The sequence below is a fragment of the Stegostoma tigrinum genome, chromosome 18 (assembly GCF_030684315.1).
Source record: "Stegostoma tigrinum isolate sSteTig4 chromosome 18, sSteTig4.hap1, whole genome shotgun sequence".
Classification (NCBI taxonomy): domain Eukaryota; kingdom Metazoa; phylum Chordata; class Chondrichthyes; order Orectolobiformes; family Stegostomatidae; genus Stegostoma; species Stegostoma tigrinum.
Window position 1 is genome coordinate 1,089,097 of NC_081371.1, and position 144,179 is coordinate 1,233,275.

The following is a 144,179-nucleotide window of genomic DNA, read 5'->3' on the forward strand; positions in this document are numbered from 1 at the left end:
TTAAATGTTCTATAACAGATTTATCTCTACCACAAGTTCACTGTGCTCAGAAGTAGTCAATTTACTCAATGTGCAAGTAAAAGAACAAAATATCATTGAGCATCATTTAACAGTGTCCACAGTACCATCATGTCTAGATCTCTCGTGACGTTCTGGAAATGGCAATGTCATCCAGTGAGGGGAATACTAAGTATTTACAAGCAGACCTTACACAATTAGAAATTGAAAAATGGTTGTTGAGCCTCCTACTCTAAATTCTCCTTGTAGAAACCAATGTAGATCAGTCAAAATATACTCAAGCAGTGTCAATAATTCCCAGAGTGCTTGATTCAGGCTTTCAATGGAAAAATTCCCTGGTAACTCTGGAGAGGAGAAACAGAGCCTACATTCTGATGGAGATAGTAGGAAATGCACTGAATTTAATGTTCAGGCAGTCAACATTTAGTAACATTTAGTTACAATATGGAATCTGAAACAACTGGAAACCAAGTTCTTAACATGATTGTAGCACTAATGTGTATTTGATTGAGCAAAATGGTTTGATAGATTTGGATGAAATAAAGTTGCCAGAAAGTTCGGATGCTGTTACATCAAACATAATGGACGTACGTAATTTAGAGTTGTAATCTCTGGATTACCAGCTCCATATACAAGTGAGGCAAGGAATAGAAAGATAGGAAAGATGAATGCGTGGCTAAGGAGCTGATACAGGGGATAGCGTTTCAAGTTCTTGGAATCATTAGGGCTTCTTCTGGGGCAAAGGTGAAGAGAGACTGGTTGCACCTAAACTGGGGAGGAAGCGATATCCTTGCAGAGCAGCAGGTCAGCAAGCAGAGGGATTAAGGGGTCGGTGCATTTTAGGACCAGTAAGTCTAAAAAGAAGGACAGGCAGAGACAGGTAAATGAACACGATGAGACTGATGGGCTGACATGTGCTTATTTCAGCACAAGGAATATCATGGATAAGGCAGATGAGCTTAGAGCCTAGATCAGTACATGGGAATATGATGCTGTGGCCATTACAGAAACTTGGTTGAGAGAAGAGGACAGGCGTGGCTGCTTAAACGCTGCAGGGTTTTGTCACTTTAGATGAGATGGAGAGGTAGGTAAAAGCCATGCAGGAGTTGCGTTACTAATCAGAGCGAATGTCACATCTGCACTCAGAGAGGACAGACTGGAGGGCTCAACCACTGAGGTAATATGGGTACAGGTGAAAAATAATATCGGTGCAATCACTCTGATAGTATTATACTATTGGCCACTTTACTATAAGACATTGAGGAACAAATATATAGGCAGATTATGGAAAGCTGCAATAACAGCAGAGTTTTATAGTGGGTGACTTTAATTTCCCTAGTATTGACTGGGACTCCCTTAGAGCAAGAGGCTTAGATGAGGCAGAACTTGTTAAGTGAATCCAAGAGGATTTCTTGAAACAGCATGTGGATAGTCCAGCTAGAGAAGCTAACATACTGGACCTTGTATTGGCTGCTGAGCCTGGCCAGGTGACTGACATTTCAGTGGGAGAGCATTTTGGAAATAGTTATCACAAATTCTTAGATTTTCAGATAACTATGATTAAGGATAAGTCAGGACCTTGTGCGAAGGGAGAGGGCAAATTACAATCGTATTAGGAAGGAGCAAGGGAGAGTTAACTGGGAGCAGCTATTGAGTAAGTCCAGATTTGATGATCTACTGATCAAAGTTCAGGACCTGCATGTTCCAGTAAGAAAGAAGGACTGGATGGCAAGGTAAGGGAGTCTTGGTTAACAAGGGAGGTAGAGAATTTACTTGAAAGGGAAAAAAAGAACCATATGTAAGGTTTAGGAAGCTAAAAATGGGAAGGGCCCAAGAGGAATAAAGAGAAGGCAGGAAAGAATTCTAGCATGAATTAGGAGAGCAAGGGGGGAAATGACCTTGGCAAATTGGGTTAAAGAGAATCCCAAGGCATTCTATACATTCATTAAAAGTTAGAAAATAACTAGCGAGAATTTAGGCCCACTCAAGCAAAACAGAGGGAACTTGTGCTTGGAGTCAGGGGATGTGGGTCAGATCTTAATGAGTACTTCATCTCAGTATTCACCCAGGAGAAGGATATGGAGGAAAGTGAGATTTTTGTGGAACATGCTAATATGCTAGGGCATTCTGAGATCAAGAAAGTTGGGCCTCTTGAATAGCATCAAGGTGGATAAGACCCCGGGCCCAATGATATCTACCCCAGGTTACTTGAGGGAGGCAAAACAAAGAGATTGCTTGGGACTTGATCAAAAAGAGCTTGCGGGGATTAGCCACTGGAGACGTCCCAGAGGACTGGTGAGCAGCTAATGCTGATATGTTCAAGAGAGAAATAGGGATAGTCGAGGAAACTATAGGCCAATGACTCTCACCTGGGTGGCTGGGAGGCTTTTGGAAGGAATTCGTAGGGACAAACTTTATATTCATTTGGAAAAGCATGGCCTAATTAGGGACAGTAAGCATGGCTTTGTATGGGGTTGGTCATGTCTTACTAACTTGATTGAATTTTTCAAGGGAATGATGACGGTGATCGATGGGGATAGAGCCTGGATGTTGTCTACATGGATTGTAGTAAGGATCTCAACAAGGTCCCTCTTCCTTGGTAGATTAAGATGCATGGGATCCTTGGTGACTTGGCTGCTTGGATTCAGAATTGGCTTGCCCATGGAAGGCAGATGGTAATGGTGGAAGGATATTTTTCTTGCTGGTGGTCTGTGACTAGTAATGTTCCGCAGAGATCCATGTGTAGATGGATGGGTTAGTAAGTTTGCAGATGACACAAAAATTGGTGGAGATGTGGATAGTATTGATAGTTGTCAAACTATACAGCAGGATAGAGATCAGTTGCAGATATGGGTGGAGAAATGGCAGAAGGAGTTTAATCTGGGCAAGTATGAGGTGCTGCACTGTGGGAGATCAAATGTTAAGGAAAAGTATACAGTTAATGGCAGGACCCTGAACAGCGTTGATGTACAGAGGGATCTTGGGGTTCAAATCCATAGCTCCCTGAAAATGGCCACTAAGTAGAAGGGTGGTAAAGAAGGCATATGGCATGCTTGCCTTTATTAGTCAGGACAATGAGTACAAGTGTCATGATGTCATAGAGTCATAGAGCCGTACAGCATGGAAACAGATGCTTTGTCCATGCTGACCAGATATCCTAAATAAATCTAGTCCCATTTGCCAGGTTTGGCCCATATCACCTCTAAGCCATTTCTATTCGTAAACCCATCCAGATGCCTTTTACTTGTTGTATTTGTACTAGCCTCCACCAAATCCTCTGGCAGCTCCTTCCATGCACATGCTACCCTCTGCATAAAAGGGTTGCCCCTTAGGTTCCTTTCCCCTTTCACCTTAAACCTATGCTCTCGAGTTTTCGACTCCCCCACCCTGGGAAAAAGATCTCGACTATTCATCCTATCTATGCCCCTCATGATTTTATAAATCTCTACAGGGTCACACTTCAGCCTTCGACACTCCAGGGAAAATAGCCCCAGTCTATCCAGCCTCTCCTTATAGCTCAAATCTTCTAATCCTGACAACATACTTGTAAATTTTTTCTGAATGCTTCCAAGTTTTACAACATTCTACTTATAGCAGAGAGATCAGAATTGAACTCAGTATTCCAAAGCAGTCCTGTACAATTGCAATATGACCTCCCAGCTTCTAGACTCAATGCACCAACCAATAAAGGCAAGCATATCAAACACGTTTGTCACTATCCTGTGTATCTGTGGCACTACTTTCAAGGAACAATAAGCCTGCACTCCAAGGTCTCTTTGTTTAGCAACACTCCCCAAGACCTTACCATTAAATGTATAAGTCCTGCCCTGATTTGACTTTTCAAATCCAGCACCTCACGGTTATCTAAATTAAACTCCATCTGCCATTCCTCGGTTCATTGGCCCATCTGAACAAGCCCTGTTGAACTTTGAGATAAACTTCACTGTCCACTAACCACTGTATAGGACGGGCTGAAGGGCCAAACTTGTTGATGACATTCGACAGCCGCATGACCTTGAACGAGCCCCGTGAACATTCCTGTACATGCCACAGTCGGCACAATCAGTGTGTTTTTCTGTCGTTTTTTTGTGCCTTGCTGTTGTTACACTATGGAGAGAGAGTTTTTTTCCAAGTTGCAAGATTTCCCCTAGGACCAGGATTGCGAATGGTGCCAGGACCAACTTTAACCTCCAGACCAGCCATTGATCGAGGGGTCTGCAATGGGCAGAAGGGCATAAGGCTTTTGTTTTTTCCCTCTCTTTTTTATTCTTTTTATTTGCTGAATAGATGTTCATTTCTTTTTTCGTCTTTTATTATTATTCAATAAATGCTAATATTTAAGGAAATTACTATTGTCAAGTCTTCCATTAACTACATTTAACTGAAACCAAAACAAACTGCTTGAATACCCCTTATGATCCATGACAACCACCAACTTTTGTGTTATCTGCTAACTTACTAACCATACCTCCTATGTTCGCATCCAAATCAAGTATATAAATGATGAAAAGCAGTAGCCCCAGCACCGATCTTTATGACACACCACAGTCACAGGTTTCCAGTATGAAAAGCAATCATCTACCACCACCCTCTGTCTTGTCCCTTTGAGCCAGTTCTGTATCCAAATGTGGCTCCTTTATAAGACTTTGGCTAGGCTGCACTGGGTATTGTGTTCAATTCTGGTTGCCACATTACAGGAAGGATGTGGAGGCTTTGGAGAGGTTTACCATGATGCTGCCTGGATTAGCGGGTATGAGCTAATAGGAGAGGTCAGAAAAATGAAGGGTTTTTTGGAGCGGCAGAGGCTGAAGGGAGACTTGATGGAAAGCTATAAAACTATGAGATGCATAGATAAGGTTGACAGTCAGAATCGCTTTCTCCAGAGTTGAAATGTCTAATACTAGGGGCCTTGCATTTAAGGTAAGAGGGAGAAAGTTCAAAGGAGATATGAGGGGCAGGTTTTTCAAAACAGAGTGATAGGTTTCTGCAACACGCCACCAGGGGGGCAGATGCAGCAGGGGTGTTTAAGGGACTTTTAGAATAAGCACATGAATATACAAGAAATTATGGGATATGGCTCCAGGCAGGCAGAAGGGATTAGTTAATTTGGCATCATGTTCAGTGCAAGGGTAACTCTGCTTTATCCCCACAGATGAAGCTGGACCTGCTGAGGTTCACAAGCAATTTCTGTTTTAGAACATAGAACATAGAACAGTACAGCACAGAACAGGCCCTTCAGCCCACAATGTTGTGCCGACCATTGATCCTCATGTATGCACCCTCAAATTTCTGTGACCATATACATGTCCAGCAGTCTCTTAAATGTCCCCAATGGCCTTGCTTCCACAACTGCTGCTGGCAACGCATTCCATGCTCTCACAACTCTCTGCGTAAAGAACCTGCCTCTGACATCCCCTCTATACTTTCCACCAACCAGCTTAAAACTATGACCCCTCGTGCTAGCCATTTCTGCCCTGGGAAATAGTCTCTGGCTATCAACTCTATCTATGCCTCTCATTATCTTGTATACCTCAATTAGGTCCCCTCTCCTCCTCCTTTTCTCCAATGAAAAGAGACCGAGCTCAGTCAACCTCTCTTCATAAGATAAGCCCTCCAGTCCAGGCAGCATCCTGGTAAACCTCCTCTGAACCCTCTCCAAAGCATCCACATCTTTCCTATAATAGGGCGCCCAGAACTGTTTCATGTTTCCATCATTTGCAGTCGTCGGTTTCACTGAGGTAGAGTTTATGCTTCAGTTATACAGGGCACTGGTAAGAGTACATCTGAATTACTGTGCATGGTATTGTTCAAGCTTTTTAAGGAAAAATATGAATGTTCAGAGAGTGTTCACCAGCCTAATACTGGTAAATGAGGGAAGTTGACTTATGACGAAAGGCTCGGCTTGTATCCACTAGAGTTTAGAAATGTAAGAAGTGACTTAATTAATAGACAAAATTCTAAGGAGGCATCAGAGGAGCAAGAAAGCTGACGTTTCAGGCCTAGAGCCTTCTTCAGAAATAGGGGAGGGGAAGGGGGCCTCCCCCTCTCTCTCTATTTATTTCAGAATCCCCTTCCCCTCCCACATTTCTGAAGAAGGGTCTAGGCCTGAAAAGTCAGTGTTCCTGCTCCTCTGATGCTGCTGGGTCTGCTGTGTTCATCCAGCTCCACACCTTGTTATCTCCTAATGTATAAACTTGTATGAAGCAGTCCAAGTTCACATGCAGCAAGATGTGATGTGGAGGTGCTGGTGTTGGATTGGATTGGACAACGTCAAAAATCACACGATACTAGGTTATAGTCCAACATGTTTATTTGAAAACACAAGCTATTGCAGCATTGCTCCTTCCTCAGGTGTCGTGAGAGGGGAGGTATTAAGACATATAATTTATAAGTAAAAATCAAAGGATCATACAACTGATGGGAATGTATTGAATAAATCTAAAATTGCTGGCTGACTCCTTCCTGTTAAATCTTTAACCAATTAGAATGGAGATGCAGGAATTGATTGATTAAAATGCAAATCCTAGAATTTCTTTCAAGTTACTGCCCCGAGATAATTAAAGGTTTTATCAGTGTATACATGATATATGTACAGTGTGTACACATATCTCAGGTCAAATAATGCATTTTAGGTATGAGACCTTGTTTAGAATCTGTCTGTGTTTTAACCTGGAGTCAGATTGGTTTTATTTCTAAAGCAGGAATTTATAAACTGTCCCATTGACTGACTGTCTATAAATTGTGTACTTTCTGAAGAAAACAAAGGCATCCACAAATGCAAATTCATCCCATAGATTTGAGTGTGTGTGTGTGTGTGTGTGTGTGTGTGTGTGTGTGTGTATGTGTGGAGACTAAGTCACCTTCTGTTTACTCAAAATCTTACAACAATCTACAAGGTCCAAGTCAAATGTATGGCAGAATACTCTCCACTTGTTTGGGATTAGTCTATCTTCAATAACACTCAGGAAGCTTGATAAAGCAGTTCACTTAATTGGCATACCATCCATTGCTGGACTTGATGATACCATGGCTGCGCATGTGGAAGTCACATGACACCATTTGGGCAGCACGGTGGCTCAGTGGTTAGCACTGCAGCCTCACAGCATCAGGGACGCGACCGGGGTTCGATTCCACCCTCCAATAACTGTCTGTGTGGAGTTTGCACATTCTTCCCGTGTCTGCGTGGGTTTCCTCTGGGTGCTCTGGTTTCCTCCCACAGTCCAAAGAGGCGCAAGCTAGGTGGATCGGCCATGCTAAATTGCCCGTAGTGTTCAGGGGATTGTGGGTTATAGGGAGATGGGTCTGGGTGGGATGCTCCAAGGGACGGTGTGGACTTGTTGGGCTCAGGGGCCTGTTTCCACACTGTAGGTAATCTAATCTAATCTAAAACCACTGACCACACAAGTAACTTAAGTCAATGCATGTGCATTTGCATTTGATGGCACCAATACGATGAATGTCATGGTATTCCAAGGTGCAGATGTCATTGATGTGCAAGTACAGAATTGAAAATTTGCTCATTTTGATTTAAACAGCAATTTTTCATTTCTGTGCATGTGAACAATTGAAAACTGTCACATTTATAGTTAAACAAACTACTATGCCACATTGAACTGAAAATCACGTAGGGAAGTTGATGAATATTTGTAGAACACCTTCACCCGCCCACATTTCTGAAGAAGGGTCTCAACCCGAAATGTCAACTTTCTTGCTCCTCTGATGCTGCCTGGCCTGCTATGTTTCTCCAACTCCACATTGTGTTATAATCAAACACTGAAACAGTCTGTGTTTACATGCAGCAAGACTTCAACAACATTTAGTCTTGTGCTAAGCAATTCTCACATAAGTCGTGTTAGGCAAAGACCATCTTTAACAGGAGAATCTAACCATCTACTTATGACATTAAATGGCATTATTGCTATTGCTGAATTGTCAGTTTTCTCTGATCCAAGGAAATCAACGCCAGTCTTTCCAATCTGTCTTCATAACTGAAGCTTTCCACCCAAGACAACATCCTGATAAATTTCCTCTGCACCCTTTCAAGTCCTATCAGATCCCTCCTATAATGTGGATTCCAGAACTGCAGATAGTTGGGGTGGAGTCCAGAGAATTAGGGTCTGTAGTTCAGGGTTGGCAGCGGGAAAGTGAATAGTAACTAATGAGATAGATTATGTGTTTAATGGCCTAACCTTTCCTGGGTAACTGTTTACTTGACTACAGCAGAGCTCTTCAATTTAAGTGCATACTTTTGGAGGGAAGTGAAGGTGCACGTTCCAAGCTGCATCTCTGTTTTTGCACTGCCAAGTAGAGGTGAAGGTTCTGGTCCTTGTCCCTTATTTTGCGTTACTGAATAGAGATAATGGCACTGAGCCTCATCCTCTGTTTATACACAGCCCTAGAGAAATGCAATCCCTGAGTCTTAACATCCAATAATGAAGGTATCAAACTTTGTGCAGGTGAGGGCTCTGAAACTCATCCTCAGTATGCATCGTCAGTTTGAAGTGTTCCGGAACCAAGAGGTTATGGTGAAGCTGTACAAAACTCTGGTGCGGCCGCACTTGGACTATTGTGTACAGTTCTGGTCACCGCATTATAAAAACGATGTGGAAGCTTTGGAAAGGGTGCAGAGGAGATTTACTAGGATGTTGCCTGGTATGGAGGGAAGGTCTTACGAGGAGAGGCTGAGGGTCTATCCTTCCTGATGATGAAACTTCCAGGATAATGCTCGTGCTGAATGCTATTGAATGCCAAGGAAAATGGTAAAAATGTGTTGTGAGAGATTGTCAATATCTGGCACTTGTATGATATTATTTTTCACGTTTCTGACCAAACCTGGATGTTATACATGTATTGATGCATGTGGACTGCTTCAGTACTAGAATCCTGAATACAGTTCAGAACATTGTAGAATGAACATCTCACATCTTACCTTCTCAGGGGTAATTCAACAAACAGCAGCACCAAGACCCCAAACTGACAATTAAGAATATGAAAGCTATTTATTTCTCCAACATGTTTCTCATAAATTATCCATAGATATTTCTAACACCTTCTGCCTAGCATACTTGGTCCACCATCAAAAAATCCCATGTGCTGAAGCAAACTGCAGACTTCATTTGGAAAATTGGATTCTGGGTATTTCTAATTTCTGATTTGAATATAATGGTTTTTAGCCTGTTATCACACTTAGTTGTATTAAATAATGCTGCCTGTCTATTAATAATAGCCTGTGTTCAGGCTGAGCCTCTATCCCTCTTGACTCTTTCGATTCCTGCAATTTTTATTCTTCACCCATGAGAACAGTTATGAAAGTACAGGTGTGGAGCGCACACATTCTGTTGCGGCTTTTCAGAAACTTTGTTATTGTCATTGGATGGTCACTACTTCTATGGGTCTTTTCTTCACTGCTTGTTTCTGTTGCAGACGACCCTAAGGTCGGTGGAGTTGTGGATAGTGATGAAGGATGCTGTAGGTTGCAGAGAGACATAGATAAGCTGCAGAGCTGGGCTGAGAGGTGGCAAATGGAGTTTAATGCAGACAAGTGTGAGGTGATGCACTTTGGTAGGAGTAACCGGAAGGCAAAGTACAGGGTTAATGGTAAGATTCTTAGTAGTGAAGATGAGCAGAGAGATCTCGGTGTCCATGTACACAGATCCTTGAAAGTTGCCACCCAGGTTGACAGGGCTGTTCAGAAGGCATGCAGTGTTTTAGCTTTTAGTAATAGAGGGATCGAGTTCCGGAATCAAGAGGTTATGGTGAAGCTGTACAAAACTCTGGTGTGGCCACACTTGGAGTATTGTGTACAGTTCTGCTTACCGCATTATAAGGATGTGGAAGCTTTGGAAAGGGTGCAGAGGAGATTTACTAGGATGTTGCCTGGTATGGAGGGAAGGTCTTACGAGGAAAGGCTGAGGGACTTGAGGCTGTTTTCATTAGAGAGAAGAAGGTTTGAGAGGTGACTTAATTGAAACATAAAAAATAATCAGAGGGTTAGATAGGGTGGATAGGGTGAGCCTTTTTCCTCGGATGGTGACGGCGAGCACGAGGGGGCATAGCTTTAAATTGAGGGGTGAAAGATATAGGACAGATGTCAGAGGTAGTTTCTTTACTCAGAGAGTAGTAAGGGAATGGAACGCTTTGTCTGCGACGGTAGCAGATTTGCCAACTTTAGGTACATTTAAGTCGTCATTGGATAAGCATATGGACGTACATGGAATAGTGTAGGTTAGATGGGCTTGAGATCGATATGACAGGTCAGCACAACATCGAGGGCCGAAGGGCGTGTACTGTGCTGTAATGTTCTATGTTCTATAGATCACTGATGATTTTGCCACTAAAAGAACGGTTGCCTTGTTATAGTTACATCTGTGTCTCAAGCCATTGTCTCAGATGTAGCACACAGTTTGTGATTTTGGAATGGTGTTTACTTGCAGTCCCTTTTACTATCTGCTACTCCACCAATCTTAGTGTCATCTGCAAACTTGCTAATCACACCATCTATACCTTTCTCCAGATCATTTAAGAATATCACAAACAAAAGTAATCCCAACACGGATCACTGTGGAACACCACTGGTCACAGTTCTCCATTTTGAGAAACACCCTTCCACTACAACTCTCTGTCTCCTGTTGCCCAGCCAGTTCTCTGTCCATCTAGCTAGTACACCCTGTACCCCATGTGACTTCACTTTCTCCATCAGCGTACCATGGGGAACCTTATCAAATGCCTTACTGAAGTCCGTGTATATGACATCTACAGCCTTTTCCTCATCTATCAACTTTGACATTTCCTCAAAGAATACTATCTTGGATTACATAGAACATAGAACAGTACAGCACAGAACAGGCCCTTCAGCCCACAATGTTGTGCCGACCATTGATCCTCATGTATGCACCCTCAAATTTCTGTGACCATATACATGTCCAGCAGTCTCTTAAATGTCCCCAATGGCCTTGCTTCCACAACTGCTGCTGGCAACGCATTCCATGCTCTCACAACTCTCTGCGTAAAGAACCTGCCTCTGACATCCCCTCTATACTTTCCACCAACCAGCTTAAAACTATGACCCCTCGTGCTAGCCATTTCTGCCCTGGGAAATAGTCTCTGGCTATCAACTCTATCTATGCCTCTCATTATCTTGTATACCTCAATTAGGTCCCCTCTCCTCCTCCTTTTCTCCAATGAAAAAAGTCCAAGCTCAGTCAACCTCTCTTCATAAGATAAGCCCTCCAGTCCAGGCAGCATCCTGGTAAACCTTCTCTGAACCCTCTCCAAAGCATCCACATCTTTCCTATAATAGGGCGCCCAGAACTGGACGCAGTATTCCAAGTGCGGTCTAACCAAAGTTTTATAGAGCTGCAACAAGATCTCACGACTCTTAAACTCAATCCCCCTGTTAATGAAAGCCAAAACACCATATGCTTTCTTAACAACCCTGTCCACTTGGGTGGCCATTTTAAGGGATCTATGTATCTGCACACCAAGATCCCTCTGTTCCTCCACGCTGCCAAGAATCCTATCCTTAATCCTGTACTCAGCTTTCAAATTCGACCTTCCAAAATGCATCACCTCGCATTTATCCAGGTTGAACTCCATCTGCCACCTCTCAGCCCATCTCTGCATCCTGTCAATGTCCCGCTGCAGCCTACAACAGCCCTCTACACTGTCAACGACACCTCCGACCTTTGTGTCGTCTGCAAACTTGCTGACCCATCCTTCAATTCCCTCGTCCAAGTCATTAATAAAAATTACAAACAGTAGAAGCCCAAGGACAGAGCCCTGTGGAACTCCACTCACCACTGACTTCCAGGCAGAATATTTTCCTTCTACTACCACTCGCTGTCTTCTGTTGGCCAGCCAATTCTGTATCCAAGCAGCTAAGTTCCCCTGTATCCCATTCCTCCTGACCTTCTGAATGAGCCTACCATGGGGAACCTTATCAAATGCCTTACTGAAGTCCATATACACCACATCCACAGCTCGACCCTCATCAACCTTTCTAGTCACATCCTCAAAAAACTCGATAAGGTTTGTAAGGCATGACCTACCCCTCACAAAGCCGTGTTGACTGTATTTGATCAAGCCATGCTCTTCCAGATGGTCATAAATCTTATCCCTCAGAATCCTTTCTAACACCTTGCAGACGACAGACGTGAGACTTACCGGTCTATAATTGCCGGGGATTTCCCTATTTCCTTTCTTGAAGAGAGGAATTACATTTGCCTCTCTCCAGTCCTCAGGTACGACTCCAGTGGAGAGCGAGGATGCAAAGATCTTCGCAAGTGGCGAAGCAATTGCATTTCTCGCTTCCCAAAGCAGCCGAGGACAAATCTGATCCGGGCCTGGCGACTTGTCAATCTTAATGTTTGACAAAATTTTCAGCACATCAGCTTCGTCTATCTCTATCCATTCCAGCATGCACACCTGCTCTTCAAAGGTTTCATTCACTACAAAGTTGGTTTCTTTCGTAAAGACACAAGCAAAAAACTCATTTAGGGCTTCCCCTACCTCCTCAGGCTCCACACACAAGTTCCCTATGCTATCCCTGATCGGCCCTACTCTTTCTTTGACCATTCTCTTATTCCTCACGTAAGTGTAAAATGCCTTTGTGTTTTCCCGGATTCCTTCTGCCAAGCCTTTCTCGTGCCCCCTCCTGGCTCTCCTCAGACCATTTTTGAGCTCCTTCCTTGCCTGCATGTAATCCTCTCTAGCTGAACTTGACCCTAGCTTCCTCCACCTTATGTAAGCTACCTTCTTCCTTTTCACTAGAAGCTCCACCGCTCTCGTCATCCAAGGTTCCTTAATCTTACCCCTTCTTGCCTGTCTCAGAGGGACATATTTACTCATCACTCCCAACAACTGTTCCTTAAACCATCTCCACATGTCTATAGTTCCCTTACCATGGAACAACTGCTCCCAGTCCATGCTTCCTAACTCATGTCTAATCGCATCATAGTTTCCTCTTCCCCAATTAAATATCCTCCCATTCTGCCTAATCCTCTCCTTCTCCATAGCTATGTAGAATGTGAGGCAGTTATGGTCACTATCACCAAAATGCTCTCCCACCACAAGATCTGATACCTGCCCCGGCTCGTTTCCGAGCACCAAGTCTAGAATGGCCTCTCCCCTCGTCGGCCTGTCAACGTACTGCGTTAGGAAACCCTCCTGAACACACCTTACAAAAACAGCTCCATTAAAATCTTCTGCTCGAAGGAGGTTCCAATCAATATTAGGAAAGTTAAAGTCACCCATTACAACAACCCTACTGCGTGCACACTTTTCCAAAATCTGTCGACCTATGCTTTCTTCAATCTCCCTGCTGCTATTGGGGGGCCTGTAGTAAACCCCTCCTCTTGAATGCCCCCTGTACCGTGGTACTGTGTCAATTTACTCATCCTCCCAACAGACTCTGGTCTCTTCCATACAGGGAGCAAGAATCTCAAACCTGTTAGACAAGCTCAAGGGCTGAGGCTCCTACCGCACCACCTCACGGACCCCCCTACCTGCTTTCTTTATAGTCACACTCTCCGTCCTTGACCACTGACTGAATTTGAGTTAGTAACACATCATCTCTTGTTGGGCCAAAGGGCCTGTTTCCACACTGTAGGGAATCTAATCTCCCTGACGTGTCACAATGTTCGAAGTTTGGATTCCACCTCATTTTTTAAAAATTCCAAAAATATACTTTATTCATAAAAAAATGCCATTTTATATATATACATACTCACAAATGAAGTTAGGTTGTGAACAACTGCATATCAAGTAAACCAGCAAAACATTGGACTTTGACTCTTTCAAAAAAATCAAAGATCTCTCATATATACAATACTATATATATTTCAGACATGGGGATGGTCTGATAACTGAACATTTATCTTCAGCAGAAAGACCTCAGACAGTGGTCTTTCCCTACTGTGCCTTGGCAGTAGCTGCCCCAACCTTTAGTGCAACCCTCAGCACATAGTCCTGGGCCTTGGAATATTCCAGTCTGCAACACTCAGTCAGGATCAACTCCTTGTTCTGGAAGGCCAACAAGTTTCACGCTGACCAATGAGCATCTTTCACTGAATTGATGGTCCTCCAGGCACAGCTGATGTTTGTCTTGGTATGAATTGATTGGGACTGTCATTGTATTAAGGGTTTGGATGGAAAGAAGTTTAAGTGTGTTCAGGAAGAATTTCTCATGCAATATGTAGATGGCCCTACTTGAGAAGGGGCAAAACTTGACCTCCTGTTGGGAAGTTAGGCATGGCAAGTGACAGAAGTGTTAGTGGGGGAGTATTTTGGGACCAGTGATCACATATAATTCCATTAGTTTTAAAATAGCTATGGAAAAGAATAGGTCTGGTCACAAGTTAAAGTCCTAAATTGGGGCAAGGCCAATTTTGATGGAAGGCTTCTGAGGGAGGGTCACTCAACCTGAAATATTGTTATCTCCGATCTCTCTCTACAGATGCTGCCAGACCTGCTGAGTTTTCCCAGCAATTTCTGTTTCTGTTTCTGATTTCCAGCATCTGCAATTCTTTCAGTTCCACTTTGGATGTTCTTAGATAAGGACTGTCGAAAGTTGATTGGGGGAAGCAGATTGAAAGCACAGGGACAGGTTGTAAGTGGGAGGCTTTCAAAAGTGAGTTAATGAGGGTTCAGGGCCTCAGCCGTCCCTGACAGAGTGAAGGGTAAGGCTGGCAGGAGTAGGGAACCCTGGTTGATTAAAGTTATTGAGGACTTGTTCAAGAAAAAGGAGGCATATGACAGTCATACAGCATGGAAACAGACCCTTCAGTCTAAACAGTCTAACATAATCTCAAACTAAACTAGTCCCACCTGCCTGTTCCTGGCCCACATACCTCCAAACCTTTCCTATTCATGCACTTATCCAAATGTCTTTAAACTTTGTAATTGTACCCACATCCACCACTTCCCCAGGAAGTTCATTCCACATGTGAAACACACTCTATGCAAGAAAATTTGCCCATGTCTTTTTAAAATCTTTCTCCTCTTACCTTAAAAATATGCCCCCTAATCTTAGACAACTACCATTAACTCTATTTATACTCCTCATCATTTTATAAACTTCTATAAGGTCGCCTCTCAACCTCCTATGCTCCAGTGAAAAAAGTCCCAGCCTATCCAGCATTTATAACTCAAACTTTCCATAATCGGCAACATCTCAGAAAATCTTTTCTGAGCCCTCTCCAGCTTAATTATATCCTTACTTTAATTGAGTGACCAGAACTGGACACAGATTCCATAAGAGGTCTTGTATAACCTCAACATGACTTCCCAACTCCTGTACTAAAATGACTGAGCAATGAAGGCAAGCGGTCAAATGCTTTTTTCAACCACCTTGCCTGTACGTGACACAAACTACAAAAAATTATGTACCTGAACCCCCAGGTCAATCTGTTCTAAAACACTACCCAAGACTCTACCATTAACTGTATAAACCCTAACCCTTGTTTGTTGTACCAAAATGCAATACCTCGCATTTATCCAGATTGAACTCCTTCTGCCATTTTTCAACACGCTGACCCATTTCGTCAAGATCCCTTTGTAATCTTAGAAAACCTTCTTCACTGTCTACAATGCCACCAGGTTTGGTGTCATCCACAAACTTACTAACCATGTCTTCTATATTCTCATCCAAATCATTTCTATAAATGACAAATGAAAGAGAACCCAGAACTGATCCCTGTGGAACACAGGCCTCCATTCCGAAAAACAACCGTCCACCACCACTTTCTATCTTCTGCTGTTAAGCAAATATGTATCCAATTGGCAAGCTCACCCTGAATCCCATATGACCTAACCGTACTAATTAGGCTACCATGTGAAAACATGTTGAAGTCTTTACTGAAGTCTAAGTAAACAACATCTACTGCTCTGCCATTATCAATCTTTTAGGTAACTTCCTCAAAAAACCCAGTTAAGTTTGAGACACAATTTCCTTGCATAAAACTATGTTGACTATCCCGAATCAATTTTTGCCTGTCTAAATATCCATAAATACTATCTTTTAAAATCACCTCCAACAATTTACCCACAACTGAAGTCAGGCACAGTTCCTCAGATTCTCCTTACAACTGTTCTTAAACAAAGGTACAACATTAGCCACCCTCCAGTATTAGGCACCTTACCCGCAGTTATAGATGATACAAATACTTCTGCAAGGGATCTTGCAATTTCCTCCCTTACTTCCCACAATGTTCTGGCATACATTAGATCAGGTCCTGGAGATTTATCCATGTTCATATTTTCTAAGACTTCCTGAACGTTCTCTTCTGTAATGTGAACTGTTTTTAAAATATCAACATTTTTGTCTCTGCATTCTCCAGACTCCATTTCTTTCGCCACAGTAAAAGCTGACATGAAATATTCATTTAGTACATCTCTCTTGCTCTTAATGTATTTGGAAAATCTCTTTAGATTATCCTTAAACTTATCTACCAATGCTATCTCATATCCCCTGTTTGCCTTTCTGGCTTCTTTCTTAACAATGCCCCTACACTTTTTTTATTGATTAAGAGATTCAGTTGAACCAAGCTGTCTATATCTAAAATAATGCTCCCTTTTATTCTTGATTAGAATCTCAATATCTTAATTCATCTATTGTTCCTTAACCTTATCAGTCTTACCCTTCACTCTAACAGGAACAGAATGCCTCTGAACTCTTGTACTGAGGGGGTTGGACAGGGGGGTTGGCGGAGGGTGGTGGTGGAGAATGGCCACATGGGAAGAACTAAATAAGAAAAACTAAACAAGAAAAACTAAATAATTGGGAGTAGCCTTTCAGGAGGATTCCCCAGGTTCATCACCCTCCAGACTTGCAGAGGGCCTGTTCCAAAGGATTGTGACCTCAGGTCCGGAGCCTAACCTGCGGCCCAATGAGACAGCAGGTGGTGCACCAGTTTCCTCTAACCCCTCATTGCTGCAAAACCTGCATGAGAGAACAAAAATGGGAGGAATATCGGGGGGCGTGGGTGGTACAGCAGGATGATGGAGAGATGCAAGTGTCCCTTGATTCCCCATCCTCCCTGAAAAGACACTGCTCCTTCAGGTCTGAGGGTCCAGGAGAGTCTGGTAGTAACATCACTTCATCCGGGGAAGAAGCAGTAGCGTCACCTGACAACATCTCACCCTCCTCACTTGTGAAGGGAACATGAACCCATGCCTGCAGTCCTCTGTGACTGAGGCAGGCATCTTGGAGGCTGAGGTGGGCATGAATACAGTGGTCTTGCTGATGCCACAAGATATAGAAGGCCCTGATGCTGTCTGAGCTGGCCAGGTACTATGGTGCTTGAGCGTACAGTAGGTGGTAGTGTTCAGGAGCAGGCCTCATCGCTGTCTCTCTGACCTTTACGTCAGGCAACTCGCCCTTACTGGGGATCTTTTCCTCAATGCAGAGCGTGCCCTGCCACTGGGAGCAGAGCAGGGTTCTGGCCCACTGCCACCTAAGCTTTCTGACACTTGGTTTGATCCAAGTCTTCGAGGTCCCTGCAAAGAATCCTCCGGCTGTCAGCCTGGAGTGGGGCAGGGATGGGGGGGGAATGGGTTTATGCAGGGGTGTGTCCAATCAGTGACCATGGTCCACCATCCAAACACTTGATGCAGGAGAGAGATCAGAGTCAGAGGCAACGACCTGGAGGAGGACGGGGCATTTGTCGTAAGCACCACGCTGTTAGACAAAACGATGAGAATTTTTGTGAGCGTTGCTAAATCAGCAAGACAGAGTCCAGTTGGCTTTGGACCATTTCTGTTATTTCTGACCAGCAGCTATTAACACCTCAAGGAGCGAACAGCAATACAAGGTGGTGGTGCCAAGGTTTCCTTTGCAGTGCCCATGGAGAGTGGAGAAAGAGGTCCCTCCCCCTGCAGTTGTTTTCAGTTGTTTTAACTGGCGACAGTGATACATACTGCAGCCATGAAGACATCCATAGCGCGCTTCAACGTCAACAGCAGCAGGAAGGCCCAGTGCAGATTTCATATTATCTTGCTCCTCAGGAAATGGGAATATGCAGTGCGACTCCTGCAAGAAACCTATTCCATTTCAGGGGACAAAACAGAATGGCTCTTGGTGTGGCAGGGAAGGGTCTTCATGAATCACCTGGCCTCCAATTCTGACAGCATAGATATATTGTTGGCTCCTTTATTTCCAGCTGGGTATCTTGAGAGTCAAGGAACAACGGCCAGACCATCTGCTCAAACTCATGCTTTAAGAGACGGGGCGTTTCACTCCATGAACATATACGTGCCTCAGATGGGACTGGAGCAGATAAGCTCCTTTCAAGAAGTGTCTACTCTTAGCATCATCAAAGAAGGCCAATTCATTCCTCTCGGGGTGGGGGAGGGTGGATACTAATTGCACCCTTGAGAAGAGGCACCATGTGGTGTCTAGACAACTTAGCATCAGCAGTTTCCTAGAACAATGTGTTATGGAACCGAACAGGAATCAGGCTATTTTGAAGCTGGTAGTGTATGTTGAGGTAGGTTTCATGAATGATATCAAAGTAAAAGATTCCCTAAAACGGTGATCATAATATTATAGAATTTGGCAGTTTGAGTGAGGTACTTAGCTCACAGATAAGTGTGCTAAGCTTAAATAAGAGAAGGTACAAAGAAATGAAGGCAGAGAGAACTGAAATGGATTGAGAAAGGAGTTAATCAGAGAAGATTACTGATCAAAAAAACCAAGAAAATCAAGAAAATAGTTCACACTTCTCAGCAAAGATTTATTCCAGTGAAGAAGAAGGAATTCAAAGAAGGGAATAAGGCAACCATGGTCAACTAGGGAAGTGAAGGCTAACATCAGATGGAAAGAAAAAGCAAACGGATGATTAGTGGTAAGAAAGAGGATTGGAAAAGTTTTAGAAACCAACAAAACAATAAAAACACCAATAAAGAGGGAAAAGATAAATTTGAGCGCAAACGTGCAAGTAATATCAAGATACACACTAAGAGTTTCTTTAAAAATAACAAAAGGAAAACATAGTCCAAAGTTAACAGAGATACAAGGTGTAGAGCTGGATGAACACAGCAGGTCAAGCAGCATCAGAAGAGCAGGAAAGCTGATGTTTCGGGCCTGGACTCTTCTTCAGAAAAAAAATGACAAATGACAAAAAAAAAAATTTCTGAAGAAGGGTGCAGGCCCGAAACGTCAGCTTTCCTGCTCCTCTGTTGCTGCTTGACCTGCTGTGTTCATCCAACTCTACACCTTGTTATCTCAGATTCTCCAGCATCTGCAGTCCCTGTATCTCCAAAGTTAACAGACTCCTTTGTGACAATACTATAGCTTCTAGAAGTTATTCTGTCCTGGTTTTCTTTGAAGAGAGGTTTTAAGGCAGAGGTCTGGACCAGTCTTATCAGAGCCACTACACATAACAGCTTGAGAGGCCTGGTCTTTTTGTTTTAAAAGCTTGGAACAACAGAAGCAAACTGATTGAGTGCAGTCAAGCTCTCACAGAACCAGGATTTTTACTAGAGATAACAGGGTATAGAGCAGGATGAACACAGCAGGCCAAGCAGCATCAGAGGATCAGGAAAGCTGACGATTTGGGTCTGGACCCTTCTGATCTCTCAAAAGGTCACTACTGGTGCATCCACTATCTCTGTAGCTATTTCTTTTAATATCCTAGGATATTAAAGCTATCTGATCCAGGGGAGTTATCAGTTTTTGACACTGCCGACCCCCCCCACCCCCCATAGTTACCTTAAGTATGCTTTTGTTCTAGTAATTGTTACTGTGTCTATATCATTGCCTCCACTTGCCCGTTAATTATTGAGTAATTTTGGAATGCTATTTATGTATTTCCCTGTATAAAGGTATGTAAAATATTTATTCAGCTCCTCCAGTATTTTTTGTTCCCCATTATTATTTCACCAGGCTAATTCTTTAAAAGTGTCATGGACCAGACCAAACCCCTCAAAATGTATTAGGAAGGCAGCCTAGATTCTAACTACTTCTAATTTTAAAGGTGAACATAAGATGGTGCATTCCAGATGCAATTCAATTGGCCAAACTAAACTACATCAAATAAAACAATTTATTCAAACACTATAGTTAAAATACAAAAGAAAGAAGTAATTGGTCTAACTTCATTGGAAAGCCCCTAACAGAATAATAGATTATTTTACTACTAAATGGTAACTTTTCCATTATAGTAGCAACCCATAAATAAGCTCTTGGCAAAAGGCAAATTCAGAAAACAGATTGTTTCACATGTGACTCTGGCATGCCAGGTGCAAAAAATGTTTTGAGAAAACAGAGTAGCAACCAGAAGATACATACTGCAGCTTCCAACTCTGCTGAGTCTCTAGCTACAACTACTGAAAACTTAAAAACTGCAAATAAAATTCCTGAGATAATAAGAACTGCCAATGCTGGACAATCTGAGATAACAGGGTGTAGAGTTGGATGTACACAGCAGGCCAAGCAGTAACAGAGGAGCAGGGAAGCTGACGTTTCAGGTCTGGATCCTTCTTCACAAATGAGGGAGGGGAAGGGGGCTCTGAAATAAATAGAGAGAGAGGGAGGTGGTGATAGAGATTTTAGATTCTGGCATATTAACATGAATGGAAAACTGGCTAATCAACTGGCTAACAATGTTAAAACTTATGGAATTATGATCACTGTTTCCAAAATGCTCCCCTACAAACTTTGACCACTTGGTCACATAATAAAAGGTCAAATATGGACACTTCCTTAGTTGGAGTATGTTGCCGTATTGCTTCAAGAAACCATTCTGGATGCACTGAATAAATTCTGCCCCAAACAAGCTCCTGGCACTAAGGAAGGCCTAGTCAATCCTGGGAAAGTTAAAATTACCAACATAACAATTTTCCTGCTTTTAAATGATTGGCTTACATATCTGTTCGTCTATCTCCCACTGGGATTGGTAAGTGCATGGTGTAATCCCAAACATACTTATTCCTGGGTTCTATCCATTTTGTCTCGTTGGATGAGTCCTCCAACATGTCCTCTCTTTGTCACAACTGTGGCATTCTCCTTAATCAGTAATGAAATTCCACCACCCTTTTGATATCACTCTGCATTCATGTCTGAAAAATCTAAACCATGGAATTTTGAGCTGTAATGACATAACATTATAATCCCATGTAATAGTCCAGGTTCTAACCTCATCTGCCTTGTGTGTCATATTCCTTGTGTTAGAATAAACATACTTCACACTACTAGATCTGCTGTGTTCATTAACCTAGACCTGCCTGTTTTTCTTATTAGACATACTTGCCTTAACATCACTCTAGTGACTAAACTGTAGTTTTGGAATTGGGCACAGTGTTATTCAGGAAATTAAAGATGCATGTTACTTGGGAAACAGAGTCACCATCTGGACTTTAAACTTCTATAGATTGGGTGAACCTAATTATCACTAATGTTGTGGAGGATAAATTTCTGAAGTGTGTACGAGATTAGCTTCTGGATCAATACATAGAATAATCAAATGGAGATTGGACTGTTTTGTAATGTAATGAGAAATTATTACATTATTGTAAAGTCGCCTTTAGAAAATAGGGACCATAATATTATAGAGTTTCATGATAACCTTGAAAGCGATACAGTTCATTCTAAAACTTGGATCTTAAATTGAACGAAGAAATCTATGAAGTTTGGAGTAGCAGTTTGTCTATGGTCGACTAGAAAAAGCTTTGATGGTAGATAGACAATGGCTGACGTTTAAAGAAACAGCATAAGGTCTACAGAGGTAGAAATTCTTTTGAGACACAAATATCAAAAGGGAAGAACCAATCATTTATGGCTAAAGAAAATGTCAAAGATTGCAATAGGTCAATCAAAGTGGCCTGACAAGAATGCCTATTAGGTCTTGAGAATTGGAAGCAAATTAGAACACTGTAAAGGAGGACTCTCTTATATAAATAAGTTGTCCCTTATGTCCTTTTAACATTTTTCTCCTTTCACTTTAAAAATACGCCCTCTAGTTTTGAATTTCCCCCACACTAAGGAAAGACCATTGTCATTCATTTTATCTACGTGCATGATTTTTTTCAAGCCTCAGTAAGGTCAGTCCTCAATCTTCTATGCTCCAGCAAAAGAAGTCCCAGCCTTTCCAGTCTAACTTGTTAACTTAAACCCTCTATTCCCAGCAACATTCTGGTAAATCTTTTCTGAACCCTCTCCATTTAATAATATCTTTCCTATAATACAGCAACCAGAACTGGACATAGTGCTCCAGAATAGGTCTCACCAACATCCTCAACATGACACCCCAATTCCTATATTCAAAGGTCTGAGCAATGAAGGAAAATGCACCAAATGCCATATTAACCATCCTGTTGACCTGTAATGCAAATTTTTTAAAAAAACTATGTACCTGAATAGTTTTACAACATAAAAACAGTAAAATTTTTAATTTGTGATGTCAGCATTCTGGATTTTATAAACCAAAGTGACATTTTGGGCAGCACAGTGGCTCAGCAGTTAGCACTGCCACCTCACAGCACCAGGGGCCCAGATTCGATTCCACCCTTGGGCGACTGCCTGTGTGGAGTTTGCACATTCTCCCAGTGTCTGTGCGGATTTCCTCCAGGTACTCCAGTATCCTCCCACAGCCCAAAGATGTGCAGGTTAAGTGGATTGGCCATGCTAAATTACCCATAGTGCTCAGGGATGTTAAGGGTAGGGGGATGGGTTTGGGTGGGATGTTCTAAGAGTTGGTGTGGAATGGTTGGGCCGAAGGGTCTGTTCCCACGCTGCAGGGATTCTATGATATCTGGTAGAGACTCCAGATGACAGGAAGGATAGATGACACACAACGTATTAAACTGATATTGCAGAGAGGAAGATAATAGGGACCAAGTTATTCAGGTAGTAAGAGTCGGGAGGTTGACAATGACAGTGAATAATACTTTTCAATTATATTAGTACCAAACTGCTTTTGTTTGAAGTATTTGTGAAAGAATGGATGCATTTGGAGTTTTAAAGGGGTGAAGATTAGTATGCATAGTACTAAACTGGTGACCCGTTTTTGCCATTTGTAATAATAAAGCGATTTTTCCGCGAATGAAGAAATCAGGTGCAAAACACCTTCGCACTGCCACAAAAACTGACTACCTTGGTGGCTAGACTGAGTTGTTACACATATCAGACAGTTTAGGAAAAAGTGGCAATGATGATTGATGTACTCTTTCTAAGTGAATTATAATATTGCCTCCAGTTCAACTATGATTGTGTTTGCAGGAAACATTTGCATTAAACTGAAAAATAAAATGAAGCTCTAATTACTAGCCTGCATCTCAGGATCCTGGATTTGCAATAGGTGCATTCCTAGGACAATTCCAACGAAGAAACTGGAGGTCCATCATGAGAATTCCATGGCAGGACGACAAGATCTGAGATCATATCGTGCTCAATATCATGACGGTCACCCTCCAGAAAATTCAGCTTTGACAGCCAGGTCATGTCTCCTGCATACAGAATACCCAAGTAGATCTTTTCTGGGGAATTGTCTCAGGGGAAATAATATCAGTACATAGATAATAGAACAGAGAACAGCACAGTACAGCACAGGCCCTTCAGTCCATGATGCTGTGCCAAACGTTTACCCTAAACCTAAGGTCGATCTAACCTCCACCCCTACCTTATACTATCATCCATATGCTTGTCTAATAGCTGCTTAAATGCCCCTAATGAATCCGACTCCACTACCCTATCCAGCAATGCATTTCGTGCCCCTACAATGCTTTGAGTAAAGAATCTACCTCTGACATCTTCCCTATAAGTACCTCTGACGTCTCCCCTATATCTACCTCCACTCACTTTAAAACTAAGCCCCCTCGTAATAGCTACCTGCACCTAAGGAAAAAATCTTTGGCTGTCCACTCTATTTATACCTCTGATCATTTTGTACACCTCTATCAAGTCACCTCTCATTCTTCGTCGTTCTAAAGAGAAAAGCCCTAGCTCTCTCAACCTTTTCACGTAAGACCTTTCCTCCATTCCAGGCAACATCCTGTAAATCTCCTCTGCACCTTTTCCAACGCTTTCACATCATTCCTGTAATGAGGCGACCAGAACTCTACACAATACTCCAGATGTGGCCGAACCAGGCTTTTGTATAACTGCAGTGTAACTTCATGGTTCTTGAACTCAATCCCTCTATTAATGAAAGCTAACACACCATACACCTTCTTAACAACTCTATCCACCTGAGTGGCAGCTTTCAGGGGACTGTGGACATGAACCCCAAGATCCCTCTGCTCCTCCACACTGCAAGGAATCTTTCCATAAACCCTATATTCTGCTTTCAAGTTTGCCCCTCCAAAATGAATCACTTCACACTTTTCAGGGTTAAACTCCATCTGCCACTTCTCAACCCAGTTCTGCATCCTATCAATGTTCCTTTGTAACTTAGAACAGCTCTCCGCACTGTCCACAACTCGGCCCACCCTTGTAACATCCGCGAACTTATTAATCCACCCTTCCACTCCTACATCTAAATCATTTACAAAAATCACAAATAAAAGAGGACCCAGAACAGATCTTTATGGTACACCACTCGTAATTGAGCACCATATTGAATATTTTCTGTCTAATCCCACCCTCAGTCTTCTAAGGGTCAGCCGATTCTGAATCCAATTTGCCACATTTCCCTCTATCCCCTACCTCCTTACCTTTTGCATGAGCCTACCATGGGGAACATTATCAAACACCTTACTAAAATCTATGTATAACACATCCACTGCTCTACCTTCATCCACATGTTTGGCCACCTCTTCAAAGAATTCAATTAGGTTTGTGAGGCAGGATCCACCCCTCACAAATCCATGCTGCTTGTCATGAATCAAACTAAACCTATCCAAGTGATCATAAACCCTATCTCTCAGAGCCCCCCTTTCCAATAATTTTCCCATCACTGACATAAGACTAACTGGCCTGCAATTTCCGGGATTATCCCTACTCCCTTTTTTGAACAAAGGTTTGACAATTGTCTCTCTCCAATCTTCTGGCACTATACCCATGGACAGTGAGGACAAAAAGATCATCGCCAAAGGCCCTGCGATCTCTTCCCTCACTTCCCATAGAATACATTGATAAATTCCATCAGGACCAGGGGATTTATCTATCTTCAAGTTCCTCAAAATTCCTAGTACATCTTCCTTACTAACATCAACCTCCTCTAGCCTATCAGCTTGTTTCACACTGTCCTCCTCTACAACTAGGTCCCTCTCAGTTGTGAATACCAAAGAAAAGTATTCATTAAGGACTTCTCCTATTTCTTTAGGCTCTGTGCACAAATTCCTTTACAATCCTTGATCAGCCCTATCCTTTGTCTGGTCACTCTCTTATTCCTCATGTATGTGTAAAATGCCTTGGAATCTTCCTTGATCCTATCTGCCAAGGTTTTCTTATGCCCCCTTATAGCTTTCCTAAGCCCTTTATTCAGTTCCTTTCTGGATAACTTGCATCCGTCTAGAGCCTTTTCCGTTCCTTGTTTCCTAAATCTTACACAAGCATCCTTCTTCCTCTTAACCAGTCGCTCAACCTCTCTTGAGAACCAAGGCTCCCTTACTCAACTGCATGTTTCCTGCCTGCTAGGGACAAACATATCGAGCACACACTGTATGCATTCCAATACTGCTCTTCCCTGACAGTATCTGTTCCCATTTTATGTTACCCAGTTCTTGCCTAACCGAATTATAATTACCCTTCCTCCAATTATAAACTTTACCCTGCTGTATGTACTTATCCTTTTCCGTGGCTACTGTTAAAGTAACAGAGTTATGATCGCTACCGCCAAAACACTCTCCTACCAACAGGTCTAACACTTGGCCTGGTTCATTGCCAAGCACCAAATCCAAAATGGCCTCTCCCCATGTCGCACTATTTACAAGATAACAAAGTGTGAAGCTGGATGAACACAGCAGGCCAAGCAGCATCTCAGGAGCACAAAAGCTGACGTTTTGGGCCTAGACCCTTCATCAGAGAGGACTATTTACATACTATGTTAGGAATGCTTCCTGAACGCACTGGACAAAATCTTCTCTATTACAACAAAAAGGTTTCCAATCAATATTTGGAAAGTTTAAGTCACCCATGACTACAATCCTGTGACTTCTGCACCTTTCCAGTATCTGCCTCCCAATTCGTTCCTCTACTTCTCAGCAACTATTAGGGGGTCTGTAAAAAAAAACCAACAAAGTGACTGCTCTTTTCTTGTTCCTGACCTCAACCCAAAATGACTCTGTAGACATATCATTCTCGAACTGCCTTTCTGTAGCTGTTATACTGGACCTGACAAGCAATGCCACTCTCCCTCCTCTTTTACCACCCTCCCTATTTCTTTTAAAGCATCTAAATCCGGGAACTTCCAACAACCATTCCCGTCCCTAAGTTACCCAAGTTTCTGTAATGGCCACAACATCCTAGTTCCAAGTACTGACCCATACTCTAAGTTCTTCCGCCTTATTTTTGCTAATTCTAGCATTGAAGTATACACACTTCAAACCATCCCTGTGTCCACAATTATGCTCCACTGACTGCATTTCTTTATTAACAATCTCACTCCCTGATGCATATGTTGGAAGGCTGAATATTTCACACTCGGAGTTACAAATTCGGTTCCCCACCCCCTGCCAGTCTATTTTAAACCATCCCGTATAGCTCGAGCAAACCTCCCTCTGAGGATATTTGTGCCCTTCTGGTTTAGGGGTACAGCTTCCACCTTCCCCAGAATGTGCTCCAGTTATCCACATAATGGAAGCCCTCCCTCCTACACCAGCCCTGTAGCCACGTGTTTAGCTGCACTCTCTCCCTATTTCTTACCTCATTATCACGTGGCACTGGTAGTCATGCAGAAATAATTATCCTGTTTGCCCTGGACTTTAGCTTTCATCCTAATGCCCTGTACCCGTTATTCACATTCACTGTCTTTTTTCTACCTATGTCGTTGGTACCGATGTGTAACAAGACTGTTGGTTGCTCAGCCTCCTCCTTAAGGATCTTGAAGCCATAATCTGACACTTCACAGACCCTGGCACCCAGGAGACAACATACCATTTGTTCGTCCCATTTGCGTCCACAGAACCGCCTGTCCGTGCCTCTTATTATTGAATCCTCCACTACAATTGCTCTCCTATTCTCCCCCCACTTCCCTTCCATGCTACAGGGCCAGGCTCAGTGCCAGAGACCTGTCCGCTGTAGCCTTCCTCTGGTAGGTTCTCCCCGCGCCCCACCCCCATTCCCCCCGTCCCCCCACCAACAGTATCCAAAACCGTATACTTATTATTGAGGGGAACAGCCACAGGGGATCCATGTACTGTCTACATCTTCCCTTTCCCCCTCCTGACAGTCACCCAGCTACATTTATCCTGTACCCTGGGTGTGACCACCTCCCTATAACTCCTCTCTATCATCCCCTCAGCCTCCCGAATGATCCAGAGTTCATCTAGCTCCAGTTCCAGTTCCCCAACGCGATTTTTGAGGAGCTGGAGGTGGGTGCACATCTTGCAGGTGAAGTCAGAAGGGACACCAGCAGTGACCCTTACCTCCCACATCCTGCAACTGCCCCAGCTTCCATTCTCCCTACTCTTGATTTCCAGAAGAATGATAAAAAAAGCCTTACCTTAATGACCCTCCACATAGTCTTTGGCTGGTTTTGGGATGCAGTGGGGGGAGTGGAGATTTTGCAATAAACAACTGCACCTCCCAGTTGCAAACCATTTTAACTCCCTCTCCCATTCCTCAGATGACATGTCCATCCTGGGCCTCCTGCAGTGCCACAATGATGCCACCCAAAGGTTACAGGAACAGCAACTCATATTCTGCTTGGGAACCCTGCAGCCCAATGTTATCGATGTGGATTTCACAAGCTTCAAAATCTCCCCTTGCCCCACTGCATCCCAAAACCAGCCCAGCTCATCCCCGCCTCCCTAACCTGTTCTTCCTCTCACCTATCCCCTCCTCCCACCTCAAACCGCACTTTCATTTCCTACCTACTAACCTCATCCAGCCCCCTTGACCTGTCCGTCCTCCCTGGACTGACCTATCCCCTCCCTACCTCCCCACCTATACTCTCCTCTCCACCTATCTTCTCCTCTATCCATCTTTGGTCCACCTCCCCCTCTCTCCCTATTTATTTCAGAATCCTCTCGCCAACCCTCTTTTCTGATGGCGGGCCTAGGCCCGAAACGTCAGCTTTTGTGCTCCTAAGATGCTGCTTGGCCTGCTGTGTTCATCCAGCTTCACACTTTGTTATCTCAGGCAGAATTAGAGTAGCTGGTCAAGGTGTTGTTCCTTTAAGTCGTAAAGGTGATGATAGACATAGCCTAATCATACCACTAATGAAGACAAATAGATTGGGACACATCTGATGTAGTTTTAAGGTCACTATTACTCTGTTCCTGTGCCGAGCAGCATCCTTTCCTTTAGCTGATTACCTATTTGCTGGACGAACTGGAGGTCAGTTTTTCAGTAAAACTGACTTTAGTTAAGCTTATCTCCAGATTAATGTAGATTCTGAGTTAGGAGTATTTCACGACTGTAAGACAGAGAACCAGTCAAACACAAAAGATTTCTATTTGGAATCAATTCTGTACCTGTGTCATTCCAACTTGCCACAGGTCAGATTTTAAGTGGATTGGATAGAGTCCAGTGTTACCCAGATTATAGGTTAGTCCTGGGGAGAAATGAAAAACAATTTAGATGCTTCTCTACAGAGATTTGATGATTATTGCCTAAGAGTGAGAAAAGACAAATGTGATTTTTAAAACTCTTCTATGAAGGAAACCTATTAAATCCCTTGCTAGTTGAATTGCTGATACTGAATTGCAAGCTGAGGCATTTGACAGGATTCCTCATGGTGAGTTGGTCCAGAAGATTAAGTCACATGGGATCTACAGTGACTTGTTAAGCTGGATACGAAATTGGCTTGGTCGGTATTTTTCTGACTGGAAATCTGTGACCAGTGGTGTTACACAAGGATCAGTGCCCATTACTCGTTTGTAAATATAGTTGTCAATGGATGAAGCAGGAGAAAGATCAGCTGGAAAATTGGACAGTAAAAAGGCAGATGGAATTTCATCTTGTCAAGTGTGAGGTGATGCAAGAGAAAAGTAAACAGTAAATGGCCAGGCCCTTAGATGCATGCTGGATAAGGTGGCAAAGGTGGCATATAGAAGGCTCATGTTCATTGTTCACAGTGTTGAATATAAAAGTTGACAAGTCACGTTGCAGCTGTATAAAACTTTAGTGAGGCCACATTTAGAATACGGTGCATAGTTCTGCTTGGGATGTTATAGGTTGAATGTGGAAGCTTTGGAGAGATATTGCCTGGATTAGCTATCAGGAGAGGTTGGACAATCTTGGATTGTTTTCTCTATAGCGCCAAAGTATGTGAGGTGACCTGAAAGAGTACAATATATACAATTATCTGAGGAATGGAAAGGGTGGAGAGTTGGAGCAAGGGTGGAAATGTCTGGGTACACAGGTTTAAGATGAGAAGGGAAATATTTAAAAGTAGACGTATGAGGCAAGTTATTTATTTTTAACACAGCATGGTAGGTGCCTGGAATGGTAGTAGAAGCAGATACGATAGCGCCATTCGAGAGAGACACATGAACAGTCGGGGAAAAGAGGGATACAGATCATGTGCTGGCAAATGGGATTAATTTAGAATGGCATCATGGTTGGCACAGGCATGGTGGACTAAATAGCCTGTTACTACGTTGTGCTATGTTCTTTGAACATTTAGGGCATGTCATTGTTGCTAAGGGACGACACAAGACACCTTCAAATGTAAACGGAATAACTGCAGCACCAACACTTAAAAAACGTAAACAAACTACAATCATATCTGTGAGTGTTAAATTACTTTGGCAAATTTATACCAAATCTTGCAACCATTCTTGAACTATTGAGCAATTTATTATGTGAAAACAAGAATTGAGAATTGGAAGACCAATGTGAAACAGCCTTTATATAAGCCAAAGAGGCTTTATTAAAGTCAGAAATCTAAACCCATTTTGATCCAAAGTTACTACTGCAACAGGTATATGATGCCTCACCATATGGAGTGAGGGCAGTAGTTTTTCATATATATCATGGTGGAGAGAAACCAAAGCTTTTACATTAAGTTCTTTAAGGAAAGCAAAAGCGAACTATGCAGATGGAGAAAGCAGGTCTCGGAATCACTTTTGGCAACAGATGATTCCACCAGTAACCATAGGTCACCCTAGTGACAGACCACACAACATTCACTGATCACAATATCAAGGCTTCATGCAGGGATATCTTCTCAGGCAGTGTACCATATGCAGAGATGCTGTTGTCAGTACCAGTTCACAACTAATAACAGCAATCCATCTTGGACAGCTTTCTACATAACTTTGCCAAACAGTTCTCATGTCGACATCTTGCACTTTCAACAAGTAAACACTCCAGTAATGGCAGTTCAAGTTAAGAAGGAAACAGGAAATGATCTACCACTATCAAAAGTGATGGACATGGTACATTGTGGGAAGATCACAGGCATAACTGCAGAACTGAAGCCACATGTCACACAGAAGCTACAGCTATCCATACAAGCAGGACGTCTACTATGGGGAATGATGGTCATTGTTCCACCACAGCTAAGGAAACTAGTGATACATCAACTGCATGAATATCGCTATGGCATTGTCAGAATGAAGATGATAGTCAGAAGCTATTTTTGGTGGTCAGGGGTCAACTCCGAAGAAGTGGAGAAGGCAGAAATATGTGAAGCTAGAATGAGAATTCACAACCTAGCTCCAGTAGCATCATTACACCCCTGGGAAAGGCCGTGGTGAAGATCTCCAGCATTGCTCGTGGCAAAGCATGTTGTGCTCAGCAAGTGATTTGCTGAAACCACCTATAACAAAAAATAATATCGACAGGGAACAACAGAATCATGGTTTTCCAACAAGAGAATGAGGCCAAATGCTGAGTATTCCAAAAAGTTCAAGTAGTCACTTGCACGTAGTGGGTACCAGCCATCAATAGAGCAGAGACTCGACTATCTCCTATCATACAGGTGAAAGACCATGTGGTATGGAAAAGACATGCAGATCAACTGTGAGCAACAAGAATGAATATACCAAGAACAACACTAATTTAAGGTCCACAAATAATTGTACCAAAAGACATGGACAGAACAGTAACTGAAGCACTGCGGGACCAGTACCTTAGTGGAGAATATCATAACATTGTGGGAACCCCTGAGTGTTCAGATGTCTCAGAAAGAGACTATAGTAGATGGTGTTGTCAGGTTTGTTTTCGGAGACCCTCACGGACTTGCTTCAATAACAAGACAATGACCTGTTTAGAAAAATACAAATCCTTTTATTACCAAGCAAGTACAAGCTGTGGAGAATCACTGTACTTAACCCGGCACAGAGTGCAGAAGTCTCGCAAGTAATTCTCCCCGAACAATGGACAGTCCCCGCTTTTTGTACTTTACAGAAGACATGATACAGAAAACAATTTCACAATTTACAAAAGACATGATTCATGAAACAATTACTACAGCAGACAAAGACAGGATACCAAACAAGTATTGCATCTAGGACATAAAAGAGCAGGATATAGTATCGATTGCTAGTGAATTAGCTGCTAATGGCAGGAGGCGATTTCGAGTTGTTGTCCGGGACAGATTCTGATTTCAAGTTGCCAGTGAGTCTGGCTAGGACAAAGTCCTGGCCCCTTTGTCAGTGACAGAAGTTACATGCTTTAGAGGTTTCACACCTTTACAAATTTTCCCCATCTAACCCTATTTGAAACAGTTTGATTCTAATTTTAATTCAGTCAGGAAGCTTAAGACAGTGTCTGCATACCGATGTGTGGGAAGATAAGGAGTTACAAAAGCTTTACACTGAATTCCTAGCTGGGCAGGAAGCCTGCATACCGATGTGTGGGAAGATAAGGAGTTACAAAAGCTTTACACTGAATTCCTAGCTGGGCAGGAAGCCTGCATACCTATGTGTAGGTAGATAAGAGTTTACTTCTATAAATTAAAGTCTCTGTATAGGAATCAAATGCAGATAAAAGACTTTAATTTATAGAAGCATTGAAATCAATGGGATGTTATCACATTAACATCTCAGTGTTACTAGTACAACTAAAATAACAGAGGTTAAAGCCAATGAGAAAAATAAACAGACACTTGAAGCTTGCCAAAATTGATGTCCTCTGGTTCTTCTTACCTACTGATTGTTTTGGACAAGCATATGGACGTACATGGACGTATATGGACGTACATGGAATAGTGTAGGTTAGATGGGCTTGAGATCGGTATGAAAGGTCGGCACAACATCGAGGGCTGAAGGGCCTGTACTGTGCTGTAATGTTCTATGTTCTATGCATATGATTGCAGATACTGTGAATGTTTTCACTGCAGGAACCTTGGATGTTGTGCATTTCTCCAAGTATGGTAGACTAAGTCCAATCATATGATGTAATAGTCAGCTATTTTGGGCACACAAACAGTTCCCTTTAACTTTGCTGCCTGTAGAGTGAACACCTCCAAAATAAAAGCTCCTACTGTTTAATGCTTCAGTCTCCTAGTCCTTCTTGGAAAACAGTAATGGAGGATAAACAGATGGCAGGCAAACTGTAAATTACAGAGGATATAAGTAACCTGGAAATGGTTGTAAATCAGGAAATGAAAGGGAGGGAGAAACTCTAGAAAGTTATAATCATCAAGGAAGTAACACTGAGTAAATTGTCGGAACCACAAGTTGAAAAGGCCCTGATGGATTTCAACTTAGGTCCTGATGGTAGTTGCCAATGAAATGCATAGGTTTTAATATTCCAAAATCAATTAGATTTGAGGAAGCTTCCTTTAGATTGAAAAATAGTTCATGCAATTCCTTCATTTAGACACCAGGGAACTACAACGCAGTTAGCTTAACATCTATCACAGGGGAAATGTTGGATATTGTAACAGGGGACCAGGATAAACTCAGGCAGAGTAAACATGGTTTTGGCCACAGGAAATTACGTTTAACTAACTTGGATTTCTTTGAATATCTAATGTGTGCTCTGGATAAGGGGGAGAGGGGGGAAAAGAATCACTATTTAGATATCTAAGTATTGCACTTAGATTTCCAAAAAGCATATGATAAGATGCCTTATCAAACGGTTACTAGAGAAAATAAAAACTCAAGTGTAGAGGATGATATATTGATATGGACAGAAAAGATTGACTGGCTAACAAGAAGCAGAGTACTGATGTGTGTGCCTTTTTCTGGATAGCTGGATGTCATGATTAGTATGCCAGCTCTGGTGCCTCAACTCTTCGCTAACACTATCATTCACTGTTAAGGAATTTCAGATCATGAATTATTCTCTGCAAACAACTGCACAAGTGGTCAGGAGAATGCTTCGTAAGATTCACTTTAGATTTGATAAATGGAGGCAACAACTTGTATTTGCTTCATATCTTCAAGGCAATCGCACACAGCTAGCACATACAGCGGGGTGTACACACCACAGTGACACGAGGTTAGCAAAGAATAGAGAGGTGTTCACACTGCAGACTCAAGACTCTATAGGCAGAAAGGGAATGGGTGACCACCAGGCAGAGCAGGAGGGCTAAGCAGGGAGTACAGGAATCTCCTGTGGGTATTCCTCTGCAGAACAGATATACCATTTTGGATACTGTTGAGGGAAATTGCCTTAAAGGGATAGAACAGCAGCCAAATTCATGGCACCATGGTTGGCTCTGCTGCAGATGGTGGGAGAAACAGGCATAGAAATGCAATAGGTGTAGGAGATTCAATTGTAAAGGGAATAGACAAGCGTTTCTGTGGCTGCAAATGAGAATCCAGGATGATGCGCTGCGTCTCTGGTGCTAGGGTCCTGGATATCTCGGAGCAGCTGCAGGACATTTTGCAGGTGAACTGCCAGTGGTTGTCATAACGTTGATGCTAACAACACAGTTATCACAAGGGACGAGGTTCTAAAAGAAGAATATAGAGAACTAGGAAGAAAGTTGAAATGTACGGCCTTAAAGGTAGTTACCTCAGGATTACTACCAGTGCCGCGAGCTAGTTAGAGTAGGAAAAGGATATATAGGATGAACATGTGACTGAAAAGATGTGTGAGGTGGTGGGTTTCAGATTTGTGGGGCATTAGTTCTGGGCGAGGGGTGCGGGTTACACCTGGGCAGGATCAGGATTGATGTCCTTGGGGAGCTTACTTGGTAGAGTGGTTTGGACTAATGTGGCAGGAGATTGGAACCCCAGGAGTAGGGTAGTAGATGCAGAAATTGAGGGAGAGGTAGAAACCAAGGCAAACATGACCAACAACAGGCAGGGAAACGCTACTGAAAAAAGCAGGGGAGGTGGTCTAAAATGCACGTGCTTCAACGTGAAAAGTATAATGAGTGAGGCAGATAAACTTAGAATGTTAGTTAGTACCTGGAACAATAACATTATGTGATTAGAGACTTGACCAAAAGAGGTTCAGGACGGGAGCTGAATGTTACAGGATTTAGACGTTTCAGGTATGATAGAAGGGAATGTAAAAAGGGTCAGGGAGTTGCATTACTGGTAAAGAAGTATCTCACAGCTGTATGGAGGGAGGATACTGAGCACCCATGCAACGAGGCAATTTGGGTAAAACTCAGGAACAGGAAAGGTGAAATCACAGTGCTGGGGTGTACTACAGGCCTCCCGACAGCTAGTGGGGCGATAGAAGAACGAATGAAGAGACAGATTTTGTGAAGATTTAAAAACAGCAGGGTTGTTGTGGTCGTTGATTTTAAACTTCTGCTATATTGATTGGGACTCACTTCTTGTAAGGGGCTTGGATGGGGCAGAATTTGTAAGGATCATTCAGGAGGGTTTCTTAACACAGTTTGTAAACAGTCCAACCAGGGAATGGGTTATAGTGGACGTGGTTTTGAGAAATAAGTCCACCCGGGTGAGTGAAGTTTCAGAGAGGGAGCATTTCTGGTGTAGTAATCAATACTGTGAGTTTTAAGATATTCATGGTAAGGATAGCAGCAGTCCTTGCTAAGTGAAGATGCTAAAATGGGGAAAGGTGAACTACAACAATATTAGGCAGGAACTGGAGAATTTTGATTGGACGCAACTGTTTGAGGATAAATCCACATGAGACATGTGGGAGTATTTCAAAAGGGTGGTTGATAAGAGTTCAGGAGCAGCACATTCCTGTGAGGATGAAGGATAGGTATGGCATGTGACATGAACCCTGAATGACCAGGGATGTTATGACCTCGCCAAAAAAAGGAAGCATACATAAGGTCCAGGACTATGAGAAGAGACGTAGCCCTTTTAAGTATACAAGGCGAGTCAGAAAGAATTTAAACAAGGAATTGGAACAGCTAAAAGGAGTCATGAAAATTTATTAGCAAACAGGTTTAAAGAGAATCGTAAGGCTTTTTATACAAACATAAAAAGCAAAAGGGTAGCCAGGGAAAGGTTGGTCCACTCAAGGACAAAAAGAAGGGAATCTATATGGAGCCAGAAGAGATAGGCAAGGTCCTAAGTTAATACTTTGCGTGATATTCACAAAAGAGAAGGAATTGGTGGAGGATGATCGCAAGGGAGTGTTAAATTTCTAAGTTGCTACTAGAAAAGAAGAGGTATTGTAATTTCATATAATGTATTACGGTAATTAAGTCTTTGGGTCCTGATGGGATCTATCCCAGAATATTGAGGGGGGCTGGAAACCAAATTGCTGGAGCATTGACAGACATCTTTGTATCTTCTCTGGCCACAGGTGAGGTCCCAGAGGACTGGAAAATAGCTAATGTTGTTGTACTTTTTAAGAATGATAGCAGGGATAATCCAGGAAATTACAGACCTGAAAGCTTCATGTCAGTGGTAGGGAAATTATTGGAAAAGATTCTCAGGGACAAGATCTCCATTTAGAAGAAAATGGGCTTACTAGCGATAGACAGCATTGTTTTCTGCAGGGAGATCATGCCTCAATAAATTGATCAAGTTTTTTTTGAGGAGATGACAAAGACAGTCGATGAGGAAACAGTGGTTGATGTTGTCTACATGGACTTCAGTGAAGCCTTTGACAAGGTGCCTCATTTCAGACTGGTACAAAGGGTAAAGTCACATGGTATTGGGGTGAGCTGGCAAGATGGATACAGAACTGGCTCAGTCATAGGAGACAGAGGGTAGTGGTACAAGGATGCTTTTTTTTTTGACTAGTGGTGTTCCACAGGTATCAGTGCTGGGACCTCTGCTGTTCGTGATCTACATAAATAATTTAGAGGAAAATGTAAGATAAGGTGGTGTAAAGCTGGATGAGCACAGCAGGCCAAGCAGTATCAGAGGAGCAGGAAAGCTGACGTTTCGGGCCTAGACCCTTCTTCAGAAAAATCTGAAGAAAGGTCTAGGCCCAAAACGTCAGCTTTGCTGCTTGGCCTGATGTGTTCATCTAGCTCTACACCTTGTTATCGCAGATTCTCCAGCATCTGCTTTCCTACTATCACTAGAGGAAAATGTAGCTGGTCTAATTAGTAAGTTTGTGGACAATACAAAGATTAGTGGAGTTGTGGATAGTGAGGAGGATTGTCAGAGGATACAGCAGGATATAGATCAGGTGGAATCGTGGACAGAAAATGGCAGATGGAGTTTAATCTGGACAAAGTGAGATGATGCATTTTGGAAGATCACGTACAGGTGGAAATTATACAGTGAATGGCAGAACCCTTAGGAGTACTCATGTGCAGAGATCTGGGTGTGCACGTCCACAGATCACTTGAAGGTGGCAGTGCAGGGACACAAGGTAATAAAAAGGCCCATAGCATTCTTGCCTTCATTGGAAGGGGCACTGAGTATAAGGACAGGCATGTTATGCTGCAACATTATAGAACTTTAGTGTCCACACTGTAGGGACTTTAAGATTTCCTCCTTCAATGTGTGTGGTGGTAAGGGTGAAGATGGCAGGCTACTCAGTTGCACCAACTTTATCCTCCTCCAAGGAATGGCAGTACATTGGTTCTTTGTTGTAATCTAGCTCCAGGCCCCTGTTTAGTCACACAAAGATGACCACAATATCAGACCACCCTGACTGACTTGTAGTGGAGGACATCACACAACTGGTTAAGGTAATGGTAGCAAATTTTCAAGATGAAATGGACTGTTCAATTAGAGTCTGTGTTAGATGATTTTGGTTGTTGGACCTTTCTGCCAAATAGGGACAGGAACCACTTCTTTGGTATTATCCTATAATTATTAATCAGCATCCAGCCACCAAGATTGGGTCAAAAATAGAACTTGCTGGAGAAATTCAGCAGACCTAGCAGCATCCGGGGAGAGAAAGCATAGTGAACATTTTCGGTCTAGCCGGTCTTCTCTGGAACTGATAGTACCCAGGAGAAGGTAGTATATATGCTATGCTAAAGACAGATGGTTGATCAGGTGGAGTGGGATGGGTGAGGTGGGGATCTGAGGAGAAAAAGAAATTTTTCAATAGGTAGGCCAAGATTTAGCCAAGAAAGAGACAGAATATGACAATTAAGCAGACAAAGAGATGCATGATAATACACCAGGGAGCAGGAAAATGAGGACTATGAGTCGTTGAAAATGGGTTGGCTATGCTGAAAGCAGCCTGTGTTACAGGCCTGGCATGTGAGGTGGGCAAAAGGGCATGGAACAAGGTATTCAGGCCCTAAAATTATTGAAGTTAATATTGAGGCTTGAAGGCTGCAGTTTCCCCAAGCAAAAATGAGATGCAATTCTTGTAGCTTGTGCCAAGATGCTGGAGCACTGCAACATGCCTGAACCATAAAGTATTGACTAGGGAACATGGTGATGAGTTGAAATGGCAGGCATCAGGATGGTTGGGGTCACTTTTGCAGAACGTAAGTGGTCCATAAAGCAGTCACCGAATGTAGAGGAGACCACATTGTGAGCAGTAAATACAGTAGACTATGTTGAGTGAAGTGCAGATAAATCACAGCTTCACCTGGAAGGTGCGTCTGGAGCCTTGAGGAAGGTGATGGTAAATGGGGAAGTCCTACACAACCTGTGATTGCATGGGAAGGTGCCATGACATGTAGGAATGAGCTGGGAGCAAAGGAGAAGTACAGCAGGATGTCCTGGAGAGGGACAGTCCTCACAAAATGCTGACAAGGCAGACGAGGGGCATGTTTGTCTGCAGGTAGCACCCCACTGTATGTGACAGAAATAGTGCCTTATGATACTTTGATTGTGGAGTGTGGAATATGAGGACAGGGGACCCTGTTGGTATTGTGGGAATGAACTGATGTTGTAAGGGCAGAACTTGGCATATAGGTCAGACCAACTAAGCGCCCTGCGAACCAAGGTGGACATTTCTGTGGAAGCTGGTATCATCCGAACTGATATTGTTCAGATAGAGAAACTAGGAGAATGAAGAGGAATCTTTACAGGAAACTGAGTGAGACAATTTATAGTTAACTTTGGGAAATGGGAACAGAGATGTCAAGAAAGGGAAGGAAGGATCAGAGATGGACATGGTCAATGTAAGAATAAGGGGGGCACTGGAAGTGAAATTCATAATTTTTTCCATTTTCTGAATGAGAGAAACAGCACCAATGATGTCATGAATGTACCAGAGAAAAATTTGTGGGGAGGCACATGAATAGGATTGAAACGAGGAATGTTCCATGGATGCAACAGAGATACAGGCGTAACTGATGCTCATGCAGGTGCCCATGGCCACGTTATTGATCTGAAGAAAATGAAAGGAATTAAAGGAGCTGTTCAAAGTGAGAACAAGCTCAGTCAGGTGGAGGAGTGTGGTAGTGGACAGGTCAGGCCTTCTTTCTAGGAAGGAGTGGAGAGCCCCAAGACCATTCTGATGGTGGAAAAGGGCATGCAAACAGACTGCAAGTCTATGGTGAGAGGAGGCAGCTGGAGTCTGTGAACTGGAAATTCTGAAACAAATGTAAAGTGTCAGAAGAATCTCAGATAAATGTGGGAAGCAACTGGACAAGGAGAGAACGAAAAGTTGAGTCAAGGTAGGAAGTGATAGGTTCTGTGGGACAGGAACAGGCAGAAATAATGAGTCTGTCCTATTTGCGGATTTTGGGAAGAAGGTAGAAGCAGGCTATATGGGGCTGAGGGACGATGAGCTTGGAGAACAGGGAGATCCCAGACGAGATGAGATTAGTGACTGTCGTCAGCACTATTCCCTGATATTTGAGGGTGGGGATCACCTTCTGGGGGAGAAAAATGGTGGTGCCAGAGAGCTGGCACTCAGCAGGGCAGCTCTGAGATAGCATATGGCAGTGCACGGCATTGAGTGTGGATTTCAGGATGCAGGGATGCACTGACCGGACAGTGCTGTACGTCTTGGCGGTACTTGTGATCCTGAGTGGATTTGAAACACTAAGGATGAAATTTAAAACGGAATCCATGTTCGGTGAGTCTGAGCCAGAGGCTGTCATTAACCAATGGATATTGGTCTGAACAGGTGCAGCATCTCGGACTCTCCAAGAATGAAGCAATTATTATGGGTACCCAAGAACCAAGTGCAACCCTGCAATATATGCTTCTTGAGGTCACAGAACGGCTGGACATTCGTAAGTAAAAGTTACCGTAGAGCCTGGGTCAGTTGTCATTGCTCTCCTTATATGACAGAAATTTGTTCAAGGTTTTGTTTGGTAGAAATTTAAACTCTGCACCACTATGCTCTTACCAATATACCTTCTCACCTCCTAGTAAACAGCCTTTTTTCTACTTGAGCCAATTGTGTGAAACTATATTACCAGTTAAAAGTATTCACAAATTCTCCAAGCAGGTTTAATGCTCAACTAAGACAATGAAAGGCATATAACACACAGTAACGCAAATAAAAATGGGAATATTTCTGGATCAGGTTTATTTTATCCATGTTTCCTTCTATACAATATACATATGTGTGATCCTTCAAAACCATTAGTTATCACATGAGGCTACACTGAGAATACCTGCAGCATACCTAACTATGAGATTTCATAGTTTGCCCAGATCTTGTGCACAATGAAAAAACACAAAAACAGTCCACTAGACAGAAACAGATACCACAGAAGTAAGAACTTAGATAACATATAACCTTCTGCCTAAGGTACTCAACTAAGCTGTTGTATTGGACAACTGGACCATCTAAGATCAGGTAAGCTAAGCTAACAAAGGTCTAGCCTATGAATTTCTGGTTGAATTGGGTCACAATAACACTATTTGGCATGTGACCGACACCAGCAAAGTAACAAAGCATAAGATGCAGATCATGTCACAATAGTGTGATGAGGTTAAGAGACAGTATATTTGTTCATTCTGAGGACATGTTCCACCACTGTGACAAAAGAGGTGAGAGCTACAATTAATTGTGGCCTGGGACAGTACATTAACCCTGGTCCCTGGCATTCACAATAAGCTGTTCTTGAAGTGAAGTTTTAGAAATAAGACTAAAACAGAAATGACTTTCATAGGCAGCAAAATATCGGGAATCATTTGGTTAGTGAAACCTTCACAGATTGCACTGGAAGCACACTATTGCAACGTCCTGCACCTTGCTAATGGGGCAATGTCTCTCAGTCAGCCAGAGTGTAGCTTCAGTCCTGATGGTTTTTCATTCATGCTTTTTGGGCTAGTAGAGTTGTCAGCTTAATCCTCCCATCCATGGATGCTGTCAGGCATGTCCCACAATCCATTGCAGTGCACCAATCAACAGTGACCACAGGTGCCCGATGACCTCCAAGTGATAGGCAAGGCTCCAAGATTTGCTCAGCATTTGTCAGCTAGAAGGCAGAAAACACACTGCAGTGAACAGAAAAATTGAATCTCGAGTCTCACTTATTCTTGGATCAACCTTTGCCCATGCCCATGAACTGTTATTCCTAGTACAGATTAATCAAGACAACAAGGATTTGCAAGTGTACTTTAGGAGAAAGTGGGGATCTTTGATCTTGAAATGCAGCAAAAGAGGGACACTCTGACAGAATCACACATGCATAAGTTAGGTATAGAATTCATTTACAAATGGCCAAATCCAGAGGATCACTTGAAAATGTAAGTACACAACTAAGGACAGCACATAGCAATGGGAAAGGCCAAAGAAAAGAATGTGAATTTTTTTGTCTTTTTTATTTACAAAGAATAATGTATATATAACTCTATGAAATGCAAAAGCTTTAAGGCTATTTCAAATTGGTAGTTTTCCCTTTGTTTGCCTTCTGTGATGATCGAGTGTGTAGGCCTTTGCATTATCATCAAATTAATAAAGTGAACTCAGCATTACAGCAATCATTACAGCCAGTGCTTGAAGGTGAGGCTTCATAGACGTCGTCAAATCTGATTTTTAGCTCAGTACCACTTTGTCAAGGATAATTAAGGTTAAGCAAGAAAAGCTGGCTTTGCTAGTGATGTCCACATAAATAAACATCCATGAAAATGCTTGAAAATTAACAACTCTAGGAAAACCAAAACAGCAAAAAGTAGCACAGGAATATTTGGTATATTAAAGTTCGAGCATTATAGATCAAGAAGATAAAACATAAATAAGCATGAAAAAAATTTCAGTACTTTTCAAACCTTATTTGGCATACTCAGGCATGATTCAGCCAAACTCTCCATATTCTGAAGACTCAGTTAAGCCCTACATTCCCTTAACCCCACAGAGTTATTAAAGCTAGTTTCTCTCTCTCTCCACCACACACATCTGTCTTCCTAACTCATTTTTGCAACATAAGCTCACTTATACCCTCTGTACTCACTTATGCCTCCCCTTCCACTCAGCACCTCTCACTCATCCATTCCTCCTCTCCACCTTTCCCACTATCTCGATTTGTCTATCTTACTCAAATGTGGAGGTACCCAAGTGGAAAAGTAGCAAGAATAATCAAAATTGTGAAATGTTTTATAAGAAACAGAACATAGGGGCCAGAGTATAACAGTCAAGTCTGCTCTGCCATTGATCGATTATGGCTGATCTACCAACACAGTATCCTGTTTCCACTGTCTTTCCATACCCATTGATCCCTTTAGTTCCAACAGCAAAATCCAACTCATTCTTGAAATTATACAATGTTTTGGCTTTAACTGCTTTCTCTGATAATGAATTCCAAAGGCTCACCACTTTCTGGGTGAAGAAATTTCTCATCTCGGTCCTAAACAGTTTACCTCATATCCAACAGGAATATCACTCCTGTATCTACCCTGTTTAGCCCTGTTATAATTCTGTATGTTTCACAAGTTAATTGGGGAAAAAGTGAATTATAAATTAGACATAGAACTTAAAAGTTCGTAAAACACTGACTGATGAGAGAAAAGCAACTATCAGGAACCAAATACAAAGCTAAGGTAAAGAAAGGCATCCAGACCCTTGTAATGGGGTCTTTTTTCAAACAAGGACTGTTAGCTACAGGTATGAGCTGTGCAGCAGTTAGCAAAAGCTAGGCTGTTACACAGCATATTATTACTGCTGTATCTAAGTACACCTGCCACATGTTTAGGGATGTGATGGAAATTGCTGAACGGCAGAACATTGTCAAGGGGTGAAATGGCCTACTCCTGTTCTTATTTGTACTGTGGACAGTCAATGATACAAGTTGCTTACTGAAATCATATACAGGGAGTCTGTAATATACATCATTGTGATATACAATGTTTCACACTCATATTGCTAGTTTTATGAGTTAGCAAACCCTAAATATCCCCATGCTTAGGTTGTTGTACCGTGTACAGTATGCCCATGCTCACAACACTGTCACCATATGCTGTGCGACACAGTATTCATGGGCACTAACACACTGTAACCATATTCTGCGACGCACAGCATACGTGACCCATCATGCTGTTACCATGTGCAGTGCAGCACAGTTGACATGACTGATCACATGGTCACTATATGATGCATGACACTGTCTACTTGCAGTCATCACACTGTTACCATATGCTATGTGGCAGAGAGTCACGACAGAGGATAATACAAAGGCTAAATCTAAAGAATGCAGTATTTTAAAACACAAGGCTCAGATGCTGGAACCTGCAAATAAGCTACACATGATGAAAATGTTCTGAGCTAAGGAATGGCCTGATTAAGCAATAAATCTTACTCCCCAGTGAAAAATTTAAACATTTATTGAAGTGTGCATATGCTTTAATCTGTCAGCACCCAAGAATCTTACAATGTTAAAACACGTTTGTAAACTAATACTTTGCCTGCTCTTTGCTCAGCATTTACGACCAGTTCACCTGCTCTCCATATCCACGGTTTCTGCTGGTGCTTTGTATCCACTTGAGCTTAACATGTTCCATTGCTGTCATCCTTTCTCTTCCATCCCTTGACCAAACTACTTCATTGCTCAATCATGGGAGGTCAAGGCCATATGCTTATAGACTGCGGTTAAAAGCAATAGCTGGTGTAGCCATTATCCATATAGCCCAGTTGGTCAGAACTCAATTCCATCTTCGAGGTAGTATAACTCAGCCCAATAAGAATAAGAACAACTGTATAGAGGAATAGGAGGAGGTCATTCAGTCCCTCAAACTTGTCCTCTACTCAATTAGATGAGAATTAAGATACAAATCAGCCCTGATAGATCAGTCAGGATCAATTTGCTGTTGTTCCACAGTTCATATTATCCTTACCTGACAAATATGCACCAATCTCAGTTGCACACATCTGAAACAACTGCCAGTGTGCACTGTCATTGGAGGGAACGAATGAGCTCTTGTTCTGGGTTCTCCAGCAGAGGAAGTAGTTACTACATCAGTTTATTTTGCCATTCCAGACTACCCTGACTGAAAGGAAAGTAGTTTGCACAATCTGTCCTCATAGTGTAAACTTTTTAGCCCAAGTATTATTGCACTGAATTGGTGCTGTACCAAGACCAATGCATCCTTCCTGATGCATATAGTATTCCAGCTACACTCTAATCAGCACTCTGTATGGTTCACTAAATTAGAGTAATTGCACCTCAAGTGTGACTCATAATACTAATGTAATTGAAAAGTAACACCTCGATTAGATGCCACTGATTGCAGCCAGGACATAAAATTTTAAGGTTGCAACTAGGATCAGTGCTTACAATATGGGAGGGAAAGAAAGATACACCCAGAAATGCAAATCCTGATAGCAACATTTTTACTTTTGCTTAAAGCACACAGTTCAATTGAGTGGACAAGACTCAGCTGTAATGCTGTGTGTCATGTGCACTGTCCAGGCTTACAAAAAACAAATGGCCACTTGGTGAAGTAGTAAGGAAGTCACATCTCAACATCAACTGATTCTTCAGAAGAGGTTGAAAATAAACTAAGTTCCCATCACACATACTGGTCTCTGTGCCTTACCTTGTGAATAACTCCACCACTAGAGGAACAAGTGAGTACATAGTGCCCTTCTGAATCAAATGCAAATAGTCTTCCACGAGGCACCTGAACTTGCTTGTACCCGCTGTAGCCAGACAGTACAAATGGGCCGATAGCATCTGACTGCATCTCGCATTCAGAAACCTTGACTCCGCTCTTATGGATGTTCCATTGAATAAACTAGATCAACAAGAGAACCAAAAATGAAAGGCCAAACTTATCAGATTCATTAAAACTTGCATATCTCTCAACTGGGTACACAAATCAACTTGCTGCAACAAACTTTAAACTAATTCTGACTTTATCTATGAAATTTCACCAAAATGTTCAAGAAAGGAAATAGGGAAATCCCCGGCAATTATAGACCGGTAAGTCTCACGTCTGTCGTCTGCAAGGTGTTAGAAAGGATTCTGAGGGATAAGATTTATGACCATCTGGAAGAGCATGGCTTGATCAAATACAGTCAACACGGCTTTGTGAGGGGTAGGTCATGCCTTACAAACCTTATCGAGTTTTTTGAGGATGTGACTAGAAAGGTTGATGAGGGTCGAGCTGTGGATGTGGTGTATATGGACTTCAGTAAGGCATTTGATAAGGTTCCCCATGGTAGGCTCATTCAGAAGGTCAGGAGGAATGGGATACAGGGGAACTTAGCTGCTTGGATACAGAATTGGCTGGCCAACAGAAGACAGCGAGTGGTAGTAGAAGGAAAATATTCTGCCTGGAAGTCAGTGGTGAGTGGAGTTCCACAGGGCTCTGTCCTTGGGCCTCTACTGTTTGTAATTTTTATTAATGACTTGGACGAGGGAATTGAAGGATGGGTCAGCAAGTTTGCAGACGACACAAAGGTCGGAGGTGTCGTTGACAGTGTAGAGGGCTGTTGTAGGCTGCAGCGGGACATTGACAGGATGCAGAGATGGGCTGAGAGGTGGCAGATGGAGTTCAACCTGGATAAATGCGAGGTGATGCATTTTGGAAGGTCGAATTTGAAAGCTGAGTACAGGATTAAGGATAGGATTCTTGGCAGCGTGGAGGAACAGAGGGATCTTGGTGTGCAGATACATAGATCCCTTAAAATGGCCACCCAAGTGGACAGGGTTGTTAAGAAAGCATATGGTGTTTTGGCTTTCATTAACAGGGGGATTGAGTTTAAGAGTCGTGAGATCTTGTTGCAGCTCTATAAAACTTTGGTTAGACCGCACTTGGAATACTGCGTCCAGTTCTGGGCGCCCTATTATAGGAAAGATGTGGATGCTTTGGAGAGGGTTCAGAGGAGGTTTACCAGGATGCTGCCTGGACTGGAGGGCTTATCTTATGAAGAGAGGTTGACTGAGCTCGGTCTCTTTTCATTGGAGAAAAGGAGGAGGAGAGGGGACCTAATTGAGGTATACAAGATAATGAGAGGCATAGATAGAGTTGATAGCCAGAGACTATTTCCCAGGGCAGAAATGGCTAGCACGAGGGGTCATAGTTTTAAGCTGGTTGGTGGAAAGTATAGAGGGGATGTCAGAGGCAGGTTCTTTACGCAGAGAGTTGTGAGAGCATGGAATGCGTTGCCAGCAGTAGTTGTGGAAGCAAGGTCATTGGGGTCATTTAAGAGACTGCTGGACATGTATATGGTCACAGAAATTTGAGGGTGCATACATGAGGATCAATGGTCGGCACAACATTGTGGGCTGAAGGGCCTGTTCTGTGCTGTACTGTTCTATGTTCTACACAGACACACTCATTCACCACAGAAAGATACATTTACAGACTCTCAACTACATCTTTCCAAATACAGCTAAGTGAAAGCCTTTTATCTGCAGATGTAATAGGAACTGCCGACGCTGCAGGATCTGAGATAACACAGTGTGAAGCCGGATGAACACAGCAGGCCAAGCAGCATCAGAGGAGCAGGAAAGTTTGACGTCTCGGGTCGAGACCCTTCTTCAGAAATATCTTTTATCTACAGCCCACTGTGAAAAACTGAAAATCTGGAGAGACGGGTATTTCTGATGAAATGGAAGACAAAACTGTGGAGGATGCAGGATAATCTTTGGGCGAAATACAGGTAGAGTTCCAAGTGCTACTGCCCCTCCGAATGAATCTTTTAGACACAGTATTCAGGCTCGCTGTTTGACAGCTGTGCAATTACCTTTCCATCTTCACCAATGCTGTAAACTGAATTTTCGTCATAGCTGAACTCCACTGAATAAACTTCTCCAGAATGTGCATGCCAGCTCATAGCACAGTCATACCGCTGCATGTCTGAAACACATGAAACAAAGCACACCGAATTTAGAACATAGAACAGTACAGCACAGAACAGGCCCTTCAGCCCACAATGTTGTGCCGACCATTGATCCTCATGTATGCACCCTCAAATTTCTGTGACCATATGCATGTCCAGCAGTCTCTTAAATGACCCCAATGACCTTGCTTCCACAACTGCTGCTGGCAACGCATTCCATGCTCTCACAACTCTCTGCGTAAAGAACCTGCCTCTGACATCCCCTCTATACTTTCCACCAACCAGCTTAAAACTATGACCCCTCGTGCTAGCCATTTCTGCCCTGGGCAATAGTCTCTGCAGAATTCATTTCAGAATGGGACGGATGAAGGAAGACAGCAAGAACCTAGTCTCTGGTTTCTGGGCATGGAGGAGTGTGCAAATGTCTGGGTGGCTCACCACAAATCTCTCTCAACAGAGTGCGTTAATAAATGAAACAAGCACCACTGGGACTGATAGGTGCATGAACCAGAGAAATCTCAGCACGTTAAGAAAAGATAAACTACTCAAACCAATAACCCTTTCACCTCATTGGCCAATCCAGTCACTGAGATGTACAGCATAGAAACAGTCTCTTTGGTCTAACACGTCCACACCCATTTACCAGCATTTGGCCCATATCCCTCCCAACCCTTCCTGTTCAGGTAACAATCGAGATGCCTTGTAAATATTGTAATTGCACTAGCCTCCATCACCTCCCCTGGCAGCTCATTCCAGTAGCTGAATGCTTTTGTGAGGAAAAGCCACACTTAATTCTGTTGTGATATTTTCTAATCAACCTGTTCAGGGATCTTATTACACACCTCTAGGGGTAGGTGGGACCTGCACACGAACCTCCTGGCTCAAAGGCAGGGACACCACCACTGCACCACAAAAACCCCATAATTCTTTCAAATTCACCAACTACAGTCAGCTGACCTGCTCTAGTAAGTCTCATTGCTTTGGATTATGGCACTGCTTTGAAAGAAGGAGAGGTTTAATGCAGAGAAGCACTATGAGGTGGTCCTTTCTGAAGGGTGGCTAGGTAGCCATTTGGCAATGTAGAGAGGACAACTCTTGTTGGAATAACTGGACACCAGCAGCCCATCGTTCGGACATTAAACTATCTTCAATGTTAAGTTTATTTGAAGCAGGCCTTTTTATTAAAACTTAAAAGTATCCTTTTGACTACCAATGTAAAGAAAAGGTTTATCTTACCAAAGAGTCGGATGATGCCATCAGCAGCTCCAGTCACCAGCAGATTTCCATTATGGTTGAAAGCTGTACAGTTAATGGCAATAGGCTCAGGGTCCAGAGAAAACTGGTGCTACAGAAAAACAAGTCAACTTACTGGAAAATTTAAGTACTCAGCAGCATTAAGTTACAAACACTGCAACTTCCATCCACTTCAATTTGTTACCAATAGCAAGCATGCTCAGCCTCCCCAGCACAGCATTTCAGAATTACTGTGGCATGCAATGAAGCCATGGCTGAATGAGACATTCTCTTAATGTTCAGGCAGCAGAGTGGCACTATTTCTTTTCAAATAGCAGTTCAATTCCCTTTTGAAAGTCTCTATTGAATTTGCCTAGTCCATATTCGCAGGACTGCTTTCCAGATCTTAAGCCCTTGCTGCACAAAACGGATTTTTTCAAATTGTGTTTGCTTCTTTTGCTTACTTTACAGCTGTACACTATCGTTCTCAACCCTTTCACAAGTGGGAACAATTTCTTCAAAATCACACTGTCCACAATCAATCAGACCCCTTATCCTCTCAGCTTTCTTTTCTCGAAGGAGAACTGCCCCGACTTCTCCAATCTGTCTATGTCACTGAAAATCTCCATCTCTGGAATCATTCTCCTGAACCTTTACTGAATTTTCTCCAAAACCCTAACATCGTTCTAAAAGATCAGGCATAGGAGTCTATGCAAACTTCCAGCTGAGGCCAAACCAGTGTCTCATGCAAGTCCATCATAACCTCTTGCTCTGCTTAGCCCTTATTAATAACACCTTGGATACATTACGTTCTGTCAACCACTATTTCAATCAGTCCTGGTACTTTCAATGACTTATGCATGTACACATCTAAGTCCTTTTGCTCCTACACTGCACCACCACTGCCCCCACCCACCCCTCAAGTTGTACGTTTTGCTTTATTTCATCTCTCCATGGTCTTTTGATCAAGGTTAATCACCTCAAATTTCACTCTCTTCCATTCCCCAAGGTGAATTTCATTGACATCTCCCCAACAATTTCATCAACTTGTCTATGTCCTTGTGAACATATTTTCCTCCTCACAGTATTTCCAAGTTTTATATCATCTGCAAATATCGAAATGGTGCCCTATACACCAAGATCATTTAAACATATCAAGTCCAATACTGATCTTTGACGAACTCCACAATAAACCTTCTGCCAAGTTGAAAAACATCTATGAACCACTCCTCCTTTTCCGGTCACTGAGCTAATACTGTATCCTTCTTGCTACTAACCTGTTTATTCCGTCAGCTCTAACTTTGTTCATGTCTGTTTTTGTATTGTATCAAACACCTTTCGGAAGTCCATGGACACCACATCAACAACATTGCTCTCATCAACATCTGTTACTCTTCAAAAATATTCAAATTACTTAAAATCATTTTTGCTCACTGGCTTTCCTGAGTTAACCCACGTTTGCCCATTTGACCAGTACTATTATCCTGACTTACTGTTTTCACAAGGTTTCCCACCAAGGTTAAACAGGCTGACAAATACCAGCAGGGATTATCTTTAACCCTATTTGTAAAGAAGGGTGCAAAACGTTCAAAATTACTCCAGACCTCTGTCATTATCCACCAGTCTAAAGATGACTGAAAATCTATAACCAGGGACTCTACAATATCATATTCACATCCCTCAGCATCCATGGATGCATCTCATTCAGTCCTGGTGCCACATCAACTTTAAGTACATTAACTCATCAACTCTGAGTACAGGCAGTCCAATTATCTCTCTTCCCAACCCTAATTATATACCATGTGGAAATTTACTTCCTCACCGTGCATTTCCTTCTGTTATAAACACTTGAAAACTGCTCTCTGGGTCTCTACCCATTTCGAAGTGAGAACCATTTCTTCCTATCCCCTCTGTGCAGGCCCGTTGAGATCTTGAAAAGTTGTAACAAATCTTCTCTGAGACTTCTCCTCTTAAACAAAAACAGTCAAACTTCTTCATTTTATCCTAATATCTTAAGTGTCCCATCCCTGGGATCATTCTAGTAAACTACTTCTGCACTCTCTCTAATGTATTCCCACATATCCTTGTGCGGTCTCCAGAACTGTACGCAATATTCTATGAAGTCTGACCAGTGTCTTGTACAAGTTCAACATAACCTCCCTGCTCTTACAGAATCATACAGCATGGAAACAGACCCTTTGGTCCAACCAGTCCATGCTGAACATTTGTGTCTTTTTGCCTATGTTGCCATTTATGGAGACTATGTATGCCCTGCCACCTCTAATGATATACACCCTTTTGAATAGTGCCCTTTATGTTATACTGCTTCCCCATGTTCTTTGTACCAAAGTATATCACCTCACACCCCAAAGCACTGAACTTCATCATGGAAGCATTGGAAAAAGTGCAGAGAAGATTTACCAGATGTTGCCTGGTCTGGAGCGCAGGCCCTATGAAGAAAGGCTGAGGGACTTGGGTCTGTTCTCATTGGAGAGAAGGAGGCTATGAGGGGATTTAATAGAGACATACAAGATGATCAGAGGATTAGATAGGGTGGACAGTGAGAGTCTTTTGGGGGCATGGCTACGAATTGAGGGGTGATAGATTTAAGACAGATGTCAGAGGCAGGTTCTTTGCTCAGACAGTGGTAAGGGCGTGGAACGCCCTGCCTGCCAATGTAGTTAACTCAGCCACATTAGGGGCATTTAAACAGTCCTTGGATAATCATATGGATAATGATGGGATAGTGTAGGGGGAGGGGCTTAGATTAGGTCACAGGTCTGCACAACACGGAGGGCCGAAGGGCCTGTTCTGCGCTGTTTTGTTCCTATGTTCATGTGACACCTATTCGACCACTCCAATGCGTCAATGCCCTTTTGAAGTTTATGCTGTTCTCTTCTCCGTTCACAATTCCCCCAAGTTTTATTGCCTGCAAACTTTAAAATCATTTCATGCATAGCTCGTTTACATCTCTGATAATGGGAACTGCAGATGCTGGAGAATCCAAGATAATAAAATGTGAGGCTGGATGAACACAGCAGGCCCATCAGCATCTCAGGAGCACAAAAGCTGACGTTTCGGGCCTAGACCCTTCATCAGAGAGGGGGAATGGGGTGAGGGTTCTGGAATAAATAGGGAGAGAGGGGGAGGCGGACCGAAGATGGAGAGAAAAGAAGATAGGTGGAGAGGAGAGTATAGGTGGGGAGGTAGGGAGGGGATAGGTCAGTCCAGGGAAGACGGACAGGTCAAGGAGGTGGGATGAGGTTAGTAGATAGGAGATGGAGGTGCGGCTTGGGGTGGGAGGAAGGAATGGGTGAGAGGAAGAACAGGTTAGGGAGGCAGAGACAGACTGGACTGGTTTTGGGACACAGTGGGTGGAGGGGAAGAGCTGGGCTGGTTGTGTGGTGCAGTGGGGGGAGGGAACGAAACAAACTGGGCTGGTTTTGGGATGCAGAGGGGGAAGGGGAGATTTTGAAGCTGGTGAAGTCCACATTGATACCATTGGGCTGCAGGGTTCCCAAGTGGAATATGAGTTGCTGTTCCTACAACTTTCGGGTGGCATCATTGTGGCACTGCAGGAGGCCCATGATGGACATGTCATCTAAAGAATGGGAGGGGGAGTGGAAATGGTTCGCAACTGGGAGGCGCAGTTGTTTATTGCGAACCGAGCGGAGGTGTTCTGCAAAGCAGTCCCAAAGCCTCCGCTTGGTTTCCCCAATGTAGAGGTAGCCACACCGGGTACAATGGATACAGTATACCACATTGGCAGATGTGCAGGTGAACCTCTGCTTAATATGGAAGGTCATTTTGGGGCCTGGGATAGGGGTGAGGGAGGAGGTGTGGGGGCAAGTGTAGCATTTCCTGCGGTTGCAGGGGAAGGTGCCGGATGTCGTGGGGTTGGAGGGCAGTGTGGAGCAAACAAGGGAGTCACGGAGAGAGCGGTCGCTCCGGAAAGCAGAAAAGGGTGGGGATGGAAAAATGTCTTGGGTGGTGGGGTCGGATTGTAAATGGCGGAAGTGTCGGAGGATGATGCGTTGTATCCGGAGGTTGGTGGGGTGGTGTGAGAGAACGAGGGGGATCCTCTTTGGGCGGTTGTGGCAGGGACAGGGTGTGAGGGATGTGTTGCGGGAAATGCGGGAGACGCGGTCAAGGGCGTTCTCGACCACTGTCAGGGGAAAGTTGTGGTCCTTGAAGAACTTGGACATCTGGGATGTGCGGGAGTGGAATGCCTCGTCGTGGGAGCAGATGCGGCAGAGGCGGAGGAATTGGGAATAGGGGATGGAATTTTTGCAGGAGGGTGGGTGGGAGGAGGTGTATTCTAGGTAGCTGTGGGAGTCGGTGGGCTTGAAATGGACATCAGTTACAAGCTGGTTGCCTGAGATGGAGACTGAGGGGGCCAGGAAGGTGAGGGATGTGCTGGAGATGGCCCAGGTGAACTGAAGGTTGGGGTGGAATGTGTTGGTGAAGTGGATCAACTGTTCGAGCTCCTCTGGGGAGCAAGAGGCGGCGCCGATAGAGTCATCAATGTAACGGAGGAAGTGGTGGGGTTTGGGGCCTGTGTAGGTGCGGAAGAGGGACTGTACCACGTAATCTGCAAAGAGGCAGGCATAGCTGGGGCCCATGCGGGTGCCCATGGCCACCCGCTTTGTCTGTAGGAAGTGGGAGGAATCGAAAGAGAAGTTGTTGAGGGTGAGGACGAGTTTGGCTAGGCGGATGAGGGTGTCGGTGGAGGGGGACTGGTCGGGTCTGCGGGACAGGACGTCCAGTCCCTGTACACCTGTATTCCGCATGCAGATGGCCTCAAGGCCCTCCGCTTCTTCCTGTCACTCTCTCTCTCACACACACACAGTCAGAATATGCCTATCTCTCTCTCTCTCTCTCTCTCTCTCACACATGCTGTCAGAATATGCCGATCTCTCTCTCTCACACACATGCTGTCAGAATATGCCAATCTCTCTCTCTCTCTCTCACACACACACACACTGAACTGAATCAGAATACCATTATCCAGGTTGTTTATACACTCCAAACGATGAGACACACAGCAGTCTCGAAAGGTCTCGAACATACCAGTGTGCACCGTGTGCTCCCTCTCCAGGGACGACCTGGAGCAGACATAACCGTGAAAGAGGGTCAGACAGTCAGGAACAACGAGCCCCTCTTTGGCCTGCTGCCTACACCTGTTAATGACCATCATGGCCACCCCCAGGAGCAAAGCCACCAGAAGGTTCATAGACTTATCTGCCCCTCTGCGCCTGTACACCAGGAGTGTGGGGGCTGAAGTGAAACTCAAATTTTAACAGCAGCCCCCTCAAGTTGTTGCTAGTTCCCTGGAGACACCCACCCACACACGTACAAACAGTCAGTACACATCACTGTCTCTCTCTCTCACACAGTCACAATATACAGATGTCAGTCTCTCTCATACACTATCAGGATGTACAGATGTCTTTCTCAACGCTCAACCTGCCAGGACACACAGATCTCTCTCTCTGTCACACATGCACAGAATGTGGACATATTACTCTCTCTCACTATCAACTGTTCATGTATATGCATCAAATTATGTATCAATCAGAATTCAGTTGTATATTTCAACCAAGTGTACCCTCAGCAACACTTCAGGCCAGCATTACCATTTCTCCGAAGTGGGCAGTCTCTGGTACTTTACCTGCTGCTTCATCGTTTTTGTGTCCCATAGGAGGAGATCACCTGGAACCAGGTTAACTCCTTTATCTCCTGCTTCCACCACTGTTCCCAGTTTGATGCTTGGAGCAGCTGAGGAGCAAACAAATGATGTTCCACTTGGACTACAAGATAAGGACAAAATTCTGTGGATACAAGGAAAGGCAGCAAGTTAAGAAATATCCCAGAGTCTCCTGATCTAAACATACAAATTAGGAAACATTCCAATGCATCCTGTCCTGGTTGTATTCATGTTTCCTTTTCCACATTTTTTGCACCTGAACTGAGTCACTTTCCAAGACATTTTCAGGAGCAGTTTGGAGTCAATTACATTAATGTGGATCTGGCGTTACACAAGACAGACTAGATGAAGATCTAGTGCGGCACGGTGGCTCACTGGTTAGCACTGCAGCCTCACAGCACCAAATACCCGGGTTCGATTCCAGCCTTGGGCAACTGTCTGTGTGGAGTTTGCACATTCTCCCAGTGTCTATGTGGGTTTCCTGTGCCCCGGTTTCCTCCCACAGTCCAAAGATGTGCAGACTAGGTGGATTGGCCATGCTAAATTACCCATAGTGTTCATGGGTGTGTGGGTTATAGGGGGATGGGTCTGGGTGGGATGCTTCAAGGGGCGGTATGGACTTGTTGGGCTGAAGGGCCTGTTTCCACACTGTAGGGAATCTAATCTAAAGATGGCAGATTTACTTTCCTAAAGCACCCTGGTGAGCTAGACCAATGTTTACAATCAATCATGGTTGTTATCACTATTACTGAGCTCAGTTTTAAATTCCAGTTTTATTGTTGAATTTCAAATTTTCCAACTGGGACTTTAGCCTACGTCCCCACAGCATTAGCACAGGCCATTGAATTACTTGGCCAGTACCATTACCATTAATTATACAAGGAAATCTTTCCATCAGTTACTTCAAATCTATGCCCCTTGTCATTGACTTCTCTCTAAGGTAAACAGGCCCTTCCCATGCACTTGATCTAGGCTCCTCAACTTTCAACCAAATCTCCACCTAGCCATCCTTGTTCAAAGACAAATAATGGCAGCCCATCCAACTTTTTCTATTACCTACAATTTTCCAGTCCTGGCAACTTCATTTAAAATGTCCTCTGTACTCTCATTCATGTAATTGCACCCAGAATGCACACATATTCAAATTGGATTGTAATGCTTTACTCCGTCTCAGTTCTTATAGTCAGTGCCATGGCTAATAAAGGAGTCCTTATGCCATGTTTATCATCATATCAACCTGTTTCACTACCTTCTTTGGATCTGTTGGTATCCACTGTGAAGTCTCCACTTCCACTGCACACTCTCAGCATCCTCCAATTTATTGTGCATTCCCTTGCACTACCTTGCGTTTCTCCAGATTGAGTTCTGTCTTCCACTTTTATGCCTACCTGACCAGTTCATTAAAATAGCTCTCTGCAATCTCCTTACTATCACCCATCTGGTCAATTTTTGTGACGTTTGTAAACTCCTTGATCATGTGCCTTATATTTATGTCCAAATCATTGAGATACAACACAAAAAAGGGACCAAGGTCTAAGTCCTGCAGAGCCACAGTGTAAACAGTCTTTCAGTCACAAAGATACCCATCATCCATTGCACTTCATGTCCTGTCACTGAGCCAATATTGTAACCTGCTTGTCATGTAGACTCAAAAAAGAACAAAGAAAATTACAGCACAAAAACAGGCCCTTTGGCCCTCCAAGCCTGCTCTGATTGACATCCTCTGTCTAAACCGGTCATCTTTCCTCTAAGGGTCTGTATCCCATTGCTCCCTGCCCATCCATGTACCTGTCTAGATACGTCTTAAAAGACACTCTCATGTCTGCGTATACTACCTCCGCTGGCAACGCATTCCATGCACCCACCACCCTCTGCATAAAGAACTTTCCACGGATATCTCCCATAAACTTTCCTCCCCTCACTTTGAATTCATGACCCCAGTAATTGAGTCCCCCACTCTAGGAAAAAGCTTCTTGCTATCCACCTTGTCTATACCCCTCATGATTTAACAGACCTCAGTCAGGTCCCCCCTCAATCTCCATCTTTCTAATGAAAATAATCCTAATCTACTCAACCTTTCTTAGCAAGTTTTGAGAAGATTTGTAGCTCAGGTTGAGTTTCTGGATGTGAGTTTGCTCGCTGACCTGGAAGGTTAGTTTTCAGACGTTTTGTCACCATTCCAAGTAACATCAGTGAGCCTCCAGTGAAGCGCTGGTGTTATGTCCCGTTTTCTATTTATCTGTTTAGGTTTCCTTGGGTTGGTGATGTCATTTCCTGTCCCCCCCCCCCCCCCCCCCCCCTCAGAGGATGGTAGATTGGCTCCAAATCAATGTGTTTGTTGATGGAGTTCCGGTTGGAATGCCATGCTTCTTGGAATTCTCGTGCATGTCTCTGTTTGGCTTGTCCTAGGATGGATGTGTTGTCCCAATCAAAAAGGTGTGCTTACTCATCTGTATGTAAGGATACTAGTGATGGTGGGTCACGTCTTTTTGTGGCTAGTTGATGTTCATGTATCCTGGTGGCTAGCTTTCTGCCTGTTTGTCCAATGTAGTGTTTGTCACAGTTCTTGCAAGGTATTTTGTAGATGACGTTCATTTTGCTTGTTGTCTGTACAGGGTCTGCCGTTGGGAGCCTTATCAAACACCCTACTGAAGTAAGCCTTCCCCTCAATCAACTTTGTCACATCCTCAAAGAATTCTTTTAAGTTGGTAAGACATGACCTTCCCTGCACAAAACCATATTGTTTATCATTGATAAGCCCATTTTCTTCCAAATGGGAATAGATCTTATCCCTCAGTATCTTCTCCAGCAGGTTCCCTACCACTGACGTCAGGCTCACCGGTCGAAACATTAGCCTGCTCTCTCTATGAATGCTGTCTGATCTGTGATTTCCAGCATTTTCTGTTCTCAGGACAGATTCCAGCATTCTGCAGTAATTTTCTTCTACATCGCATCCAGCTTGAGGCATTCCACTGGATCCCATGGCTGTGATTTAAACCAGTCTGCCATGTGGAAATTTTACTAAAATTCATGCAGACAGCATGGCCTACTTTCATCAATTTTCTATCATTTCCTCAAAAAAATTCAATCAAGTTAGTCACACAGTTCAGTCCCATAACAAATACATAGTGAACCTTCTTGATAATCTCTGTATTTAAAAGTGACAGTTATTCTGTCACACAGAATTGGCACCGACAATTTGCCTGCTTCTAAGGTTACACCAACTGCCTGTCAATAATTATTCTTTCCCCTCAGTGCCTCTTTAGACAAAGGCACAACATTACCAGTCCTCCATTCCATTGATGTTGAATCTGTATTAGGCAACAGTTAGAAAGTGATGGTCAGACATTCCACTACTTCCTCCCTTGCCTCTTTTAATAGCCTGGAGTACATTTCACCCAGCTCGGGTGATTTACCTACTTTCAAGGATCCACTAATGCGTCCTCCCTAAGTTTATCATATCCAATATTTCACATTTCTCCTTAAATCCAATATGTCATACTCTCTTTTGCGAGCAGGAATGCAGAGTATTCATTAAGGAGCATACCTGCATCATCCACCTCTGAGTAAGTGACTGCTTTTGGCTTTTAATGGACCCCACTCTTTTCTTTGTTATTTGCTTGCTCTGAATACAATGATAAACCCTGCAGCCTAATGGTATCAATGTAGACTTCACCAGTTTCAAAATCTCCCCTTCCCCTACTGCATCCCTAAACCAGCCCAGTACGTCCCCTCCCCCCACTGCACCACACAACCAGCCCAGCTCTTCCCGCCCACCCACTGCATCCCAAAACCAGTCCAACCTGTCTCTGCCTCCCTAACTGGTTCTTCCTCTCACCCATCCCTTCCTCCCACCCCAAGCCGCACCCCCATCTACCTACTAACCTCATCCCACCTCCTTGACCTGTCCGTCTTCCCTGGACTGACCTATCCCCTCCCTACCTCCCCACCTATACTCTCTCCACCTATCTTCTTTACTCTCCATCTTCGGTCCGCCTCCCCCTCTCTCCCTATTTATTCCAGTTCCTTCTCCCCATCCCCCTCTCTGAGGGAGGGTCTAGGCCCGAAACGTCAGCTTTTGTGCTCCTGAGATGCTGCTTGGCCTGCTGTGTTCATCCAGCCTCACATTTTATTATCTTGGAATTCTCCAGCATCTGCAGTTCCCATTATCTCTATAAGACATCTTTGTGTTTTCTTTGCCTTTAGTTATCAATATTTTCATTTTTTAAAAAATTTCCCTTTTTGATTTCACTCTAAGTTTTTATACTCCCCCGAGTTGCCTCCGTCATTAACTTTCCTCTTTTGCCTAATCTTAACTTGCATGCTCCTTGGCACCTCGGGTACTGGATTTGACTATTCTACCTTTCCTCTTCGTGCAAACATGTTTACACCAAATTCTTTGATAGTCCCTTCAAATGTTTCCCACTGCTCTGGCACAGACATTTCTTTGATTAGCTGCTTCAAGTTCACTTTCACTAAATCACTCATCAGCTTAGCAAGTTGGCTTTGCCCCAGCTTTGAAGTAAAACTAGTTTGTTATAATTATGTCAAAACTAACTGAATTACAATCACTACACCCAATAGGCTTTTTCTAAAGAAAACACAGGCCATCGTGTCCATTCCAATTTACCAAAGAGCTTCTCGCCCCTACTCTATCCCTGTAATCTTGCATTTTCCATAGCCAATCCACCTATCCTGCACATCTTTGGACTGTGGGAGAAAACCCAAGTGGACACGGGGAGAACATGCAAACTACACACATTCCCGACAGTGGAATCAAACCCAGGTTCCTGGCACTGTGAGGCAGCAGTGCTAACTACTGAGCGACCATGCCACCCCCGAAAGCTGTGCCATGTTCTTCCACCTAACAGCTTCATTTTCTAAAATTAATTCCAGAAATCTGTCTTCTCTTGCTACATATTGGCCAAAAAGATTACCCTAAACGTACGTCAAGAATTCGGCTCCCTCAATTCCTTTCACACTAGAACAGTCAATATTAAGCAATGAAAATCCCCTCCACTGCTCCTTATTGTTGTGTATTCAAGAGATGTGCCTACGTGTTTGTTCTAAACTAATATGATTGTGATATTCAATCAGTTCGAGGGCAGGAAAGTTAATGTCATAAATGAAGGTTAAGAAGACTGAATTGGCTAAAATTGCTTGAGAAAGAACATTAAAAAATAAGACCATTGTTGTGTAGAGGAAAAATGTTTTAAGGGGATACTTCATAATTATCAATAAAAATATACTTCCTTGAGAAGACGACTAACAGGGGTTGAACCATCCAGAGCTAATTAAGCATGACATCAAACTGATGGAAAGATGGAAATGAAAATTGGAATAAAAGTTTTGAAGATTAGATGCAGGAAAAACCAGCAAAAAACAGACTAAGAATAACAGGAAAAACCAGATTGTGAGTATCAGACAGCAAGCACTTCCAGTGTACATGGAACACAGTAGTTGAAGTTTATCCCTTTAGCGGGCAAGACTGGGAAATTAATAATGGGAGCAGCGAGAGAGAGAAAGTGCAAGACAGTGAGAGCGAGAAAACCTGGAGGCTGCCAGGAAGGTACGTCTTCCCACTTTAAAAAGCTTACCTCGACCGGGAGCGTCCTTCATTCATTTGGGCAACGGCTGAACCAGAGACGCTACATGTGTAGTTTCTCCCACCCGCGCACCCCTCCTCTAACCAAATAAAAAGGATGCGGTGGTGTGTAGATAAGGTGAGGCTTTTTCTATTTAATTTTTTAAAATATTGTGTGATCGGTGAAAACTTTTTCGTTCCTTTTTCATTTATCTAAGTTAAGTTTAAGATTAAAAATTAAAAATGGCAGGAGATCTCAGACCCGTGTTATGCTACTCTGGTTCAATGTGGGAGCTCAGGGACACGGCTGATGTCTCTGACTCCTTCACGTGCAGGAAGTGTGTCCAGCTGCAGCTCTTCTCAGACCGCACGAGCTGCGGATGGACTCACTTTGGGCCATACACGATGCCGAGGAGGTTGTGGATAGCACGTTTAGTGAATTGGTCACACCGCAGATTAGGAGTGCTGAGGGAGAAAGGGAATGGGTGACCAAAAGGCAGTGAAAAAACAGGAAGGCAGTGCAGGTGTCCCCTGCGGTCATCCCCCTCCAAAATAGGTATACCGTTCTGGATATTGTTGGGGGAGATGGCTCACCAGGGGAAGGCAGCAGTAGCCAGGTTCATGGCACCATGGCTCACTCTGCTGTATAGAAGGGTGGGAAGAGGAGTGGAAGGGCTATAGTCATTGGGGATTCAATTGTAAGTGGAGTAGATAGGCGGTTCTGTGGTCGAAAACAAGACTCCCGAATGGTATGTTGCCTCCCAGGTGCACGGGTCAGGGATGTCTCAGATCGGCTGAAGAACATTCTGAAGTGGGAGGGCGAACAGCCAGTTGTTGTAGTGCATATAGGCACCAATGATATAGGCAGAAAACAGGATGAGGTCCTACAAGCAGAATTTAGGGAGTTAGGAGCCAAGTTAAAAAGTAGGACCTCAAAGCAATCTCAGGATAGCTACCAGAGCTACGTGCTAGCCAGAGTAGAAATGAAAGAATAGGCAGGATAAATGAGTGGCTTGAGAGATGGTGCAGGCGGGAGGGGTTCAGATTTTTGGGACATTGGGACCGGTTCTGGGGAAGGTGGGAATATTACAAATTGGACGTCCTACACTTGGGCAAGATTGGAACCACTGTCCTAGTTGGTGCTTTTGCTAACGTTGTTGGGGAGGGTTTAAACTAATGTGGCAGGAGGATGGTAACCAAATATTGGACAGAAAACAGGTAGTAACAAAAGCCTGTAGGGAACTAGGTAATGAAGTCAGCATGATCAAAGGGAAGAGTAGACAGGGAGCAGATGAACACAAAGGGACAGGTGGTCTGAGGTGCATTTGTTTTAAAGTGAGAAGTGCAATACATAAGGCAGATGAACTTAGGGCTCGGATCAGTACCTGGGAGTATGATGTTATTGCTGTCACTGAGACTTGTTTGAGGGAAGGGCATGATTGGCAATAGTTGTCCTGGGATGTCGATACCTCAGGCGGGAGTGGAGGAGTTGCATTACTGGTCAAAGACGCTATTCACTGCTATACTGAAGGAGGGCACTATGGAGGACTCAAGCAGTGAGGCAATATGGGAAAAGCTCAGAAATAGGGAGGGTGCAGTAACAATGTTGGGGCTGTACTATAGGCCTCCCAACAGCGGGCGTGAGACAGAGGTACAAATATGTAGACAGATTACGGGAAGGTGTAGGGGCAACAGGGTGGTAGTGATGTGAGATTTTCATTTTCCCAACATTGACTGGGATTCACTTAGTGTTAGGGGTTTAGATGGAGCAGCATTTGTAAGGAACATCCAGGAGGGTTCTATACAGCAGCATGTAAATAGTCCAACTCGGGAAAGGGCCATACTGGGCCAGGTGTTGGGGAAGGAGCCCAGCCAGGTGGTTGAAATTACAGGAGGGGACTACTTTGGAAATGGTGACCACAATTCCGTAGGTTTTATAATACACATGGGCAAAGATGAGAGTGGTCCTAAAGGAAAGGTTCTAAACTGGGGGAAGGCCGACTATGCCAAAAATCGGCAGGATCTGGGGAATGTAGACTAGGAGAAACTGTTTGAAGGTAATCCACATTTGATATGTGGGAGGCTTTTAAAGAGAGGTCGATTAGCGTGCAGGAAAGACATGTTCCTGTGAAAATGAGTGATAGAAATGGCAAGATTAGGGAATCATGGATGACAAGTGCAATTGTGAGACTAGCTGAGAGGAAAAAGGAAGCATACACAAGGTTTAGGTGCCTGAAGACTGACGAAGCTTTGGAAGAATATCGGGAATGTAGAGTGAATCTGAAATGAGGAATTAAGAGGGCTAAAGGGGGACAGGAGATATCTTTAGCAAACATGGTTAAGGAAAATCCCAAAGCCTTTTATTCATATATAAAGAGCAAGAAGGTAACTAGAGAAAGGATTGGCCCACTTAAGGACAAAGAAGGGAATTTATGCGTTGAGTCAGAGAAAATGGGTGACATTCTTAATGAGTACTTTGCATTGGTATTCACCAAGGAGAGGGACATGACGGATGTTGAGGTTAGGGATAGATGTTTGATTACTCTAAGTCAAGTCGGCATAAGGAGGGAGGAAGTGTTGGGTATCCTAAAAGGCATTAAGGTGGACAAGTCCCCAGGTTCGGATGGGATCTATCCCAGATTATTGAGGGAAGAGAGAGAGGAAATAGCTGGGGCCTTAACAGCTATTTTTGTAGGATCCTAAAACACGGATGAGGTCCCGGAGGGCTGGAGAATTGCTAATGTTGTCACCTTGTTTAAGAAGGGTAGCAAGGATAATCCAGGTAATTATTGACTTGTGAGCCTGACATCAGTGGTAGGAAGCTGCTGGAGAAGATACTGAGGGATAGGAACTATTCCCATTTGGAAGAAAATGGGCTTATCAGTGATAGACAGCACGGTTTTGTGCAGGGAAGGTCATGTCTTACCAACTTAATAGAATTCTTTGAGGATGTGACATAGTTGATTGATGAGGGAAAGGTTGTGGATGTCATATACATGGACTTCAGTAAGGTGTTTCATTACGTTCGCCATGGCAGGCTGATGGAGGAAGTGAAGTCGCATGGGGTCCAGGGTGTGTTAGCAGATGGATAAAAAATTGGCTAGGCAACAGGAAACAGAGAGTAGTAGTGGAAGGGGGTTTCTCAAATTGGAGACCTGTGACCAGTACTGTTCCACAGGGATCTGTGCTGGGACCACTGTTGTTTGTGATATACGTAAATGATTTGGAGGAAGGCAGAGGTGGTCTGATTAGCAAGTTTGCAGATTGGTGGAGTAGCAGATAGTGAAGGGGACTAGCGAGTTTTGAGATGATTTATAGCTCAGGTTGAGGTTCTGGATGTGAGTTTGCTCGCTGAGCTGGAAGGTTCGTTTTCAGATGTTTCGTCACCATACTAGGTAACATTATCAGTGAGCCTCCGACGAAGCACTGGTGTTATGTCCCGCTTTCTATTTATCTGGCTAGGTTTCCTTGGGTTGGTGATGTCATTTCCTGTGTTAGTGATGTCATTTCCTGTTCTTTTTCTCAGGGGGTGGTAGATTGGCTCCAAATCAATGTGTTTGTTGATGGAGTTCCGGTTGGAATGCCATGCTTCTAGGAATTCTCGTGCGGGTTCAAGACCATCAATAATACCCTTTACTGGCATAACATTCACAAAACAGGAGGAAAACAACAACAAACTGCCATTCCTAGATGTCACAGTAGAGCGAACAGCCAATGGGAAACTTCAAACCGGCGTCTACAGGAAAACAACACATACGGACCAAATACTGAACTACAGGAGTAACCATCCCAACACCCACAAATGAAGCTGCATTAGAACATTATTCCAACGAGCCACCACACACTGCAGCACAGAGGAACTACGCAGAGCAGAGAAAAATCACCTATACAGCGTATTCAAAAAGAATGGGTACCCTATGAACACAGTCCGCCGATTCCTCAGCAATAAACCCAAACAAACAGACAAAACAGGCCCAGAAACCATAAACCACTCTCCCCTACATCAAAGACATTTCCAAAACGACTGCCAGACTACTCGGACCTCTTGGCATCAGGGTAGCCCACAAACCCACCAACACACTAAAACAGCAGCTAATGAACTTAAAAGACCCTATATAGACAACAAATAAAACGAACGTCATCTACAAAATACCTTGCAAGAACTGTGACAAACACGAGATTGGACAAACTGGCAGAAAGCTCGCCACCAGGATACATGAACATCAACTAGCCACAAAACAACATGACCCACCATCACTCGTATCCTTACATACAGATGAGGAAGGACACCACTTTGATTGGGACCACACATCCATCCTAGGACAAGCCAAACAGAGACATGCACGAGAATTCCTAGAAGCATGGCATTCCAACCGGAACTCCATCAACAAACACATTGATTTGGAGCCAATCTACCATCCCCTGAGAAAAAGAACAGGAAATGACATCACCAACCCAAGGAAACCTAACCAGATAAATAGAAAGCGGGACATAACACTAGCGCTTCGTCGGAGGCTCACTGATGATGTTACCTAGTATGGTGACGAAACATCTGAAAACGAAACATCTGAAAACGAACCTTCCAGCTCAGCGAGCAAACTCACATCCAGTGAAGGGGACTGTCAGAATTACAGCAGATAACAGATAAATTGCAGAGTTTGGCAGATAAATGGCAGATGGAGTTCAATCCAGGCAAATGCAAAGTGATGCATTTTGGAAGATCTAATTCAAGAGCAAACTATACAGTAAATGGAAAAGTCCTGGGGAAAATTGATGTACAAAGAGATCTGGGTGTTCAAGTCCATTGTTCCCTGAAGGTGGCAATGCAGGTCAATAGAGAGGTCAAGGCAGCATATGGCATGCTTTCCTTCATCGGACAGGGTATTGAGTACAAGACTTGGCAGGTCATGTTACAGTTGTATAAGACTTTGATTCGGCCAGTTGGGCCATCTTTCCTGCGTACAGTTCTGGTCACCATTTTATCAAAAGGATGTGGATGCTTTGGAGAAGTTGCAGAGGAGGTTCACCAGGATGTTGCCTGGTATGGAGGGTGCTACCCATGAAGAAAGGTTGAGTAGATTAGGATTTTTTCATTAGAAAGACGGAGACTAAGGGGGGACCTGATTGAGGTCTATAAAATCATGAGGGGTATAGACAAGGTGGATAGCGAGAAGCTTTTTCCCAGAGTGGGGGACTCAATTACTAGAGGTCATGATTTCAAGGTGAGAAGACGGAAGTTTATGCGTGGAAAGTTCTTTATGCAGAGGGTGGTGGGTGCCTGGAATGCATTGCCAGCGGTGGTGGTAGACACAGACACAATAGTGTCTTTTAAGATGTATCTGGACAGGTACATGGATGGACAGGGAGCAATGGGATACAGACCCTTAGAAAATAGATGACAGGTTTAGACAGAGGATCTCGATTGGCGTAGGCTTGGAAGGCTGACAGGCCTGTTCCTGTGCTGTAATTTTCTTTGTTCTTCGTTGTTCTTTGAAATATGGAAACTGCAAAATACTTATTCAGAGTCTCTGCATCAGGTCTTCATGACAGAAAGCATTGCAAAGACCATACTATTTTGCACTGTGGACTTAAAATTGGGAAAAGATCCCGCTTCAAACCATGGAACTGCGGAAGATGATGTGGCAGGTTTTTTTTAGAAACAAACAAGTTGCTGTATTGACAGTACTGGCATATTCAACCAATGTGGAAGAAAGCCAGACTACACAGCTCTAAGTATATTTAAAAGACAGTTTGGCTCAGTGACAGACTTTTGATTGACTTTCAACCAGGTTCAGTTGTTATGTATTTTTGTGCATTCAGGAGTAATCAGCATAGCAACAACTTCTTGACTGATTCTTGTGTGGTTGAACAATACAGAAACAGCCGCTTACAGGCAAGTAGCAACAGCCAAGTTTGTTGCACCACAACTGGCTCTGCTGCACAGGAGAGGAAGAATACGTGTGGGAAGGCTACAGTAGTCAGGAATTCAACCATACGGGGAATGGGTTGATGTTTTTATGGCCACAAGGATAATTATTGCCTCCTGGGCACTAGGATCAAGGATGTCACGGAGCAGGTACAGGATATTCTGGAGTAGCGGTGTGAACCAATGGTGCATGTCGATACCAAAGTGATATGGCAGACCCTAAAAGCAGAATGTAGGCAGTTAGGAAGAAAGAAGGTGGGACTTCAGATGTAGCAGTCTCATGGATCTAACACTATCGCTAATCTTGTTTGTTAGCCATCGTTGGGCCATCTTTCCTGTTTCATTTTTGTGCCAGACAGGAATGACCAATTGTTGCAGTTCCTCCATGTACTCTTCAAATGTTTGTCATTGCCCAAGAACCCACGTTGCCAGCACACAGCACGTGCTGGTCAGAGTAGAATAACAGGATATATCAGATGAATGTATGCAAGAGAGATCATGTAGCGGGGAGGATTTCAGATTCCTGGGATATTGGGACTGGATCTGAGACAGGTGGGACCAGTAAAAGTTGGATGGGTTGCACCTGGGCAGGACCAAAACAGATGTCCTGGTGGAAAACTGAGTGTTGTCAGGGAGTTTTTCAGCTAAAATGGTAGGAGAATGGGGAGGCAGAAGAAAGACCAAATCAAACAGGGCCACAAGGCAAAATAATGTAAACAGAGCAAAGAACTAACCTCACTGAGCAGAGAATTTGTGATAAAGTAGATGAGTTAGTTGCACAGAGATATGAAATGTCACGACACTGTCGAGATTATGAAAGGTGGCTGTCAGGTGACCAGGGTTAATGGGAACTGCAGATGCTGGAGAATCCAAGATCATAAAATGTGAGGCTGGATGAACACAGCAGGCCAAGCAGCATCTCAGGAGCACAAAAGCTGACGTTTCGGGCCTAGACCCTTCATTGGCCTGCTGTGTTCATCCAGCCTCACATTTTATTATTATGTCAGGTGACCGGGTTGGGAATTGAATGTCCAAGGGTATTCAGTTTTGAGGAAGGACTGACTAAAAGAAAAAGGAGGGGGTGATTGCTGGCACAAGAAAGTAAATTAAGATTATAGTGAGGAAGGATATCAGCTCTGGTGAAGTTGAATTTATATGGGTTGAGCTTAAAAATTCTAAGGGGTAGAAAATGATCATGGGAATTGTAATAGAGACCCTCAAACTGTAGTGGTAATGTTGGGGAAAGCAGGAAAGTAGAAATTCAAGTAATAAAGATACAGCTATAATTTTGGGTGACTTGAATCTGTGTTTGAATCGGGCAAATCAAAACAGGAACAAAGAAGTAGAAGATGAATTCCTGGAGTGTTGGAATGGTTTCCGACATCAATACATTGGGGAACCAACTAGAAAACAATTATCCGAGACTGGGTATTGTGTAATGACAAAATAATTGGCAATTTAGCTGCGCAAGACCACTTTGGGTAGAATGGCTAATAATGTGATGGAAGTCTTCACTAAGGTGAACAGTGATAAGGTTGATTTGAGACTAGAGTCCTGAATCTAAATAAAGGAATCTACGAGGATGCGGCATGAGCTAGCTAAGATATATGGGGAATCTTACTTAGAGACGTGGGATCTTGGGCAATGACAAATATTTGAAGAGTACACGGAGGAGCTGTAACAATTGTTCATTCCTGCCTGGCTCAAAAATGAAACAGGAAAGATGGCCCTATGATGGCTAACAAACAAGATTAGGGATATGATTAGGTCTATGGGAGGAGGCATTCGAATTGTCTAGATCTAAGGACTGGGAGCAGCTTAGATATCAATGAAGGAGGAAAAAGGGGGTTTGATTATGAGAGAGAAAATAGAGTACAAGAGTAAGCTTGCAGGGAGCATACAAACTGATTTTAAAAGCTTCCATAGGTATGTCAAAAGAAATGTTAGTGAAGACAAATGTAGGTCCCTTAAATCAGAAATGGGGGAACTGATAACGGGGAAAACAAAGAGATAACCGATCCAGAAAATACATATATTGGTTGCGTCTTCACAAAGGAGGTCAAAGCATTGTCCCAAAACAGCTGGGGGATCACATGTTCCGCAGAGAGGAACTGAAGCAAATCAGTACTGGTAGGGAAATGGTGTTGGGAAAATTGACGAGAATAAAAGCCAATAAATCCCCAGGGCCTGATAATCTACATCTTAGAATAGTTAAGGAAATGGTCCTAGGAACAGTAGATGATCACCACATCATAGGAAAAATATGAAGGCTTTGGAGAGAGTGCAAAAGAGTTTACCAAGATATTGCCTGGATTAGAGGGTATTAAGTACAAGGAGTGGTTGGACAAACCTGGATTGATTGTGCGAGAGAATAGGAGGCTGAGGGCAAGCGATAGAAGCATGTAAAATTTTGAGACACGTGGATAGAAAGGATAGTTGGAATCTTTTACGAGGTGGCATTGGTTTAAGGTAAGGGGGGGGCAAAAAGTGTGAGGATTTCTTCTTTTAAACACAGAGGGTGGCAGGTACGTGGAATGCGCTGCTGGGTGAGATGGTAGAAGCAGATATAACAGCAACATTTAACGTTATTTAGACAGACACATTAGGAGTCAGGGAATAGAGGGATATGGACCATGTGTTGGCAGATGTGATTAGTTTAGGACAGCATCATAATCAGTGCAGTTGGTTGAAGGGCCAGTTCCTGTGCTCACCTGTTCTATATTCTATGTTCATTTGGTAGTCTTTTATCAGGATTTTACAGACTCTGGAACAGTTTCTAGAGAGTAAAGGGTAGCTAATGTAATCCTACTATGGTTTAAAAAAGAAAAGAGGTAGACAGAAAACAGAATTATAAGCTGGTCAGCCAGACATTGCTAACAGGGAAAATGCTAAAGTCCCACTCGGAAAAGAGAGTGACAGGATACAACAAAGTCACCATGAAGTTAAAAAAGAGAAATTATTCTCAACAAATCTAGTGGAATTTTTTGGACTAACAGTACTAATGAGAGAGCCAATGGACGACGTTTACGGACTTTCAGAAGTTGATAAAGGTCGCAAATTAGAGATTGACATGCAAAATTAAAGTGCACGGGACTGTGGCCAATGTACTGGCATGGGAAGAGAACTAGTCGGTTAACTTGACATTTATTATTGAGAAAATATTACAATCCATTATAATAGATGGAAATAACAGAGCATTTAGAAATACATAAGATGATTAAACTGAGTCAGCATGACTTCACGAAGAGGTTATCATGCCGAACAAGTGAATAAAATTCTTTGAGGAAGTAACGAGCCAAGATAAAAGTAAAGCAGAGGACATAATATATTTGGACTTTCAGAAGACATTTGATCAGGTACATTGATCAGGTACATTGATCAGGCTGCTTAAGAAATTAAGTGCCCATGCTGTTGGAGACAGTATAAGGACAGTATGCTAACTCAGCGGTTTGCACTACTGCCTCACAGCCCCAGGGACCTGGGTACAAGACCAGCCTCGGCAAATGTCTGTGTGGAGTTTGCATATTCTCCCCACGTTTGGGTGGGATAGTGCCGGGTGCTCCAGTTTCCTCCCACAATCCAAAGATGTGCAGGTTAGGTGGATTGGCCATGGTGAATTGCCCACAGTGTACCCAGGGATGGAGTAGGTTAGGTGGGTTAGCCATGGAAAATGCAGGGCGATATGGTAGAGAGGTGAGTCCAGGTGGGATGCTCTTTGGTGAGTTGGTATGGACTTGTTGGGCCAAATGGCCTGTTTCCACACTGTGGGGATTCTGTAAAATTAGCACAGAGAATTTGCTAACTAATAGAAGACAAAGTTGGGATAGGGGTATATTTTCAGGATGCCAAATTGTAACTAGTTGTGTCCAGAAGGGTGACTGCTAGGGCCACAATTATATAAATTATATATAAATGACTCAGATGAGGAAAGCGAATGTACTATATCCAAGTAGGCTGTTGACAAAAATTGGTGGAAAAGCATGGTGAGGATGACAAAGTCTATGAGGCATATATAGGTTTAAATGAGTGGGCAAAAACTTGGAAGATGGAATATAATGCCGGGAAATGTGAGGTTATGCACTATGGCAAGAAGAATAGGGGAGCTGAATATTAATTAAATTGAGCAAGATGACAGAGGGGGATTTGGGAGTACTCATGCATGAATCACAAAAGCCAGAATTTACGTTCAGTAGTTAACAGGAAAGGCAAACAGAACACTGGCATTTATTTCAAAGGGAACTGAATATAAAAGTAAGGAGGTTTTGCTAAGATTATAACAGACACCAGTCAGACCTCAGCTAGAATACTGTCAACAGTTTAGATCCCTTATTGAAGGAAATATGTACTGGCACTGGGACACTGGAGGTTTACAAGGCTGATACCAGGTATGGAGGAGCTGACTTATGAGGAGAGGTTGAGTAGATTGGCCCTATACTCACTGACATATAGAACAATGAGGGGTAACCGTTTTGAAGCATAAAAGATTCTTAAGGGCTTGACAGGGTAGATTTGGAAAGGCTGTAAAGCCTTGTTGGAGAGTCTAAGGCCAGAGGGCATAATCCCAGAATAAGGGGTGGGTGTATATTTAAGACAGTGATGAGGAATTTCTTCTCTTGAATTCTTTACTGCAGAGAGTTGTTGAGACTGGGTGAGTATGGACAGTCAAAGCTGGAAGAGACACGTTTTTGACCAGTGAGGAAATCACGTGGTTAAAAAAGGCAGAAAAGGGAGCTGAGAATTATCAGATCAGTCATTATTTCACTGAATTGCAGAACAGATTTGATGGACTGAATGGCCTAGATTTCCTTCTGTGTGTTATGGTTGGCAGGAATGAAACAAAAAATGTAGAAATAAACGTGTTTTCTCCCCGAGTGGCAGGCAGTGACTAGTTGAGTACGACAGAAATCAATGGTTGGACCTCAGCTATTCACATTATATAATAATGATTTAGATGGCACAAACTGGGTAGGAGGGTAAAATAAATGGAGGATACAGAGATGCTTCAGTAAAATTTGGACAAGTTGATCGAGTGCACAAATATGTGGCAGATCTAGTATAATGTGGACAAATGCGAGGTTATACAGTTTGGCAGCAAAAAAAAACAGGAAGGCAGGTTATCTGAATAGCAACAAATTAGGAAAGGGGAGGTGCAACAAGACATTGGTATCATTGTACACCAAGGCTAAAAGTAAACATGCAGGTGAAGACAGCAAATGGTACATTAGCCTTCACATATTTAGTTATATTGAATTTTTGATGCAGGTCAGCTGAGTTTCAACATTTCATCAAACATATTTTAAAACGTAACTCCCTTCATCACCAATGCTCAGTAGTGCATACTATCTACAAGATGCACTGCAAAGTCACCAAGGATCCTTAGATAGCACTTTCCAAACCCATGACCGTTTCCATCGAGAAGGACAAGGGTATCAGATACCAAGAAAAATCACAACCTGCAAGTCTCTCACCAAGCCATACATCATCCTGACTTGGAAATATATTGCTAATCCTTCATTGTCGCTGGATCAAAATTCAGGAATTCCCTCTTTAACGGGATCATAGGTAAACCTACAGCACATGGACTGCAATGGGTCAAGAAGGCAGCTCACCATCACCTACACAAGGGCAATAAATGCTGGCCAGCCGGAGATGCCCATGCCCCACAAGTACAACTTGCATATTTTCTTGTTGCCAGCTCCCCCTTATACATACTGAACTTACCTAGGATAAGATTCACCAATTGTCAGCTCATAGAGACTCTTCTTAGCTTCGGTATCATAAAGTCGAACTGTTCCGATCCCACTGCCAAGCAACAGCTGCAGAAGGAATACATATCTGAAAACATTGCTGTGCTAAAACATGCAGTTTCGAAATTGAATACTCTGGAAAGGCCTTGCATAGCATATTGATTCTCAATACTGGGATCTCCAAAATTGCAAATTGCAGAAATCATTCCTGAAAATTGCTGAAAATCCTATAAACAGATATGGAGTACAACTTTCTCAGTTACCATTACCTATTCAATAACTGCACATACTAAAAAGGAGTTTAAAACACAGTATCCATGCCAAGCTTGCAGCAGGAGACAATGGCAGCGTGCATAGAACATAGAGCAGTACAGCACAGAACAGGCCCTTCATCTCACAATGTTGTGCCGACCATTGATCCTCATGTATGCACCCTCAAATTTCTGTGACCATATACATGTCCAGCAGTCTCTTAAATGACCCCAATGGCCTTGCTTCCACAACTGCTGCTGGCAACGCATTCCATGCTCTCACAACTCTCTGCGTAAAGAACCTGCCTCTGACATCTCCTCTATACTTTCCACCAACCAGCTTAAAACTATGACCCCTTGTGCTAGCCATTTCTGCCCTGGGAAATAGTCTCTGGCTATCAACTCTATCTATGCCTCTCATTATCTTGTATACCTCAGTTAGGTCCCCTCTCCTCCTCCTTTTCTCCAATGAAAAGAGACCGAGCTCAGTCAACCTCTCTTCATAAGATAAGCCCTCCAGTCCAGGCAGCATCCTGGTAAACCTCCTCTGAACCCTCTCCAAAGCATCCACATCTTTCCTATAATAGGGCGCCCAGAACTGGACGCAGTATTCCAAGTGCGGTCTAACCAAAGTTTTATAGAGCTGCAACAAGATCTCACGACTCTTAAACTCAATCCCCCTGTTAATGAAAGCCAAAACACCATATGCTTTCTTAACAACCCTGTCCACTTGGGTGGCCATTTTAAGGGATCTATGTATCTGCACACCAAGATCCCTCTGTTCCTCCACGCTGCCAAGAATCCTATCCTTAATCCTGTACTCAGCTTTCAAATTCGACCTTCCAAAATGCATCACCTCGCATTTATCCAGGTTGAACTCCATCTGCCACCTCTCAGCCCATCTCTGCATCCTGTCAATGTCCCGCTGCAGCCTACAACAGCCCTCTACACTGTCAACGACACCTCCGACCTTTGTGTCGTCTGCAAACTTGCTGACCCATCCTTCAATTCCCTCGTCCAAGTCATTAATAAAAATTACAAACAGTAGAGGCCCAAGGACAGAGCCCTGTGGAACTCCACTCACCACTGACTTCCAGGCAGAATATTTTCCTTCTACTACCACTCGCTGTCTTCTGTTGGCCAGCCAATTCTGTATAGAAGCAGCTAAGTTCCCCTGTATCCCATTCCTCCTGACCTTCTGAGGGCTGCTTCTCTTCAACAGGAAGTTCAGCCTTGACATACGGTTGGTGCAAAATATATTTGAGCATTTTAGTTACCAAGTGATTGATTCCATTCATCAAACTTTATAAAGCAGGAATTAAACTTAATTCTAGAAGGACACCAAATTAGAGGAACACCTAATGCTCTCAATGTGTGATCCATGAAGGCATGGCTGTCAATGGTGAATGAATGTCAGAGCTTTTTTGAGGACACCAAGATTAGAAAAACGGAGATTTCAGGGGGCCAAGATAAAGAGTGTTCTAAGCTGCAAAAATGTTAAGAAGATTGTGACAAAGCCATGAATAAATTCAAATACAGGGATGGCAATTTTAAAATGTGAGATTTACAGAAATGGGAATCAATGGAGGTCAGCAAACACAAGGGTGAACAGGGCTTTGTACAAGCTAGGCTATGAGTAGCAGAATTATGGGTTAGTTAAGTTTATCCAGCATGAAGAATTAGTGGCTGTTTGGGAAAACATTGACATTGTCAACATCTGAAGGTGACAAAGGCATTTTGCGGTTGAGGGGCAGATGCAGGCCTGGAAACATTAAACATTATGAAGGCAGATATTGTTGGTCTTTGGACAAAAAAATGTATACAGTTTAGAAGCTCAGCAGGCAGGGTGCTGACAAAGAGCAGTCACAGACATAGAGTTCTACAGCACAGAAAAAGGCCCTTCAGTCCATCAAGTCTGCACTGGTCAAAAACAACCACCTAACTATTGTAATTCCAAGGCCTATCCGCTTTGTTTGCCTTAGCATTGAAAGCACACATCTAAGTAGTGATTAAAAGTTAGGATGGTGACTGCCTCGTAAAGGAAGTGAGTTCCAGGTTCCAATCATCCTCTGGTTGAATAAGATTCTCCTCACACCTCCTGCCCTTTACCTTAAATCTATACACCCTGGTTATCGCCATGGGGAAAGTTTTCTTCCTGTCTACCCTATCTATGTCTCTCAATTCTATACATCTCAATTCTGTCCACTCAAAGTCTTCTCTAAGGAAAACAACCCCAGTTGGTCCAATCTCTCTTCATATATGAAACTTTCCAAACCAGAAAACATCCAGATGAATCTGGATGTGAGTTTGCTCACTGAGCTGGAAGGTTCGTTTTCAAACGTTTCGTCACCATTCTAGGTAACATCATCCGTGAGCCTCCGACAAAGCACTGGTGTTATGTCCCGCTTTCTATTTATCTGGTTAGGTTTCCTTGGGTTGGTGATGTCATTTCCTGCATTGGTGATGTCATTTCCTGTTCTTTTTCTCAGGGGATGGTACATTGGTTCCAAATTAACGTGTTTGTTGATGGAGTTCCGGTTGGAATGCCGTGCTTCTAGGAATTCTCGTGCGTGTCTCTGTTTGGCTCATCTGAAGGACACCACTTTGATTGGGACAACACATCCATCCTATGACAAGCCAAACAGAGACACGCACGAGAAGACCTAGAAGCACGGCATTCCAACCGAAACTCCATCAACAAACACACTGATTTGGAACCAATCTACCATTCTCTGAGAAAAAGAACAGGAAATGACATCACAAACCCAAGGAAACCTAACCAGATAAATAGAAAGCGGGACATAACACCAGTGCTTTGTCGGAGGCTCACTGATGATGTTACCTAGAATGGTGACGAAACATCTGAAAACGAACCTTCCAGCTCAGCGAGCAAACTCACATCCAGAACCTCAACCTGAGCTACAAATCTTCTCAAAACTCGCTATCCAGATGAATCTCTGCACCCTCTCCAGTGCTACTGCATTCTTCCTAATAACGTGGATTTCAGAACAGCACACAATCTTCAGCTATGAAGATATCAAACTTTGGGCTATAAAGGAAAAATCTTCTGATCCCCGTAGAAAGCTGACAACTAACTATATTGTGCTCTCTGCAAATACTCAATAGTTTTTCCATGAACACACTGAGTCATAAAAATTACATCAATATTCCTCAGAAGACGTTTGAAGAAATTAAAAGGAAACAAAATTATTCACAACTTTTTAACTGCTGACTAGCCAGTAAACCCCACAAATGAATTCTCTGGACACTAAAAATGAAAGCATGAAGTTCTGAGATCATTGTAAGAAACAATTGTTTTGTTAGTCTTTAGGGAAAGAAGTCTGCTATTCTTGACAGGTCTAGCATTATAACGCCAAAGAAGAAATCCTAAGCAAGCACCAAAATACAAGGGCAAGTCAAAAAGTTCAACAAAGGAAAATTACACAATTACAAAGGGATGAAGTAGGTTCACCCCTGCAATTGTAAAGTATAGCGATCGCAATAAACACACTAAGTTAGTGCAATAACCAGTACACAGAAGGACTGTATTCAGTACAGGAGTAACGATAAACAGAGTGTACGTTAGTATAGTAGCCAGTACATGGCAGCACTGTATCAAGTCCACTCAACACTGCCAATGCACTACAGCTCTATGAGGAATTTGACACTTTAGTGTCTTGCAACACCGCATCCTGGATACTATTGCATTGGTATGTCATTTTGCTGCTCTAGTACTCATCTTTGTCACTCTTGGAATTAATCCACCCTGCCATCCACATTCCAACATTAATGGATCTTCCAATTACATTCTAGTGAACAGTTGGGAAGCAGTGTCTGAGAGAAATATCCAGATTATATAGATTGTTCCTCACCAATCTGTCTGGTTTGGTAGCCCATTCCAAGGAAAGCAGCTGTGATTTGGACATTATAGTGGCTTTAGTCTGCATCGTGGGGTTAAATGTCCACACTTTAACCACTCCATCAATATCCAGACTGGCAACTCTCCTGCCAGAGCAATCCACCCTAAATCAGTCACAAAAGAAATACATTTAAAACTGGTGTATTATCCTCTGAGACCGCTATTAAATGAACATCACCGGAGCTGCACGATAAATCGAGACTCCAAGAACACGGCATACTTTCATTAAATAAAGCTAGCTTTCTGGAAACACCATCAATACCAATCTCAACCTACAATTAGAAACCTAACATTAAAGTGCAAGAAGGCTTAATTAGAGGCTTAATTCCAAGAGGACTGCAGTTGGTTGTGCAACTTAGTTTAGATACCATTCTATTCAGGCTCAGGTTGTGGAATGGTCATTTATTAATCTATGATCTGTTAGCTTCCGTTGGAATAAAGCCACAGCTCCACTACCACAGGACTGTTAAACATTATTCAATCCCATTAGCAAGGCAGGTTGCTACATGGGTATTGCACAGAGAGAACAGGCAACTTGTAGTTGTGTATGAATATATGAAGCCCAGACACAACAAACACCTCCCAAAATAATCTGAACTGTCACGATGTTGTAAAAACTGAAAGAACTACAGATGCTGCAAATCAGAAACAAAAACAGAAATTGCTGGAAAAGCTCAGCAGGTCTGGCAGCATCTATGTAGAGAAATCAGAGTTACTGTTTTGGATCCAGTGACCAGTTCCGAAGAAGGATCATCAGATCCGAAACATTAACTCTGATTTCTCTTCACTGATGCTGCCAGATCTGCTGAGCTTTTCCAGCAACTTCTGCTTTTGCCACAATGTTGTTATTGTTTACAAACTGAGTGCATATGTAAAACAACAGTTTAAGGGAGAATTTTACAAAGTAGGCACACTATAAAATGCAGGTGATACATAGACAACTATAAACACCAACTCACCCACAATACATGATGGAGGAGTGATGTTCTGCATATTCTTCCTGACTCAGCACTATGAAAGGCTGTTCACTCCTGCGCTCCAAGCTACACTTGTTCAGTTTTGTAGGAGAGTCCTGTTGATCCACAGACATGTCAGGGCTGCTGGAAATATCCATTTCAGTGCAGCCGGGCTCAGAGTTTTTCTCCATACCCTGGATGCAATTAGATAGCAATGAAATTTGCACCCGTTAATATTGGAGAAAATAAAATAATTTCTTGAACATTCAGATGCTCGTGTGATCTCTTCACTTTAGAGCAGGGAGAGTATGAACTCACCAGAGGATCCCAAGTTCTATTTTTATTCAGGTACTCCCAACTCCTGAGATTTGATAAGCCACATTAATTAACTTCAGCGCTGACAGTAAATTTCAGTCAAGTCTGCCTCTGGCACTATCTAAGTCAATAGCATTGAGCAGGATCAGGCTTGGCTGTAAGACTATGATGACTAGCACTTTTTGAATGTAGCCCACTTGTGAAGAATTATCAGAGAATTATGTCAAAGAAGGTGAAATTGATAGCTACTTGATAGTGAATGAATTACTTGTAATTTTCCAAAATCCTTAGATTCTGGAGAAGTAATAGAGAACTGGAAAACTGCTAACGTGACAGCCTTGTTCAAAAATGGAGGGAGGCAAAAAGTGGTTAACTTAGCCCTGACATCTATCATTTGAAAAACACTGGAATCAATTATTGAGGAAGTAATAGCAGAACATTTGGAAAATCATAATCTAATCAAGCACAGTCAGCATGCTCATGAAAGGGAGATCACGTTTGACTAATTTATTAAGAGTTTGTTGAGGAAGCCCCAACGACGGTGGTTAGAGGGGAATCAGTAGATATATTTGGACATCGGGAAGGCATTCAGTAAAGTATCTCATGGTAGTTTAAGACATAAGGTAACAACCCACAGTGCTGGAGGTAGTATTCTGGTGTGCATAGAGAACTGGTTAATAGGCAGGAGACAGTGAGTGAAAATAAGGGGTTCTTTTTCAGGTTGGTAACCTGTGATCAGTGGGGTTTGATAAGAATCACTGCGGGAAACATAACTGTTTACAATAAATATTAATGATTTGGAGGAAGGAAGCACACGCATTGTACCACAATTTGCCTACGGCAAAAATAAGTGGAAAGGCAAGTTACGAGAGGGATACAAAGAGTTTACAAAGAGATAGTGATAGGTTAAGTAAGCGAACAAAACATTAGCAAGTGAAGTGACAATGTGGGAAAATGTGAAGTTTTCATTTTGGAAGGGAGAATAAAAGAACAGAATAATATTTAATTGGGGAAAAACTGCAGAAAGCAAAACACAAAGGGACTTGTGGGCAGTTGTGCATGAAACCGAGAAAGCTGGCACACAGGTACAGAAGGTAATCAGAAAGGCAAATGGAATTCGGCCCTTATTTCAATGGGGTTGGAGTGCAAGAGAAGGTGATAATTTTTACTGCAACTGTATCAGTGTGCAGGTGCTGGTTCTTAGAGGGCCTGGCAGGGTAAATACTGAGAGGTTAACTCCCCCAATCGGTGACTCTAGGACCAAAGAGCATTGTCAGAGAATTAAAGGGCTCCATTTTAAGAATGAGATGAGGAGGATTTTCTTCTGTCAGACGTTTGAGGGACTTTGGAACTCCCTGTCATAGGCAGCCATGGGGACAGAGGCTTGTTTATATTTAAGACTGAGATAGATAGATTTTTGATCAAAGATTAAAAGGAAAGGGCAGCAAAGTGGACATGCGGCTCGTCAGATCAGCCATGATTCTATTACATGGTGCAAATTAAGCTTCAAAGCAGTAGAAAACTTCCCCAATTGTGTAATAACTTGCGGTGATAGTTGGACGCTGAGCAGTTGTGTGGGGAGTCAGAAACCATAGAGACAGCTGAGCGGCACCACATTTTCTGTTGTGAATGTATCCGAGCTCTGCCTGGAGGTACTATGCGGACTGCAGTGCAGCACACCTTACTGACCCTGCAGCAGCATTCAAGATTTCTTCAAAACACTACAACATAACCTGCTGGAAGTTACTTTCAATTATCCTGATTAGCATTCAGATTAATCTGACTTTTACCTGTGTATTATGTTTGGATAACAGATCCTTTCGTTCTTTTTCATGGTCCAGCACCTTCTTCTGTCGCTGCTGCACCATGTTTGGGTCTCTCTCATGGTCCTGTATCTTCCTCTGTCGCTGCTGCAGCGTGCTGGTGTCAGCTGCTGTGTTCATCAGAACTTTTCCATCTTTGGAGGCCAAAGTCTCTTTACTCTTGGTGGTCTGACCAATAGAGACAACAAACAAGCAATTTCCTGATACAGGGCCATTATTGGTTTGTAGAACATTGAAACAGCAAATGGAGTTGGCACAAACTGTCAATACCTGATTGTTGGCACCATCTCTCTTTCCGAATGACACCGGACTCTGACAGGACTGCAAAGGCCCTGGGTGCACCTGGCCTTTTCCTGAGGGTTTCTTGCTTTGTGGGAGTAGCAATGACAGAAATGAGCCAGCTTTGGGCTGAGACGACATCACTGACGAGGCCCTCTGACTGGACATCAATTCTCTGCAAATAAACAGCAAATTCAATCTTATCTTAAAAACACAAGATTACTGTGACTGACTCCATATACAGAGTGGGACAATAATTTGACTCACTACCAGGTTGCCAAGGAACCAACGATGTACCAGTGCAAATAACAAAAAGATCATAATACAGGACCGGTTTAAAATTCCAACAATACAAGACAAAGTGGTTTCATACTGAGGGTGAAATAGAAAAAAAATGTACAATTCAGAGATAAAGCAGCCAAGCTGAGCCCAGGTTCAATGTGCAACCTGGCCAAAGTTATCAGATCCCAGTACGATAGTCAACGCCTGTGCACCTTTGCTAAGGAGGGCGAAATCCTGCCAGAATAAAGTTCCAGCGTTCTACTGTCAGAAACTGGAAACCACATGTGTGGATAAAGAACTAGGGTGTGAAATAACTGGATTTTTCATGTGATGGCCTTGCCACATTAAAAGTAGACTCACACACATAAAATGAAGGAAAATGTAAATGTCCAAAGGACTGGACAACAGCAATATGTCAAAAACTTCTGAGGGAGAAAATTGTATACAGTTCTGGTCACCACACTACCAGAAGGATGCGGATGTTTTGGAGAGGGTACAGATAAGGTTTATCAGGATGTTGCCTGGTGTGGGGGATTTTAGCTATGGAGAACGGTGGGGTAGACTGGATTTGTTTTCACTGGAACATAGGAGGTTGAGGGGTGACCTGATACAAGTTTAAAAGATTGTGAATTGCATGGATAGAGTGGAAAGTATGAGGCATTCTCTCAGGGTCGAGGGATCAACTACTGGGAACACAGGTTCAAGGTTTTGAGCAGGCTGAGTTTAAAACATATGTGCAAAGGTGATGAGTGCCTGCAGCATGCTGCCAGAGGTGGTGGTAGAAGCAGACACAATGGCAGATTTCAAGTAGCGCCTGTATATACATGAATACGAAGGGAAATGAGGGATGCAAAGCCTGTAAGTGAACACAGTTTTAGTATGAAAGGGCAAAATGTGCAGAACTGGAGGGATAAAAGCTGTTCCTGTGCTGTAGTATTTTTAGAATAAAAGAACAATAAGAAACAATTTAAATAATTTGGAAAATGCACATTTAAATATTTTTCTAATCAACTTGTTTATAAAAGCTATGACACATCCCTGCAGCAGGTGGGACTTCTGGATCAGAGGAGCAAAACAACCACAGTAGCATAAGAACCCCTTCCTCAATGGTACTACGATACCTGGTCAATGCGTACAGTAGAAAGAGAAATCTCTGCTGCAAAAGTCACTAATATATGGGCCACAAATAAGGGACATATCAGATATTAAACAAATAAAAACAGAAATTGTTATTACATTCAGTCCCAGAATGCAAACAGGTTCTGTTCTGGAGCCCAAACGCAAGTCGATTTGTATGCAGATTGGAAAGCAATGCAGGACAATTTAAAATAGCTGTTTGCAAATACAGAAAATGTTCATACATTGGATCTTTAAAATTAGACTCCTGTGTGGATCTCAGTTGTAAGTATAAGTGTTCATAAAGTGGGGCCACCCTGTATATTAACAACTGTTATCATGTGAAATGTGACAACGGATGCAATGTGCTTTGTGCATTAAGGGTTTACAGAGGATTCAATGTTTCCAAGAACATTTTGCATTGCACTCAAAGGAATGACAAAGTAATGGTGTGTGGAGTAGGTTTGTAGAGTTGGATACCTGCCCCAGAATCAGTACTGTGGAATGAGGCTTTGAACTGTTCTATGACTAAAAGCTTATCAAAACAAACCTCAGTATTGATTTTTAGCGGCAGTACTCACAATTCTGAATCTCCCAGTCGGTCCATGTTCTGAATGTATGGAGGCAATTTGTGGTGAATCATCTCCTCTTCTTTCTTCATTCTTGGCTCTGCTTGCAGAGCAAACAACTGAGGGATAACATGAAAATTTAGGAAATCAAAACAGCACACACTTTATAGTTTAAATGGTAAATATCAAGTTTCCAATGTCCCCTAAAAAACACAAGCACCCTGACAAACCAACAATCTCAAGGATTCTCACACCTTCAGTGAAAGCTGGAAGCACACTGCAAGGCAAGTAAAAAGAAAATCACCATTCACAACAGATAGTGAGAACTGCCGATGCTGCAGTCAGAGATAGCACAGTGTGGAGCTGGAGGAACACAGCAGGCTAGGCAGCATCACAGGAACAGGAAACGACGTTTCGGGTCGGGATCAAAAATCTGAAGAAGGGTCCCGACTCGAAACGTCAACTTTCCTGCTCCTCTGATGCTGCGTGGCCTGCTGTGCTCCTCCAGCTCCACACTGTGTTATCACCATTCACTAGACCATTTGTCGATATCACACACTTTGAAAGTACATAACCAAGAACTAAGCACACAAGAAAACTGGAAACAATGCCAACTCTCAGATTACCCAAAGTTTCTATCAGCTTGGGGCTGAGAGATAATTGGAGTTTTGACTCTCCATCCCAGTGCTAGACTTATTCAACCTGAGCCTCACCAGCCCAGAATAAAGGCTTTCTATCCTACAACTTTTCTTGGCCACCTTCTCCCTCACCCATGCTTACCTAACCTGAGCCTCACTGACACCCAGCAAGACTTAAAAACCTCCCTGGGTTTCAATAAAACAACATACTACCTTCTGCCTTAAGACTTCATTTTCTTCCTGTAGTTGGTAGCATCTCTGGACCTCTGCATCAAAGTTCAGCAACATAGGAACAGGTGACACAAGTTAAGAAAAAAATGCTTCATCAATTCATAGTTTAATGTCAAGTTTAAAAGTTCTGGGGGAAAATGTCTGGCAAAATCCTGCATACTTTTAGGAAATCACTTCAGTATGGTGCCAGTCTCATGTCAAAGCTTCATTTTCAAAGTAACATTATCAAATACACCAAGTTCTCAGGTTCAAATCATGGTCAGATTTATTACAATAATAAAAAAGAAAATGCTGGACAAACTCTGCAGGTCTTGCAGCTGTGAAGAGGTAAACAAAGTTAACATCAAATTTCTTATAACTCTTCTCCAGAAAGGAGCATATGGATCTGAAAAGTTAAGAATTAACTCTGCATTGTTTAAGTCTTAGGCCAGAGATTTTTACATCAACATACAGCTTTTCTTGTGGGTGAGGGGTCACTTAGGTCAGAGAAAGTTTTCACAAGCCAACATTCCGCTAAGTTATGAATCTGCCAAAAGGTAGAAATAAAAATGATGCTACAACGTAAGTTACATTCATCCCTACCTAGGCACAAGTTTGTTGCAAGATTTTTAAATTGGGCACTAAGAGCAGTTCAATGATTGATGATTTCAAAACTCTGGTGCAGCTGCACTTGGAGTATTGTGTACAGTTCTGGTCACTGCATTATAAGAAGGATGTGGAAGCTTTGGAAGGGGTGTAGAGGAGATTTACTAGGATGTTGCTTGGTCTGGAGGGAAGGTCTTATGAGGAAAGGCTGAGGGACTTGAGGCTGTTTTCATCAGAGAGAAGAAGGTTGAGAGGTGACTTAATTGAAACATATAAAATAATCAGAGGGTTAGATAGGGTGGATAGGGAGAGCCTTTTTCCTAGGATGGTGACGGCGAGCACGAGGGGGCATAGCTTTAAATTGAGGGGTGAAAGATATAGGACAGATGTCAGAGGTAGTTTCTTTACTCAGAGAGTAGTAAGGGAATGGAACGCTTTGCCTGCAACGGTAGTAGATTCGCCAACTTTAGGTATTAAGTCGTCATTGGATAAGCATATGGACGTACATGGAATAGTGTAGGTTAGATGGGCTTGAGATCGGTATGACAGGTCAGCACAACATCGAGGGCCGAAGGGCCTGTACTGTGCTGTAATGTTCTATGTTCTATGTTCTAATATTCAGCCAGTCACAAACATGGAAGGAGATTTCTATCTTCGAGGTCCAAGTCAATCAAGTGCTTAGCAACAGGGACAGAATGGCTCACCCTGCGAAAGACACTGCTGTAACAGACTGAACTAGGACTCAGAAGTCACAGGAGCCAGTAGATGCTGGGGTTAGGAAAGGTCCTGGGAGCTGTAGGGTCTTGGAAGAAACCTGTGACAACTAATAATTCAGTGCAACTGAAGGTGGAGGTATAACAAAGTTGACATGAATTGTTTGCTAAATATAGAGGATCCCTGATTTATGAGCATCCCACTTATGAACATTCATACTTACAAACACAATCCTGTACACGGGTATAATTTTAAAGATCTGATACATGATCATTTCTTATACTTAGAAATGGCTATGTTATAACTGTGTTCCAACTGATGTACAATTTGACTTGCAAGCATACTTCAGAATGGAACGTGGTCACAGCACAGAGACTGCCTGCACAGCTAATGAGAAATATTAAAGCCTGAAGAAACCAGGAGGCACGGTGACTGTGATTAGCAGGTTTGACTCCAGCCTTGACTGGCTGTTTGCACATTGTCCCCATGTCTGCATGAATTTCCTCGAGTGCTCTGGTTTCCTCCCACATTCTAAAGATGTGTAGGCTATGTGGGTTAGTCAAGGGAAATGCAGCTTTACAGGGGTAGGGTGGGGGGGTGGGTGGGAGGTCTGGGTAGGATGTTCTTTGGGGGGTCAGTGTAGACTTAAAAGGGCCAAATAGCCTGCTTCCACAGTGCAGGGATTCTATGAGAAACCACGAGCAGCAATAGCACAGTGAAGCTAGTTATCTGTTTACAAAAAAAAAGGCTGCAACTATGCCCTGATAGTCAATAGCACAGTAAAAGGCTCTTCTGGGGAAAACCACCACCTAACTATTCTAACTGTAGCTTTCACCATTTGGCCCATAGCCTCACAGGCCTTGGCATCACAAATGCACATCTAAACACTTAAATATTATGAGGGCGTCCAGCTCTACCACCTTTATAGATAGCAAGTTCCAGGTTGCTGTCACTCTCCAAGTGAAAGAAATCTTTTCCTCACATCCTCTCTAAACCTCCTGCCTCTTACCTCCAACTGATGGGTCCTTGGTCATTGTTCCCTCCACCAAAGGGATAAGTTCCTTCCTGCTGATATGCCCCTCATTATTTCACACATCTCAATCACGTACCCCCCTCAATCTCCTCTGCTCCAAGGTCAACAACTCCAGTCTATCTAATCCTATCTTCATGGCCAAAACTCTCCAGCCCAGGCAACACTCTGGTAAATCTCTTCTGCACTTTCTCCAGTACAATCACATCTGTCCTCTGTTGGTTCCAGAACTTCAAACAATACTTTAGCTGTGGACTAAGCAACTTTTTATACAGTTCCAGCATAACTTTTCTGCTCTTAAATTTTATGCGTCAAACTCTAGCACTCGACATATCATCTTAACCACATTACCTACCTGTCCTGTGGCTTTAAGGGACAGATGGACATGCATACCATGGCTTTGCTGATCCTCTGCACTTCCCATAGCCCCCCAATTAATCGTGTATTCCTTTGCCTTGTATACCCTGCCAAAGTGCATCACCTCACACTTATCCAGATTGAATTCCATTTGTCACTGATCAGCCTGTAAGTATTCTCCTACAATCAAAGCATCCTTATCACCATTTACCACCCCACCAATTGTCATATCATCCACAATCTAACTGATCAATCCTCCTATTTCATGTCTAAATCATTTGTATATACACACCACAAATAGTAAAAGCCCCAACACTGTTTCCTGTGGACCACCACTGGACACAGGCTGCCAGTTTCAAAAACACCTCTCAACCATCACTATGCTTCCTGCCGCTCAGCTAATTCTAGATCTAATCAGCCAAATTTCCTTGGATCCCATGGGATCTTATCTTCGCTATGTCTCACATTATCTTAACAAATGCTTTTCTAAAGCCCAAGTAGACCACACTGAACACAGTGCATTCATTTACATAGTCACCTCTTCAAAATATTCAAATCAAATTGTTCAGATATGACATCGAAACTATGCTGTTCATGGTTAATTCCTGCCTCTCCAAGTAGAGATTAATTCTTTCCCTCCGAATTACTTCCAATAGTTTCCTGACCAGTGAGGTTAGCTTGACTGGCTTGGAGTTGCCTATCCCTTGCTCCCTTCTTGAATAATGGTAGCACACTGGCTGTGCTCCAGTCCTCTGACACCTCTCTTGTGGCCAGACAAGAACTGAAAATTGCCAGCACCCCTACTATTTCCTCTCTTGGCACACTCAACAGCCATGGGATATATTTAAATACATCACAGTCCATCTTTCAAATTTCTGTACCCACATCATCCCTCTCACTAGTGAACACCAGTACGAAGTGATCATTTAGAACCTTGAGTAGGTACTGAAGTGCAGTCCCAGGAAAGGTAAACGAACTAACATGCAAGCAGTTAGTGAGGCACCTATTGATGGTTACCAAGAAATCTATGGGGTGTTCAACCAGCCTCTATTCATATATTTTCCTCATAAATTCTAGATGTCAGAGTACATATCAAAAAGACATTGTACATTGTAAATATTATTGTTTGTTGTAAACTGAGAAGCACGTTGCAGTTTAATTCTCTTAGCTAGTTGGGATCTCAAACTTTGTTTACTTTAAAATAAAAATTATTGGTTCCGAGCCAGATCATAACACAAACTTGGTGGCCTGCACCACTGTCATAAAAGGTGCACAAAATCAACCCTGCATTGATCATAGCTGTCTGCAGCATCAATATTGAGTTCACTCCAAACTGAAATTATAACCACATCCTCCAGATCATCCAAGACTACCCAATTTTCTTCATAAGCCTGAGACTGAAATAAGGATTTCACCATGCAATAAGCAAAAGAGTTCACTTTTAACCTACAAGGCAGCTTTGTGTGCCAATGTTGCAAATGCATTCTGGCTAACATATCAGAATTTATGCTGATCAAGTATTGCATCTGATTCTAGAAACCTGGACCAAGATTAGGTAAGGAATCAAAAGTTGGAGCTGATTGTTCACTAAGACCAGCTAAAAAGGACATTTTAACTACTGACTCAATCATCTTTAGCTGTGGCAGCCTCTATCTATGGTCCGATACTCTGCTGCCTTTGTTAGCTATAATGAATTGAAAATACCTCTACTCATGAGTCAGAAAGTTGTGGGTCTATATCTTGCTCTAGGACTTGAGCACAAAAATCTTGCCTGATAATCCCATTTATTACTGAGTCTTAATTGAAAACCCCATGCTCTCTCATGTGCATGCTAAAGAAAGCATGACATTATTTCAAAGAGGATTACAGGAGTTAATCTGGATCTGCTAGTCTATACTTAGCCCCTAACATCACAAATATCAAATTACCTGCTAGTGCAGTATTATTTGTGGGAGCTTGCTGTGAAGACATTCCTTCGTTATAACAATGACCATGCTTCAAAAATATTCATTTGCTTACACAGTGAGGTCATGAAAAGCACTATATAAAGACAAGCCTTTGTTAAAAAATATTCTCTATCTAGATTCACATTTGAGAATTATCCACTTGACGAGGAAACAGAACAACTGATATAGCCAGAATTACAAGACAACTGAAGACAGCATCAACAACTGAAGAAAGGATCCTCAGGTCCAATCAATTTGTCACTCACAACTGCCATGCCGTGTGTATCACACCATTTACATTTTCCCCACGTAACCATCACCATTTCAAACAATGAAATCTTCTGGGGAGCACAAGAGAGATTAAAATCTCAGGCCAAATCAGGGCAAAAATTCACAGGAAATTCCTCTTAACATCCCCGCCAAACAACCAAGCCAGGCTAGCCAATACTAGTCCAGATCACTGACCCATTCAATTCCCTGCTGTATCTACCTGCTATGTCAGATCTTTACTCTGGACAAAAACTGATCAAGTCCTCATTTGGGGGAATTCAGCAAATCTGAACTCAATAACAGCCAAAAGTCTGTTCCAGATATCCAGTGTTCTCTGGGTAAAGGACTGCTTCTTAATTATCTCACCTAGGTCCAGGTACACAAATTAAAACTGCGACTCCTGACCCTCTCTAACAGTTTATTCTCATCATTTTGTCAAAACATTAGGTTATGCCCAAGGCTCTATTTCTCCAAGTATATCGTCCCAGCTCTTCATAGAAGTGTTATAGTGCAAAAGGAGGCCTTCCAGGCAATCACCAGCTCTCTGAATGAACATTTTGACTCTCCTTTTTCCTTAAATGTCAGAATATTGTTCCTATTTAAATAATCATTCAACATCTTGAACCTGCTTCCACCTTACTTTCAGGCATTGTATTCCTGACCCTGACAACTCACTGTATGGAATTTTCTTTTTCTCACATCACATTCGCTTCTCTTTCAATTAAAATTATCTGTGCCATCCTGTTCTTGATCCTTTTGCAACAGGGAACAGTTTCTCTCTAACTACTTGGTCCACTCTTTCTATTTCATCTATCTTGATAAACTATTATAGCTCAAACTGGGAAGGAGTCTACTTACAACTCAAGAAAAGTCTTACCAGACTCAAAACATTAACTCTACTTTTCTATTCGCAAGTGCTGACACACCTGCTATGTTTCTCCAGCATTTTGTTCTTATTAAATGACTCTGCCCCTTTTCAAGAACTTCAGTATTACCAACTAAATGAGATAATCAAACAGCACAGTATTCTAACAGAAGCACGGCCAAGGTTTTGTCTATCCAGATCCTAAATGTCACATATTTTGGTGGTGCTGCTGAAGGAACTTTATTAAGTTGCTGCTTTGAATCAGTTATGGACCTGTGCTGTACTGTTCTATGTTCTTATTAATGTAAATATTTAAGGTGGTGATGGGTGTCAATCAAGTGAGCTGCTTTGTCCTGGATGGTGTTGACCATACACTTGCCTTGCCTTTGCTTTGTATCAGACCTTTAGGAGACAGGAGATGAGTTATATGCTACACCTAGAAATGTTCACGTAGCCATATTATATAGATGACCAGTCCAGCTAAATCTCTGGCCAACTACCACCTCCAGGATGTTGATTATGAGAGATTGATCAATGATAACACCAAACATTGAATGAAAGGAATTAGGCTCACTTGTAGTTGAGATGGTCACTGCCTGGCATTTACACACTAAACATTATTTACCACTTATCAGCAGAAAGCTGAATGCTTGTTGTGAGTAGGCACTTACTGTTTAATTACAAGGAATTACAATGAGTGAATAAATCCATTCTAATCATTTTGAAAGAGGGAAGATCAATACGAATTAGCTTTGTCACAGTGAAATGTTTACAAGGTATCACCTTAAGCGCAAGGTACCTAGGTATAGATCCTTCAGTAGAAGTATTTCAGAAAAAAAATAGAAAAATAAAGAGATAACATGTCCAGCATTACAGCTCATAGGAATAATTTAGAAAACATAGAAAATAGTTATTGTTCCTATTGCAAAATTAGAATAGCAATTCATTGCAAGGATTTAAACGGGAGAGATAAAGCTCACAGGCTGGTTCAACTTTCCTAAACTCAATCACAAAATGATACAGAATCGCAGTACAATTCTCAGTGCTGTCATTGAAGTGAGCCCTGTATCTACATAATCTATAATCCACATTTTAAAATATTTCCCGGGATGGATGCATCACTATCAAGGCTAACACTTTTTCGATCATCATTAATTGTCCTTGAGAAAATGGGAATGATAGAGTTGTGATGGATAAGTGTTTAACACTGGCACATACCCTTACACAATAAACTATCCAACAAACTTCAAAGGAACAAATATCAAACAAACGTTGACACTAATTACATAAACGTGCATTTCCATAGACAGCAAAAAGCTTGGCGAGAGAGTAGGTTTTAAGGAGCATTTTTTAAGGAAGAGAGGTAAAAATATTTAGGGGGCAAATCCCAGAAACTAAGCATGTCCAACTGGCCAGAATTGAGGAGCAGAGGAATTTCAGGGGATTATAGGTCTGGAGGATCTTACAGAAACAGATTTAGACTTTATTGTCACGTATTCACATACAAACGTACGGTGAAAAGTTTTCAATATTACCACATGGTGCTATTTTAGGTACAAATGCCTAGATACAAAAACATAAGAACAAGGTGGAATGAAATAAGGAACAAAGTTAGAAGTTCAAAGTTAAACGTTTCAGTTCTTCATAGTATTCAGTCAAAAAGTAAAAGAAATAAAGCTAAAAAGCTAGAATCAAGCATTGCAGACTTTGTGTTAATAAAGTATATCAAAATGTTGCACCTTGATCAACTACCATGAAGACCTTCAGCAGCAACATCCTCAATCAGAAAATTGGTTACCAACAATCACAACCATCTTCCTTTGTCCTAGCTATATTAGCCAGTGGGGAGTTTTCCCCAATTCTCATTTATATACTCAATTATTTTGTGAATCCACCTCCGACTATTTTCTTATACTACAGTTATCTCTTTACAACATTGTTCATCGACCTTAAAATTACGCAATCAAGTTCTGCTGCTTTCTCCACCCACTTCAATTTTCTTTGTGCTGAAGAGTAGATGTATGCATTCATTAAAAACTACTCAACATTCACCCAGCCCACATGCATCTTTCTAAGCTGATCATTACTTGCCAGTGGAGAAGCAAATGAAAAAAAAAGGTCCGGATTAAGTCAAAAAATGACAAAAGGAATATACCATATCTGACCGTAAGGGGTGATTTTTAACAAGTCACAAAGGATTGACAGCACTACTGACAATAAGTACAAAGCTGCTTCTTTGAAGCATTTCAATCTTCCATCTATTGTAAGGTCTGTCCCGTCAGCTGACAAGTAGGAAAAATCAGAATGGAAATGCAGACAAAGAATTCACAACACAATGCAATAAAGGATATGCATACACTGGAACAGCACGCTTAAAAAGTTGTGCAATGACACCAAAAAAGTCTCTGCCCATTGCTTGGAGAAGTAGGTGGCAAACACTAGGTTCTGATCTGGATTCGGAACGAAAGGAAGAACAAACCATTCTTTCCATTCTGGCTGGTTCTGCAGTTCCAGGGCCTGTTTCTGGAAGAACTCCTGGGTTTTATCAATCCTATTAGACTGCAACAAAAGTAAAAAGAGAGACATTACATTCTTTCCTTCCTTCCTTCTGCAAGCCCTGCTCTCCAAACCTGAAATGTTATTGTCATACTCATTTGGACAGCTTCCACCAAAACCCCATTCTCAGAAAATACAGAAAGACAACATGCAACAGACCAGGAAGACTCTCAGTTGTGCTAAACTAACTAACCTTGACCAGGAGGATTCTCAGATTTATGCCAAATTAACTAATTCTGGCCAGGACAAATGTGGAGGTCTCTAGACTCAGGAGACAATACATACAAAACGATTCCTAATTACAAAAAGGTAAGTGATTGTTTATTGACTGGGTGGGGCTGTGGGACCAATTTTACAAAAATCACGAAGCAATGACATTTGCCACAACATCTTCACAATGGATTAGTAAAACAGCATTTATTGACCAATGTCTCAAGTTGAGCATTCATTCTGGCAGGATAGGTTAGGAAGCGTCTGATGTCCTATGAAAGAAAGGCAGCACATAGGCCTAAGTTCAGCTGGCACAGACATTAAATGAAACAAACAATCATATCCCTCAGACTGTCTCTTTGTGCGATTTTGTTAATTATCCGTGCTGGTAAAGCTGCAGAATGAACCTCATTGACCTTTACCTACCATCCATAAGAGTCTGCAGGTCAGGGTTAGATACAAAGTAGATATCCCCTTACGTTGTTGCAGTGACCACACAGGGTACGCACAAGAGTTCAATAGATTGCAAAACTTCCTCTGCTCCTTAAACTGAAAAGCAAAACTCCCACGAACTGACCTATCAAACACTCCTAAGACAGGCTCTGCACAGGGTCAGAATCAAAGTTAAGTTCCCTCTGTACCGCTTTCATCAAATGCTCCAGATACAGTTAGGGCAAGGGTCAATTACCTGGATGGTATGGACCAGATAGTAACGGTACAAACTGGTTTTCAGCTTGTTGACTGTGTGTCGATATGCATCCTCCAGTCTGCTGAACAGGCGATGATCCAGGTACCCCCAGTATTCACGCAGTCCACTAAGGTCATAACCTTGAACCAAATGTTGCAGTTGTTCTACAATTTTATCAACCTAAAACAAAACATTATTCAACCATCATCGTTGCAAAGCCAGCTTTTTAAATGCACTATGATTTATGTATGGGTACAAATTTTCTTTAATTACTTGAAATCTGCAAAAACAAAACAACAGTTTATGTGGTTGACATCAGTCAGACACCTAACATGACCACATCACATCAGCTGGAACTCAGTGAGCAGTACTCTTACCACTAACTGAAAGGTTGCGGATAAAAGCCCCACATTTCAGAATTGAAGAAATAATCCAGGCTGATAGCCCAGTGATGTATTGAAACAGCTGTGGTAGATCTATCCTCTGGAATGGACATCAAATCCAGATACTATTAAAAGTGCACAGCAGATCAGCCTGCATTCACATATCCATCATCAAGAACAGATTTTCTGTTTTTCTGAGGAAGGGTCTAGGCCCAAAACGTCAGCCTTCCTGCTCCTCTGTTGCTGCTTGGCCTGCTGTGTTCATCCAGCTCTACACGTTGCTATCAAGAACAGATTGTCGGATTGCTTCTTTGGATGGGGCACTCCTGTGCCCAAATCAGCTGCTGTATTGGCTATAGTACAACAGCGACTACAAAATTACTTTATTGGCTATAAAGTACTTAGTGATTTTAATTTAGTGAATAAGGGAACTTGGTGATATGAGAAAGAAAGTGCTTGGTTCTTTTTCAGCCTCCAGTAATTCTTTACTTTGGTATTGGTGAAGCAGCTGATTAGCAGTTTGGTATTAGTTGGCTCTGGTTATTCTCAGCCAAATGAAGTTTATTTCTTACAGCATGTGGGAAATCATGAATGCATCATATGCCATACACGAACACATCTGTGAAAAACATTTCTGGGTGCACAAGCTTGACCTCTGGATCTGGAGCATCAGTTGGAATCACTGTTTTGCAGCCATGAGCCACACAGCTATAAGGATAGTTAAGGGGAGGCAATGGCCTAGTGGTATTAGCACCAGACTATTAATCCAGTGATTTAAGTAATATGCTGTGGACCCGGATTCTAATTCCCCCAGAGACAGTAGAATTTCAATTCAGTTAAAACATCTGTAATCAAGTTTCAAATGATGACTCTATTGCCAATTAATGGTAAAATCCACGTGTCTTTTAGGGAAGGAAACTGCCATCCTTACCTGGCATCGTCTACATGTGACTCCAGACCCACAGCAATGTGGTTGACTCAAACTGTTAATTACATCTGCAAAACAGTGACACCCTCATTGTGTGAATGAATGAAAAAAAAAAGCACGTTTACAGTGGTGGTAACATTGCAGGTTTAGTGCGTACTACAGGCAGAAAGAGAATGAGACATGCAGACGATTCAGGTGTCCTCAGTATTGATAATGTAGGTAGGCAAAGGGATAAAGTCATGAAAGCATATTTTTAGGGAGTTAGGAAGGAAATTAAAAAGCAGGGCATCAATTTGGGACCTGCACAAGCTAGTGGGTTCCATCTCAACAGAAACAAGACCAAGAGATAGTAGGAACTGCAAATGCTGGAGAATCTGAGATAACAAAGTGTAGAGCTGGATGAACACAGCAGGTCTGAAGAAGGGTCTAGGCCCAAAACATCAGCCTTCCTGCTCCTCTGATGCTGCTTGGCCTGTGTTCATCCAGCAGAAACAAGACCAATATCATTGCAAGGAAAATTGCTTGTGCCGGGGATTAGATCTTTCCCAAGATGGCGCCAGACCGTGACAACTCCTTGATAGCTGTCTACAGCAGATCTTATTCTTACCTATCACAATCATTCTGCTCTTTTAAAACTCAATTCTAACTCTGTCAAAATGACTAACAATATTCTTTTAAATGCACTCGATGATCCTCTGATTGACAAGGCCCAATTACTTACTTTAAAACTGCAAACCTAAAGAAACCTAGAACAGAAGCCCAACCAGTGCAGGAATGAGACCTGACCCCAAGGTGACCTGACAGAAGTAGCCTGACTAGATTGGTCACAAGACTCCCCAGAACACTCAAAGCTGGTACCCAGGACCCCATCAGGAGCACTCACTTGCTGGAACTGCAAGCCCAGGGAGATCGAAGGCGTTCCAGCCTCTTGCAAGCCCGACATTGTGGAAACCCAGAACCTAGGCTTGACCAACATGGGAACACAACCTGACCCTATGGTGAACCAACATTGAGGTGGCCCAACTAGATCGGCCACAAAACCTCCTGGAATTCTCAAGGCTGTGACTGCACCCAGGACCCCATCAGCTGCACTCACTCATCTTCCGCAGCAGCAGAATTCCTTCACTGGTGCCTGAGATCAACCACGAAATTTCTGGAGTGTACAAGTTCACAGTTAGTGCCCAAGACCCATCAGGAGAGCTCACTCACCAATATCTGAGATTGACATGGAGCAGCCACCTTACTCAGAAACATGGGAGACTTGAACTTAAAGAAAGACTGAAACTCCAAGGTTTCATGTTCCCCTCCCCAGCATATACCTGACAAACACCCAAGCCATTGAAAACAATATGCATGGCCTTAAAAGCCAGACTCGCTTTCCATACAGAATTCAGAGATGTTGTGTGTTCTGTTTCACAGAGATATGGCTCAACCCTGCTACATCTGACTGCATTACCACCCGAGGGATTTTTAATTCACCAAGTGCACCATTCAGAGTTCTCGGGCAAAGCAGAGGCATTGGCGTCTGCTTTGTAATCAACACCCCCTGGTGCTCAGCAATGGTGACCGTGGTGAGTCACTGGGCCCCGGACCTATAATATTTAAAATGAAAAGCCATCCGTGCTACTTGTCGTGCGAGTTCACCTCCGTCTCCTGACAGTGATCTACATTCCACCCTATGCAGAAGTGAACAGCATACTTGATGAAATATACAACACTAAACAGCCATGAGGCAGAATATCCCGAAGTCTTGTTTATCATGGCCAGTGACTTCAAACAAACCAATCTCAAGAAAATGCGAGCAAAATACCACTAACATGTCTTCTGTCCCACCAGAAGTCCAAACATCCTTGACTTTTGCTATGCATCCAAAGATGTCTATTGCTCCATTCCCCATCCGCATTTTGGAACAGATGACAATGCTGTACTCTTCCTCCCAGCCTACAAGCAGAAGCTGAAGCACAAGGACCTAGTATAGAAAGTAGCGTAGCACTGATCTGAGGAAACAAAAGGGCTTCTGTGAGACTGCTTAGAGTCACCAGATTGTTCCATAATCAAGAACTCGGCAGCCAACCTAATCAAGAATTTCACAACCACTACAGACTTCATTTCTGCTAAATGACTGTGTGCCGATGAAGTTAGTCCAAGTGTTCCCCAACTGGAAAGCATGGTTGAATCAGGAAATCCGCTTCCTACTGAAGTCCAGGTCTGAGGCATTCAAGCTGGGTGACCCTGACTGAGACAGGCAACCAAGTACAACCTTCGCAAGGCCATCAGGGATGCTAAGAGGCAATACCAAACTAAGCTCAAGGCCCAGACTAACCACATGGACACCCGCCGTTTGTGGCATGGCCATGGCTTGCGGCTATAAAGCGAAGTCGAATGATACATTCCTATCTGATGATTTTGATGCATTCTACAATCACTTTGAACAGAAGGGTAGTGAACAATGTCACCTGTCCCAACAGTGTCGGAGGCACCCGTAGCCTTGGTCACCACCACAGATCAGCCTTAAAGGTGAATCCATGGAAAGCAACTAGCCTGGAAAGAGACCCTAGCCGTACACTCAGATTCTGTGTGGACCAGCTGGCGGCAGTATTCACAGACATCATTAACTGCTCCTTACTACTATCTGAAGTCCTCAACTGTTTCAAAAACATCACCATCATCTTGGTACCAAAGAAAAATCATGCAAAGTGCCTCAATGACTACTGCCTGGTACCTCTGACATCCATAACAATGAAGTGCTTCGAGAGGTTGGTCATGGCTTACAACTCCAGCTTCCCAGATTGCCTTGATCCCTTGCAATATGCCTACCAATGCAAAGGACCACAGCAGATGCTATCGCCTTGGTCCTACATTCATCCCTGAAACATCTGGACAACAAGGATACCTATGTTAGACTCCTACTTATTAAATACAGCTCCACCTTCAACACCATAACACCAAAAAAATTCATCTCTGTCTTCGAGACCTATGTCTCTGCAACCCCTCTAACTGGATTTGCAACACGCTGAGCAACAGACCGCAGTAAAGATAGGCGACACCACTTTGTCCAAGATATTCCTCAACACTGGTGCCCTAAGAGGCTGCATACTCAGCCCCCTACTATACTCCTTATAGACACCTTTGTGGCCAAATTCTGCACCAATTCCATTGACGGGTTTTCTGATGCCACCACCATTGTACAAAGGATCTCGAAAACAATGAGACACAGTACGGAAAGGAGATAGTGTGCTTAGTGGCATGGTGTAAAGGCAACAATCTCTCAATCAATGTCAGTAAAACAAGGAGCTGGTCATTGACTTCAGGAAGCTAAGGGAATGGCACAACCCTGACTGCATCAATGGTGCTAAAGTGGAGATGGTCAACAGAATCAAGTTCCTGGGAGTGATAATCACCAACAATCTGTCCTGGTCCATCCACACTGAAGCTAAAATCAAATAAGCACAACAAAGCCTTTACTTCTTCAGAAGATAAGAAAATTTAGCAGGTCCAGAAAGATTCTTACTGATTTTTATAGATACACCATCTATAGCATCCCATCTGGATGCATCATAGTGTGGTATGACAACTGCTCTTCCCAAGACTGCAAGAAACCACAGGCAATTGTGAACATAGCCCAGTCAGTCACACAAACCAGCCTTCCCCAGCCCTCATTCCCACCTCCTTGTCTCTGCCCTAACATCCCACCTCCCTGTCTCCCCCCCCACCCAACATCCCACCTCCCTGTCTCTCCCCCCAACATCCCTCCCCCCCGTCTCCCCAGCCCCCATTCCACCCTTCACATCCCACCTTGCTGTCTCTCCCCCCTCCCCCCACATCTCACTCCCCAGCCCTCAATCCACCCTCCACATCCCACCTCCCTGTCTCTCCCCACCCCCTGACTCCCACCTCCCTATCCCAACCCCCAGTTTCCCCAGCCCCCATTCCCACCTCCTTGTCTCTGCCCTAACATCCCACCTCCCTGTCTCCCCCCCACCCAACATCCCACCTCCCTGTCTCCCCCCCACCCAACATCCCACCTCCCTGTCTCTCCCCCCACCCCCAGTCTCCCCAGCCCCCATTCCACCCTTCACATCCATTGACTTCATCTATACTGTCCGCTGCATCAGGAAAGCGACCAACATAATCAAAGGCCCGTCCTACTCTGGTTATACTCTCTTTCACTGTCTGCTGTTGAGCAAAAGATATAAAAACTTGAATATGCATACAAGCAGATTCAAGAGTAGCTTCTTTCCTATTGTTATCAGATTTTTGAATGGAGCTCTTAAACGTTAATGTTGATTTCTCTCTGCACCTTTGAGGCAGCTGCAACACTTTCTGCACTCTGTTCTGTAACCCTGATGCACATGTACAGTACAATCTGCCTCTAAAACACGTGGGTCAACACTTTCCACTGTACCTTGGTCCATGTGACAGTAATAAATCAAATCAACTAGCTTGCTTTTGTCTGATGGACAGGACAGGAACCTGAAGGATACTTCAAAATGAAACCAAGTAAAATGGGTAACATGAAGTAGAAACGTGGCAAGACATCACTGAAGACTTAGTACAGCATCGTGCAGGTTTACCCATGACGATTCATTTGTCCCAAGTGTTGCCTAATTCTAGATTTCATTACAGGAGGAAAATCCTCTCAGTACTCACTTAATGAGACTCCATTAGAATCATTACTGCTTCAAGGTCACCTCACATTCCTACAAATCTACGTTTTCCTCATTTACCCCAGGAACCAGCCAAGTTCATTGCCTTTGAACTTTTCCACTGTGGTCCCGTTTCAAGACTTGGACATCACCGTTACCCCTCTAAGAACTGTCAGAGCGATGCTGATAGAAGGAGGGCGTGAAAAAGACAATGACACATGGCAGCAGGGTATGGGGCAGGGAAACACCTGAAAGTGTGGAAAATGCTGACAGCTCTGAAGCCATTGTTGCCTTGGAGCTCACAGCTCCACTTTGGATCATAACCACCAATTTGGGAAACCCTGGTCTACTTAATCTTCACATGACTGCTTTAAAAACAAAGATTTACACTTGCTATGCTACTATTGATGCACTTGCACTAATAATTTGTATAATTCTAAAATGCATATCTCACAATTAAATTCACTAGAAAGCTTCAATCTGACCAGGGGTATGAATCTATGAAGATTGTCTCAAATCTGCCTTTATACAAACATTTATTATTATATCAGCTAGCTATCTATGACAGGTTCAGCAGAATTTACAGTCAACTCACTCGAAATCCTTTATCCTTGTCTGCCTTGATCTCGATGTCAAAAGTTCTAAGTGTACTAGTGAATTCTCGGTAGAGCAGGTACTCACGAACAAGTTCATCCATTCGTTCAACTGCTGAAGCCATTACTCAGCAGATCAATCTGAACAATGACAACAACATGAAAGTGAGGTACTATATTCACACCGTATAATAGAAAGGGTCTCTCTGACTGGGTCACTCACTCTTATTCTCTGTCAGGATTTGCTTTCGCTGTCTCTCTGTTTGACAGTCACTCCATCTCTCAACTCAATCCCTACAACCGCAGGCTACCAAGCTCCTCCCCGTCACCCAGAACACACTGCCTGGTGCCTCCACACTCTTTACCCCCACACCCTCTTCTCTGTCACTGTAAAAGCCGTCAGTTTTTCTCCCCTCTCACGCTCTCTGACTGGGTTTATTTTTCTCCGTTTTTCTCTCTGTGACCAGGTTTTGCTCTGCCTTTCTCCCTCTCTCTCTCTGCCCGCATTTAGTTTTGTCTCTGTCTGTCTGTCTCTCTCTCTCTCTCTGTGACCCTGTTTAGTCTACTCTCTCCATCTCTGTGAGTGTTTGTTTTCTGTCTGTCTCTCTCTGTGAACAGGCTTAGTTTTGTCTCTTGTTCTGCCTCCCCCCCTCTCTCTCTCCCCTTCACTCACTCTCTCTCTCTTTCTCCTTCTCCCTCCCTCTGACTGCGTTTAGTCTCTCTCGCTGTGACCCTGTTTAGCTTTCTCTTTTCTGAGACCCCGTTTAATTTTCTCTTTCCATCTCCGAGACAGTGTTTAGTTTACTTTTCTATTCTGTCTCTCTCTGAACAGGTTCAGTTTTCGCTCTTGCTCTGCCTTTCTCCGTCTCTGTCTCTCTCCGTGACCCTGTTTAGTTTTCACACTCTCTCTCTGTCCGAACCTGTTTAATGTTCTCTCTCTCCGTGACCCTGTTTAGTTTTTTGTCTCTCTCTCTCTCTCAGTGGGAGAGAGAGAGAGACCTGGTTTAGTTTTTTTTCCTGTCTGACCCTGTTTAGTTTTCTCTCTCCCTCTGTGTGACCCGGTTTAGTTTTCTCCCTCTCTCTGTGAGACCCTGTTTAGTTCTCTCTCTCTGTGTGACCCTGTTCAGTTTTTATCTCTCACTCTCTCGGTGTGACCCTGTTTAGTTTACTCACTCCCTCTCTCTGTGACCCTGTTTAGTTTTCACCCTCTTTCTGTGAGATTCTATTTAGTTTTCTCTGTCTCTCTCACACACTGTGTGGCCCTGTTTAGTTTTCTCTCTCTCTCTGTGACCCTGTTTAGTTCTCTCTCTCCCCCTCGGTGTGTGTGACCGCGTTTAATTTTTTTTTGTCTTACCCTGTTTAGTTTTCACCCTCTCTCTCTTCATGACCCTGTTTAGTTTTTGCACTCTCTCTCTCTGAGAGAGCCTGTTTACTTTTCTCCATCTCTATATCTACGTGACCCTGTTTAGTTTTCTCCGCCTGTGTGACCCTGTTTAGTACTATCGTTTGACAAGTTTTAGTTTTTATTCTCTCTCTTCTGTGACGCTGTTTAGTTTCACCCTCTCTCTCTCTGTGACCCTGTTTTGTTTTTTTCTCTCTCTCTGTCTGTCTGTGACCCTGTTTAGTTTTCTCCCTCTGTGACCCTGTTTAGTTCTGTGTGACCCTGGTTAGTTTTTGCCCTCTCTCTCTGTCTCAGTGACCCTGATTAGTTCTCATCCTCTATCTCTCTGTGCGGTCCTGATAAGTTTTCACCCTCTCTCTCTGAGTGACCCTGTTCAGTTTTTGCCCTGTCGCTGTTGACCCCATTTAGTTTATTTTCTCTCTCTGTAACACGTTGTTTTTTCTCTCTCTCTGTGATCCCGTTTAGTCCTATGTTTTGACACTGTTTAGTTTTCTCTCTCTCACCCTGTTTAGTTTTCTCCCTCTCTGACCCTGTTTAGTTTTCATCCTCTCTATCAGTCTCTGTGACCCTGTTTAGTTCTATCGGTTTGGCGTTGTTTAGTTTTCTCGCTTTCTATATCTACGTGGTCATGCATAGTTTTCTCCCTGTTTAGTTTTCTCTCTCGGTGACCGTTTAGTTCGCGCGCTCTCTCTCTCTATGACTGTTTAGATTTTCTCTCTCTCTCTGTGACCCAGTTTACTTTTCTCCCTCTCTATGTCTGTGTAACCCTGAGACAACAAGGTGTGGAGCTGGATGAACACAGCAGGCCAAGCAGCATCTTAGGAGCAGGAAGGGCTGATGTTTCGGGCCTCGACCCTTCATCAGAGTCAGTTTTCCTGCTCCTCTGATGCTGCTTCGCCTGCTGTGTTCATCGAGCTCTACACCTTGTTATCTCACATTCTCCACCATCTGCAGTTCCCATTATCTCTCTGTGACCCTGTTTTGTTATTGTTTCTCTACGCCGGTATAACGCCATTTACTTTGCTGTCGCGCTGTCCGGCCGGCTATATTTATTTATTTATTTCTCTCTCTGGCCTGTTTCCGTCCTTGTCCTCTATTTCTCTTATTTTCTGTTTCTCGCTCTCACCATCAAACCGACGGTTTACTCACGTGACTAACGGTGACCAATCACGCTCCTCGCTCCTGTCCCTCGTTGTCCTATGCAGGTCACGTGCTCTCCGCACCTCCTTCCGGTGACTTCAGGCACCCTCCGCACAAGCGTGATCACAACCGGAAGAGGCGTGTTTCTGATCGTCACTTTTCCCATCTCCCTCGCTTGCATTGATTCTCCAACCTCCGACTCCCCTCTCCAATTCACCCTCCAGTCCCCATCACACCCCCCCACCTCCCTGTCTCCCCCCCTCCCCCCCCCCACCATCCCACCTCCCTGTCTCCCCAAATCCCTATCCAACCCCCAGTCTCCCCAGCCCCCATCCCACCTCCTTGTCCCCGCCCTAACATCCCACCTCCCTGTCTCTTCCCACCTCCCTGTCTCTCCCTCCCCACATCCCACCTCCCTGTCTCTTCCCCCCTCCACATCTCTCTCCGCCCCCACATCTCTCTCCCCAGCCCCCATTCCCCCCCCCCCACATCCCACCTCCCTGCCCATCCCACCCCCCGGTCAGCCCCCCCCTCCACATCTCACTCCCTGTCCTTCCCCCCAACATCCCACCCCCTGTCTCCCACCTCCCTATCCCAAACCCCAGTCTCCCCAGCCCCCATTCCCACCTCCCTGTCTCCTCCCCGCTACATCCCACCTCCCTGTCTCTTGCCCCCCCACACCCCACCTCCTGTCTCTCCCCCCCCCACATCCCACCTCCCTGTCTCTCCCCCCCCCCCCACATCCCACCTCCCTGTCTCTCCCCCCCCCCACATCCCACCTCCCTGTCTCTTCCCCCCCACCAACATCCCATCTCCCTGTCTGTCCTCCCACATTCCCAACTCCCTTGCTCTCCCCGTCTCCACACCCCACATCCCACTGCCTGTCTCCCACCTCCCTATCCCAACCCCCAGTCTCCCCAGCCCCCATTCCACCTTCCACGTCCCAACCTCCCTGTCTCTCCCCCCCTGACTCCCACCTCCCTATCCCAAACCCTAGTCTCCCCAGCCCCCATTCCCACCTCCCTGTCTCCTCCCCGCCACATCCCACCTCCCTGTCTCTCCCCCCCCCACATCCCACCTCCCTGTCTCTCCCCCCCCACATCCCACCTCCCTGGTCTCTCCCCCCCCACATCCCACCTCCTGTCTCTCTCCCCCCCCACATCCCACCTCCCTGTCTCTCTCCCCCCCCCACATCCCACCTCCCTGTCTCTCTCCCCCCCCACATCCCACCTCCCTGTCTCTCCCCCCCCCCACATCCAACCTCCCTGTCTCTCCCCCCCCCACATCCCACCTCCCTGTCTCTCCCCCCCCCCCACAGTCCCACCTCCCTGTCTCTCTCCCCCCCCCACATCCCACCTCCCTGTCTCTCTCCTCCCCCCACATCCCACCTCCCTGTCTCTCTCCTCCCCCCACAGTCCCACCTCCCTGTCTCTCTCCCCCCCCCACATCCCACCTCCCTGTCTCTCTCCCCCCCCCACATCCCACCTCCCTGTCTCTCCCCCCCCCACATCCCACCTCCCTGTCTCTCCCCCCCCCACATCCCACCTCCCTGTCTCTCCCCCCCCCACATCCCACCTCCCTGTCTCTCCCCCCCCCCCACATCCCACCTCCCTGTCTCTCCCCCGCCCCACATCCCACCTCCCTGTCTCTTCCCCCCCACCAACATCCCATCTCCCTGTCTGTCCTCCCCACATTCCCAACTCCCTTGCTCTCCCACCCCCCCCATTTCCCACCTCCCTGTCTCCACACCCCACATCCCATTGCCTGTCTCCCACCTCCCTATCCCAACCCCCAGTCTCCCCAGCCCCCATTCCACCCTCCACGTCCCACCTCCCTGTCTCTTCCCCCCTGACTCCCACCTCCCTATCCCAAACCCTAGTCTCCCCAGCCCCCATTCCCACCTCCCTGTCTCCTCCCCGCCACACTCCACCTCCCTGTCTCTCCCCCCCCACCACACTCCACCTCCCTGTCTCTCCCCCCCCCCCACTCCCACCTCCCTGTCTCTCCACCCCCCCGCATCCCACCTCCCTGTCTCTCACCCCCCACATCCACCTCCGTCTCTTCTCCCCCCCCCCCCCACCAACATCCCATCTCCCTGTCTGTCCTCCCCACATTTCCCAACTCCCTTGCTCTCCCCATTCCCACCTCCCTGTCTCACACCCCACATCCCACTGCCTGTCTCCCACCTCCCTATCCCAACCCCCAGTCTCCCCCAGCCCCCATTCCACCCTCCACATCACACCTCCCTGTTTCACCCCCGACATCCTACCTCCCTGTCTCCCCCTCCCACTCCCTATCCCAACCCCCAGTCTCCCCAGCCCCCATTACCGCCTCGCTGTCTTCTCACCCCCCCGCAGTCTCACCCCCCCCACATCCCACCCCCTAGTCTCACCCCCCCCACATCCCACCCCCTAGTCTCACCCCCCCCACATCCCACCCCCTAGTCTCACCCCCCCCACATCCCACCCCCTAGTCTCACCCCCCCCACATCCCACCCCCTAGTCTCCCCCCCCACATCCCACCCCCTAGTCTCCCCCCCCACATCCCACCCCCTAGTCTCCCCCCCCCCCCACATCCACCCCCTAGTCTCCCCAGTCACCCCAGCCCCCATTCCCCCCCCACATCCCACCTCCCTGTCTCCCTCCCCCCACATCCCACCCCCTGTCTCCCTCCTCCGTATCCCAATCCTCAGTCTCCCCAACTCCCATTCCCACCTCCCTGTCTTCCACCCCCCACATTCCACCTCACTGTCTCCCCCCCCGCCAAAATCCCAACCCCCAGTCTCCCCAGCCCCCATTCCCCCTTCACATCCCCCCCCCCCTCTGTCTCTGCAGTGGGTCGAGGGGAAGAGCTGGGCTGGTTGTGTGGTGCAGTGGGGGGAGGGGACGAACTGGGCTGGTTTTGGGATGCAGAGGGGGAAGGGGAGATTTTGAAGCGTGTGAAGTCCACATTGATACCATTGGCCTGCAGGGTTCCCAAGCGGAATATGAGCTGCTGTTCCTGCAACCTTCGGGTAGCATCGTTGTGGCACTGCAGAAGGCCCAGGATGGACATGTCGTCTGCGGAATGGGAGGGGGAGTTGAAATGGTTTGCGAGTGAGAGGTGCAGTTGTTTAGTGCGAATCGAGAGTAGGTGTTCTGCAAAGCAGTCCCCAAGCCTCCGCTTGGTTTCCCCAATGTAGAGGAAGCCACAATGGGTACAGCGGATGCAGTATACCAAATTGGTGAATGTGCAGGTGAACATCTGCTTGATGTGGAAAGTGTTCTTGGGGCCTTGGATGGGGGTGAGGGGGGAGGTGTAGAGGCAGGTGTAGTACTTCCTGCGGTCGCAGGGGAAAGTGCTGGGTGGGGTGGGGCTGGAGGGGAGTGTGGAGCGGACAAGGGAGTCACGGAGAGAGAGGTCCCTTCGGAAAGCAGATAAGGTTGGGCAGGAAAAAATGTCTTTGGTGGTGGGGTCGGATTGCAGATGGTGGAAATGTCGGAGGATGATGCGTTGGATCTGGAGGTTGGTGGGGTGGTACGTGAGGATGAGGGGAATTCTGCCTTGGTTGTTATTGCGGGGACGGGGTGTGAGGGATGAGTTGCGGGAAATGTTGGAGACATGGTCAAGGGCGTTCTCGACCACTGCAGGGGGTTAAGTTGCGGTCCTTTAAAAACGAGGATATCTGAGATGTGCAGGAGTGGACTGTCGCATCCTGAGAGCAGATGTGGCGGAGGAGAAAGAATTGGGAATAGGTGATGGCATTTTTGCAGGAAAGTGGGTGGGAGGAGGTGTATTCTAGGTAGCTGTGGGAGTTGCTGGGCCTGAAATGGATATTAGTTTCTAAGTGGTTGCTGGAGATGGAGACAGAGAGGCCCAGGAAGGAGAGAGAGGTATTAGAGATGGTCCGGGTGAACTTAAGGTTGGGGTGGAATGTGTTGGTGAAGTGGACAAACTGTTTGAGCTCCTCTTGGGAGCAAGAGGCGGCGCCGATACAGTCATCAATGTAACGGAGGAAGAGTTGGGGTTTGGGGCCTATGTAGGTACGGAAGAGGGATTGTTCCACGTAACCTACAAAGAGGCAGGAATAGCTTGGGCCCATGCGGGTACCCATGGCCATCCCCTTTGTCTGTAGGAAGTGGGAGGAATTGAAAGAAAAGTTGTGGAGGGTGATGGCGAGTTCAGCCAAGTTGATGAGGGTGTCGGTGGAGGGGGACTGGCTGGGTCTGCGGGACAAGAAGAAACGGAGGGCCTTTAGGCCATCTGTACGGGGAATGCAGGTGTATAGTGTCTGGACGTCCATGGTAAAGATGAGGTGTTGGGGACCAGAGAATTGGAAGTTCTGGAGGAGGTGGAGGGTGTGGGTGGTGTCACGGATATAGGTTGGGAGTTCCTAGATCAAGGGGGAGAAAATGGAGTCGAGATAGGTGGAGGTAAGTTTGGTGGGGCTGGAGCAGGCGGAGACAATGGGTTGACCATGGCAGTCTGGTTTGTGGATTTTGGGAAGGAGATAGAAGTGGATGGTGTGGCATTGGGGAATGATGAGATTGGATGCTGTGGGTGGGAGGTCACCTGAGATGATGAGGTTGTGGATGGTTTGGAAGATGGTGGTTTGGTGTTCGGGGGTGGGGTCATGATCCATGGGGCGGTAGGAGGAGGTGTCGGAAAGTTGCCTCAGCGATGTGAAGGTTAGTATGCCATACTACAACTGCGCCTCCCTTGTCTGCGGGTTTTCTGGTGAGGTTGGGATTGGAACAGAGGGCCGCATGTTCTGCAGGGGAGAGGTTGGAGTGGGTGAGAGGGGTGGAGAGGTTGAGGCGATTGATGTCTCGGCGGCAGATGGAGAAGAGGTCGAGGGAGAGTAGGAGGCCTGAGGGTGATGTCCAGGAGGAGGGGGTGTGTTGGAGGTTGGTGAAGGGGTCAGTGGAGGGAGGGTTAGGCTCATGGTTGAAGAAGTAAACATGGAGGTGGAGGTCACGGAAAAACTGCTCAACGTCCAAATGTGACTGGTTTTCGTTGATGTGTGGGTGGAGGGGGACAAAGGTGAGCCCCTTACTGAGGATTGACCATTCGTCCTCAGTAAGGGGGAGGTCTGGGGGCTTGGTGAAGATTCAGCAGGGCTGGGTCCTGCTGTCTCCTCTGGAGCTGCTGGCTGTGGAGGTGGTGGGCGAAATTGCGTTTGCTGCAGGCGGAGTAGCATTAGCGTCGGCAGTGGGTGGAGCACCATTGGCAGTGGGCGGACTGGGGTAGGAGGCGGCAGCAGCAGTGACGGTAGGTGCGTCCTCAGCGTCTGTGGTGTTGGCCTTGGAAATGGAGGCGGTGACATCAGCAGCGGTGTCGATTGCGTTTGCTGTCCTGGAAGTGGTGTACCTGGTGGCAGAGGATGTCATGTCATCTGTGGGTGCTCCGACAGTGGCCACATGACCAATGGTGGCAGGCACATTGTGTGGAAGGTCCTGGTAGGGTTGGGGATTTTGGGGGGCTCGAGGAAGCCTGTTTTGTTTGGTAGGCATCAGTAAGTTTACTGTACTTAGAGTTTTTTGTACCCAATAAAGCTGAGTAGAATTGTGAGTTCAGGTTGTGGATCCTATGAAGAATAAAAAACAGGAGAGGTCCTTTGCAGGTCTCGGAGAGGGAGGCTCTGAGCTGGGGTAGGCTGGATTGTAGTGCCAGGAGATGCCTGTTTGATGCCTGTTTGTGGAGGGATTGGTTGAATTGCAGAGTGGAATAGACATCCAGAGCATACAGACAAAAAGCACCATCTCTTCCTCACTCTCATCCTCTACGGAGAAAATGCATAAATCCCAAAAAAGAATCAAATAAATTACAAGGACTCAAAAATACCTGTGTTGACATATTCGTTCATTGAATCAAAGGATGACTTCTTATGACAAACTCTGCCAACTTTAACCCACAATATCATCATCACAAAAATCACCTTTCAACCTTCAGGTACAGACTTTACAACTTGCGATTTTTGTTTCCCCTCTCTGTATTTTTGTTTAGATTGATTATGTGGTAAACTAGTTATCTTTGTCTGATCCAGCAACGATTGGGTTTGCATATGTGCATTTGGGGATTCTAGGGCATAGTTTAAGTTGCATGAATTAGAAATCTTATTTTTTTCACTTTTGTTGAAGTTGATAGTTTTAAAATAAATAATTATATTTCTCTCTCCCTGATGAAATCAGGTGTGAATTCCTTTCGACTTGAGCAGCAGTCAGTTCAGGTAAATTGGCTATTTTGGATATCTCATTGGGATTTTATAATTTAATGACAATTTTAGTTACACTGGAACACCGATTATAGTGCATTTTTCCTAGTTCAGGTATGACATGCTGCAGCTATTCGACCACGCGAGGCATCTCCCTCTTCTTATCAGTGTGGGAGAAAGTTCTATTGAGATTGAGAATGTGGGCTGTATTCATCCACATTTATCTTCCTGTTTCGAAAATTTTTGGAGACAGAACTCTGCTGGCCACTTTTTGTCTCAGCCTCGTTCAATTTCTTATTTCTACTCGAGTACTGAGCTGCCTTTTGACTTTTTGAGCCATCCCACTCACTATCTGCCCCTCAGCATGATTAGATTAGATTACCTACAGTGAGGAAACAGGCCCTTCGGCCCAACAAGTCCACACTGCTCCTTAATGCATCCCACCCAGACCCATCCCCTATAACCCACACACCCCTGAACACTGTGGGCAATTTAGCATGGCCAATCCACCTAGTCAGCACATCTTTGGACTGTGGGAGGAAACCGGAGGAAACCCATGCAGACACAGGGAGAATGTGCAAACTCCACACAGACAGTTGCCCGAGGCTAGACCCGGGTCCCTGGTGCTGTGAGGCTGCAGTGCTAACCACTGAGCCACCGTGCCGCCCATGGAAGCTTGGTTATGACAAACTCTGCCAAATTCAACCTCAGGCCTACTCCTTCCAACTCTTTGAACACCTTGAGGCCCACAAATTACTCCCTTTGCTCTTTTCAGTCTGAATTCGGCTTCTTGTTTCTGAGGGTAACACCGGGGTTATCCCAAATCTTTTGAATTCAACTGTCACCTTCAGGGCCATGATGCATTAAGAAATAGAGACAGAAACAGAAACAGGAGTAGTGGTAGTCCATTTGGCCTCTCACACCACTCCATAATTACATAGGATCACGGATGAACCACGGTTTCCAGTATAGATCACACCAAGCCCTGGCCCCAGACTGCACTGGGCTTCACCTTGAGGATTATGTGGCTAGGAGATAATTTCAGGTTGCCATGACAGAAGGCCACCCTTGAAGGCTGCTATACCAGACTGGAAGGTCGCTACACCATACCGAGAGGTGGCTGTACCACACCAGGAGATCGCCATGCCAGGAGGCCCCGACAGTAGGCTGCTGCAATAATCTGGGTGGTTGCCATGCCAGGAGGCCCCTGCGCAAATCCAAGAGGTCACCAGTCATTGGAGGCCAACTGCTGGCTGGAGGCCATGAGTTGCCGGAGGCCAGGATAGAAGAGGAGAAAAATCAACACTAAGAGAATAAAAAAGAGAAGAGGAAGAACGGGTGCAGTGGACAAGCTCTGGCCAGAGTGTCCTACTCCATCACCATCTTGGACCGGAAAGTCTAAACCATTGTTGTCCAGTACATGGTATTTCTAGGGCCCTGCGGACCCCCTTGAATGGTATCCATTCAGGGTATCTGTAGGACCCTGTGGGCTCACAAATGATTTTTTTGGTTCAGGTTGTCTCTAGGACCATGAGAGCTCCTTGACCAAGTGATTAATTGGCCCAGGTCTCTCTGTGAAGTGACAACAAAGCACAAGACAACAGTCGTGGGACAGATCACAAATTTATTCCAGAATAATATAGGGAAGAATTAAACTTAAACTTTTACAGTTTAATAACCTCACTTGTAACCTCTTGATTCTTCAGAAAGATAGTTGTGGGTTTCACTGCTTTCTCAAATTCTTTTGTCTGCTCCTTTCTCCCCCTCCCCATTCTCCTCGTCTCCTTCCTCCCACAAGCCACATTACGCCCCAGGGGCCAATTAGAGCGTTTAATATTGCCATGGGAGAAATGATAAGTGACTGTTCAGGAGATCCAGGTTGTCACCAGTGGATCAGAAGCTTAAAACAAACTGGTCAAAATTGTAACTGTTAGAATACGAGAGACAGCTTAAAACAGGATCAATGGGACTAAATCTGTAAGTGCTTGGAACAACGATCATGGAATTGATGCAGATTAGTGCATGGCACAAGAAGCCTGTGTTCATGGTGCTGATGTCATCAAAGATGAACCAGGAAGAGCTACAGGAATAAAAACCAAAAGAACTGCAGATGCTGTAAATCAAGAACAAAAACAAAGTTGCTGGAATAGCTTGGCAGGTCTGACAGCATCTGTGAAGGAGAAAACAGAATTAATGTTTCAGGTCCAGTGACCCTTCCTCAGAACTGATGGTGGCTGGGAAAACATCAGTTTATATGCAGAAAATAGGGAGGTGGGTGGGGCAGCAAGTAAACGATAGGATAGAGCCCAAAGAGAGAGAAAGACAGTTGGACAGACAAATGAGTTGTTAACAGAGATAATGGGAACTGCAGATGCTGGAGATTCCAAGACAACAAAATGTGAGGCTGGATGAACACAGCAGGCCAAGCAGCATCTCAGGAGCACAAAAGCTGACGTTTCGGGCCTAGACCCTTCATCAGAGAGGGGGATGGGGGGAGGGAACTGGAATAAATAGGGAGAGAGGGGGAGGCGGACCGAAGATGGAGAGTAAAGAAGATAGGTGGAGAGGGTGTAGGTGGGGAGGTAGGGAGGGGATAGGTCAGTCCAGGGAAGACGGACAGGTCAAGGAGGTGGGATGAGGTTAGTAGGTATCAGGCTGGGAGGATGAATAATTGTTAATGAGGACTGTTAGTGACTAACAACAGGGGGTGTGTAGTCGCAGGCTGTGTGGTAACAAGGCCTGGTGTGTGGGGTGGGGCCTGGGACATGGGAGAGTTTAGGCCCTAAAATTATTGAACTCAATATTGACTCCGGAGGGCAGTAGGGTCCCCAAGCAGAAAATGAGGTGTTGTTCCTCCATCTTGCGCTGGGCTTCACTGGAACATTGCAGCAAGCCAGAGACAGAGATGTTGGCCAGGGAGTATGGTGGTGCATTGAAGTGGAAAGCAACAGGTAGTTCAGGGTCTTTTTTGCGAGCAGAACGTAGATGTTCTGCGAAGCAGTCGCCAAGTCGAAGCTTCGTTTCCCCAGTGTAGAAGAGACCACATTGTGAGCAGCAAATGCGGTAGACTAGATTCTTGGAAGTGCAGGTGAAGTGTTGCTGTACCAGGAAGGTACGTCTGGGCCCTTGGATTCTGAGGAGGGAGGAGGTAGATGGGCAAGTGTTGCACCTTCGCCGGCTGCAGAGGAAGGTGCCATAGGGTTGTGGGGGTATATTGGGGGTGAAGAAAGTGTGGACCAGGGTGTCCCAGAGGGAACGGTCCCCATGGAAGGCAGACAAGGGAGGAGAGGGGAATATGTGTTTGGTGGTGGCATCTTGCTGGAGTTGGTGGAAATGGCACCTGACAATCTTCTGGATGTGGATGCTGGTGGGATGGCAGGTGAGGATTAGGGGGACCCTATCGCTGTTGCAGGAGGGAAGATAGGGGAGAGGGCGGAAGTGTGGGAGATGGGTCGGACCTGGTTGAGGGGCCTGTCAGCAATGGAGCTGGGGAATCCTCGGTTGAGGAAGAAGGTGGCATTTCAGAGGCTCCCTTTGTCAAAATTGACCTCATCTGAACATATGCAACAGAGACGGAGGAACTGAGAGAATGGGATCGAGTCTTTACAGGAAGTGGGATGGGAAGCTACAGGAATTTTAGATTCAATGCTCAGTATGTGTAAACAACAGACCATGAATCATAAAACTCATCAGGATGCTGAGATTCATCACTGACACAATCAGATATAAAGCAGGACACATCCAATCTGATCAATTACCGCCCCATCAGTGAAGTGATGGAAGGTGGCATCAACAGTGCAATCAAGTAGCTGTTGCTCAGCAATAACCTGCTCAGAGATAACACAGTGTAGAGCTGGATGAACTCAGCAGGCCAGGCAGCATCAGAGGAGCAGGAAAGTTGATGTTTCGGGCTCAGAGAAGTCCAGTTTGAGTCCAGCCAGGCCACTCTACTCCTGACCTCATTACATCCATTGGTTCAAGCTTGGACAAAAGAGCTGAATTCTGGAGGTGAGGTGAGAGTGACAGCCCCTAATATCAAGACTGCTTTCGACCGAGTGTGGCATCACGGAGTCCGAGCAAAACTGGAATCAATCAGTTTCGGGGGGCAAACTCTCCAGTGGTTGGAGGCATACCTGACACATAGGAAGGCGGTCATGGTTTTTTGAGATCAGCCATCTCAGCTACAGGACATTTCTGCAGGAATTCTTCAGTGCCGTGTCCTCGGCCCAAACAACTTCAACTGCTTCGTCATTGACCTTCCCTCCATCATAAGGTCAGAAGTGGAGATGCTTGCTGATGATTGCACTGACTCCTCAGATACTGAAGTAGTCCATATTCAAATGCAACAAGATCTGGGCAATATCAATGCTTGGGCTGACAAGTGGCAAATAACGTCAGTGCCACACAAATATCAGGCTATGACCATCACCAACAAGAGACAATCTAACCATCGCCCCTTGATAGTCAACGGTGTTACCATCACTGAGTCCCTCTCTTTTACCATCCTGGGGGTTATCATTGATCAGAAACTCAACTGGACTCACTCCTTAAATGCAGTGGCTACCAGACCAGGTTAGAGGTGAGGAACACTGCGTCAAGTGACTCACCTCCTGACTCCCCCAAAGCCTGTCCGCCGTCTATAAGGCACAAGTCAGGAGTGTGATGGAGTAATCCCCACTTGCCTGAATGGATGCAGCCCCAACAACACTCAAGAAGATTAACACCATCTAGGACAAAGCAGCCTGCTTGATTGGCATTACATCCACAAGCATTCACTCCCTCAACCACCTCTAGTACACACTGCTGCTACTATCTACAGGATGCACTGCAGAAATTAACCCAAGATCCTTAGACAGCACCTTCCAAACCCCATGACCGCTTCCAGAAGGACAAGGGCAGTAGATGTACGGGAACACCACCACATCCAAGTTCCCTGCCAAGACACTCAACATCCTGACTTGGAAACATTACCATTCCTTACTGTTACTGGGTCAAAAACCCAGAATTACCTCCCTAAGGGCATGAGGGAACCTCACCACCATCTTCTCAAGTGCAACTAGGGACTGGCAATAAATGCTGTAAGTCAGTGACACCCACATAACCACAAAATGAATGAATTAAAAAAAAGAGCTTTGGTCAGTAATTCAACCTTGGGGGTGTGGGGAGTGGTGGAGCACAGTGAATAGCCCAGGTTGAGGTTCTACTATCAGGGGTTGGGTTTGATTTATCATGAAAGAATGGAACATTGATTAGTGATCTGATAGGAGCCCACATTTTTCATGGAATCTGGAATTTTTTTGCAGGAACTTTCTGAAATCTGAAATTTGATGTTTTTGTCACATTTGTGGTTTATGGCAGGGATCAGGGAATCAGGACAATGTTAATCCTCACACACACTGCATTCTGTGACACATGGTCTTTGATCAGATACCTCACTCCTCTAACAGCAGTCATCCCTAGCCCTTCTGTCCCCATTTTCTGCTGTCAGCCTCTCATTCACAGGTGAGGTAAGTCTCTGTTCCATTTCCCATTCTCTTGAACGCTTGCTGGGACTGATTCACTATTTCTCCTGCTTTTGATAACACTTTCTGGGATTAATTCTCTATTTGTGTCATCTTGAAGCCTCCCTGCAACTGATGCACTGTTCCTTATAGCATTATTTCTAGCCTTTGTTTCGGTTGTTGCTCTTTCTCCTTTCATGAAGACACTAGCTTCATGAAGCTCATCCCCACCATGGCAAAGGTCTTTTCACTTGCAGGTCTCCCCTGCATTTATTGTTTACAAAAACTTAGAAAGTTGTGAAGAAATGAATTGTCCTTTTAGTTTGTTCCAGTCCAAGATGTTCCCAACCCAATATAAGATGATCATTGACATGTTTAACCTGATAATTAATCATCAACCCCATCAGGGACAGCAGAAATCTTGGGATTGTACGGGCAACAAGGAAAGATCTAGATCATTTCCACAGCATGGCTTATCTCCCTTCCTAAAGCTGGTTACAATCACCACATTCCTGAAGTTGTGAACAGGGAGTTCTTTCTCCCTCAACATTTTTAAGAAGAGTGAGGGGAAAACACCAGGCCAGCAGCTTTTCAGAGCTTGACTCAGACCATATTAGGATCACAGCCTTTGTTGTTCCTCCATTTTATTGGTTGGTGTATCTCTCTCATTGATGATGGTTTTCCCATGGATTCTACTTCAGGGACAACGGCCCAGAGAGGAGCAGCTGCCAGGGTGTGTTCATGGAGGAGATGTTGTTGGAAAATGTTCTTTCTAGTATTGATGGATCATGTTGTCATTTTGAGGACAGAAACATCATCCTGCGGAGGAGGGACATTTTGTACATTCACCCTTGGTCTATTGGTGGCCCTGGTGCCTCCAAAAGCCTTCACATGTCAAGATAATCAGAATATTGTCAGCTACCTTGGGCTTTCCCTTTCCAGCATATGTCCTTTCTCTTCCAGAATTGTCTTGGACCATTGACGTCGAGATGTTGGAATTCTGTGATCTTGGGTTGTCCTGTCACACACTGAAAGCCTCTCAATTTTGTTCCAGGGTGTCACATATTTCAGCATTGCATGTGTCAAACCTGACCTAATGATGAAGATGATCAAACCCAATGCGGTGGACACAGGAGTCTCAAACAACTGCTTTTGGGACTGACTTTGGAATTGGAACTGGAACTGAGTTGGATGTGGGTCTATTTTCCCGGTTGGTCTGAGGCTGTGTTGGAATTCCTCTCTCCAGCCAGGCTACTTTAGCACAGAGACACTGATGTTCGTGTGTTTGGTACTGCTGGATGCTCATCACTGATTGAGCAAGTCAATGATTTGTCCAGCGCATCCCCACATGTAACACAGACATTCCTTAGATTTTTCAGCAGAAACAATGACATCACCATTGAGGGATAGGATCAGTGTCAGAGAATTATTCCTGAACTCAAGTTTACCTCAATTTTCTTTTAGACTCATTGATCATCTCCAGATACACAACACTTGTAGAAGGCCATTTTCAGGACCTTAACACCTTGTCACCCAGTCATTACAAAACCAACAGATATGAACTGCTTTTCTTCATCGGTCATGTCTAGCCCCCTCATAATCTTGTATAAAATCTTCCTTCAAAAATGATTGCCTCAGATTCTCAATCCTGAGCTTGCAGCTAAAGCTCCCAATCCCTGGAACCATTCTGATAAATTCTGTCCATATTCAAAAACCTGAACATTCTTCCAAATATCAGGCGCCTGGAACTGAATCTCATCCCCCAGTCCCTGAGTTGACAATCGTGGGTGCCCTCTGATTGTCTGAGCCTGGATAGGTTCCTGCAGGCTAAGAGACTCCTGCACAACTCTGTTCCCTTTGGCCATGTTGGGGCCACCGTTTCCCTGCCCTGCGACAGCAGCCATTTGCATGTTCCCATTTCGATGCTGGATCTGGAGAAGGAGAAACACAATTGGTTCTTGAGGTCTGTATGATGAGCTTGGGTTTCAGTGACTGTGAAAAAAGTAGATTCTGGAGCATTGTTCAGGCCTAGGATTCCTCACTGCCCTTGTAACACAGGAGCTGCAGGCTTGTACTCACTGATAGCAGCTCAAGGTTCTGCTCAAATACACCTCCAGACCTCTGACTCCATTAGCTGAGACTGAGTTCAGAGAACCCCTTCCCTACCTTGCTGCATACCTGCCTGGGTCCTGTCTCTCTACCTCATAATGATGGGTGACCAGGTTAAGATGAGATGTACTTGACAGGTTTCCATCACCTACTTCAAACTTTAAGGGGCTAAAATATCTCAGCAATGTGTCTGCTCACATAATCACACATCAGTGAGAATGAAAACGACAGAGTGAAAGACTGGCCCCTTTTTTATTCATTCATGGGATATGGGTTCTTGAATGGGCCCGTATTTATTGCCCATCTTTAGTTGCCCTTGAGAACGAGGCGGTGAGCTGTCTTTTTGAACCAGTGTGGTCCAAGTGCTGCAGGTAGACACACAACGCTTTTTGGGATGGATATTCCAGGATTTTGACCCAGCCAAAGTGAAGTATCAATGATATATTTCCAAGTCTGGCTGGTGAGTGACTTGGAGGGGAACTTGCAGGTGGTGGTATTCCCATTGATTTGCTGTCCCTGTCCTTCTGGATGGCAATGGGTGTGGGTTTGGGAGGTGCTGTCCAAAGAGCCTTAGCAAATTTCTGCAGTGCATCTTGTAGATACTACACACTGCTGTGGCTAAGTGTTGGTGGTGGGGAGTGTGGATGGTTATTGAGTGTGGGAATGAGTCTGAGTGAAAAACAGGGATTCAGAGAAAAAAAAATAAGTGAGACACTTTGGTCAACAGGCCATACATTAACACAACAGGTGGAATTGAACTCAGTTAATGATTTTTACATAAATTATAAAATGCTGAGTATCTTGCATTGATCCCTGTCATGCATCACTTATTACATCTTGCCAATCAGAAAATTACCTTTTACTCTTATTCACTGTTTCCTATTGGCTACCCAATTTCTACCCAGGCTGAAAGGCTCCTCCCTACGGTATGAGCTTTAATTTTCTGCAATAACCTTTTATGTAGCATCTCATCAAGTGCTGACTGGAAATTTAAGTCCAGTACATTCATCTGTTCCCAGTTATCCGCACCACTTCCTCAAGGAGCCCCAATGTAATGATTCAACATAAATTCCCTTTGACAAAACTACATTGGTTCTGCCTGATTACCTTGAACAGTTCCAAGTGTCCTGCTATAATCTCTTTAGTCATTCTTTTATTGCATCTTCCCAATGATATAATGAAGGGTGGATGAACAGAGCATTTAGAAATACAAATTATGTAGCAGTCAACATGGCTTCATGAATGGGAAATTATGCCTGTCAAATTGACTGGAATTGTTTGAGTAGGTAAAAAACAGGAAAGATAAAGGGGTAGCAGAGGGTGCTTAGTTGGCTGGATGGCTGGTTTGAAATGCAGAGTTGTATCTGCAGTGTGGGTTCAATTCGTGAAGTGGCTGAGGTTACCATGAAGGATTGTCCTTCTGATCTTACGCCTTGCCTGAGCTCTCTGTCTCTGTCTCTTTCTTCTGAAACTTTAAAAGTGATGCATGGTGTATTAGAATTTTTAGAGGGTATTTGACAAGGTAGGACGCACACAATTATAGCATACAATAGGAGCCCATGGTGTTGGAGATACTGTATTAGCATCGACAGAGCATTAACTAACTGATAGAAAACAAAAAAATTGGGATTAGGGTACATTTTCAGGATGGCAACCTGTAACTAATGAAGTGTCATAGGGCTCAGTGCTGGCTCCAAAGTTATTTACAAAATGTATTCATGGCTTGGCTGAAGGAAGTGAATATTCTGATTATACAGATTGCACAATGGGGAAAAATCTGACAGATATGCCAAAACGTGAGGTTAGGGGTTTTGGCATCAAGAATAGAGGAGTCGCATTTGATTTAAATTGAGAAGGACTGCAGAAAGTTACAGCACAGAAGGATTTGACAGTCCTTGTGCATGAATCACAAAAATCTTGCATCAAAGTTCAGCAGGTCACAAGGAAGGCCTTTATTTCAAGGAGAATGGAGTGAAAAGGTTGCGAGATTTTGCTAAAACTATACAAGGCACAAGTCAGATCACATCTGCAATACTGCGAACAGTTTTGGTTCCCATGTCTGAGGAGAGGTATTTGAGGCAGTTCTCGTTCACTTGGCTGATTTCAGTTATGGAGGGATTGTCTTCTGAAGAGATTTTGAGAAGGTTGGGCCAGTACTTTATGGATAATGACAGAAGAATGAGACATTTAAGGTTTGAAGGTGATATGACTGGGAAATCAGTGCAGGAGTTATTTCTCATTCGGGTGAGTCTAGGACCAGAGGTCAAACTCTCAGAATTAGGCTTAGGCAAAAATAAAGAGGAATTTCTTCTCTCTGAAAGTTGTGAATATCCGGAATTCTTTCTTGCAGAGTGCTGTCAAAGCTGGGTTATTCAGCATATTTGAGGTTGAGATAGGCATGTTTTGAATCAGTAGGGAAACAAGGATGGCAAGGCAGGAAAGTGGCATTTGGGATTTTCCGATCCGCCATGTTCACATCGAAAGGCAGTGCAAATTCGCTGGACTGAATGGCCCAATTTGCCTCTTGCTTCTCATAGTGTTATATGGCCCTGGTTTCTTCCTTTCTATCTCATTTCCTTTATGAATATAGAACTAATATTGACAGTTTGCAAATCTGAAATAATCTTCCCCAGGTAGAGGGATTTGTGTAAAATTAAAAACAACCTATTAACTAGCTCATGAACCAGAGATAACAAGGTGTAGAGCTGGATGAACACAGCAGGCCAAGCAGCACCAGAGGAGCAGGAAGTCTGATGTTTCGGGCCTAGACCCTTCTTCAGCTCATGAACCAGTTTGTTTAAGATCCTCAAATGAAGTCCTACAGGATCCAGGGATTTGTTTGCCAACAGCTCCAACAATTTACTCAGCATGCATTGGCTGTGATTATCTTTGTTTTGAGTTTCTCCCTCCTTTCCATTTCCTGATGTACAGCTTTTTCTAGGATGTTATTAACATTCTCTCCAGTAATGACAAATGAAACTCTGACATCTCCTTATTTTCCAACTTTAATTCCCTAGATTCACAATCTCAGGGTTGGATCCCAATTTGTTAATTTTATTTCTTTACAAAAATCCAGAGAAAGTCTTAGTGTCTTTTTATATTTCCCTTCAGGCTCTAACAATCATCTCCTTGTTATATTTTCTTTGCTGTGTTCAAGGTTTTCTCCAATTTTCTGACCCACTGTCTAACATTGTTAAATTAGATATGTTTTCTCATACAATAGTCCCTCTCACATCTTTGTTAAACACAAATTGTAGGTGCTCCTTGTGGAATTTTTATTCTTTGTCTCATTCAGTCTCCACAGCAGATTTGCCTTATTTGGAAGGCTGTCGTGAAAAGATAGAGAACGAGAAGCAGAGAGATAGGTGTTTTGAAGTGAGTTATTTCATTGGATAAGACCTTCCCTCACATTGAACTAAGGGCCTCACCCTGAGGTAACAGTCACTGGGCCCATGTGAATGTGTGAGTGTTTGTTACTCTGGAGTTTCATTCCCTCTCAGTAACTCTGATTCTTTGTTCCTCAGTTTTACTTGTTACAGTTGGTTTGTAGATTTTGAACTTCGAAGAGGTTCAAAGTCTGTGGTTAATGTAAGTTTGTTCACACTATATGACACAAAAATGGTCAACTCTGGTGTGGTACAGAGAGGGCTTTCCCCATCTGTGACAGTGAATTACAGTCTTTGACATTCAGTCACGTCAAGCCCAGTTCTAATTCCAGGGCAACCTTTCTGTTTCCGAGCAGTGTGATAATTTGATGGTTCAGTGAGACTCACCATGATTCGATCAGGATACATCAGTGACGGCAATTTTAAATGATGTAGACCAGCTCTACTTTAAGCATAATTTTGCAAAATACATTTTCAATATGTGGCCATATTTCACTGGGATATTTGTTGCAAAGTCCATCCCCACATTCAGAGAGCCTGCATGGTACAGAGCAACAGTAATTACTGTGTCTGTATGTTGAATCCTGACAGGGAGACCTGACTGAACAAACTGTGTCTACATTAGAGACATCAGGGAGAGGGAGGTACTGAACCCACTATAACTGTATCACTGACCCTGAGGGAGAACAGACTGACCCCAATATGTGTATATCACTGGCCCTTGGGGACAACAGACTGACACAACTTTATGTTTAAAACTGACCCTGGGGAGAATTTGTTGCACAGAATCTAATGCAGGATTTCTCTTTCTTCTGATGCTTAATTTGCTTTAATCATTTGATGAAGTTTACAATTAGCGTTAATGGATTCAGCACCACATTCCTCATCTCCTCACTGAACTTAGTCTGGGTCACAGCATAAATAACGTGTTTGTGCAGCAACTGAGGAGCTGGAGCAAGAATCCCATTTCTCCTACAGCGATCTGGATATTTGGAGTTCCAATCACAACTTTCATCATGCGTGTCCATATCAAGGACACCATGAACATTGCCCAGAACAGAATGAAATTTCCAGAGATAATGAAAAGTAAAATGATGGATTTCCTTCGATTTACCATCTCTGTGTCTCTGGGACTCTCCCCACGTCTGTGAGCTCGGAGTCTCCTGCGGGGTCTTCGGATCATTAAAATGGGTCTGATGGTCAAAACACTCAGCAGCAGGATCAGAACAAATGGGACTTCCTGGGTGAGAATGTAGCGAATTGCTCCCCAAGCTCCCGGTGTCTGAGCGTCCCATTTGTTTGACAAAATCAGGGATCATTCAGCAGCGTATAGAATAGAATCCCTGTGGTGTGGGAACAGGCCCTTCGGCCCAACAAGTCCACACTGACCCTCAGAGCACCCACCCAAACCCATCCCTCTATAACCCACCTAACCTACACATCCCTGATCACTACAGGCGATTTAACGCGGTCAATCCACCTAGCCTGCACATCTTTGGACTGCAGGAGGAAACCGGAGCACCCAGAGAAAACCAGCACAGACACAGGGAGAATGTGCAAACTCCACACAGACAGTGACCCGAGGGTGGAATCAAACCTGGGACCCTGGTGCTGTGAGGTAGCAGTGATAACCACTGAGCCACCGTGCTGCCCCAAAGGATGCTTGTGAACCATGTGGGTTTTTCCCAACAATTGATAATGGGTTCACCCTCATCATTAGAATCTTAATTCCAGATATTTGTTGAATTCATATTCCACCATCCACCATGGTAGGATTTGAAGCCGGGTCTCCAGAACATTATCTGCATCTCTAGATTAACAGTCCAGTGATAACACCACTAGGCAATTGCTCCCCCCCCCCACCCCCCGAGAATACCAGCCTGTCAGCATAAAGTACCAGAAAACATTCTATGAAAAGCTCAACACTGTCACTGTTCCCACAACCAGAGCTGCCGTTCTCTCTGTGCAATACTTAGATTTCAGCTTCTGGCAACAAATGGCCGCAAATCGATCAAAGGTGAAAGTGACAGTGAACCAGACTGAACAGTCAGTGGCTGCATAAAGCAGGACAGCATGGATATTACAAACAGGGACAGAATACAGTAAAAGAAACCCCTCCCAAAAAACAATTGGAATATGCTTCAATATCAGGTCGAGGATTAGAACCAATAGATCCATCACAGCCATGGCCATCAGGTAGCGAGTGACACATTTGGAGAGTCCACACTTTCTCTGAGACAATATCACAATTGTCAGTAAATTAACTGTGAGAAAAGAAAATAAATAAAATTATTATACATCATATTGTGAGCAAAATTAGTGTGTTAATTTCCTGACATTTTAAACAAGTCATAATATTCAAATATTTATTGACAACTTTGTACATCTAATAGAGATATCTCATAAGGTAAGCAATGACCATGAAACAATATCACCAATTTGATTGGAAAGCGTGAAGAAAGCTGGGTAACTGTTAGAAGTGGGAAGAAGCAGTCAGTGCAGGGATCCCCAGTGGTCATTCCCCCGAAAAACAAGTATATCATTTTGGATACTGTTGGGGGGGACGACCTACCAGGGGCATGCAGTAGGGTGCAAGTCTCTGGCACAGAGCCTGTCCCTCTTGCACAGAAGGGAAGGGGAGATAGGAAGAGAGTGATAGTCACTGGGGACTCAATAGCTAGAGGGACTGATAGAAGGTTTGCCGGGAACAAAAGAGACTCACGGTTAGTGTGTTGCCTCCCAGGTGCCAAGGTCTGTGGTGTCTCGGATCGTGCCTTTGGGGTCCTGAAGGGAGAGAGTGACCAGCCCCAAGTTGTGGTTCACATAGGCACCAACGACATAGAAAGAGGGATAGGGATGTCAGGCAGGATTTCAGGGAGCTAGGGTAGACACTGAGAGCGAGAACAAACAGAGTCGTAGCGAGGCAAAGAACAAGGAGAGATTTCAGCTGAGCACGTAGCTGCAGGGATGGTGCAGGAGGGAGGGCTTCAGGTATATGGACAATTGGGGCTCATTCTGGGGAAGGTGAGACCTCTACAAACAGGGCAGTATCCAATTGAACCAGAGGGGCACGAATATCCTGGGCGGGAAATTTGCTAGTGCTAGTCGGGTGGATTTAAACTAGCTCAGAAGGGGGATGGGAAACTGAGGTGTAGTCCTAGTACACAGGAGGACGAGCGTAGGGAGGACATGGACAGGACCGCACTGTCACAGGAGTGTGCTGGCAGACAGCAAGCTGGATTGAAATGTGTCTACCTTAACGCCAGGAGTATCCGGAATAAGGGAGGTGAGCTTGCAGCTAGCATAGGTACCTGGGACTTCGATGTTGTGGCCATTTCGGAGACATGGACAGAGCAGGGTCAGGAATGGATGTTGCAGGTTCCAGGGTTTAGATCTTTCATTAAGGTCAGGGAAGTTGGTAAAAGAGGGGGAGGTGTGGCTCTGTTGGTCAAGGACAGTCTAACTGTGCCTGAAAGAACTTTTGATGAGGACTCGTCTACTGAGGTGGTACGGGCTGAGGTTGCAGAGGAAGGTTTATTGACTGAGTCAGTATGGGTGGAAGTTAGGAACAGCAAGGGAGCAATCACCTCATTGGGGGTTTTCTACAGACCCCCAAATAGCAGTAGAGGGATCGAAGAACTCATAGGCCGGCAGATTGTTGAAAAGTGCAAACGTAGCAGGGTTGTTATGGGTGACTTCAACTTTCCCAATATTGATTGGAACCTCCTTAGTGCAGATGTTTTGGATGGAGCCGTTTTTGTCAGTTGTGTTCAGGAGGGTTTCCTTACTCAGTATTCAGGAGGGTTTCCTTACTCAGTATGTGGACAGGCCAACGAGGGGTAGGCCATTTTGGATTTGGTGCTCGGCAATGAGCCAGGACAGGTGTCAGATGTTGCGGTGGGAGAACACTTTGGCGACAGTGACCACAACAGCCTCACATTTACCATAGCCATGGAAAGGGAAAGGACCAGGTACCAGGGGAAGATATTTAACTGGGGAAAAGGAAACTATGACGCTATCAGGCAGGAGTTGGGAAGTACAGATTGAGAGCAATTGTTCCACAGAAAGGGCACAACAGATATGTAGAGACTATTTAAGGAGCAGTTGTTGTGAGTGATGTATAAATTTGTTCCTCTGAGACAGGTAAGAGGGGGTAAGATTAAGGAGCCTTGGATGACGGGCACAGAGGTGCTTCTCATCAAAAAGAAAAAGGCAGCTTACGTAAGGTGGAGGAAGCAAGGGTCTAGCACAGCTTTAGAGGATGACAGGCTTGCTTGGAAGGAGCTCAAAAGTGGACTGAGGAGGGCCAGGAGGGGGCACGAAAAAGGCTTGGCAGGAAGGATTAGGGAGAACCCGAAGGCATTTTACTCATGCGTGAGGAATAAGAGAATGATCAAGGAGAAAGTAGGGCCGATCAGGGATAGCGTAGTGAACTTGTGCGTGGAGTCTGAGCAGATAGGTTTTCACTAAGGAAAGGGACCTTGTTGAGAATGAGAACTTTGAGGAGCAGGAAAACAGGCTTGAACAGATCAAGATTGAGGAAGTTGATGTGCTGGAAATTTTGGCAAACATTAAGATTGATAAATCCCCAGGGTCAGACCAGATTTATCCTAGGTTGCTCCGGGTAGCGAGAAAGGAGGTTGCTAAGCCGCTGGCGAAGATCTTTGCTTCCTCACTCTCCACGGGAGTTGTACCGGAAGATTGGAGGGAGACAAATGTTGTTCCTCTTTTCAAGAAAGGGAATAGGGAAATCCCTGGAAATTACAGACCAGTCAGTCTTACGTCTGTGGTCAGCAAGGTTTTGGAAAGAATTCTGAGGGTTAGGATTTATGACTATTTGGAAAAGCGTAGCGTGATTAAAGGGAGTCAGCATGGCTTTGTGAGGGGCAGGTCATGCCTTACAAATCTTATTGAGTTCTTTGAGGAAGTCACGAGACAGGTTGACAAGGGTCGAGCAGTGGATATGGTGTACATGGACGTCAGCAAGGCATTTGATAAGGTTCCCCACGGCAGGCTCATTCATAAAGTCAGGAGGTATGGGATACAGGGTGATTTGGCTGTCTGGATTCAGAATTGGTTGGCTTACAGGAGGCAGAGAGTGGTTGTAGATGGTAAATATTCTGCCTGGAGGTCAGTGCTGAGTGGTGCCCCGCAGAGCTCTGTTCTTGGGCCTCTGCTCTTTGTAGTTTTTATAAACGACTTGGATGAGGAGGTTGAGGGGTGGGTTAGTATGTTTTCTGATGACACAAAGGTTGGAGGTGCCGTTGATAGTATCGAGGGCTATTGCAGGCTTCAGAGAGACATTGACAGAATGCAGAGCTGGGCTGAGAAATGGCAGATGGAGTTCAACCTGAATAAATGCGAAGTGATGCATTTTGGAAGGTCGAACTTAAATGCTGAGTATAAGATTAAAGGCAGGATTCTCGGCAGAGTGGAGGAACAGCAGGATCTTGGTGTTCAAGTACATAGCTCCCTCAAAGTTGCCACCCAAGTGGACAAGGTTGTTAAGAAAGCATATGGTGTTTTGAATTTCATTAACAGGGGGATCGAGTTTAAGAGCCGCGAGGTTATGCTGCAGCTCCACGAAACCCTGGTGAGACCACACTTGGAATATTGTGTCTAGTTCTGGTCGCCCTATTATAGGAAAGATGTGGAGGCTTTGGAGCGGGTGCAAAGGAGGTTTACCAGGATGCTGCCTGGACTGGAGAGATTGTCTTATGAGGAGAGGTTGACCAAGCTTGGACTTTTCTCTCTGGAGAGAAAGAGGAAGAGAGGTGACCTGATCGAGGCGTACAAGGTAATGAGAGGCATGGATAGAGTCGATAGCCAGAGACTTTTCCCCAGGGCAGGATTGACTGCCACAAGGGGTCATAGTTTTAAGATGTTAGGAGGAAGGTGTAGAGGAGATGTCAGAGGGAGGTTCTTCACCCAGAGAGTTGTGAGTGCATGGAATATTTTGCCAGTGGAAGTCGTGGAAGCAGAGTCATTAGTGACATTTAAGCGACTGCTGGACATGCACATGGACAGCAGTGAATTGAGGGGAGTGTAGGTTCGGTTATTTTATTTTTGGATTAGGATTATTCCATGGCACAACATCATGGGCCAAAGGGCCTGTACTGAGCTGTACTTTTCCATGTTCGATGTTCTAAGAACAACAATTGGAAATGCTGTCTTAACATGTTGTGTAAATTGGGAGACGTAATAGGAAGTAGTAAAAAGCACAAAAGTGAATATTAAATTCAACAAGTAAAGACTGATTCAGTTATTGTGGGCAAATCAGAATAAATTCCTGTTTGTAGGTCATTACTCAATGAGCCTGGGTTAATGTTTGAGGGAAGCAGGCCCAGTTCCTGTTCCTGACCGTTACCCAGTGACCCTGGTTTAGGGTTTGGAGCAACAGACTTGCTTCCTGTGATGGATCATTACCCAGTTTCCTTGGTACATGGGGTCAGAACTTTTCTTTATTTTCTTCTCATCTGTTCTCATTTGATTTTTTAACTCTTTCATGGAATATGAATGTTTTTGGTGAAGCCAGCATTTCCTAACTCTAATTTCATGCATCACGTTGGTTGTAGACTATTGCAGTCTGAGGGGTGTAGCTGCACCCACTGGGCTATTTGGGAGAGATCATTGCAGTTAGCCCCAGCTTCAGTGAAGGAAGTCGATATGTTTCCTCATCTGGAAATGAAGGGGAACTTGCTCAGTGGTGTACCCTGAGTGTGCTGTACATGTCTTTGGAGAGGTCAAGGTTTCTACTTTGGCAGGTGCTGTCAAAGGAGACTTGGTGAGTCACTGCAGAGCATCCTGTAGGTGGTACACACTGATACCTCTATAGGGGCAACCCATCTGGGAATAAGTTTTCAGAGACAGCTGAGTTCAGGCACATGGTAGATGATTCAAGCAAGAGCTGGTAATTTGCAAGGACAAGTACTCAAGACACTCCATGCAGGGCTGTATGAAATGGACTCAGCCCTCATGCAAACAGATTCTCATTTTATACTTTTTCTTGCCCTTCTTTATCAGCATATCTTCCCTCCCCCAGTGTATGATTGGTCAATAATGCTGGGTTGTCCAAATGTGATTGGGTCCTTGTTACATCGTTCTGTATTAGCAATTTTCTTGCTGCTGTTTTCTGATTCAGTCATTTTGGTGCATGAGAAGTTTAACTTTGAATAGATAGTCTGTGAGTCTCAGAGATACCAAGCAACCCTTCTAGTTAAGGTAGCCGCGGTCTGCTAAATCTGTTATCTCATTCCAGGATATACCAGACACAAGGACTTGTAAATTTTCCCATAACAGGGAGAACATTGTATTTCAATATGCATGGCAATCCTGCTCGTCACTGCGCTTGTTAAAAGTTAAGAGACATCTCTTTTATTGCCTCAAGTTAGTTTTTGAATCTTTCCTTCATTTGGTGCATTTGATGATGAGTTGTTTATATGTCGATCTATAACCGCAATAAAAATGTATGATTACTTTGAAGAAATGTAACTAAAACCAACTCATCACATTATAACAGGTTGATTAAAAGACTCAAGAGAAACAACTAATTAGTCTGAAATGTTCTGACCTATATTGGCCATTGCAGTTGGACATTCTCCTGTATTTTAGACAGACGGCCGATCGTGTTCCTTGCTGAGACTACATTAGGCAGGGCTTTCCCACACTCTCTCCAGCTTCTGTCAGCCATGTCCTGCAAAGCTTGTCACAGGCAGTCATTGGCCATTTTATGCTGCTTAGTCATGGGCAGCCCTACCAGCAACTGGAGGGCTGGCTGTCGAGGGAGTGACTATTTTAGGTGGGGGATTAGGGCCATTTTACAAGTGGGCTGCTTTGTGCTGGTTGATGTGGAGACATTTGTGTGATGTTGGAACTGTACTCTGTAGAGGAAAATGAAGAAAATACCATCATATTCAGGACATGTGACAAGAATATCAAAAACATGCTAAAAGACAGGTAAATGTGCCAGCTCTTCGATGGGCTTAGCACACTCTGGATGAAGAAAGTTCACCTCATCTCAGTATTAATTAGCCTTCCCCGTATCCTTAGTTTGTAACCCTGGTTGTGGACTGTATGGTCATTGGGAACATTCTTCCTGCATTCACCGTGTCTTGTGCTGTTCGAACTTTATACACTTGTATGAGACCCTCTTCATTCTTCTGAACTCAGTGAATATAGTCTGACCTGATTCGGTCTCTCCTCACACGTCAGTCCTGCCATCAGAGAAATCGTCTGCATGAGATCCCCAGGATTGTACTCTTGGCCCAACCAGCATCAGATTCTTCATCAATAACTTTCCCTTCATTATTCAGTCAGAGTAGGGATGCTCACTGCTGTGTGCACAGTGGTCAGCTCCATTCATTCCTCCTCAGGCACGGGAGCTGTACATATTCCATGCAGCTGAACATGAACAGAAACATCTCTTCCAGAAACATACACACCAGATGGAAAAGAAATAAAACAAAAATAACCCTAAAGCAGAGATCAGAGGAGAATCTTTCACTGATCGTCAGTGGTACAGTGTGTGGGGGTGACAAAAAGCAGGAACCGGTTCAGATGCTCCCTCACACTAACCCAGCATCACTGGGTAATGTTGGTGAGCAAGGACAGGATGTGATTCCACACACCTTACCAAGCTGTTCCAGTACACTTACAATGCTGGCACCTACTCAACAAGATGCAAAATTGCCCAGGTATGTCCTGTCCACAAAAAGCAGGATGCCTCCAAACATGGCTGACTGATTAAGTGCAGCAGTAGAGCAAGGGAAGGAGTCAACAACTGTGTGATCAGGAAGCAATCAGAAAGGACTGTTCTTCTCCCAGACGCTCAGTTTGGGATTCACCAAGACGACTCACCTCATTGCAGCCTTGGTTCAAACATGGCAAAAAGGCCTGAATTCGAGAGGTGAAGTGAGTGTGACAGCCCTTGACCTCATGGCTGCCTTGGGGGCCAGGTGTGGCACACAGGAGCCCAAGCAATAGTAGAATCAATGAGTATCAGGGGATGTGGCACCGAGGAAGATAGTTGTGGTTTTTTGAAGTTAGTCATCTCAGCTCCCGGACATCCTGACAGGAGTTCCTCAGGGTAGTGTCAGAGCGTGAACCATCTTCAGCTGCTTCATCAATGACCTACTCCCCATCGTAAGGTTTGAAGTGGGGATGTTTGCCAATGATTGCAGAACATGCAATATCATTCATGACTCCTCAGAAACTGAATCAGACTGTGTTCAAATGCAACAAGATCTTAACAAGATCCAGGCCTGAGCTGACACGTGGCAAGTAATATTCTTACCACACAAATGCCAGACAATGACCATGTCCAATAGAGATGATCTAACTATTGCCCTTTGACATTTAATGGTGTTACCACCGCTGAACCCCTCTCAATCAACATTCTGGGAGTTACCATGAAACAGACACAGAGCATGACTAACCACATTATCAATGTGGCGACAAGACCAGGTCAGAGGTGAAATAACTCACCTACTGACTCTCCAAACCCTGGCCACCATCTTCAAGGCACAAGTCAAGAGCGCAATGAAATACTCGCCACATTCCTGGATATGTGCAGCCCCAACAACACTCAAGGAGCTTGACACCACCCAGGAAAAAGCAGCCTGCTTGAAGTGAATTACATCTACAAGTATATACTCCCTCCAACACTGAGTAGCAGCAGTGTGTACTATCTACAAGATGCACTGCCGAAATTCACTTGAGATCCTCAGACAGCATCCTCTAAACCTACAATCACTTCCAGTGAGAAAGACAAGGGCAGCAGGTACATGGGAACATGGCGACAGTGAAGGTCCCCTTCAAGCCACTCACCATCCTGACTTAGAATACATCATCGTTCCTTCACGTTCGCTGGGTCAAAATCCTGGAATGCCCTTTCAAATGGTATTGTGGGTCAACCCACAGCAGGAGGGCTGCAACATTTCAAGAAGATAGATCGCTGTGTGCAGTGACTGAAGTCAGGTCGGACAGGTGGACCTCATGGAATGTGTTCCCTCATTGGGCTTGTTATCCTGGTCTAATCAGGGAGCCCTGGCTGGCAGATATAAACAGGGGTGTCAGGGGTTCTGTTCACACTAGGAGCTGGCTTTGAGTTTGCTGGGTCAGTGTCATGTCATATGCACGTGTAAATGGTTGGTGTCTTGGTGATGGGATGCTGGCCTTCATGGAGTTATTTCAGTGGTGATGAGAGAAAAACATGTCCCTGAAGAGATTCGCTTACAACAGTCATCTTTGAGTGAGGGTAAGCATTCCCACCCTCATGCTGCTAATTGGGAAGCTTGTCTTGTTCAATCCTGCTGTTGAAGACTGGGCCCAGTATGTGGAAAGAATATGTTACTTTTTCTGGTAGAATGACATTGGAACTGACGAAAAGAAATGAGCAATTCTCCTGACAGCTTGGGTACCCACAGATTTTTTGGTTATTAGGAGCATAATTTTCCCTGAAGCAGTACATACAAAACCTTTCATAATTTGACGGACTAACCCAAAGAATAATCTGACTACAAGCTTCCTCTCATTCTCACTGCCTCCTCCTTCTGATCCATCACATTCCCGAGCATGGCACCAGGAAAGCAGCACACGTTCACTGCTGCAGAAACTGATCTGATCCCCCGACCAAGAAAACCTCACTTTCACAAATTTCCTTGCCCTCACGTACCGGTGGATCTCCTGTAGTGTCTGTCACAGAGTCCTCTGTCTGCCTCACACATGCAGATCGATGAATTCAACAGAACAATAAAAATTACTCATTACAATTAGAGTAAGTGGAGTAATTGAACAATTAACCTCCAATCCACTTCATCTTCTGTCCCAGAGTTGTTTCCCTTCTGAGTTGAATGAACTTTGTTCGATCATTTCCAAGTGCTGTGTCTGATTGCTTACTGTTCACTGGCAACGAGATTTGAGGCCAGCTGTTGTCTCAGATGGCCCATTGGTCTGGAGAACCCTGGGGTTTGCTCTCTGGTTGCTGGAGGCAGTGAGATCCCTCCCCCTCTGTCCCTATTTCTTCCAGTTCCCTCTCCCCATCCCCCTCTCTGATGAAGGGTCTAGGCCTGAAATGTCAGCTTTTGCGCACCTGAGATGCTGCTTGGCCTGCTGTGTTCATTGAGCTCCACACTTTGTTATCTTGGATTCTCCAGCATCTGCAGTTCCCATTATCACTGATACAATTTTAACCTCACTGCGAAGCCTCTTCCAGGGATGCCTAACCTTAAGAAGTTACCCTCCTCCCTCCAGACCAACCTCAGGGAATCTCTCACCCACTGCAACTCTTCCCTGGACAGACCTATCCCCTCCCTACCTCCTCACCTATACACTCCTCTCTACCTATCTTCTCTCCATCTTCGGTCCGCCTCCCCCTCTCTCCCTGTTTATTCCAGTTCCCTCTCCCCATCCCCCTCTCTGATGAAGGGTGTAGGCCCGAAACATCAGCTTTTGTGCTCCTGCGATGCTGCTTGGCCTGCTGTGTTCATCCAGCTCCACACTTTGTTATCTTGGATTCTCCAGCATCTGCAGTTCCCATTATCATTGCTGTAGAAACTCAGCAGGTCTGGCAGCATGTGTGGAGAGAAAGCAGAGTCACCATTGTGGGCCCAGTGATCCTACTTCAAAACTGAATGCAGCTGGAAAACGTGGTATATATGTTGAAGACAGGGGATTGGGCATTGATGGTAGAGGTAAGAGAAAATATTTGATGGAGATGGAGCACTGAGAGATAGAACAGTAATTAGGCAGACAAAGTGAGGCATAATGCTGAGCTGGGGAGAAAGAAAAGTTGATAATAGGGATCATTAGTAGGTGAAAATGAGTTGGCTGTGTTGAAAGCAGCCCGAAAGATTACAGGTTTGTGTGTGGGTCTCGGACAGCAAAAAGGTGCTCAGATTGCAAATATAATGAAGGGTTGATGAGCCCCTGCTCATCACCAGTCACCCCCTGCAGATCTGTCCCTAATAGCAGATGTTTTCACTTTCAGAAGACACAAGGGCAGGATTAAAAAGACAAGATTTAACTGTACTGATGTATACTCATGGGACTGGGTTTGAGTATTAGTGTTCTGTGAAGGTTACAGTCAAAGAACCATCTGCTAACAATGCTTGAATTGCAGGTAAAGGCCCTTTCGTACTCTATGTTTGAAATCTGCTAGCCACCCATTGATCAAAAGAAAGACATTCTCTCACTTTGATTGCAGCAAACCAAACAAAGGAATCTCAAACATCCTACAGTACCTAGAATTTCAAAAATAAATTGTTCAATTCCCAACATCAAAGCTAATTATTATTTCCACTTCAATGGCCACAATGTTCAACTAACCATTCTCTGTGAACAATTCAGAGACTGACCTGTATGTCTGAATTTTGCTTTTATCCATTTGGACTCACTGCTCTTTTTAAATCCTTGTATATATGTTCTGTGTTACTAATCATTCCTGCATTTAGTAATTAAGAAGCAAACTCTTTGTTAACTTAAGAAAGCCTGGTTGCATTGACATTTTTGAAAAGTTTTTTTGGCTCTGCAAGAAAAGTATCCTTAGGAATTAAACTCATTTTAAATTACCCTCATTGCAATCAACTGAGAGGGCGTGTGAATGAAGAAAACGAGCCATTTCAACCATTCTCATCTGGGAGTTCAACAGCTTGAGGTACCTCATTTGGAACAGTAACAAATTGGGAACCTCTCTCAGGGTCTGACCATAACTAAAGGAGCATAGGGCATAGATAGCAATTAGTAAGAAAGGACAGGTTGTATTCAGATAATTTGAAGGGGAGTCAGTGCACATACTGATAAATGCAGAGGAGAGAGATTTCAGCCAGAGCAGTGAAGTCACAGTAAACCTCATCATCTTCCACTATTCTCTGTGATAATCCTGCCTGATCCGGCCAGCTCATTGACCATGGACAATTTGTGAATCTGAAGGTAGACTGTGTAGCTACAAATGTCAGAAAAGTTACAATTCATTTGCCTTCATAGAATTCCTTCTTCATCTCATGGGTGGGCAGTTAGAAATAATGTTAATATATGACCGCTGTGCCAAGCATTTTCCTAGCTAAGTATGAGAAAAAAATAATTGTTTATTATATAAATTCTCAACATATATCTTAACTTGCAAATCAATCATGGGAAATACAAACAGAGCTAACAGCTGTGGAAATGTGAATAAAATTGGGATACCTGAGACTGAAATTCTTTATGGTCCTTTTTCAATTCAAAAGATACAGCTTGGAAATGGCTGACATTTCCAAATGGCTGCAGACAGTCTTCACAACGCACTCTACTGCCAACATTAGCTGCTGAGGAGTTTTCATGGAAATCTTTTCTTCCCAGATTCTACCAGGGCACAATATGAGAAAGAGATGGCAATGCCTTTGGGAAATCAAATACTTTCATATTCCCCATTAACTGTGAATTGAGAAGAATCTATCTAGGCCAGAATCGCAAGGACTAAAGAAAAAATATGGCTTCACTGAGTTTTGTGATCACAACAACAACTCGTGCAAGCACTGGTGACAAAAGAGCATTTATCATGATTAGAAGGAATTTGCCAATCTTTGTTGTGTTTCAGATCAACCAATGGAAACTTTCTTGACTTGTACGATGTTGACTGAAAATCGTATTGAAAGACACGTAGGCATTGGAAGAAAGCCGTAAAAATGGTCACTTCATGCAAGTAATTGTTTACCATAATTAAAAGTATAGAACTGTCTGTCACTGAATGTTTTTGATTTTATCTTTAAATTTATGCTTTGTATCGGTGCATGAGTATTAGGTTAAAAAGTTATTGACTGACATCACTGACTTAGTGTTGAAAATCAGTTGAATAGTTCCAAAAGGTTTTTACCATGTGGACCCTAATGCCTTCATAGCTGAATAGTATTAAATGGTGAAAATGCTATCTGCTATTAACCTATTACAAAGTTTGCACACTTTGATTGAACAAAGGGACCATATATTACGCTTTCTTCATCCAACAGACCATGACTGAAATATAAATGCCTCAAATAGCAATTATGGAAATCTGTAAATCTTCATTTGCTCATCAGTCTTGCAATTATTAATGAGTTGTGGTTGTATTCCACGGCTTAACTACTGCCCCTTAACCCCAAACAGTTGGAACCCTTGTCATGCTACTGACTGACAAATAAAATGAGTTCTTAATTGCTGTCTGAGCAACAACTTGCAATTGAAAATCCAGGTAAAGAACCTTGCTGGGGACAAGGGATGTCAAGTAGTCACAAGATAAACCTCTTTTTGATGACATTGGTAAGTATATCCAACAATGAAGCCTCTGTTGAGACTATAAAGGCACGGAGTTTCAAAAGGGCTGGGAATACAACCTCATAAATGAACTTCGAAAGCTTTTCATCCAGAACCAGTTACACTGGACATCTAAATTTCCACTTCTGATTTCACCAGAATGGATAGAATATTCTATTCCAAGCAAAACAACACTCTGGAAAAAAAAGAACACTGATTAAATCTTTATCTGGAAATGATACAGAAAAGGAAAGTAATTATTGTTAAATGTGGCTGCTTGTTTGCATGCAATATTTTCTACTTGTATGTTTTCAATGTTTATTTGCCTTTTAAAAGGAAATTGCTGCATAGAAATAGGAAAAAAAAAACTCGTGTAGATTCCGTAGCTCATGGTATGATGACAGTTGTCCTTGAGTAATGCCTAGCTTTCCCTGGTGGGAACTCTGAATGAATTCTAGACTGATAAGAAATGCATTTTCTCACTGATTATAAATATTACCCCTATTGTAATTTTGACAGGTATCTTTTACATGAAAATAAGCTGTCAAAAAGAATTGAATTCCAACCAATACTCAGATGTTACACTTACCACAGTCTTTTGATAGTTTGTGATACAATGGATACCAATGTGTGATCTGATCGAAACATCTAAACTGTCAAATGGATTTACAGGATTGATACTGAGAGGTTTTTTTCTGATGAGTAATCTTAAAACTAAAGCTTGGGCATTGTGGAGGACAATACAGAAGATTTAATTTAAACGAAATATTCAAGAAATCTAAATTTTTCATTTCTAAGAATGTAGAAAGAGTGGAAAGCAAAGTTGAGGCACTGACCAGGCATAATGTAATTGAATGGGGAAGAGGTTAATGGAGAAATAATGGCTATTTCTATTTCTGTTATGCTTTATTTTACAACAGCTGTAAATATCAATTTAAAATGCTGCGGCTCGAGCCCCGGGTGTGGGTCTCCCGGTGTTACTGTGGTGGGGGTGGGGAATGCTGCAAGTGTAGCATTGCCACCAGCGACTGCTGGTATGGCTCCGGCAGCCTGCAGGGGGCAGCAATTCCTCCTCATGTGCCCCACTCCTCGGCACAGGTGACACCACATGCCGTCTGCCACCCAGAAGTGCGGTAGGCTGCCCCCTCATGGAGCACAGTAAAGGTGCCCCTCTGTGACCTCCTCCCGGGCCAAGCAAATAAAGTCCTGGTGCTGAGTGGAGTAGATGTGCTTCCGGGTCAGGTCCTTCAGCCCGAGTGGGATAGGAGCAACCACTGACTGGATTTCACCCAGCGGCTGTAAATGGGGGAGGAGGAGCTCGCGGGCAATGAGGGGACGGGATGTTGGAAATCATTCTCCTCTGGGTCATGACCCCCACAGGGTCGACCAGGAGATACATACCACCCACAGTGAGCCCCTTCTCTTGGGTCATGTACACCCCCTTCCCCACCCCAGCTCAGATTGAAGGAAGAGCACGGCATTCCCAGACATCTTTGCAGCAGCGATGATGGCTAATGGGTAAACTGCACTGACTATGACCTTCGTGCAGGCCCCAATGGTCATATCAGGGTGGGATTAGGCTTTAACCCCCAGGGCCTTTGTCAGGAGCCTGAAGGGGGACTGAGCTGCAGTCAGGGCAGAAGCTGGAGGCTGTTTCTCGAAGCCTGCCTTCAAGGTTAGGACAGCTCCTTCTCCCAGACCTTTGGATGGTGGATGGTATCATGCTGTCCGAATGCCATTCGACTTCAGGAAATACTCAAACTCTCTGCTGGGAAATGATGGCCCGGTGTCTGTGACTGACACATCTGGGAGCCGTTGTATTGCACAAGATGCTGCCAAGGTTTCATTCATCATCCCCATGTGTGAGGAATGAACTCTTATCATGTGCACAGTTGGATATTGTCAGCGGTGAGCAGAAGGTGTGCAGGAAGTTTAAGGGCAGAATGGACTCTTCGCGTTGTAGTCCCACCAGTGGTGTATCCTCATGGACGGTGTTCCAATTTGTAATTGTATCCACTTAGCATTAGAGCCCACTGCTGAATGTGACCTGAAGCTATGGGCGACACAGCACGGACCTCCTTAATTAACCCGAGCAGGGGCTTGTGGTCTGTTACTGTTACAAATTTATATCCATAAACATTTTGATGGAACTTTCTCATACCCAACATGACCACCAAACCTTCCTTATCTAACTGGGTGTATATTTGTTCGGTATCAGCCAAAGTCTGGGATGCATATGCTGTCGGGCATTCCTCTCTGCTGGGCCACCAGTGAGCCAACACTATCCCAATACCGTATGGTGAGGCATTCCATGTCAGCACCAGATCTCGATGGGATCAGGGTGAGCCGACACTTTAGATGATTAGAGCTGCTTCTTCACCTCTGTAAAGGCCACTTCTTGGCTATGAGATCATTTACAAGGCTGACCCTTTTGCAAAAGCAAACGTAAAGTTACCAGGATGGAAGCCAGGTTATGTTTGAACTTTCTGTAATAATTCCCCAGAGGAAAGTCCTTAGCTCCAAAACAGTTGTGGGAGCCAGGGCTCCTTTGATTGCTCCTCACTTGATCTTCGAACAGGTATAACGACGTCTTGCTGACTCTGTAGCCCAATTAGGTCAATTGGGGCACCAGGAACACATTATTTTCCCCTCCTAAGGTGTACCTCCGCTGTGGAGAAATGTGTAAGCACTATGTCCATGTTCTCTAAATGCTCTTTATTGGTCTTCCCACTTATTAGCATGTCATCCAGATAAATGACAAACTGGGGTAGGCATTGTAAAATATTCTCTATTGGCCGCTGGAAAATGGCTGATGATCCCATAAATGGCTGTCTCATATATTGTAACAAACACTTATGGGTATGAATTGTTGCAAACTTCTAAACATAATTGCAGGAACGCTTGTGTCATGTTCAACTTTAGAAAGGACAGTGCAAACCCCCTCCCACACATGGCAATTTTGCAAATTCGTCCTCTAAGCGAGGGATTGAATATATATCCAGCTGTGACAATGGTTCACCATGAGTTTGAAATCCCTGCAAAGGCAAATCGATCTGTTGGGCTTCAAAATTTGTACAAACGGTGCCGCCCGTCCCACAAACTGGACTGGTTTGATGATTCCTTCGCTTTGCAGTCTCCTGATTTCTGCCTCAACTTTGGTATATCATTCATCCTACACGCCAAATGTGCTCTCAGCACCCATTTAAGGATTAAACCAAAGTCAGATGCCTCTGCCAGTCATCTTTACAGTATCAAAAATCCCAGTATGGAATTCCCTGGGTCCTGAACAATTGAGAAAAACTGATAGCGTCTCAGAATGAGGGGAAGATTGTGGTCACACTATTCTTCAGCTTAATCGGTCAACTCTTCCAAGGTTTTGTCTCTGTTGCCTCAGGGAAAGTTAGGCTTCTAATCGCTGAAAAATCTGTGGGACAGCGAGTTGTCAGGAGAATTTCTCATTTCTTTTTGTCTGCTCCAATGTCAGTCTACCAGAAAAAGCAGCACATTCTTTCCACATACTGGGCCCAGTCTTCAACAGCAGGATTGAACAAGACAAGCTTCCCAATTAGCAGCATGAAGGTGGGAATGCTTACCCTCACTCAAAGACGACTGTTGTAAGTGAATCTCTTCAGGGACATGTTTTTCTCTCATCACCACTGAAATAACTCCGTGAAGGCCAGCATCCCATCACCAAGACACCAACCATTTACACGTGCATAGGATGTGACACTGACACAGCAAACTCAGAGCCAGCTCCTAGTGTGAGCAGAGCCCCTGACACTCCTGTTTATATCTACCAGCCAGGGCTCCCTGATTGGACCAGGATAACAAGCCCAATCAGGGCACAAATTCTGAGGTCCACCTGTCCGACCTGATTTCAGTCACTGTACACAGCGATCTTCTCCTTGAAATGTTGCAGCCCTCCTGCTGTGGGTTGACCCACAATGCCATTTGAAAGGCAATTCCAGGATTTTGACCCAGCGACCGTGAAGGAGCAATGGAATATTTCCGAATTTGGATGGTGAGTGCCTCGAAAGGGACCTTCACTGATGTGGTGTTCTCATGTATCTGCTGCCCTTGTCTTTCTAGATGGATGTGATTGTGGGTTTGGAAGGTGCTGTCTGAGGATCTCTAGTGAATTTCGGCAGTGCATCTTGTAGACAGTACACACTGTTGCTACTCAGTGCTGGACGGAGTATATACTTGTGGATGTAATTCACTTCAAGCAGGCTGCTTTTTCCTGGATGGTGTCAAGCTCGTTGAGTGTTGTTGTGGCTGTAACCATCCAGGCAAGTGGGGAGTATTCCATCAGACTCCTGACTTGTGCCTTGGAGATGGCAGACGGGCTTTGGAGAGTCAGGAGGTAAGTTACCGCCACACCGTTCCTCACCTCTGAGCTGGAATTGTAGCCGCTGTGTCGAAATTGTGAGCCATGTTGAGCTTCTGTTTCATGGTAACTCCCAGAGAGTTGACTGAGGGGGATTCAGTAATGGTCACTGCTGTAAATATCAAGGGGCAGTGATTAGATTGTCTGGCATTTGTGTGGTAAGAATGTTTCTAGCCACGTGCCAGCTCAGCCCTGGATCTTGTTCAGATCTTGTTGCACTGGAACATGGATAACTTCATTTTCTGAGGAGTCATGAGTGGTGCTGAACATTGTGCCATCATCAGCAAATGTTCCCATTTTGGACCTGACGATGGAGCTGTGACACTATCCTGAGGAACTACTGCAGTGATATCCTGAAGCTGAAATGTCTGACTCAAAAAAAACCACAACCATCTTCCCAGATGCCAACAATGACACCAAATAGTGAAGGGATTGCCTCCAATGCACATTGAATCCAGTACTGGATGCCACCAATGGTCCAATGCAGCAACGATGTCAAGGCTTTTCACTCTCACCCCATCTCTAAAATCCATCTCTTTTTGTCCATGTTTGAATGAGAGCTGCAATGAGGCCAGGAGCAGAGTGGCCCTGGCAAAACGCAAACTGGGTGTCACTGAGCAGGTTATTGCTGAGCAGGTGCTGCTTGAGAGCGCTGTTGATGACACCTTCCATCATTTTCCTGATGATTGAGAGGGCACTGACGGAGCAGGATTTGGGCAGATTGGATTGGTCCTGCTTTTTGTGCACAGGACATGACGGGGCACTTTTCCACATTGCAGTCCACACACCAGTGTTGTAACTTTACTGGTAGAGCATGGCCGTGGGAATGCACGTTCCACAGCACATGCCTTCAGGGCTATTGCTGGAATGTTGTCTTGGCCCATAGCCTTAGCAGTATCCAGTGTCTCCAAATGTTCCTTGACAACATGTGGATTAAATTGAACTGGCTGAACACTGGTATCTGTCTTGCTGGGGACCACTGGAGGAGGCTGAGATAGTTCATCCACTTGGCGCTTTTGGATGAAGATTGTTCTGAATTCTTCAGCATTGCGTTTTGCACTGATGCGCAGGGCTCTTCCATCATTGAGGATGCAGATATTTGTGGAACCTCCTCTTCTAGGAAGTTGTTGAATTGTTCACCACCATTCATGACTGGATGTGGCAGGACTGCACAGTTCAGATCTCATCCATTTGCTGACGTATCACTTAGCTGTGCCTATCACTTGCTGCTTTTGCTGTTTGGTTTTGCCAGGAATCCTGTTTGTTAGCTTCTCCAGGTTGCCACCTTATCTCCAGGCCTGCCTCATGTTGTTTCTGACAGTCCCTCCTGCACTATACATTGAACCAGTGTTGATCCCCTGGTTTGATGGTAATAGTTGAGTTGGTGATATCCATGGCCATGAGGTTACAGATTGTGCTGGAGTACAATTCTGCTGCAGTTGATGGCCCACAGCACCTCATGGGTGTCCTGACTTGAACTGCGAGCTCTGTTCAAAGTGTGTCCCATTTGACACGGGGATGGTGCCACACAACACGATTCTCAATGTGAAGGTGGGACTTTGTCTCCACAAGGTCTGTGCAGTGGTCACTCTTACCCATACTGTCATGGACAGGTACATCTGCAGCCGGCATATTGGTGAGGACGAGGTCAATTATGTTTTTCCCTCTTTCTGTATCTCTGACCACCTGCCGCAGACCCAGTCTAGCAGCTGTGCCCTTTAGGACCCGACCAGCTCGATCTGTAGCGATGCTGCCGAGTCACTCTTGGCGATGGACATTGAAATCCCCCACTCAGAGGATACTTTGTGTCCTTCCCATCCTCAGTGCTTCCTCCAAGTGTTGTTCAATATGGAGGAGGATTGATGCATCAGCCGAGGGAGGACGGTACGTGGTAATCAGCAGGAGGTTTCCTTACCCATGAGACTTCATGGGGACAGTGTTGATGTTGGGGATTCCCAGGGAAACTCGCTCCCGACTGGATATCACTGTTCTGCCACCTCTGCTGGGTCTGTACTGCCTGTTGGTCAGGACATACCCAGGGATGGTGATGCTGTTGTCTGTGACAGATGTCAGTGAGGAGGACTGTGCAGGGGCGACAGGGCTGTTTCTGTCATTGTCTTTATCAGTGCCCAGGTGGTCTGCCTGGCTCCATTTGTTTGTTGAGACTTTGTCCTGATCGATATGACTGTATGGATTGCTTGGCTTTTTCAGAGGGCAGGTGAGAGTCAACCACCTCGCTGTGGGACTGGAGTGACATGTAGACCAGACCGGGTGAGGTTGGCAGATTTCCTTTCCTGAAGGACAGTTGTGAAGACAATGGGTTTTTCAGACAATCGACAATGGTTTCATAATCATCAGAAGTTTCTTACTTTCAGATTTCTTTCATTGAATTCAAATGACAACCATCTGCTGTGGGGGATCCAAACCCGAGTCTCCAGAAGATCAAGATAATAAAAATGTGAGGCTGGATGAAGACAGCAGGCCTAGCAGTATCTCAGCAGCACAAAAGCAGATGGTTCGGGCCGAGACCCTTCATCAGAGGTCTAGGCCCGAAACGTCTGCTTTTGTGTTCCTGAGATGCTGTTGGGCGTGCTGTGTTCATCCAGCCTCACATTTTATTATCTTGGATTGTCCAGCATCTGCAGTTCCCATTATCTCCAGACCATCAGCTGAGTTTCTGGAATAATAGTCTATCGATAATACCAGGAGGGCAGAGCCTCCCCTCTGACCATTGAGCATGTGCTGGAAAGAAAAGATATTTATTCCGCTTCTACATCAAAGGTGAATGAGGAAAATAAAAGCCGATATAATGTTCTGCTTTATTGTGCGGGGAATTGAATACAAGAGACAGGAAGTTACGAATCAGCTAGACAGGGGTCTTGACTGGTTGATTGTGGAAAGGAGATTTCCTCTTGTGGGAGATTGGAGAAGAAGGGGTCGGAGTTTGAACATGTGGGTCACTCATTTAAAATAAAGATAAAGATTGATTTTCTCTCTCAGAGCATTGTGAATCCCTTCCGCAAATGGCAGTGGATAAAGAACATCCAAATATTCGGAAGGCAGAGTTAAATAGCTTCGTGATGACCAAGGGGATGAAAGATTGTCAGGGATCGACAGGAACGTAGAGTTGAGTTTAAAATCAGATCAGCCATGATCTTATTGAGTGGGGGAGCACGCTGGAAGGGGCGAGTGGCCTATCCTTGTCCCTTTTCCATATGTTTCTCCATTTTTCAGGTTTTTTGATGACACACTTGTTGACATTTGGCCTTGATGTCAAGCGTGGATACTCTCATTTCATCTCTGGAATTCTCATAGAAACATATAAAATTTGAACAGCAGCAGACAGGGTGAATACAGGAAGAGTGTTCCCAACCACCAGGCAATCCAGAACCAGAGGTGACAATCTAAGGATATAGTGAAGACCAGTTTAGACTGAGATGAGGTGAAAATTCTTCACACAGCGTATGGTGAGCCTGTGGAATTCCTGACCAAATAGAGTGTTTGAGGTCAAAACATTGAATAATTACAAAAGGAGTCATTTGTAGACTTCAAGGCTAAGGGAGAAAAGGATGTGGGGTGAATGTTGAACAGGGTCAGCAATGATCAGAATGAATGTGGGAGCAGGATCAAAGGGCCGATTGGACTTCTCCTGATCCTGTTTTCAATGTTTTTACTTCTGTCTATCCTCATTTGAGGTGTTTCGCATCCAAAGCCCATATTTCTCTTTCATTGTAACAACAATTCCTTCGAGTGGAGTGTTTTTGATCTGATTCTCATTGAGTTCTGCTTTCTGAAATTCATCCCATCACTGATGTTAGTCTGACCAGACTGTACTTACAGGAGTTCTCTGTCTGTCTGTCTGTCTCTGTCTCTCTCTCCCCCTCCCACTCTCTCTCTCCCTCTCTCTCTCTCTCTCTCTCTCTCTCTCTCTCTCCCCCTCTCTCCTGATGATGGAATTTACCAAATATGTCACAAAGACTGTTTCCTGTTCACTCACTCAACTCCCTCTTTTACCAACATCTCACATTGTACCAGACTGTTCATACCCTCACAGTTCTATTTCACCCTGAACTGAATTCTCACCCCACATTCTCTCCCTTCCCAGTTCTGCCCAATACCCCCTCGATAATGCATACACCTCCAGCTCCAGCTCCATTTTTAATCAATCTTGCATCATTTCCGATAAAATATTTATTTTGGTTGCAACTGACGGATGGTGATTCAGTAAGCACTTTGGATTGATTTACTGTTGATATTCCATTCGAACCTTTCCAGTTAACATTTAATGGGGAGTTGTATTTGCTGTAGTTTTGCTATTGCAATTGTTTCTGAAACCTCAGGGCACTGCTCCCCATCAGCAACATTAATTAGCAAAATATGATAATTTAGTCCAGAAAACATGTTGATACCGGATGTTCCATGAATGATGGTATGTTGATCTGATATTTTAGGTGCAACCGGCTTTGAGTTTCTATGCTGTTCTTCCCCTTTTGAATTGAACTGATAATTGAATTACCAAGTCACAATTTTCCTTGTCATTTATGATCCTGGTCTACCTTTGAACAATTTTCTTTCTCCTTTCCTGGGTTTGTTGTCTTCTTGCTGGATTCTGCTTCCACAGGGCACTCTGGTCCTCACAGGAGACATCATGGAAAAGTGCGGCCCCATTCCCTCTCCTTGTTCACTGCTATGGGGACAGCACTCAGCATATCAACAAATGAGGTGCCAACCCAGTTAAGCTCCACACAGGACTACACTCATGTTAAACTGTGCAAGCAACAGGCACAGAATAAAGTGTTCACATCATCACCAGATCAGATCGAAGCTCTGCTGTTCTGCAACATCCAGGTGTAAATGGATGTGGACAGTGCAAAAACTAACCAGTGGGTATGTTTCCAAATATCAGTGTTACCCTGAGCTGCTGCCTCCTGTCCGGATCCACCCCACAATGGGACCTCGATTTCCGCGCAGTTCCCCACTTTGTTGACATTCCTGGTTAGGAAGGTGAGCTTATCCTCTCGGAATGTTTGGCAATGGAGATAAGGGCAGCAGATGCAGGGGAACATCACCAGCTGCAGGTTTCCCCTCAAACCACTCACCATCCTGACTTGGAAATACATCACCGTTCCTTCATTGTCACTGCATCAAAATCCTTGATTTGCCCCCCTCAGGGCATTGTGGGTCTGTGTCCAGCACATGGACTGCAGCAGTTCAAGAAGGCAGCTCCCACCACCTTCTCTGGGGAAGTGAGGAATGGAACAATCGATGCTGGCAAAGCCAACGATCCCCACATCCCACGAATGGAAAGAAGTGATGGTTTGTTCCAGGAGGCAGTGTGACTAATTTTTGAGAGGATTTCAGGGACACAGCACAATAATTGTATATTTCACAGGCACAGATGTAGAGGGAGCATTAACACTGAAGATTAAAGCTCCCTTTGGTGGGTTGCAGAACACCGACAAGCTTTGTACAGATGACAGCATGGTGCAGATTTCCACACTTCAAAGTCCATGTGTCTCACACAACTTTGATTTCCCACAGTCTTTCATGTTATTTTACTCTCGGCCAGCTGGAGTAAAGGAGAACTCGGACCCGAGGGCACAGCATAGAGGAAAGGATTATCTCTTAGAACGGAGATAAGGAGAGGGCACAGCATAGAGGAAAGGATTATCTCTTAGAACGGAGATAAGGAGTAATGTTTTCAGCCAGAGAGCGGTGAATCTATGGAGTTCCCTGCCACAGAACCAGTGGAGGCCAGGTCATTGAGTATATTTAAGGTGGAGTTGGATAGGTTCTTAATTGCCACAGGGATCAAGGGTTGCGGGAAAAAAGTGGGAGAATGGAGTTCAAAAACCTAGCACCCATGATTGAATGGCAGAGCAGACACAAGGGGCTGAATGGCCTAACTTCTGCTCCGATGTCTTCTGGTCTTATGGTGTTATCCTTTCCAGGTCCCGAGCCTCGGGTTATTAACATTTTATCGTTCTACTGCCTGTACCCACATGTTAGGCAGCCAATTTAAATTCCTGTGCAGTAAGCAGGATGTGGGAGGTGGTTCAAAACCGTCAGTGTGTCTGTATATTAATTCCCCAATTCCAAAATCCCTAGGGCAGAGGACAGAGAGTCAATGTTGTCTGCAAAGGTTCAGATCTTTTGCTGGAGTGTATAATGTGTCCCACACAATTACTGTCCCTCCCCATGGATTAGGGTGAGATGTTCAGTCACTGATGGGACCACACAGGAGAACTTTGAAAGATATTGCATAACACTACCCATTCCTTTGTATCTTGAGGAAAGAGCAAAGAACGATACAGTACAACCCTGCACTGACTTATTTTCCCCTTTCATACTCAAGCTGCCTTCACTGACAGGATCCATATCCCTCTATTCCCTTCCTTTTCATGTATTTGTCCAGGTGCTTCTTGAATGCTGCTGTTGTGTTTGCTTCCACCACCTCCTCTGGCAGCACATTCCAGGCACTCACCGCCCTTTGTGTGAAAAACCTGCCTCACACATCTCTTTAAACTTTCCTCCCCGCTGCCCCTGAAATTTGAATTCATGTTCCCCAATAATTGACCCCTTCACCCAGCAAGATAGCCTCATACTTCCCACTCTTTCTGTGCCATTCCCAATCTCAGAATCTGGTGTCAGGTTGGCCCTCAGCCTCTTCCTTTCCAGTGAAAACCCACTCTATCCAGCCTTGCTTCATCACTAAAATCCCTCACACCATGCCACATCCTGGTAAACCTTTTCTCTACCCACTCCAAAACATCCACATTCTTCTGGTAGTGTGCTGATCCAAACTGCCTGCAATATTTCAACTGTGGCCTCAGTAAAGTGCCACAAAGCTGCAGCACAACTTATCCATACATTTAGTCAATGCACTTTCCAATGAAGGCAACAATGCCACAGGACTTTTTGAGTCAATTATCTCCCTGTGCTGCCACCTTCAGCGACCTGTGGACCTGCAAACCCAGATCCCTCTGCATTTTCATTCTCTGAAGGTGCATACTAACACTGCTCTTGTTTCTGCCATTCACTGTACAATTTCCACCTGCACATGATCTTCTAAAATGCATCACCTCACATTTGCCTGGAAATTTAAATAGATACACCAAGCTTTCCCTGTCTCAGTGGCACCCGTTGGTGTAAAAACAGTGAATAGTCTTAGATTTTGCAAATTTGACTCCAGCAGTAATGTGTAAGACAATAAAACTCACCCCCTATGTTTGTCTGAGGTCCCTTGGCTTCATTCCATGTCCAACCCTCTCTCTGATCCCCGCCTCATTGACCAGACACAATCTGCCCATCTTCTCTCCCAGCTATCCACCACACTGACCAATCCCCATCACTCACTTCCTGCATTTAACCATCACCTTCCCATCCAGCTTCACCAGCCCCACACATCCTCTTCCTATTTATTTCCCAGCTCTCTTCCCCCTCACCATTTCTGAAGAAGGGTCCCGAACCGAAGCATCAACTCTCCTGATCTCTGATACTGCCTGACCTGCTGGGTTCCTCCAGCTCCTCACTGTGTTGTCTCTGACTCCAGCATCTGCAGTTCTAATGACCCCACTGGTCATTTTATCTCCATTTCAAACCACGCACTGCCACTTCTGTTCTGTATATCCGAGGGGTACATCCAGCTGAATGGGCTACTTCATGACACCCATCTAAACCAGGATTGATGATGAAATGGCTAGCACGAGGGGTCATAGTTTTAAGCTGGTTGGTGGAAAGTATCGAGGGGATGTCAGAGGCAGGTTCTTTACGCAGAGAGTTGTGAGAGCATGGAATGCGTTGCCAGCAGCAGTTGTGGAAGCAAGGTCATTGGGGTCATTAAAGAGACTGCTGGACATGTATATGGTCACAGAAATTTGAGGGTGCATACATGAGGATCAGTGGTCGGCACAACATTGTGGGCTGAAGGGCCTGTTCTGTGCTGTACTGTTCTATGTTCTATGTTCTATGTTCCTCACTGTCTCTACTGCGTATTGCTGTATATTGTTTCTCTCACATAATAGCCCCCTAATTAACCATCAGTGTATGATCATGTCTAACACAATCCACATTAATACCATACACACGTGTTAAACCCCTGAGCTGGCAGCTGACCAGCCCAAAGTCTCTGTGCTGTGACAGATTAAACAAGTGAGCATTAGTTATACACAGGACTACCTCATCGTTATGAATTTGTCTCAGGTTTTTCTTTCTCTGCTCAAGTACCATTGTTCCAAAAGAACTGCAGCCATCATTTCTGATTGTGCCATCGGAGATATTTTTCTGCACGCTGATTATTTATGAATGGACCAGGAATGACACCTTTGTGCTATGGCCTGGCACTACGTTATCTCTGTCAGGCCTTAGTCCGTACTCAGGTGTCTGCCCTGAACGCTTGTTGCATTTCGAAGTTTTCCTCAAGTTGTGTACTTAATGTCTGAAGCTTTTGGCCCAAATCAACTGAGTTGTCTGTGTTGGTATAGGAACAACATCATTGAGCAGACTGCATCACAGTCCGACCTTTCTCTGCCATACTCTGGGCCAGCTATTGGTCACCCTGCTCCATGAGGCCAAGGTGCCCAGTTCATCACTTGTTTCACTAAAACCTTTCCAGTGCTTGAGTCAGGATTGAACACCACTTGGGTCAACCAATATTGGAGATGTTTATAACAACAGGCCCCGCTCATAGGGCACCTTATCCTATCAACATTTATTGTCTTTACAAACACTGGTCCATTTCCTGGAGTTCTCCATCAACTGTTGTACTCTGCTCGGGGCTTTGTAGATTGTGTATTGTTGTTGATCTGTGGAGCAACCCAACAATCTCATCATCATTCCCAAATTTGCTGTCCCTAACCCTCGCTCTATCCCCATAAGACTTGGTGCTCCCA

The 144,179-nt window shown here is 44.2% G+C and overlaps 1 protein-coding gene across 4 annotated transcripts; it reads right to left on the reverse strand.

The window, feature by feature from the left end:
* Nucleotides 1-39,833: 39,833 nt before the first annotated feature.
* Nucleotides 39,834-99,589, reverse strand: wdr91 (WD repeat domain 91). 4 transcript variants are annotated; one of them, XM_048549241.2, is made up of 16 exons: nucleotides 99,457-99,589; nucleotides 96,908-97,046; nucleotides 90,356-90,535; nucleotides 89,253-89,460; nucleotides 81,117-81,199; nucleotides 80,278-80,384; nucleotides 78,290-78,473; nucleotides 77,987-78,187; nucleotides 75,885-76,075; nucleotides 74,879-75,029; nucleotides 70,730-70,824; nucleotides 53,463-53,622; nucleotides 47,795-47,903; nucleotides 46,463-46,575; nucleotides 44,308-44,505; nucleotides 39,834-40,754 (listed from the first exon to the last, which is right to left on the reverse strand). In XM_048549241.2, the coding sequence occupies exons 2-16, from the start codon at nucleotides 97,028-97,030 to the stop codon at nucleotides 40,590-40,592; spliced, it is 2,268 nt and encodes a 755-aa protein (XP_048405198.1). In that variant the 5' UTR covers nucleotides 97,031-97,046; nucleotides 99,457-99,589; the 3' UTR covers nucleotides 39,834-40,589. The 4 variants fall into 4 exon arrangements, with proteins under 4 accessions (XP_048405198.1, XP_048405199.1, XP_048405197.1 ...); XM_048549242.2 differs by having other exon boundaries at nucleotides 99,434-99,459; XM_048549240.2 differs by lacking the exon at nucleotides 99,457-99,589 and adding an exon at nucleotides 99,327-99,441.
* Nucleotides 99,590-144,179: the final 44,590 nt, after the last annotated feature.

Excerpts from the sequence above, each read along its gene's own strand:
- wdr91 (XM_048549241.2), bottom strand. The coding sequence starts at position 97,030 with ATGGCTTCAGCAGTTGAACGAATGGATGAACTTGTTCGTGAGTACCTG. Across the intron at positions 78,474-80,277 it reads CGACTGGGAGATTCAGAATT|AGAATTGATGTCCAGTCAGA; the intron begins GTGAGTACTGCC and ends GTTTATTTGCAG. Across the intron at positions 78,188-78,289 it reads GAGATGGTGCCAACAATCAG|ACCACCAAGAGTAAAGAGAC; the intron begins GTATTGACAGTT and ends TCTATTGGTCAG.